This window comes from Calonectris borealis, chromosome 4 (genome assembly GCF_964195595.1).
Source record: "Calonectris borealis chromosome 4, bCalBor7.hap1.2, whole genome shotgun sequence".
In the NCBI taxonomy this organism is placed as follows: domain Eukaryota; kingdom Metazoa; phylum Chordata; class Aves; order Procellariiformes; family Procellariidae; genus Calonectris; species Calonectris borealis.
The window spans coordinates 43,808,548-43,952,726 of NC_134315.1; the positions used below are offsets into that span (position 1 = coordinate 43,808,548).

The 144,179-nt window shown below is 38.4% G+C and overlaps 3 protein-coding genes across 15 annotated transcripts; 1 reads left to right on the forward strand and 2 right to left on the reverse strand.

Moving 5' to 3' along the window:
* Positions 1–467: 467 nt before the first annotated feature.
* DDX60 (DExD/H-box helicase 60) lies at positions 468–50,826 on the forward strand. 12 transcript variants are annotated; one of them, XM_075149372.1, is made up of 40 exons: positions 468–591; positions 1,030–1,086; positions 1,762–2,107; positions 2,366–2,734; positions 2,868–2,937; positions 4,128–4,305; positions 4,448–4,789; positions 5,283–5,390; positions 6,916–7,077; positions 7,977–8,135; positions 8,620–8,761; positions 9,905–10,066; positions 11,492–11,594; positions 12,323–12,438; positions 14,643–14,806; positions 15,839–16,091; positions 16,911–17,074; positions 21,844–21,996; positions 23,110–23,259; positions 24,305–24,424; positions 25,828–25,923; positions 26,636–26,751; positions 27,275–27,420; positions 27,593–27,702; positions 27,810–27,914; positions 28,001–28,129; positions 28,943–29,070; positions 31,674–31,832; positions 33,109–33,253; positions 34,841–34,993; positions 36,090–36,194; positions 37,499–37,699; positions 38,771–38,875; positions 40,262–40,400; positions 41,040–41,161; positions 42,411–42,558; positions 44,935–45,077; positions 46,047–46,198; positions 48,500–48,562; positions 48,671–50,826. In XM_075149372.1, exons 4-40 carry the CDS (start codon positions 2,380–2,382, stop codon positions 48,771–48,773), a joined length of 5,469 nt encoding a protein of 1,822 aa, XP_075005473.1. In that variant the 5' UTR covers positions 468–591; positions 1,030–1,086; positions 1,762–2,107; positions 2,366–2,379; the 3' UTR covers positions 48,774–50,826. The 12 variants fall into 12 exon arrangements, 8 of the variants coding, with proteins under 8 accessions (XP_075005473.1, XP_075005471.1, XP_075005476.1 ...); XM_075149370.1 differs by lacking the exon at positions 1,762–2,107; XM_075149375.1 differs by lacking the exons at positions 1,762–2,107; positions 48,500–48,562.
* Positions 50,778–62,296, reverse strand: LOC142081954 (uncharacterized). Of its 2 annotated transcripts, XM_075149379.1 has the most exons (8): positions 61,354–62,291; positions 59,793–59,879; positions 59,339–59,572; positions 57,517–57,539; positions 56,494–56,639; positions 55,814–55,914; positions 55,617–55,718; positions 50,778–54,521 (listed from the first exon to the last, which is right to left on the reverse strand). In XM_075149379.1, exons 1-8 carry the CDS (start codon positions 61,891–61,893, stop codon positions 52,737–52,739), a joined length of 3,018 nt encoding a protein of 1,005 aa, XP_075005480.1. In that variant the 5' UTR covers positions 61,894–62,291; the 3' UTR covers positions 50,778–52,736. The 2 variants fall into 2 exon arrangements, with proteins under 2 accessions (XP_075005480.1, XP_075005481.1); XM_075149380.1 differs by lacking the exon at positions 55,617–55,718 and having other exon boundaries at positions 61,354–62,296.
* A 1,930-nt stretch (positions 62,297–64,226) lies between these two features.
* On the reverse strand, positions 64,227–90,502 carry ANXA10 (annexin A10). Its single transcript, XM_075150020.1, has 12 exons — positions 90,371–90,502; positions 82,322–82,406; positions 79,814–79,908; positions 75,300–75,413; positions 73,184–73,274; positions 72,443–72,522; positions 70,034–70,087; positions 69,820–69,913; positions 68,277–68,372; positions 67,551–67,609; positions 65,138–65,260; positions 64,227–64,295 (listed from the first exon to the last, which is right to left on the reverse strand). Exons 1-12 carry the CDS (start codon positions 90,500–90,502, stop codon positions 64,227–64,229), a joined length of 1,092 nt encoding a protein of 363 aa, XP_075006121.1.
* Positions 90,503–144,179: the final 53,677 nt, after the last annotated feature.

The window sequence follows — 144,179 nt, forward strand, 5'->3', positions numbered from 1 at the left end:
AAATGTTGTTTCAACAGTACTTGTTCCCTTGCGAATCCCGGCTTCACTATTTTAAACTAAGTGATCGGGGTCCAGTACTGTTCCTGCTAAAGGATTTGCTGGAAATGCTAAAAAGTTGTGTAAAGTATATCTCTTAGTTTATTTTTGTATGGAATTTCTTACTTCAAGAAAGCAGGCTGGTAGAAGACTAGATTCTGGTGAAAAAAGGGACGGAAATAGGAATTAATATTTTCTGCACTGTATATGCAACCTGCATTAACAACATCCTTCAGCAATGCAGGCTTAATGGCTCTTGGACCGTTCGCTGAAGCCACCATGACTGAAGAGCACAATTTAATGGAAGCTGGGAAGTACTGGTGATAACTTCGCAGTGCCGCGTGCAGGGACGCAAATCTCCCGCCACCTCTGAAACGAAACCGGAACTCTGCGGCCGCGCTGCGCCGGGAATGGAAACCGAAAGCTGTGGGGACGGGCTGCGGCGGCGGGGCCCGACCGCGGGACCGCCTGCCGGCGGCGCCTTAAAGGCCGGGGTGGCGACGGAGCCAGGCTGAGCGGCGGAGCCGGCGACGGCGGCGGCGGTGGTAGCGGCAGGTGCTGCCCGGGCCGGGGCTTTGTTAGAAGTTGTGGTTAGGGTTGCCGCTGGGCCTGGGGCTTAGTTCTGGGGGGGCTGTGGTTCGGTTTAGGCATGGTGCTGGAGCTGGGGTTTGCATTGGGGTTGCAGTTGGTTTAGGGCTGGATGATGTGGCTGGACAGCCTGCAGGGGGACGTTCGGGACTTTGAGGGCAGCAAGGGAGCACCCTCCAGGGTGGAGGGGCAGCGAGGCTGCTAGCAGGGTGTCCAAGCCACCTGGTTGCCTCTGCCCACACTGTAGCCCCACGCACCTCAGATGTCAGTGGGTGCACTGCAGAAAAGCACCAATGTAGCAAAGTATTTAAGCCTTTTTTTGGAAAGGAAATAGAGTAGTCCATACATGAGTATGTACAGATACAGTTTTGCTTTCTTTGAGAACGGCTGACTTTACATTTTCAGATACGGAAAGTCACGCTTGCTTAGGAGATTGCTCAAGTACTGATGGCCATTTTCTAGGTAAGCAACAATTTCAGCGTGCAAAAATACATGATTCATCCCAGAATGGTGTTGTCAAGCCTTTGATATACCTTTTTCAATTTAGATAAGAAAAATCTCCGGTTTATTGCTGCCTTGTCAAAAAGTATGTACGCAGGTACACAAAAGGTGACTTTATGTAGCTCTATGTATATAAATAGCTTACATTTCGAGAAAATAGGTATTAAAGTTCAACTCTAAAGTTACGTTAAGCACACCACTGTAATATAGCACACTATGTATACAGTATTTTACACGTAGATAATAGAAATGTATTTTTGTTTCTTTTTTCTGCAACTTCACTTGCTAGGAGTTTAAACTAATGCAAGGTGAAAATCAAAAAGAAAATTTCAACTTAGTTTTGAGTTATTTGTGAAATTTGAAAAATGGAGGTTGCACTTTAGTTTCTTCTGTTAGTTTTTTAAGAAAGGTTATAAGACTAAAAATGAAAGATGAAAGAGTCCTTTTACGGTCTCAGGAAAATGAAGGATAACCATATCTAAGGCATATGAATATTGCAATGGCAAATACTGCAACAATAAATACTGCGTGAGGCTGCTACCTGAATGGAAACTAGAGAAAACTAAGTTCAGAAGAACTGTGATGATGTGGTAGGGAGTGTTCAGGGTTATCCCAAGCTGCTTGTTTGGTCTTTAGCTCAAACGAATTGAACATCGTGACCTCGTAAAGTGGGGAGTTACCCTAACCATTACAGTTATATGCTCACTCAAGATTTGAGAATTCTACCCCTGAAAAAGAAGAAGAAAAAAGCTAAAACTGAATGAAAAAGTGGGATTGATACCAAACCATGATTGCCCCCATCATGCAATGAAGATGTTGTAGTGTGCCTACTTGTGACTGGACTAGCATGAGTGGTGTGGGTACAAGTCACTTGAACCAGGAAACGTGGATCATTCCTTGGAGCGTGCCATGTAGATATAACTAATATAGCAAATTATTACTAACCCCCCCCAGGGGTCCCTTTAAGCAAAGCGCAAAACAGGTAAGTAATGCTCCTCTTTAGTAAACTTTAAGAAAGACAAAAGCTGATGTTTTCCTTATAGTTCATAAAAATATTTATTGATTTTAAAATGAAATATGTCTCACAGGGATGTTCACAAAATGCTTTCTGATTTTTTGTAAAGTTTTATTCCAATGTGATTATGAAGTAGATAATTTAATAGTTGAAGCCTCAGAGCATACCATATTTCCTGAAAATTATCTCTTGATTACTTAGATTTTTTTTTTTTTTGGATGCCAGAATCAAGATCTGTGATGGATTCTGCAGATCATTTCAAGAAAGTCGTTCATAATGATGCAAATGAGAATGCTAGTAATGATGATAAAGATAGTGAGTATAGCGACAGTGAGAAAATAGGCTTCATTCCAACAAAGGAGGATGAAGGGAGTACAAGTGACAGTGATGAGGAGGATGAGATCAGTGATAAAGCGGAAGCAGCTGTTATGCAGATGCTTAAAGAAGAGGAAGATAAAGAAAAAGAAGCGGAAGACCCAGATTACAGTAACGCTTATAGTATCTCGACCACTGAAGAAGTGACACAGCAGGCATCACAAACCGAAAGCAAGGACTTCAGAGTTCTCCAGTGCGAACATGATTCCCAAAGCCCTGGTGAGGAGCTGTTATTAACTTATGCTCGTGTCTGTGGCTTTTATTGCAGTGTCTTACCTTTTGGCTCTTTTGTAATAATTGGTAAGCTATGGTTATATGGTTCTATCAATAACCATGTATGTGGTTATTTTAGAAATAAGAAAACATCTTGAATTTCTGAAGAAGTTGAGGCTATACCTTTGGGAATCTCTGTCAAGAGCTCAGTAAGTACAGTGGGGTTCATGGAAAGAAATTTAATAAATGATAATAAAAATAGTTTCTTTGAACTAAGTAGACATCACAGTGTAGTACCCCTTAGAGAAAGAAGCTATGTGGTTGTCACCTAGGTTTGTGGAAAACCAGAAGATCTAAGGCATGCTTAGGATTTTATACTTCCTCCAGCCACATGAAGGAAGATTCCTAATATAATAGAAAGTCTGTCTACACGTTTTAGGAACTACAATTTTAACTATTGCTCCTTATTCTTTTTCAAATTCTTTGTCGTGCTTTTTTTGAGCATGTTTCCTCACATGTTTTAAGGCTACTACTTTTACAGCATTTAAAACAGTTTTCCTACAAAATTTTCCTTTCCATCTGTATCTTCTGTGTTTTTGCACGTCAGTTCTCATGCATCATCATCTCATCTCCGGATTCTGATTCCTTTCCCTGCTTGATATGGAAAAGGATTAACAATAGTGCTGTTCACATTGACAGTGAAGTGTCTTCTCTGCATTCTGGAGATGACATGCTAAAGAGATTAGTATTAATTAAAGCAGACAATTTAAATGTGTAAGACAGAAGTTTACATAGTTTTTGTTCATGGAACGCTACTCATTGCATCAGGTAACAAACTGGACCTGTAAACCAGAGGCTATTGACCCCAGCCAGAAAGGAAAGCTGGGTCTTCCCAGGTGTGGATCTAAGGTGATGTGTATCAGGCATTTTTGACAGCCTTGGATGAAGGAGGTGGTTGTCATTGTCGTGATAGTTGTTGATAATCCACTTGCTATTTTTAGCTGGAAACTCAGGCAGGAAGGCTTTCAAAATATATTTTGTGGTTATCTCCTGTGGGTTATTTCTTATGGAACACATAACACTTTCTGCATAAGCAGACATGGACAAGAGGTGACATGTAAGTCACAGAAGCCTCAGATGCTACAAAAGTATCCGGAGCTGTAAAGGAGACAATTGCTAATACATTCAATAACTGAAAGGATTGCAAGCTACTTAGGACTAACCTTAGATCCAAGAAAGATGGTTTACTATTGATTTAATTTATACATTTAATGTTTAGTTGATATAATTAACAAAATAATTTATTTTAAAATCTATTAGTAAGCAAATTTCTTCTGTCCCATGTCCCAGCTTTTCTTGGAGTAATGTTATGTACATGCTATTTCTCCTTTTCTTTCAGGTATGTCAGTCTGTTAAAAGACTTTGTTGAGTCTGAATTCTTTGTGATAGATGGGGATTCCTTACTACTTATGTTTTTAGATGAGGAAACACAATATCTAAACTTCTTTTACCAAATTGAATGCTTCCTGCGGGATTTCACTGAAAAAGGAGCAAAATACGTCATTGTCTTCTTCAAGGTACTGAACAAGTAACACTTGTTTGCTGTTTAAACCTCTGCACTCCTTCAAAACCAACTGCTCAGTTCTAATCAGGATTAGGAAACTGTTCATTGTGTTAACAAATGTAACTGAATAATTTCCTTGTTTTTATTTCCCACAGGATGCAGAACAGATGTACTTTCCGTATCCTCATTTTCTTTTCTTACGTACTGCATTAATAGAACACCTGAGGCATAACACAGGCACCATTGTTCATACAGAATTTTCCAATTGTTTATCATCCAAATGGGAGATTTTCCTGAAGAAAAGCTATCCTTACTTCATCATCGTATCTGACGTAGGACTGACCTCTCTCCAAACAGACTATTTATCTACTTTAATTGCTCATTCATTGTCAGAGAAAATCAACATTGTGCTTGCTTCAGGACAGGAGTATGATATTCTTCGAGTTTATGGATATCATGTTCAGAGTGTGTATAAACACAGATTATTTTTTCGAAAGGTAAGTTACACAACTTTGTTGTTGGTTTGCAATAATGGTGTTAGTTCTACTTAGCAGATTTAATTAAAATATCTCAACATGAGTATAATATTTTACATATTAAAATCATAAAGCACTGATACGTGGCTCATTTTATGTATCTTTAATCTACTGGCCTTCAAATCCTTAACGGCAAGCATTGTGATTGGTGGCAAATTCCTGCCCTGTTCTCTATAGTCTCATTTCAAATCCTTTTTCACTTAAGATATGGTAGTCTCAAATACAGCCTTCCCCATATCTTCAGTATCACGTGTTTTAGTTGACTTGTAATATGCCAGACAAGAGTAGCATTTAGGCCAGGGATGTGATTTTTAAAGGAGGTTTATTTAGAATAGATGCTTCTTGGAGGCTGAGGATTGTTATATATCTGAATGGTTTCTGTCTGTGGCTAGTAGTCCCTGATGCATTATATCTATTGACTTTTGCATATAACTTTGACTTCTGGACTTCTTAGTATGAAAAAGAACTGCGATATGCCTGTGAAAACCTGGTCAGGTACAAAGAACCATTCATGTGTCTGTATGAACATCTCAAGCTGAGCCTGAAAAGCATACAAAAAGAGGTAATTGGATCTCTTTGATATTTTTTCTTTTTTCTCCTCAGGTTGACTGTTTTCCTCCATTCCTTTACCTGAAATTCTTTCCTAGCCAGAACTGGGGGCTCTCTTCCTTATCCTGGAGTGATACCCTGAGTCTGAGAAGGCTCACTCTTCACAGCAGCTTGAAGCTGTTTTTTTCTTTAAGTTCACTGAAGTAGGATGGTTCAGCCGGAAGCTGATCAGTGGGATGCCACTTAAGGGATGTTTCCATCTTGGCGACTGCCTTTATCTTGTAGAAGATGGGAACCTGCCCATTCAGCAGAAAACACCATCTGTGGCATAAATCCACGCTTAGCCGCCGGGGGGGCCTGCAGCTACTACCCTCCGCGCGCGCTGTGGCCATTGCCTCACCCCGAGGGCAGCAGCTGGCTCCTGGGGGTGGGTGTGGGAGGGTACGGTCAGCAGCGGCGGGCGAGAGTCGGTGCTGCTGCCAGCAGCAACCTCGTCTGTAGAGACGTCTCAAAATCTAAACCTCTCTGCTGTAGCTGCCAAGGCTTGCACACTCTGTTAACTATTAAAAGTATTCACAATCTGGGAATTTTTTTTTTTAAGAGCTTGATTACAGTTGCAAGGTCTGTGCTTGCATGATTAAAGCGATGGATTCGTTAATCTCATTTTACAATATTTTAACCTTAAAAATTCGGTATTTTTATGTATATTTTATGCCTTTATTGCCTAATATACCCCTGTCATTTTCCTGAGCGTTAAGTTACACTGCAGTGTTGTGACTGTACTTCTGCTCCTGCGGAGAAGAGCAGCAAGGCTTCCGTGGACTTCAGTGGGAATGATACTGGTCCGGCAAGCTGATTTTTTTTTTCAGTCCAGGAAAAAAAACGGTGTTACTTAGAAAACATTTTAAAGTCAGTAGAAACACAGCTGCCTGGCTACTGCTAATATTTTGTTTTATTATGATTGTCTTTCCTGAGGCAAGTTCAGTAATTAGATACCCCAGGAGCAGAAAAACATCAGGGCACAGCGAGGGCAGGCGGCTGCTCCCCTGGGGCCCGGGCCGTGGGGGCTCCCCTGGAAGCAGCAGGGCAGGGCCTGGTAGCCAGGGCCTGTCCCACTGCCCCAGCCAGGGGCAGGGCAGCCGAGGGGCAGCTGCAACCCTGGGCATCAGGCACCTCCCTGGGAACGGGCCGAGGCCCGACTGGGTTGTCAGCCTGCTGGGCTGTGGGGAGCTGGAGACTGGCACTGCTGCAGCATCGCTCGGGCAGGGACTGACGGCCCCGAGGGACTGAAGGGGGGCCCTGGGCAGGTGGGGGCAGGCCCCAGGGTTTGGACAGCGACAGTCAGGGCTGTTGGTGCCCTCAGGGACATGCCAAAGAAGAGCTATTTTGACTAATGATTGTACCCACGTTTTCTTCTGTAGTTTTCATATCCTTTTTTTTCCTTCTCTGATGGAACTCTGTAAAGGATAGGACTTGTCCTTTTTTTGTAATTTTTATTATAGTGGTCATTTGTGCTATTCATAATGTTATGACTACAGGTTCACCAGACTCTCTGTCTGTTGAAACAACTGTGGCCTGAAGGATCTGACATTCGGTGTGTGGTCTGTGTTCTTGCTTGTGCCGTGGGATTAAAAATATACAGCAGCATGTTGGAAAATGCAGATACTTCCAAGGGAGCAAAGACAGAGCAATCAGCAAGAGTAAGAATTTTTAAAATATATTTTCAGCACAGTGACCATAAACATTTTGCTAACAGGAGAGATGGCTGTCCTTCTAGATGCCAAGCTGAAGAGAGGCCCTGCTGCTTACTTTGTTACTGCACTCTGTAGGCGGTCTGGTTCAGATAATTACTGTGGCCACAGCTTTTCCAAAGGAGCATGGTCTCTCTGTGGGTGGCACTGTGCCCCCTGCCACAGTGGCTATTCCTTAGGATTTACCTTAGGACCAATTACTTCCATAGGAAGTTTTACCTTAGGAGGTAGTTGCACTCATTATTTTTCTTTTCCCTAACATTCAGTGGCATACTAGCTTTTACAGAAGAATACACTTTTCCTCAAGTTAGCAAGACATTTCAGAAAAAAGATTTCTTTCTAGATGCGGTCATGACATCATTTTTGTGACCATACTACAAGCCTTATATTTTCATCAAGTTAACACAGATGCAATATATCAGTAATATTTTATGAGACACATATTCAGTGGACTACAGGACAGCTGTATTTCTGTACAGACTTTGCTGTGCAGTTGAGAAAAGAGCATAGGCCTATATCTAGATATTAACTTTTCCTCTTAAAATAATAACATTTCTAGCCAGACACACTGACAATTGTTTTTAAGTTTTGTCTTGATTTTCATAGTCATATTCTTTCTGGAAAAGAGATTTTTTTTTTACATTATAACTGATCCGCATCTACCAGCGCTACAAGAATGTTCGCTTTGCAGTAAGTGTATCCGCAAGTAATTACAATGCACAAATTGTTTAAATAGATCAAAATTATTAGCTGCTTTAACAAAGTGCAAACCACTGAATTAAGCACAGGTGAACACAATTATTTTACTGAAGGACGTGGTCAACTTTTTATCTGTCATCTCTCAACAGGGAAGAAGTAAACCCCTATCTCCAGAAGAAGCAGCTGACCTCTGTAGAATGCAATGTCTTACAGTGGCTTTTCTTCTTCATATGCCTCTTTCACAGAGAGCTCAGATTAGGATCATGAAATCCTGCTGGACTAAGCAAGTTTCACCATTAATAAAAATGGTATGTGTAGCACTGTCTTACTTCCCCTGTCAGCAGGTGCAATTATCATTTCAGTTTTCATTTTCCTTTATATACTACTTTAGTCATCTGATGAGATCAAAGAACGTAATGTACCTGCTGGAAACAAACCTTAGCTGGTTCAGGAATCTTCAGCCACAAATCAGTGGGGCTAAGCGAATGTTTGGGGCAATATGTCTATACTTGACCTCTTCCTAGACATCTCCAGTTAGCCAGCGTTAGTGTTAGGTGACTGGGCTAGATGGACCTTTTGGTCTCATCCAGTATGGGAAGTTTGGTGGCAGGTCTTTTTATTGTTTGAAGTTGGTTATTACAGTGAAGGCAGTTTCCTGATCACAGAGAAGTCAAGTAACTGTGTTGTTTTTCATGTCAATAAAATCTGTGGTAGTTAACCTTGCTTTGAAGGTGCTTTGATCCCTCCACATGAAAAGGTGCTCCATAAGAATTGTTTGCTTTATTTTAACAGCAACAATTGTGTACGCATTTTGCTCTGACACAGCTAAGTGATACAAATGATTGGAAATTGGATTTAACTTACCTGCCTGACTTAAATGATGATTCACTGCTCATAAATCTTGCACATTACTATGAGGTCGAATACACTAAAGGTATTTATCTTGTTGAACAGTTTGCTTTCTTACATTTCTAACTTTATTAAGCTGCAAAATGAGAACGAAACTGCTTGTACAACCAGAAATGAGCACAATTTTCTAATTACCCATATAATAATAGATACATTTCATGGAATAATAGGGAAACTTTTTTGTATAGCCAAGTCTAGAAAATCACATGTGAAAGTGTCTTTCACCAATACTCGTTCAGAATACTTTACCATGTTATATCTTTCATGTGCCACCTGTACTTATGCAAAGGAAGAGTGATATAGCATAGGTAGTAAGAGCTCTCTGTCACTGTTATTTGGTATGCCAAACTGTTTGGTTTTTAGCCAGTTTTCTATCCATTTCATTTTGTCTTAGTGCAACACAGTCAGAATGGAAACTAGATTCGATCCCTAATGTCACTGTGATGTTGGATAATATTTTTAATTTCGGATGAGGTTGATTCAGACAAAATCATGTATTGTCTTGTAAATACATGAATTTAGGAACTGGAGCTTTAAGAACACCATCAGATGTGTTAAGATTCACAAAAAGTTACAAAAGCTGACAGAGCAAGAAAGTATGGAAAAAGATTTGTAGCAAATGTTCTTTCAGGGTAATTCTGTTTACCTGAAATCCTGTGCCATGAGTCTGTTTGTCTGATAGTAAACCAGAACACTTTCTTTATGAATCTAGTCACAAGGTGTCCTGTATGTACCTCAGTAAAGCAAGTGTAGAGGAATTTTTAAAGGAAATATAAATTAGGAATATGAAACATTTATTTTTATAATAATACCTGTTATTGGGCACTAAAAAGAAAATTCTCAATTCAAGATCCTACCTTGCAGGAGGTGAAGGTGAGAGAAACTCTTCTTTAGCTGCGGAGCTTGCAGACTTCCACAGACAGTCTAAATCTGGTGTTCTTTCCAAAATACATCTCAGTACATTTAGTTATTTATACCGTGGGCTATTAAAACTGTGAATGTACAACGTTCTGTCCTAATTTGTTCTAATGACCAAAAACTTTGGCTGGGATTGAAATCTTTGTGCCTGATGCTGCATAGGTGAATAGGTAGGTTCTGTTTGAGGAAACTTTTAATTTTAAAGCTTTGGGTTTTTTTTTCTTTCTTTCTTTCCTCCCTCCCTGCACAGGATTAGAGTTCAAAAAGGAATTGGGGAAAGAAGTGGAGAATGAATACCAATGTTTATGGGACACTGTAACAAAATTGGCTGTGAAATACAGTTTTGGAGATGCTTTCCCAATACGAAAGACGTCCCAACTATTTCTTGAACAGGAACAGACATTATTTAGAGGTACTGACAACTCCACAAATTAGAGAGTTAGAAGCATGATTTTCATTACTATCACTAAAAGTTCCAGGAGTAGTGATCTGATTTTATCCTGATCACAAATCTAATCCATGCTTTATGGATTCTCTCCTCCTTCCTTTCAACTCACTAGCAAAACTCACAGCTGATGCCAAAGTAAGTCTGACGTCTTTCACCTTACGGGTGAAATTCTGACTCCACTGTAGACAGCACAAGCATTGTTATTGACTTCAGTAGGAATTGGGTTTAGTTCCATGATTGCTAGCCCAAATCTATTGTATGTACTGTAAAAACCATGATGATTAGTGTAATACAAATAATAGTAAAAAGCATAATAATTACTCATAATTAAAGTATCGATTACACTGCAGGAAGACTGTCTCTGAAGAACATCTTTGTACACGTTGACATAAGATTATGCAAGTATTGGACATGGGAGCAGCAAATTAAGTGAAATACAGAATAGTTGCCCAAACGGTAGAGGGTCCAGCCATCACTGTAGCTCACATTGCAATCCTTGAAGGTTGTAGAAATGTGACTCGCCCGTAAGTGTCTTAAATTACACCATCATCCTGTTTAGTAGCCCGTAATTGGGGAAGTGCATAGTTGGCTTAGAGATTATTTATTTTCTTCCTTCACTTTCAAGACCTGTTCTGAATATCTGAAAGGAGTAGGTAGAGATTTTTGCCTGGTATCTGACATTTCTTGAGAACCAGTTTTGTTACAACCTTCAAATGTTTGTTTTAAACCTATCAAACTGTATAAATCTTTAGAAGAGACAGTTGGTAAGAAGTTCAGTAAAAGCTGGAATATAATTCTACTTAAGTTTGTGAGTGTTCTTCAGCTGGCTTCAAAGATGTCAAGTGGGCAAAGTGGGCTCTAGTGGGCAAAAAAAGACAGTTCTTTGTTATCTGTGGGATATTAAGGCATCTTCTGGCACAGCATTTGTGTTGTCTACTTCTGTATCTCCTTTGGAGACCTTGAAGACTGAAGTTGTGGTTAGACTTCAAACATAGGAAGGATGCACAATGTTACATGTCATCTTTAGTCATCTAACATAAATGCAGTTGAAAGTGCATATTTAGGAGACTGTGGTCTTTATGGAATGAGTGCAGGAAAGCAGATGCCTGTGAGCTGGGATGGGTTGTAGCATTCAAAAAATTAGTGTAGGTGTCTAAAATGGATTATGAGAATATCTACTCGGAAGCAATAATGATGTCTACTTCATTATTCTTCCCATGCTGGAAAAGAAACAGGAAAAAGACAACTAGTGGACTGCTGCTTACTTTTAGCAAATTTTACTTTATAGAATTTTGTTTATAATGTAACTTGACAGAATTTTCAAGTATGATATGCAATTTTATATATATTCTTAATTAAACAATATAAATTATTTTTTATACTGTAAAGACTATGAAGAAGAAATTCCTAACATTGGACTAATCTCAGTGAAATCTGATCTTGTTGAAGATTATGCTGGAGATGTTTTGAAAGACCTACCTGTTTTAGAAAGGTACATATATGAGTTTTAGTTTAATGAAATAACATTATATGGGCTTATTTTCTACTCCCCTGCACTTTACATCCATATTATGCTCAATTTGTTTAAATGTAGAAGAGCTTTTGCTATGACTGGGTAAAATTTCACATTTACATGTACTGGTGTAAATATTAACAGAAAGTTCAGAACAAGAATGGATAAGAGTCAATATATCCATAATTTCTCATACTGTTCTTTGTTTGCGTTATAGTCTCTGATTCTTATTCTACATTCTGGAACTGTTTTTCTAAGTGTACAATTTGTATTTGAAAGGCCTTATCCTAAATTGCAAAGCTCAGAATGATTTCAGGAGAAGAAAAACATGAAATAAAAACGCTGAAAAAAAAAAAGAAGAGATTATCCTTTACATTTACTCTGCTACCTGTGGAAGTGGGTTCTGTGCTGCACAATGAGTATTTTTTACCCAGTGTGCGAGTTATGTAGTTAGATTGCATTCTGTGATTAATCTGTATGAAAATAAGTGAAAAAGTGGGGGTTTACTTTGTTTATTAGTAATTTTTTTCTGAAAAACTGAGGCTATCTTCACATGCTATATTGGAGAATTAAACCCTATGTTGGTTTTCTGCCACAGTAAAACTGTGTTTTGATAAATATCCATTTTTTTGAATGTTTTGAATGTTTTGTTAGAGATGCCGGAAAACACTTTTAATTTATGCTCTGTTTAATGTTTGTATATTTAGCAATGATCCTGCAGTTACTTCACTTATTAAATACAAGGAATTTGATGAGCTTTGTCACTGGCATTCTGGCAGACCTTTAACTGAGGAATATGAGCGAGTACAGTGCAATGCTGATGGTAAGAAAAACTAACACGAAGCCCATGTGTCTATGTTGACTAGAACAGTATTGTAAAGGTTATCGTGATTTTGGAGAAGGACTTCTCATTTCAGAAAATATTTGCAGCTGTATAAATACTTGCAAACCAGAGCTCTGCAATAGCTAAGCTATACTTAAACTGATGTGCCTGTGTATTATGTGTATGCATTGTGTATTATCTTAAATAGGTCTAACGAGTATAACAGAATGAGCATTTTTGGTCAGATGTTTATGATACATTCCCTTTTGCTTGCAAAAGGCTTCACAGATTTATATAAGCAAACTGTATGTACTTGTGCAGTTTAATGTTTAAATATGTAGTTCAGATAACGCTTGGTAAGCACAAAAATCTGCTCAGATGTTTGCACAGTGCAGGCATAGCCAATCTTATCTTTTGAGAACAGAATTAAAATAAGAAGTAAAAGAAGTTGTTGTGGTTTAACCCCAGCCGGCAACTAAGCACCACACAGCCACTTGCTCACTGCCCCAGGCCCCGGCGGGATCGGGGAGAGAATCGGAAGGGTGAAACTGAGAAAACTTGTTGGTTGAGATAAAGACAGTTTAACAGGTAAAGCAAAAGCTGCACACGCAAACAAAGCAAAATGAGGAATTCTTCACTACTTCCCGTCGGCAGGCAGGTGTTTAGAGCCATCTCTAAGTAAGCAGAGCTCCATCATGTGTAACGATTACTTGGAAGGACAAATGCCATCAGTCCAAACATCCCCCCCTTCCTCCTTCTTCCCCCAGCTTTACATGCTGAGCATGACATCATAGGGTATGGAATATCCCTTTGGTCAGTTGGGGTCAGCTGTCCCAGCTGTGTCCCCTCCCAGCTTCTTGTGCCCGCCCAGCCTCCTCGCTGGTGGAGTGGGGTGAGAAGCAGAAAAGGCCTTGACTCTGCACAAGCACTGCTCAGCAGTAACGAAAACATCCCTTTGTTATCAACACTCTTTTCATTACAGATCCAAAACAGCCTCATGCAAGCTAATATGAAGAAATTTAACTCCATCCCACTAAAAAGCACAGAAGTAAACAAAAGTTGTTTGATCATAATTCTTGATGTTATGCATTATAGTCTCCTGCAAGTTTTTTCCAGTTTGAGATACAAGGAAAACAAACCGTGGACTTAGTTTTGATCTTAGATTTGCATATTTACATGAAATGAAGTATATAATACTGTATGTACCAGCAAGTACACAAAGCTTTCTCTCCAAGATGTTCCCATCATTCATTGCATCATACAGTGAATTAAACTGTGAAAAACCTACCAGGAGTTGAGAAGTCATGGATTACTGTTGGTACTTCTAGTATTGCTTATGGTTTTCATTCAGTGACTTAGAAATGTTTCTTGAGTGCGTATTTGCACCACTTGGCCTATGAAACCAGGGTTCCATCTGCTCATCTTTCTGACTGGATGATTTTTTGCATTTTTTCGTGCACTGTGATTTCAGCGGGAAGTTTGGAGACCATAACCTGCAGAATAGTAGCTAGAACACCTTCCATAATGTCGGAGTTGAAGGTTTACGTCCACTCCAGCTGAAGAGAGTGCCCTTTCTCTCCTGTGCCTTGCGTGAATACTCTGAATGCTGGCATGTGTCATCTCAGTCTTTCTTGTGAAAAAGAAAGATCTTCTGAGATGGGTCTTCACACTCAGAAACTGACTCACCATTTTGATTTTAGGGCAGAGAGAAATAGCTAGGCTTGAGTGTGGAAGTATCCATGTGCTCAGTTCGTTATCTTCCATTGGCTAGCATAAGTGTTCTTCCAGAAGCTTTATTCATGTTCTGAGGACAGTCTTGTTTTCATGGGGAAGAGATCTCTTTCTGATCATCTGAAATGCCTTTGGAAGACACCTTCCTGTTTTCATGGACTGTGTGAGAAGCCTAGGCATTTTGCTCAGTTATAATTTCTTTCCAGGCATCCTGCTTGTTAAGTTTTCCAATATTTTTAATGTGTGCCTAAAGGAGTTCGAATTTAAGTCTATTGCCTATCTGTCAGATAATTCAAAGTACTGTTGGATTTCAGTGAGTCTTAGTTGCCAGCCTCTTTCAAAATGTGATTTTGGCCTTTAGGTCAACGAGGAATTTTTAGGAAATTTATCCATTACCCAGGTATCTCTTCTTGGAAATAGATTAGGCTGGAATTCTATCGGAGTGTTTTTTAATCAATTATATTTGTTGGCAGCAAAATCCAAAGATCCAGAAGAAAGAAGACAAATACAAAAGTTACAGACTTTTCGTCATTTTTATGGAAGCACTTTGGAAGACTGCACTGCAAAACTTATTGTACATCAAGAGGATGTGTCAGGGAATGCTAATGCTGCTGTCAAAAAGACACAAAAAAAGCATGTGAGTATATTCAAGTTGCTCTTTCCAAATCTTTTTTCTATTATCCAGGAAAGGGTTTCTACTATATGAGTCCCGCAGCTGAAGTTCTATATTCTGAATGCACTTGTAGTCCTCAGATGAAGAAATTTAAATTGCCTTTGTACTTAAAATTTAATTAGCTAATTGACAAGAGTATTTTTGTTCCTAGTTAGGAATACTGATGAGTGATTATATTTTAACAGGCACAAGTAAATAAAAAAATTAATATATATGAACTCTGTAAAGGCTGATAGGTTTTGGCTCATGGCCAGTATTATAATGTGGAGTGAAGGAAACTGGAGTTCATGAATTTAATTTTACTTTAAGAAACTGTTGACAAATACTGGAAAAACCATTATTCAGTTATTTATTTCCCTGCCCTATTTGGAAACATTCTCTGTGAAAGATCCTGTAGGTATTGCCATTAATTGTAACTATGTGAACATTGTCAGACATCACAGGGTGTGTAGCATGTACTTGCATACTCATGAAGAATACTGAGCAATAGTAATTTGAGTAATATTTCATAATAGACTGTACTATGGATTACAGATTATGGCCTGTTGAATTACCTGTAAAAGTCTGTATATAAAATAACTTTGTTAACTTCAAGTAAAGTTAAACTCTGATTTTTATTTAACTTACTGAAAAGCATTTCAGTATGATCAGAATTACTATTACCTATGTATAAAATAAAAGCTTGAAATTTAACTTTCAGACATCTGCTATTTTATTTTTCCACATTTGTGCTTTTTTATACTGCTTGTGAAGCTTTATACTGATTTAAAATGAAGCTTAGGGAAGCTCTTTTGAGCAACATATATTGGGATTCAGAAGTTATAGCTCCTTCAAAATGAAGTACTATTTTAAACAATTCCCAAAACACAATGCATCACACAGATTAATTGAAACCTATAATGTACCTGCTGTGATTGAGTTTATGGATTAACTTTTTTTAGATGATGATTGCACACAGTGATGGTTAGTTCTAAACATCTTCATTTTATTTGATAGAAAAGTAAAGCGGAAACAATTGCAGAGGAAAACAGCAGGCGACTAAAAACTAAAGAAGAAAAGAAAGAACAGGAGCAATGGAAAGCCTTGTGTGTACCAACTGAAAAGGAAATAAAAGCAAATCTGACTGTTGGAATAAATAAATTGGAGAAGTTTCTCAAGACCCTTAAAAGTAAATCTGTGAAGTTCAGTGTAGAAATGACAGGATTGTCTGCCTGTTTAGAAGTGTGGAAGGAACACTGCAGAAAGCAAGGTATGATAACCAAATTCATGTTCAGTATTCAGCTTCCACTCCCTTTACCCAAGAGACTGAGTGACGTTGGACATTCTCAGCTGGAATAAAGGTGTGTAAATACAGCCCTGTTTCAGGAGCATGAAAGATGTGGCCCCCTTTTGCAATTTCAAGATCCTTTGAGTCAGACGTAAAGTATCCAATGAAATTAGATTGTAGCTTTTTTCCTGTTTTGCTTTGTAAACATTGCATACATAAGTAATTTATTTTATTGTATATATCTTTAATGATTATGTATCATGCACACTAAAATGTATCTATATTGCAGTGGATTGTTTAATAAGCTGAGGTGGTTAGCCCACAGCCTGAATGATGACGATTTGCACAGAAATCTGTGCTACCATGGTTAGTGGCCTCCTATTTCACCAGAATTAACTTGTTTGATCCATACCCTCAGTCAGGAGGGTCCAAACACACACTGCTCTAAATGTGTTGAGGAGAGTTGTAAACATTGGAGTGAAATATGTTGCTAATAAGATTGAGTAACAAATGTGTGGGTCAGGAAGGTGAAAGGGGGGAGCTCAGTTATTGTGTAGATGTCAGACATATGACTCCCTTTTATAGCTGAGCGTGCAGAAGCAGAATTATTTGGGTGCTTGGTCTTCAGTGGCACTCTTTGTAGAGGTCACAGGAGTGTGGGTTGTCTTCATCTAGTTGTCATTTTTAAATTGTCGTGAATGTGTTTGGATGGATAAGGTCTGTTCTAAAAATACCTAATATCGGAAGACTCCCAATGATACAATAGGATCTCAAATAACTGTAGACTTTTTTTTTTTAAAGGTAACAAATCGAAAGACTTAAGCAAAGCTGTTCAAGTCATGAGGAGAATTCATATCCTCCTTGAAAAATACCAAGATCTCTTGGAGAACCCACATCTACAAAAGCTGACCAGATATCTAAGACTTCTTGGATTCGAGAATTTGGCATGCTCTCTATCTGGCCAGGTAACTTAATAGATTGTAATGATTCTACTGTAACTGGATCTGTAGCTGAATATCAACAGTGTTTTCTTAAGCATTGAATAGTGTGTAGAAGATCTATATTGAGCTTATTTTATTTTGTATTGTACCATAAGATTTGGAACTGTCTATTCTTGCTTCAGCTATTAATCTTCTTTAGTTCCATGGATACATTTCTCTGCTTGATGTGAGGGCTAGCTGGCACAATAGGCCACTTCCCCTTTAGTAAATAGAACTTTATATGGCTGCAAAGATGCCATCTGAAAACATGCATCAAGATTCATTTGCTCTGGTTATGTCTGCCTGAGGCCTTAAACATCTCTGGGAGGTACCTGCTGCTCAATTCATCACATCAGCTGAACTCTGCACTCTTTTAACTCTCTTAAAAGCTGAGTGATGAGTACCTGCTCTCTAACAGGCCCAAATGTGCTACTTTAGAAGAGGAAATCTTTGAGACTGCAGAAGTGGATGAAAACTATTCTGTTTGTTGTTGTGGTATTACTGATCATCTCTGAAGGAAACAGTTTCAGATACTGAATTGCTTGTCCTTGCTAGCACAGAGACCACCAGTAGCTACGCTGAATTTGGCTCTGAAGTAATTTGTCTAAGAATTGACCTTATGCTTTTCTGCATGTTAGCAACCTGCCCACTGGCTGATTTGATGTTAAGAGCACTGTGTAGATGGGATGTTATTAGGGAGAGGCAACGCTAAAGTGGTTCTCAGGCAGAAGAGAGAGGATATAATGCACAGGCTGCAGAATATGGAGTCAATAGCAAAAGGAAGGAAGATTACAGTGAACTGTAAAACTGGTATCAATCACTTCAGTGTCTCATTTTTCAGGCACAGTAGAGCTAGGAATTTTTGGAAGCTTATTTCTGGAAAGTGTTTATCATCCTTGAGGATCAGAACTCAGAGGTGAGGGAGGAAGTGATTGTTTTGTAAGAAATTTTCTCCCCTTGAAGAGTGGGAATTATTTGTCTGTTTTTCTATGGGAATCCCACTGGTGTACAATGATTGTTTGCTTTTGGCTACATAGTTATTCTAAGGGTGCTTGGTGCCCCAAATAAAGTATATTACATTTCAGGAAGTAGAATTGTAGTATCCGAGGATCTCAAAAGGTCTGTTGTAAAGGTTTGCGGTGATAGAAGGGATATGTTGGCAAGTTTAATGTCTTGCTCAAAAGGGCTCTACATCAGTCAGTGCATTTTGGACCTGCTTTTGCTTTTGCAGCTGCTTCTTTCTGATTATTACTTTTGCAAAGTAGTGGGATTTTAGGAATAACTGAAATTTTCAGGAATAACTGAAAATATTTCTTTGAATAAATTAAAGAAGTTATGACATCTCCATCCTTGGAGATAGTAAAAACTCGGCTGAACAAAGCCCTGAGTGATCTGATCTAATTGCACCTGCCTCTAGCAGTGAGTTGGATTAATTGACATCCAGACATCCCTGACAACCTAAATTATTCTGTGATTTTCTGATCTTCTGGTGGATGTTCTAACATGTAATGCTTTTCTGTACAGCTTTCAGGATCAGATGTTGTAACCAGATGTGTCCATGAACATTAAATTTGGTATGTCTTAGAGTATACAGGCATTGTTTAAAAATGCAATGCTTTACAAAATTTGGGATCACACTCAGTCTTTATATTGAACTTCCTTTTGCAACTGTGATTCATTGCACAAGTGGTCAGGGGAAGCTGAAGAAAAGAGACATAAATATAGAATGAGAAGGCTCTGGCAGGCAATAGCTTGAAGAGACTGAGCTTTGTCTGCTAGCCAGTTTTCTTAGCTCTTCTGACAACAAAAACAATGCCAACCCCACCACTGGCTATGGAAGACATATTATTTTTAGAACATAGTCTCTTTTGAAGACATACAAGCATAACCCTGACATAAGGCTATATGAGGTAGATTTCTGCAAGAAATTACTTAAAAATCATAGAATCATAGAATCATTAAGGTTGGAAAAGACCTCTAAGATCATTGAGTCCAACCGTCAATCCAACACCACCATGCCCACTAAACCATGTCCCTAAGCGCCTCATCTACATGTCTTTTAAATACTTCCAGGGATGGTGACTCAACCACTTCCCTGGGCAGCCTGTTCCAAGGCCTGACCACTCTTTCAGTAAAGAAATTTTTCCTATTGTCCAGTCTAAACCTCCCTTGGCGCAACTTGAGGCCATTTCCTCTTGTCCTATCGCTAGTTACTCTTCTGCTAGTTTGGCAAAAGAGACCAACACCCACCTCACTACAACCTCCTGTCAGGTAGTTGTAGAGCGCGATGAGGTCTCCCCTCAGCCTCCTCTTCTCCAGGCTAAACAACCCCAGTTCCCTCAGCCGCTCCTCATAAGACTTGTTCTCCAGACCCTTCACCAGCTTCCTTGCCCTTCTCTGGACACGCTCCAACACCTCAATGTCTTTCTTGAAGTGAGTGGCCCAAAACGGAACACAGGATTCAAGGTGCGGCCTCACCAGTGCCGAGTACAGGGGCACGATCACCTCCCTGCTCCTGCTGGCCACACTATTTCTGATACAGGCCAGGATGCCGTTGGCCTTCTTGGCCACCTGGGCACACTGCCAGCTCATGTTCAGCCGGCTGTCAATCAGCACCCCCAGGTCCTTTTCCTCTGGGCAGCTTTCCAGCCACTCTTGCCCAAGCCTGTAGCATTGCATGGGGTTGTTGTGGCCGAAGTGCAGGACCCGGCACTTGGCCTTGTTGAACCTCATACAGTTGGCCTCGGCCCATTGATCCAGCCTGTCCAGGTCCCTCTGCAGAGCCTTCCTACCCTCCAGCAGATCAACACTCCCGCCCAACTTGGTGTCGTCTGCAAACTCACTGAGGGAGCACTCGATCCCCTCATCTAGATCGTTGATAAAGATATTGAACAAGACCGGCCCCAGTACTGAGCCTTGGGGAACACCGCTCGTGACCTGCCGCCAACTGGATTTAACTCCGTTTACCACAACTGTCTGGGCTTAGCCATCCAGCCACTTTTTTACCCAGCGAAGAGTGCAGCTGTCTAAGTCGTGAGCCGCCAGCTTCTCTAGGAGAATGCCGTGGGAAACAGTGTCAAAGGCTTCACTGAAGTCCAGGAAGACCACATCCACAGCCTTTCCTTCATCCACTAGGCGGGTCACCTGGTCATAGAAGGAGATCAGGTTGGTCAAGCAGGACCTGCCTTCCATGAACCTGTGCTGGCTGGGCCTGATCCCCTGGTTGTCCCGGACATGGCTCGTGAGCACCCTCAAAACGAACCGCTCCATAATCTTCCCTGTCACCGAGGTCAGGCTGACCGGCCTGTAGTTCTCCAGATCCTCCTTCCGGCCCTTCTTGTAGGTAGGCGTCACATTGGCAAGCCTCCAGTCGTCCGGGACCTCCCCAGTTAACCAGGACTGCTGGTAAATGATGGAGAGTGGCTTGGCAAGCTCCTCCGCCAGCTCCCTCAGTACCCTCAGGTGGATCCCATCTGGCCCCATAGACTTGTGAGCATCCAGGTGGCGTAGCAGGTCATTATCTGCTTCCTCTTGGATTATGGGGGGTTTATCCTGCTCGCCGTCCCTGTCTTCCAGCTCAGGGGGCTGAGTACCCTGAGGATAACTGGTCTGACTATTAAAGACTGACGCAAAGAAGGCATTGAGTACCTCAGCCTTATCCTCGTCCTTGCTGGCAACGTTCTCCCTCCCCGCATCCAATAGAGGATGGAGATTCTCCTTGGCTCTCCTTTTGTCATTAATATACTTGTAAAAGCATTTTTTGTTGTCTCTCACAACAGTGGCCAGGTTGAGTTCTAGCTGGGCTTTTGCCTTTCTAATTTCCTGCACGACCTAACGAGAACCCTGTACTCTTCCTGAGTTGCCTGCCCCTTCTTCCACAAGTGATAAACTCTCCTTTTTTTCCTGAGTCCCAGCCAGAGCTCCCCGTTCAGCCAGGCCGGTCGTCTTCCCCGCCCGTTCCTCTTACAGCACATGGGGACAGCCTGCTCCTGCGCCTTTAAGACTTCCTTCTTGAAGAACGTCCAGCCTTCCTGGACCCCTTTGTCCTTCAGGACTGTCTCCCAAGGGACCCTCACCTGTACTTTGTCCTGGTTTCGGCTGGGATAGAGTTAAATTTCTTCCTAGTGCTGTGTTTTGGATTTAGTATGAGAAGAATGTTGATAACACACTGATGGTTTTAGTTGTTGCTAAGTACCCTGCTAGTCAAGGACTTTTCATCTTCCCATGCTCTGCCAAGTGCACAAGAGCCTGGGAAGGAGCACAGCCAGGACAGCTAGCCCAGCTGGCCAGCGGGGTATTCCATACCATGTGACATCATGCTCAGTATATGAATGGTAGGCGTGATCCAGGAAGTAGTGATTGCTGTTTTTTGGGCATTGCTCGGCGGGTGGTGAGCAATTGCATTGTGCATCACTCATTTTGTATAGTCTATTATTATTATTATTATTATTATTATTATTATTATTATTATTATTATTATTATAAATTTTCCTTTCCTTTTCTGTTCTATTAAACTGTCTTTATCTCAACCCATAAGTTTTTTCACTCTTACCCTTCCGATTCTCTCTCCATCCCACGGGGGGCTGGGGAGTGAGCGAGCGGCTGTGTGGTGTTTGGCTGCCTGCTGGGTTAAACCACGACACACTTTCATATGTTTTTCAAAGCTTGCAGAGTTCCACAGAGCAGAAGATGTGCCATTTTCTTAATCTCTTGCTAGCTTTCAAACCAACTTGAATTTTCATTTGACCTTATAGACAGGAGAAAGTAAAGATCGGAATAAAAGCAACTACACTATTGAAGTGGGTCCAGCTCGCTTTCAGCTACAATACATGGATTATTACTTGCTCAGAGAAGAGCGAAATGATCCAGATCCCCGAGTGCAACATTTCATACCAGACACGTGGCAGGTAATGAGACACAAATTAAAAAAAAAAAAAAAATCAAAGATAATTTCCATTAATTTTATGCAAAAAGTTTATGGAAATGATCTTTTTTTTTAAATTTTTTTTTTTCATTTAAAAATACACATTATTATACTACTTGTCAAAAATAGTATTGTTTAACAAATTTTATTTTTTAACAAGTTTAACAAATTCAGTAGATAATTTTGGACTGTATTGCATGTTCTTTCTACACTGAGAGCTTTTCTTCAAAGAGCTTGGCCCAAGGAATTCAACATAAGAAATGCTGAATCCATGGGATTTCACGGCTCATTGCCATAGATGGTGGTAACACCCCATTTGGATAATCTCTGAGTGTTCATCCTCTGCTCATTTGTCCCTAAAGAATTACCCACAGTATGAGTTGAGAAATAACTTTTCTGTCTAAAGCAAAGTAAGTCTAACTCAGATTTTTTTAATTATTGGACTGGGGAGGCCAGCTGAATTTGCTGCTCTGCATGTCCATATCTGCAAAGCAGTCGCTTGCTTGAAAAGCAACTTGAAGCTTGACATATGTGCTGATAGAGAAAGATAGTGTTAGTACTATTTCTGTTTCCTCTTCTGTACCCCTTCCCCCATCCTTTCACAGACCTATGTAAGGTGAGAGAGCATGGAAGAAGACAATAATAGGGAAGAAAACAGATTAATAAACACTGTATGCTAGGAGCAGAAGAGAGATTTGGACAGTATTGATGTAACTATTATAATGCAAGAAAAAAATACTGCCTTGTATAAAACAATGAAGTTTTCGGAACTAAATTATACACTGCTGAGTTAACTGGTTTTATTTTTTAATTTGAAAATGTCCAGGTTTGGACTTAGAATGTTCTGGTATCAGTGTCTCAGACCAAATAATTGAAATAGCAAGTTATAATTTGTAGTTCTATTTTTTCCACTAACAGTTTAAGAGAAAAGAATACAGTCATAAAATGACTAGGTTAACTCTAACTTTCTGTAGTCTGAAATCTGTATATAAAGTTTGCATGCAAAAATAAGAGATGTTTTCACAGAAATAGCTGGTTTACTCAATAAGAACTTCATAATAAGACATTTTGACATAAGTAACTGCTTTTCTCTTAGCGAGAACTTCTTGATGCTGTAGATAATAACGAGTCTGCGGTGATTGTTGCTCCCACTTCATCAGGAAAAACATATGCATCATACTATTGCATGGAAAAAGTTCTGAAAACGAGCAATGATGGAGTAGTTGTGTATGTTGCTCCTACAAAGGTAAGGCTGCACCCTACTACATATTCTGTATGTATGAGTATGGTATTTCTCAGTATGATTCTGAAACCATTTGGGGTAACTTGTTACACAAATTTAGTTGATACATTTTTTTTTATTAGAAATGGAATCTTTATATTCTGTTTTACATTTACATTTATTAGAAACAGCACATTTACAAAAAAACCTTCAAAATATTTAAGTTTATGTACAGTTTTTGTCTATTAATATCTGTATAGCTAATTTAAGGTCAGAAACACTAATATATACAAAAGTGCTATAAGTAGCATGTTAAGTAAATGGTGAGAGTACCAAAAGCCTACCAACATGGTGAAAGTAACATTAGAACAGAACAATGACCAAGCAAGTCAAGTTGTCTTTTTCTAATTGAGTTAATCATCAGATGCTTCAAGAGAAAATTTATGAAACTCTAGGCAGTGGGATATTTTTTAATGAGAGTTCTATCCTAATAGTTAAAAACTGACTTAAGTGCTGAGGCACAATGTTTTGATTTCTTCCAAAATGTGTTTTAATGTTCAGTAATATAATTTTTGGATATTGAATTACGTGTGCTGTTATTCAATAACAATTTCTATGGATTGTTTTCTATAAGTAACATCAATTTTTTTGTGGTATACTCAGGTTGGGCATCAAAATCATCTTTTCATTTGAATATCAGTCTGGGTGCAGAAATGTATTTTATACCTGCAGCCCCAGAGTTTTGAGATCATTAAAGTGCTTGTAGATGCAGTGGAATGTGATCTATTTTTAACTGCTTTGAAAATAATTAAAATACAAAATTAATAATGTATAACTCACTTTATACAACACTAAATTTCTTTGAAAGCATTTGAGTATTATTGAAAATCAAGTACCATATCTTTTTAAAGTTAGCATTGTTGACAGTCTAGACTTGTACATTGCATAGTACATTATAGCCTAGTACATTAATAGTAGTGCCAAAATTGAATGCTTTTCTATGTCTCAGTAGATCATATGCCTCTAGACTTACACTGTCTAGTTTTGTAAATGATCTGCTTTATTTAAGGCCCTTGTAAACCAAGTGGTGGGAACTATATACAGTCGATTCACCAAGAAACTTCCGGATGGATTGGTAGTGTGTGGAGTCTTCACGCGAGATTATCGCCATGATGTCATGAATTCTCAGGTATATTTTTATGGGTGTTTTAAACATAATAATAATGACTTCTGTATTCCATCTGGCTTCTGAAAATGTTAATTCTAACAATTGTGCCATTACTAAATACAAAGTTCAGGAAAAATCTAAGCATACCTGTACTGCTTACCAGAAACTCTCAGTCCATAGCATACAACCTTACCTATTCATCCTTAGGGGACATGTAGTTGATTACTTGCTCTGGTTAAAAGAAAAAACATTAAAATCCTTTGGTTGCCAGCATACAGCAGATGCCTTATAGAAGTCCAGATAGAATACATCAGTAGCTCTTCCCTTGTCCACTGATGTAGTCACTCCATCATAGAAGGCCACTAGGTTGGTCTCTCTTGTAGTGGGGAGCCCAGAACTGGACATAGGACTCCAGGTGTGGCCTCATCAGTACTGAGTAGAGGAGAAGGATCCCCTGCCTTGATTTGCTGGCAACCCTCCTCCTAATGCAGCCCAGGATACCATTAACCTTCTTTGCCACAAAGGCACATCGCTGCCTCCTGTTCAACTTGGTGTCCACCAGGACCCTGAGGTCTTTTTCTGCAGGGCTGCTTCCCAGCTGAATGGCCCTCAGAATACCCTGGTGCATGGGGTTGTTCCTCCCCAGGTGCAGGACTTCGCACATCTCCCTGTTGAACTTCATGAGGTTCCTGTCAGCCCATTTCTCTAGCCCGTCTAGGTCCCTCTGGATGGCAGCCTGACCCTCTGGCATATCAGCCACTCCTCCCAGTTTGGTGTCATCAGCAAACCTGCTGAGGGTACACTTTTCCCCATCATCCAGATCATTAATGAAGATGTTAAACAGGATCAGACTCACTATTGATCCCTGGGGTACACTGCTAGTTACTGGCCTCCAGCTAGACTTTGTACCACTAATCACCAACCTCTGGGCCCAGCCTTCCTACCAGTTTCCACCTCACTATCTGCTCATCTGGCCCATACTTCAACAGCTTGTCTGTGAAGATCTTATGGGCGATGTTGTCGAAAGCCTTACTGAAGACAATATCCATTGCTCTCCCCTCATCTACCAAGCCAGTCATTTCATCACAGAAGTTGGTCAAGGTTGGTCAAGCATGACTTGCCCTCAGTGAATTCATGCTGAATACTCCTGATGACTTTCTTGTTCTCCATGGATTTGGAAATGATTTCCAGGATTAGTTGCTCCATCACCTTCCCGGGGATCTAGGTGAGGCTGACCAGCCTGGCGTTTCCTGGGTCCTCTTTCGTACCCTTCTTGAAGATGGCAGACAAATCATTAATTCATTCTTGCTTACCTTGAAATCAAATATATAATATATTTTTAAATGCTTTTTAAATGTAGAATCTACTTGTAGTTGATTAGTCAGTTTACTTGAAAATAATGCTTTACAAACCTTTCTTCTTAGATACTAGTGACTGTGCCTCAATGTTTAGAAATCTTGATGCTGTCTCCTCGTTGCCAGAAATGGACCAAGCGGATACAATATGTTATATTTGATGAGGTAGGCATCTTTTAATAGTAACCAATTTAACAAATATATGAAAAATCTTGAGGAAAAATGCTGGTGAGTCAATTTTTCATTACATACATTACTGCTGGTAAAAAAACAACTTTCAGAAATATTATTTCAGACTTCCTTGCTTTTTCGTGTTTGCTGATAGTGTTTATGTACTCCAGTGAAAGAACTTAAAACTCTGTTAGTCCTCAAGAGGACATACAGTTCAGTCAAAGCTACCAAGAACTTCCTTTATTTCTCTCAAGCCAGTCAACTGGAAAATCTAAAAGCCACCACTGTAGTCTCAGCGGCACAAATAGAGCATTCCAGACTGGGATCATACACATTTCACATCATACGGTATTTGTCAATCTTTCCAGGGAAAAAGTTGATGATTAATCTTGCTAAATTTAAAATTCCTGCTGTATTCTTTCTTTTATATAGAATTAATTGCTAATGATGCCAGTGAGTATCTAAGGTACAAACAGTGAATGTGGTATTGAAATTTAGACTAATTTGCTATCCAGTGAAGTCTGGAGAGGGATTTACTGGACATTTGATTTGGATCTCATGGTCATTTGCCACAACATAAGAATTATTCAGTACTGATCTTGCCAAACTTTTGATTTTTGCAAAACACAAAACAAGTCCTGTTATGGATGCACTTTGATAAGAACACTTCTTCTTTTCTTTTAATCCTTTTTCCCAAAAAACATAGGTCCATTGTCTTGGCGGTGAAATTGGAGCAGAGGTTTGGGAGCATCTTCTGGTAACAATTCGGTGTCCGTTTTTGGCGCTCTCTGCTACTGTCAGTAACCCGGAACACCTAACTGAGTATGTGTGGAATTTTCTTGCTCACAAGAGCATATTTAAATTGGATAAGAGCTGTTTTACATAGAGAGACCAATTGCTATTGGGAGATAACTGATTTGGAGTTATATTGTTATATGTATTATGCTACCCTTACTCCCCCAATTGACGCAAAACTATACTGTAACTCGTAACTCTGTAATGAGAACAGGCACTACTATTCCTTCAGACCCTATAATTGAGCTGTGCAGAGGAATATAGGAGGCTTTTACATCTATTTGAATTGCCAAATCCTGGTAAGCACACTTTTTCATCATTAATCAGAGAAGACACCTGCACTATATTCATATATATAATGGTGCTATTACACATTTTTTATTTGCAGCCTGGGATAAGCTGGAGAAAATTGCACTGAAGATAGTGAGAGGGGGACTGGAAATTCTGTAGGAGAAATTGAGCAGATTGTAGTAATTCATCTCCTATAGCTGTAGCAGTTTTCTTAAAGTATTTTTACAACTCTCATTTTTATTTTATTCTTGCACTGCAGGTGGTTACAATCTGTGAAAAGGTATTGGCAACGTGCTGAGAATACAATAGAAAGAAGCTCTACAAACTCTGAAAAGAATTTTACAAGAAAATGTAAAGTGAAATCTAAAGTACAAGAACAAAAGAAATCATATCGTGTTAGGCTAGGTGTGTATTGGAATATTTTAGTGTTATTTCTGCAAAAACTTTAATCATGGTGTGTGAACTTAAGCGTATTTTGTTTTGGTTTTTCTATTAAATAAAAACAAATCTTGCAGGATAAGTACTTACTTTTTAAAACAACCAAGTGCATCATGAGAGCATTTTTGTCTCTTCACAGTCTTGTATGAAGAAAGATACAATGATTTGGAAAAGTATGTGTGTTCTCTAAAGGGCAGTGATTTTATCATTGAACATTGTCATCCGTGTGCTGCATTAACAGTCAATCATGTAAGCATAATACTGGTGTCAACATTGTTTAGCAACTGTTACATTTAGGCAACATGGATTCCATCAAAATGATTCTTTTATTTTTCTTTTGTTTAAACTCCTTGCAGATTGAGAACTATGGTATTCCTTCAGATCTTTCTCTGTCTCCACGAGAAAGCATCCAGCTTTATGACACAATGGTAAAAGTCTGGCAAGAGTGGCCAAGGGCACAGGTGTGTATACACAGCTGTGGGCAAAATATATCAAAATAAATAGATAACAAAGTACTGCAATGTTTTATATTAATGTTGTTTTCCAGGAGCTAGATCCTGAGGAGTTTGTCTCTTTCAAGAATAAAGTAGTAATAAAAAAGGCAGATGTGAGGAAATATGAACAGGAACTGAAGAAAGAACTAAGCAAATGGATTGTGCTTGGCCAAAGACAGAAGGTAACAGTTGTTACAGGGTGCTTTCTTAAGATTGTGTTCAGCTTTAAAAATAATAATAATAATAATACTTATATGTAATAATTTAATTATATTATGGGAATTTCTCCTTCCATAATTATTATTTGTTAGGTTTAACTGCTGCTGCTGTACGTGAAAGATAAGCACGAATATTTGTGGCATTTCCATAAGTATTTTCAAGGTGATGTTTTCACAGGCTTCTCTGGGAATCAGGCTTCTGATACTGCTGTGAGATTTCAATTCCTGATTCTTCCTAGAATTAATGAGAATATTGTACTATTGCTCTGCTTTTTTGCTGCTCATTTGAAACCTTCTGTGTAACCACAGACAATATGTATGTTTCCATGTAAAAGATAGAAATTAAAGCAATGAGCAGAAAATTAAGCCCTTGATTGGAGGCCAACTATTCCTATATCGTAAAAAGGAATATGAGGAGGTGGTGAATCGACAACAAGGAAAAAATAAAGAATATCTGGGGAAAAAACAAATTTCTTGAAATGTGACACTTAAATGTGAAAATATATCATAATCCGTAAATTAGTGATACTTTATTATTTGCACAGTGATGGTAGCCATGAATGTTACAACAACTTGCATTTTGAGCTCTTACCAAAGTCAGTTGATAACTTGCAGACCTTTTAGTCTGTGAACTATATGTGGCTATTGCAGTTCTGAATGATTTAAAAAATTGGAGCTGATACAAGTTGACACAGGAAAATGGAGTCTTCATATTTGTTAGCCTCTGGCCAGAAGTTTCTGCCATTAAAGGCTCTGCAATAATTCTGCTTTGGTCAGGTGAATGCGCTATTGAAGCACCTTAAGCCAAAACCCGTGGATTGCTCAGAACAGAAAAAGTGGAAGCATTTTGCAAGCTTTGTCGATAAATTACATGAGATGGATAAGTTGCCTGCCATATTTTTTATGTAAGTATTTACATTCCATGTATTATATGTGTATTGCCTATATTCAGAAAAATGGGTTTTAGACATAAGCATTGATATGGCTTGGCAAATGCCATTTATATGTTATTTGTTACCTTTGCTTTAAAACATACAAAGTAAAGGCCTACAAGCTCTATCAACCCATGTATCTTTATGGCACTGAAGATTTAGCTGAAATAAAACTGGGAGCATTTAATTAGGGTGTGGAAAGGGTGGAATCCATGCATGATGTCTGAGAAAATTACAGGAAACTGAATCACATTAAAATGAGAGTCAGATTCCCAGTTGCTTTGCCCCAGTGTAGTCAATAAAACTTGTGGAAAGTGTATGCTGTTTATTTAGAGTGCAAATGGTGTATGTAGGGGCAGATTTGCTAGGGAAAAGGATGGAATGAGGTTCTATTAATGTGTGCGTTTGTCACATGGTGATGGTTCCACTGCACAGCCTCTAACAGTCTCATCTTACATCCAGTGACATGCATCAATCAACTTGTTTTGCATATATGTAATTACATAACATCAAACATGCACAGCTTCGAGCCTACTGACACTACCATTATTGTCAGTGATATTGCTAACGTTAGTAAAGTAGGCATGTACCTCAATCCTGGACTTAATAATAAAAAGAAGCTGCTTATCAGTAAACAGTTGTCTAGTGCATATTCTCACTGTAATGATAGAAACAATCATGTGAAAATGGAAAGTTTTCTCATCTCAGTATAAAGCCTTGCCCTTGCTTACATTGGACACTTTGATAGTTCGGGGTAGAATGCTCACTGCCATTTCAGTTCTCACATGCTTGATGCTGATAAAAAGGCATTTCTGAAAGACCTCTCGAAAGGAGGAAGCAAAAAGTGAATATACATATTGATGGCACATCTCAAAGTACTCTAGCTGCTGTGTAAATTATTTCTTTTTCTATTCTTTAGTGACAGTCTAGTTGTAAATTAATGTTATGGCTGATTTCAAGCTGAAACCGACAGTTTTCTAAAGGACTCTTAGGTATTTGTTATTCCTTCAAATAAGGAATAATTTGAGGTCTGCTGTATGAACTGCAACATCATTTTGGGGCGCCTAATAGGAAGTTCCAAGGTGCTTCTTAGGGGAGGTGGATGCCTTCCTCTCATCTACCGTGGAATGATGGGTCCTTAGAAATTCTTGGTGACTTATGGCTCTGACAAGGGACTGCGAGTAGAGTGTGAATATCCTATACAATTGATAAATGATCATGGTGAGACAAGAACGCATCCCAGACCAGTGAACATGGAGGCAGAACCTAGTGGTATCAAGTTGGGGGATGAGGTACAGAAATCTGTTATCTAAGGGTCTTTTAAGGCACAGGTGTAGTGTAAGAGCACTTGATAGACCTCCCCAGCATCTTTGTAGTCAGACAAGGGACAAGAGTCAGACAGAATAAAAAAAAATTAAAATCTCTCAAGTTAAATGTCCCAGTCCTGAGAAACTGTGATGAAGATGAAGGCGGATGAGTAGCCCTCGCAAGTAGCAGATAGTGACTTGGAGTAATAGATTGATACTTATGCTTCATTGGTGCTTTCTCCCTAAGCCATTATTGAGGTTGCAAAGCAGTCATCCTGTATGGTGTTATGTTAGCATGGAATTAATGGAGAGTCGTGCGAGAGCAGGTATTGGAGCTGTGGAAGCCAAATTGCTATTGCAGCCATTGGTGGTAGGGAAAAAACAGTACTTAGAGTTTGCTTTTCTTTTCTTAGAGCCACCAAGGAAAAGAACAGGCTGGCACTACTTTAATACTCCTTATGGCTGAATAAACTCAATGATAGAGAGAAATTAGATCATTCAGTCTGAGCTTCAAAGGGGGGAAAAAAAAGAGTAAATGGCAAATGACTGTTACTGAGCTCTGTCATCCGTGATGACGTGCAGAGCTTAAATTAAGGAGAGGTTACCTCCTAGCCTTAAAATCTGTATTTGGTCTTCCTGGATAAAAGGATAAAGTCCTTCAATTTTTGCTGCTGTTCTCTGTGACTGCCAGATTTGAATAACTTGTGAGTATTCTAATGGACTAGGATGCAACCTCACCCCATGTGTTGCCAACACCTTGTATGGTGTTAGTTAATAGGATCTGCCTGCTGCAACAAGAATAGAAAAAATACTTTTTGAGAGTGAAGTTGGAGAAGTCTTCATCCCAGTTAAACTCCAAACAGTCCAATACTGAAAAAGCTATGAGGAAGAACATCTATGGAGAAGACCAAGAAAGACAGGCACTGATTCTCATCTGGGTAGTTGAGAAGAATTAAAATGACTTAAGCTATAATTTGCTTTATCCATATGTCCAAGTGTCCAGCTTAGGGAAAGGTAGGGTTGAGCATACTTTCGATAGATAATTTATTGGCAGAACCATATTACATTTTACCAGGCAGTTTTGGAATAATAGCATTTTGAAAGTGAATGCGGGCTATGATTTGGAGATGGAATAGGGATATGCTTCTAATGGTTAGATACTGTCAGATGATAAGGCTCACTGAATATTATTGTAACAGCATTACATATAAATAAAAACTCTATTAGAGTTCACCTAACTGATGTATATTATATATTATTTACTTTAAGATTTAACGTGGATTCAGTGGAATGTGCAGCCAAGAATGTATTCCTCAATTTGCTGAAAAAACAAAAAAGTGAACAAGACCCTAAAACCGAGAGGGAAAAAGAACGTTTAAGGAATGAACAAAAAAAAGTGGAAAAAATGCTAATAAAATTCAACCCTCAGTAAGTATTATAACTATGTATTATTAAAAAGCTTACATATTATGACAGAGCGTAATTTTGTAGTAACTTATTTCTGGGGAATGTACCTTAGAGCAGCACATTCATCCAGTTTGCAGTATAGTAGTCCCTGCTCCTCTTTGTGCTCTAGCAACCCACACAGTAGGAGCAGCTCTATGGCAGGTATCAATCAGCAGTACCTAGTGCATACTCAGACAGCAGGAAGATACCAGTGTTGCTGACATTGTGTAAGGTGCTGGCACTACAATGTAAGAATCAAAGAGAGAGACCTGAACATATGAGATTGGTTAATTTGGAATAATTCACTACTGAGATACCAAGATAGCAGAATGGCTCTTTCTCTAGACAGTAACTTTAGTCATGCATCTCTTGAAGACAGGGTAACATCTGACCCTGGTGCTTGGTCAGCCACTGTGGGAGAATATTTTCATAGTTTAGCCTCACCATGGCTGGTTACAGTGGTGGATCTCTGAAGTACAGTTTCACCTGACTGGTGAGATGTTCTTTGAATATTTGTCAGCCTTTTGCTTGGATTGGACTGTATTTGCTTTCCCCTTAACCTTGAATTTTCTTGATTTTGTGATCATAGAGTATGGATTTTTACAAGGCATTTGGCAATGAAATATGGCTATAGTTATCAGGATTGTCAGGAACATAAAGCGTCATGGTTTTGCCCTCCTAATCATGACAATTTACAGTGCATTCTTTGGACATAATATCATGAAAGAATGAACTTAGCTGACTTTAATAGTAGTAAGTGAGAACTTGAAAATCCAGTAGGAATTTAGACACACATTTAGACATTGAAGTAGCTTGAAAATCTGTCTTTAAATAGTTTTCCCTCTCCTCTCTTCTTTAAATCCTGCTCTAAATTCCTACAGTCCATGTCATTATTGGTAGTAAATCCATCACATATCTCTCTCATGTTTAATTCTTCTACTGTTCAATCTTGTTAGCTTACTAATTTGCTAAAGGAGGTACTTAGAGTTGCTGTCTTCATCTTCCTTCATTTTTGTATATGGCCACAATTCCTCCTCTCTACTTCACCAAGAATTACTTGCTGTTTTGCATACAAGCCATGAAAAAAGGAAGCTGTTAGCATTATCAGTAAATTTACATTAACAGATCTACCTACATGTTTGAGCCTACAGTTTAATAGGGAATGAGTCTGCATCTTTCAGTACCCAAAGAATATTTTAAAATCGAGAAATGTATGTTAATTACAGAAATAATATTTTTAATTGTATATTGTATACAGGGATACCAAAAAGTTGAGCTCCAGTAAAATGGAAAACATGGTATGTCTTTCGACTACAAAACAACAGTTACAAAAAAGACTTAAAAGGCTAACTGCTATCCCTTCTGGGTGTACTTACGCTGATCCTAAAGCAGTGGATGAAGATGTAAGTAATTCACTGATAATTATAGCGTGGTTCTGGTTTTGTATGTCTAAAATGCATGAATTTGTGCATAAATACATAAAATGCATGTAATGTGTGATGCAGTTGTACTTCATAACAGTATGCATTGGCTTCATGAAACATTCTGAATATTTCCATTTAAATTTGATTCCAGGTATCAATCTTAGATAACTTTATTTTTAAGATTTATGGACAACTTTCATTCTGCCAAATAAAAAGGTGTTGACTTGTCCTTGTGATAGGAGTCCTAGGATGTATACTACAATGAATTCACTTCCATGAGCTATCAGCAATGCAGTTCTGTTACATGTTGATTCAGATATCAGACTCTCTTTTTCTGACTGAGTCATCAGCATAGGCTATATGACACCTTTGTGTGCTTATCAAAACATTTTTAAGCCCTTCATATCTTGTAAAAATGCTAAATAATAAATTATTTTAGGCTCTAAAAGTTCTAGTCCTCACAAAGCAAAATTTTCCGTGCTTTTCAATGTGTTTACGCCCCCTGAAGAAAGAAAAGGCAAGAAGAGCACTGAAAGTCTGTAATGTCCATCAGAAATATTAATGTATATATTTGTATACAAATAATTGAGGAATAATTTCTGAAAGAGATTTATATGACATGGTTTCCAGCAGTAGTGGGTGACTGGGCCTTGATCCAGGAGATCCCCTCTGGTCTAAACTTCCTGAAGCATGACTGTGGTTCATATAGCTGTCTCTTCATGGCTGGGTTTTTTAAATTAAAAAAAGTAATTGTGATATATAGCTCTTAATTCAGAGAAAAGGTGCTCAAAATTTTGAAGGGTCTTGATAATGCTTTCAGATTATTGTGATAGGTCTTGAAAGAGAGGAAAATTCTGTGTATTGGGACCAAATTTGAAAATTCTCATGATTTCTTATCCTGGGAACTTGGTATCCCAATGGCATTTTTGGACTGCTGTCAGCCAGCATGGAAGGAACATTGCTTCCCACAGTTCCACATGGGTAAAGGCAGTGAAGAAGTAGCTTGGATTTTGGAACAGATGGCACTTAGTTGTAGAGTGAAGTTCAGAAAATACTGAAAAAGCTTAATTCGGTGCTATTTCTGAGTTTAGGAAAGGGAAGCTTCTAACTGTGTAGTGACACGAGATGGTGGTACCGAGCAGGGATGACAAACAACAGCAAAAGAGTATCAGCTTCATGTAGCTACTTAGGAATTTGTTCTGTGAGAGTGGCACGCAGTACATGGTCATGAGGCCATGCTTCGAGTAGGAAAGTCATGAACATGCAAGCTTGCCGTGTCTGGTTGCATCTAGCTGCATGGTATGACAACTGGGACTGTTGTAATGGCATTTGTTGCAAAGGTGAAAAAACCTGATAGTATATAGAAGTGTATTGAAGAGCTGGATTTGTCATCATAATAAAGCTACTGATGGTATACATCCAATTATATACTTTGGGCTTCACGTTCACTGAAGGTCATAAACAGCTATATTTCTCTGTAATGCTTGGAACTTTATCAGGTAAGACTTTTTTTTCATTAACAACACCTGGTTGTGGTTAATACTTAACATTTCTTTTTATTTGTAGACTTTGAGGAAGATTTTTCATCGACTTAAGTTTGAGAGAAAAGGTTATCTGCAGAAAACGATGGCACTGAGGGGCATTGGGTATCATCATGGATCTATGGCCGCCAAGGAAAGACAAGTCGTGGAGATGCTTTTCAGGCTGGGATATATCAAGGTTGGTAAATTGGTATCAGTTCTTTTTTTTAAATTTTAGTTTCTCCATATATTTAATTAAAAAATATAGTGTACCTTTCACCAGTGGTAAAATATATTGCATCGACTTTGTCGTGCTCATTTAAAAAATGTTGACATGAAGGTTTCCAAACAAATAAAATGAACTAAGTGAACTGATAGCTGTAGAACTTTATTTCTAACTAAGAGTTTCTGTCCTTCAGATTAGCATATCGTAGAAACATAGAATCATTTAGGTTGGAAAAGACCCTTAAGATCATGGAGTCCAACCATTAACCTAACACTACCAAGTCCACCACTAAACCATGTCCCTAAGTGCCACATCTGTATGTCTTTCAAATACCTCCAGGGATGGTGATTCAACCACTTCCTTGGGCAGCCTGTTCCAATGCTTGACAATCCTTTCGGTGAAGAAATTTTTCCTAATATCCAGCCTAAACCTTCCCTGGCGCAACTTGAAGCCAGCTTCATTGGTTTTCTTTGGATGCGCTCCAGGACCTCAAGGTCTTTCTTGTAATGAGGGGCCCAAAACTGAACACAGGATTCGAGGTGCGGCCTCACCAGTGCCGAGTTCAGGGGGACCATCACTTCCCCACTCCTGCTGGCCACCCTATTTCTGATACAGGCCAGGACGCCATTGGCCTTCTTGGTCACCTGGGCACACTGCTGGCTCATATTCAGCTGGCTGTCAACCAGCACCCCCAGCTAAGAGAATGTGTTTTACTTAAATGAACTTTATGGGATTACGATATTTTGTACTGTCTTCTTGGAATATTTCAATTTGTGTTCAATTTCAATATTACTTCAATTTGTGTTCCATAAAATATGTGGTATAAACTTTCAGGATACGCAAGTTTAATATGCATATGTAATAGCTATATGAACTACACTAAAGAGTGAAATTCATGTCTGTTCATAGCTCTGTTAAATTAATCAGATTAAAGTTTAGCTATATAGCTATATAGCTTTAGAAAGATTATATTAAAATTCCTGTTGATTTAAGTTGGATATCACAGGTGGTTTTTTTAAATTGGATATTGCCATTTCTAATATATATATTAATGTTTGATATTTTATAGGTAGTTACAGCTACTTCAACACTTGCTCTAGGAATCAACATGCCATGTAAATCTGTTGTCTTTGCTGAAGATTCTGTCTTTTTAGATGCCTTAAATTACAGACAGGTATGAAAATAGAACACCTACTTTTTATTACAAGAACAGTACACATGTAGCTGTCATCACGCACAATTCAGAAAAATGTCTTTTCTTTTACATATACTTCTGGGTATGTTCTGAGTTTTAGCTTTTCATTTTGGTGACAATAATAGTTTTAGCTAAGGTGATTTTACTAATGTTTCAGAACTGCCAGCCCACAAAAAATGTATGTAATCAAAGATCTATTTCAGCAATGAAAGTACTACAATTGCTCAGTGAATTAAAGGCATAGATTTGGCTTTCAGTTATGGGAACTGGAAAGACAAAATCTGTTTTGATCTAGCCAGGGTTTTACAAATGTGTGAAAAATATGCTATAAGAACATACAGTGGGGATGTAATGAGGAAAAGAAAGATTGCTGACTGGATTAATAGGGACATTTGAGTTCCTTCCATCTTGGAAGTGGCACGCCACACAATGCAACACAGCAGTGTGTAGATGAGGTTGCAAGTGCAATAAAGCAGAATGTCTCCAGTCATGGTACAACTTACTGGGTGGGCTGAGAGACTCTAACCTCTTCATTAGCCCCTGTTTCCTGCTCTTGTGCTACTTTTCAAACCTGTATTTTCATGAAGTACTGCCAGTTTGCCTCTGGTTCAGGAGGCCATATAGGCCAGATACAGCTGATGGCATCACCTGGCAGGTAGCTCTCAGAGTCAGTGTGTGAGTGGATCTGTGCAGTAGCCAGACCTACGTGCATCTCCTTTCTGCCTCACATAAATGATATGACTCCAGCTTTGTCACATCATCTGGCCCAAGGGGTAAGTCCCCACGATGGATCTGACCAAGAACAGGTGATCCAAGCAAGGGAATACACCCTTAGGCAGCTTCTCTCTACTCCTTATTCATATTCTCTGCTCTTTATTCATACTGAGACTACCTCTGCCCCAAATCTACCCAGAAATAATTCAGAGCTAAATGTAACTTGAAAACAAAGCTGGTGTATAGGTATAAATTAAGTTAAAACTTACCTTGAAGAAATATAAATGTTAAAAAGACATTTAACATGAGAGTGAGAGTGACTGGCCAGTGTTTAGGTCTTCTATCAAATTTGGAAGTTCATATTTAAAAAAGTAAATAAACCCACCACATTTGTAAACCGGCTATATTTGAGATACAACATATTTTGCACACATTATTTTAATAATTCTGCATAAATGCTTTATTAAGACTGTATAGATGGTACCAGTATATACAACTTAGGTATATTTTATTTAAAATTAATAATTTTATTATTTTAATAATATAATTATTATATATTTTATTCTTAGATGTCAGGACGTGCTGGAAGACGGGGACAAGATATGATTGGAAATGTGTTCTTCTACGATATCCCACTGCCCAAAGTTGAAAGACTTATCAAATCCAATGTACCTCAGTTGAAAGGCCAGTTTCCTCTGACTGTTTCCTTAATATTGAGACTCATGCTGTTGGCTGCGAAGGCTGATGACAAAGCAGATGCCAGAGCAAAGGTTTAATATTTTTTTCTTAATAGTAATTTAATTAAATTGTAATGTCTCCTTAACATGAGCAGAAAGTTATGCACTTCAGAAGTAAGCAATCTGCCTCCAAATGAAATTGCATACTCTGCTATACTGCTTCTAGTACCTGTGCCATCTTCTCCACAGTATTGTACTGTCCATTTTCATGCATTTATTCTTTGCAATAAATATTATCCTCAGAAAGAATGCTACTATCAGGAAGGTATTTTTACTGACTCTTGTTCTATGCAATATTTGCATTAACTTGGAGAATCAGAAAGTCTTCCAATATTTAAAATTTCAGCTTTATTTGAGGAAAAGATATGAACATATATTTCCATAGGGAAGAGGAGGGCTATGAAATGCTATCTCAATTCAAATAATGAGAAAATTCTATGTATTACTCACTTGTTTAAATCTGCATACTAACTCTCTGGAATCAAAGAATTCTTATTCTTGCCATTCAATGCAGTGATTTAAGTAAACAACCCATGACCATGATTACAAATTAGTCAGAGATCTTCTCTTGTAATTATTAAGGAACTCTTAGCTCCAGATGATCTGTGTTTTACATCCACTTCAGCATATAGTCATTTATTTTCAAGGACTCACTGAATGAATTCAGACATAAGTCTTCTTAAGATAACAAAGTAAATTGGTAAACTTCTGTATTAAATATTAAAATGGTATTAAAGTGTAAGGAGTAATTTCAAAACTTCCTGGTTTTAGTTTAATGATATTTAAATCCTTGTCTTTTAAATCTGTATATGAATTTCATGTAATTAACTTTACAAACCTCAGCATAAATTTAGAAAATGCATACACATCTGACAGACAGAGGATGGACTTTTTCGCAAGCATTTCCAGGAGTTAGGCATTCAATTTAAACTAAAATACAACATAACCCTGACCCAGCATTTTTACCCTGAAAACCAATTGATGAAAGAAAGCATAAAAGCTGGATATTGAATTTCTTTGCTTGTTACAATATCATCATTCCCTTGGATTTCTAATTTTCTTCTTCTTTTTTTTTTTTTTCCTCCTTCCTGTTTGTTTGACCAGGCATTGTCAGTGTTGAAGCATTCACTGATGTCGTTCAGAAAGGAAAGATATGCTGAAATATTAAAAATTTATTTTATGTTTTCCTTGCAATTTCTTATCAAAGAGGTAGGTTTTAACGCATTCTCATAAAGGGTAATTCTTCTTAAATCTACAGATTCTCATTTGTTTGTGTTAGTATGCTTTCATTTAAAGAACCATATATTTTATATTCCATAGCAACAGGCTATTCCTTTCTTTTAGAAAGAAATTTAAGGAAACATAAAATTAGAGTGCTTTAAGTTTGAGGTTAATTGTGAGCTACTTATGTTATGGAATAAATTCAACAGGGAAAATCTGATGGTATGTCTATATGATTACAAATTGATTAGGAAAGTAAAAGTTGTGCATTTATATTGTATATGAAGATGCATGCATGTGAAATGATAGGGGTTTAAAACATATTAAGGATGACATGATTTCCAAAATGCTGGGAGAAATTATATCTCTAACAAAAATTCAGGAAGTAGGCCTTAGAGAAGACTGAAAAGTAGTGATGTATCTTTCCATAGTAATAGTTTCAATTTGATGGATACCATTTTGGAAAATTTTTATGCATTACTCCATTTTGGGTTACAGCCCAGGACTACAGGCAGTGAGAGGCATTAATAATGTGATTACATTAACAAATCATCTGTGCCCAGGTTTCCCAGTCCTGCTTCTAGTAGGAGCCCTGACCAATGTTTCTGCCTCCTCTACTGGGTGTCCCTTGTATGTGAGACCAGGAGTCTGATACTCCCATTGAAGAGAAGAATCTAGTCAGTGTACAAGAGGGATTAGTAACGTTTCCAAAAAGCATAAGAACTGGACAAAACCTGGCCCGCATACCTAATATCCTGTCTCCAATCATTTTCCCAGGGAATTGTATTTAAAAAAAAAAAAAGGGCAACCATATAATGATGATTCTCTGGATACTCCCTACTTTCTTACAGGGCGTGATGCAGAGTGATCTCTGACAGGAGAGGTGTCCTGGAATTTATTGCCTTTGATGGAGTTTTATTCCATGAGCTTGTCCTGTTGTTTTTGGAAACTATATAAGCTTCTAGCACCCAAACATCTTGCAACAACATATTTGACAGATCACTGCTTGCTATGCTTTTATCCCATCAGACATTTGAGTTAATAGGTTTTTTTAATGAAAGTTGCATCAAGCCTTACTTTGGTGACTGTATGCACTTTTCATTTGCAACATGATCTAAATGGGCGCTAAAACAATGAAGTCAAGATCTATGCTTTGCATAGGGAGATGAGGATCTCCCATGGAAATAAATACTTGGTGACTTGTTTTTCAGTAAGGACAAATTTTTGCCTTTCAGTGGAAACTGAATGGTCTCAATAGGTACCTATGCATTAGGTTGAAGGATTATTCTTCTGAATGCCACCATTTTATATTTTTGTCATATCCAAGTTCATCTTTTACAAAGATGATTTTTTTTTTGCTTTTAAATTAAATAGGGCTACTTGGATCAAGAAGGTAACCCCATGGGATTTGCTGGACTTGTGACACACTTGTACTATTACGAACCTTCGAATTTTGTTTTAGTGAGCTTTCTCGTGAAAGGTTTATTCCACAAATTGTGCCAGCCAATTAAAGGTAAATAAGACTCCATGCATCTTAATTGCGGTCTATGGCAGGCTGTGTAACCCCAATGGTTCTGAAATTTTCTGGGTGCCTTCTTGCTGCTGCCACCTTTTGCTTGCTTAGCCTTCATCCTCATATCCTTGGCCTCTGTCTCTACACACTCTGCATATGCTTGTATTTCTGTCTGAGAAAGCCAAGGCACACATATGGCAATGCTAGTATCGTGAACCTAAATTTACTGTTTGTGAAACATTCTGATGAGGTGGAAGAGAATGCTATACATATAGAAAAATTAATAATTCTGACTCCAGAGCAAGATTTGAACGCCATGTAGCAAATAAGATGGAAGACCACTCTGAATGTCAACAAATTAAAAAATGAAGTACTACTAATGTCTCATTACATGAGTAAAACCCATTCTGTGCAATGAGGTGTGCTGCAGTATGTGAGCATATAAGAATACAGTATGAATTTGTACATATTAGTTACTCAATTATTTACCAGAGTTTTTTGTATGTAATGAGTTGATCTTTATCCAACATAGTTTTACATAACCTCTGTCACAGAGGCAGCTGGGAAGGAAACTCCTGAATAGTTGTTGTTTATTTTACACTTTCATATTTAACCCAAGTACTTTCTGTTTTGACATAGGCTCAACTGTTTTTTCAGAAGATGTCCTGGAAAAGCTAGTGCTCATTCTAGCCAACCTATTTGGGAGAAAATATCTTCCAGCCTGCTCAATGAAATATAAACACACATTTTGCCAGTCAAAGGTAGAGAAAGCATCTGTAACTTATTTTGTGTACCACTTCAATTAACTTGTTTCCTTTTGTCCGTTAGACTAGTGTTATTATGGATGTACAGTAGTCTGGTGGGCTAGCAGGTAGCTGCCCACCCAGCCGCTCTCTTACTCCTCCATCTCAACAGGATGGGGGAGAAAATAGGATGGAAATGCTCGTGGGTCGAGACAAAAACAGGGAGATTGCTTACAACTTATGATCATGGGCAAAACAGCCTCAACCTGTGGAAAATTAAATTAATTTGTTGCCAATAGATTATTCAAGTATGTTTTAGTGATGACAGATGATTATATAGTTACTGTCATGATACTGCAAAATGTAAAAGTATAAATGACACAGCATTTCTTTATACAATACAACTCAAGTATCTTTTCCCCAAATGGCAATTTACTTTCTTCTCATCACTCTGCTAGAATTTTGTCTCCGTCTAAGGAATTGTAGCTTTTTGTGACACATACCAATGACCCAGAAGGACACCAGCATGCTCTATGGTACATGACACTGTAGGCTTAGGGCTTTTTCCAAAAATGGGACAATATTAGTAGGATGAGCATTAACATTAGTTATGCACAAAGTTAACTCACCATGGGTACAGGCAGAAAGTGAAACAGTTGTAATGTGCTCCTTTTGGCTTTTTTATGCAAAGCCTTAAAATTTTGGAGGACACAGCTATGGCTGGAACAACAAAGGAAACTTCCTCCAGATGAAGATGCTTATGTGGCCAGTTACCAGCAAGCATTCCAAGAGGAAAAACGTGATTTATTTCTGAAAAGTGGCTAGTCAAGTAAGAGGGCTTACAGGACTGCTGTGGCTAATGGCAGCAAAGCATCAGTCTGTCATGTTGGTAGGGAACCTGTTGAACACCAAAATATGCAAAACAAGATCTGGGAAAGGCAGCCCTTCAAAAGTTCCATTTTAGCTAGCTGAAACATCTTTAATAGAGCTGTTTGCCAAGTACTCTGTGAGTAAAAATCTAGGAATTTTATACTTGCTGTTTATCTTCCATGCCTTTTTCTGCATGAAATTCATGTTCATTTTTAAGATCCATTAATTCTAGATGGTCAGGCAGTCTGACAAATTGGGTAAAGTTTGGAGCTGTACTCTTCCTTCTTTCTACTAATACGCTATGTGTGTACTAATACTTTATGTTTACACCAATGTAGAACTGACACTTTTGGAGAAATTACCTGAATTAAGCAATAAAAACTGCATGTTATTTCAGGTCTTTCTAGAAGATCTGCCAGAAGACTTTGCAGATGCTGTAAATGAGTACAACACCAAAGTAGAGGAAAATTTTGCTCATTTTCTTCTGACAACTGCCAAGCTGGCAGATATTGAACAAGAATACAGACTTCCACTGTCAAAGACAGGTAGGAAGTGAAAAAATAATGCATATTCATAATTTGTGAAATTGATTTTATTAGGAAAGTTAGGTTAATTCTTATTTTCTAAAGAAAAAAATGGTGACCAGACATGCTAATAAAGAGATAAAATTTCTATTTCACTTTTGTTTTACAAGCATTATAGATTATATTGTATATGGTAGAAGTTTTGTACAGGAAAAGGATCATTTTGGTTGCTATTCTTTTATTATTTTGTAAAGGAAATAAAAATCAAAGGGAGTTTTTTATAAAAGGAAAAAATATATTAAGTGTAATTACTGAATAAAAGCCTTTTTATCTAATCATCAATGCATTTGCAGATCCTCACATGCCTGTGATACTTGAATTGGTTTCAGAGTCTTACAAAGGTTAGATTTTCAACATGTGAACAGCCTTAAGATTGAAGTAGCAGTTAAAGAAAAACATTGCACCATTTGTTAAATCAACTAAGTTACTTATGCCAATAAATGATGTCCAATAACCAAAGCAATATGAAAAGGCATGACTATAAAATTACCAAGCAATATGGATTGCCATTGGGTGAAAAATATTTAACTACTCCATAATCTCATGTTACTTCCTGGGAGAGAGATATAAAAGCAATGTAATATACCACTATCCCATTGCCTAGCTCCTCTAAAAATAACATGCCTTCAAAAATACTATTTTTGCAGTAAGAACCACTTTAATTATAGCAGATAACTGTACTTATTAATCCTTTTTTCCTACGCTAGTACAGTGATATTTTTAGTCTCTGCTGTGTACAAATGAAAAAAAAAAAAAAAAAGCCCTAATCACCTTACAAGCTACCATGTCCTATCATCTACTTTGAGTTTCAAGAATGGGGATACCTGGATCATAGAAAGTTTTGTATAAAGTGGATGTCAACTTAATACAAAAGTGAGGCACTGGGGGAGACAAACAGATAAGATGAACACGAAACAAGATTGAATACTACGTATGGCTTGAGATGGTAAATAGCAGTTTTCCATTTCCAGTACAGAGCACTGGAAAGTGTAGCATAATGGTGTAACATTAGCAACACTATAGTGAAATCCTTTTTTTTTCATATTCAATTTAAGATTGCTTATTTTAACAATGGAGGGACCCCCACACCTTGATATATTACCTCAAAAACATAGGACATGAAGAGTTTTAAATCACAGAATGATGGAATTCCAAATTAGAAGAGCAAAGCATGGGATGCCTTGCATTTTCAGGATATATATTCCTTTATATATATTAGTGTTACTAATGCTACTTTTACCCAGGATGTGAGCTGTGAAAATTGAGTTTCCTATTCTACTTTAATGGTGAAGTTTCGTGTTTAAATGGAAGATGTAATATGGTTGCATTCTCCCCATTTTGCTGAAGATGTTTCATTTTGAAAGAAACACTTTCCACTAGATTTACAAAAAAAGAAATGCAAGATCAAATCATGTCCTATAGTTCATGAGGTGGTGGAGACTTTTGTACTTACTTACCGTAACTTGGGGTGAGGCTGCAAAAAAAATACTTTGTGAAACTGCTGAGATTTTTTTATGAATGCCATAAACAGTGTAACTACAGCATACTTACCTTAACACAAAGCAGAAAAGGTTACGGTGTGAGGATTGAAAAGCTCATTGATAATTTGGAAAGAAAGAATAAGTTTCTATTTAGAAAAGGAAAATCAAAAGTACAAATATATTTAGAAATAACTAGACAGGTCTTCTATGGATAGTGATTGAAGTTACAGACAGACCATAAGCCAACTGAAATGCCATGCTGTTGTAAAAACAGAAATTCATACTGGGTTGCATAAAGCAGAGCGCTTGTATGTGACAACCTTCACGTACTTAAGCCCTAACAGGGCCTTAGTTAGAATATTCATTCTTTAGAGCTCCACGCTTCAAGAAAAACGTTGGCTGGGAATCCAGAGGATAGCAATAAAAATTATTAGATGTCTAGCTATTAAGACCTGTGAAAAAAACCTGTTTTTCTTCAACGTAGGACAGAATAAAAGATGGAGGTAAAATAAGTCTTCTAGCAGTAACATTACCTTTGTTTTTGGCACAAGTTCATGCTATTAGCAATTTTGGCTACAGATGAGTCAAGGAGAAAGGCTTAAGTTGCGAGGGGGCGGGATTGAGACATAATTATTCTCACCACTATAAAGCCCTTTCTTAAATACTATAATCAATTGTGTAGAGGTTCTTACGAACAAAAGAAACAAACATCTATCAAGAAGGATTTAAGTTTAGAAGATTAACTCTATTTCCTATAATTATCTACTGAATGGAAAATTTCTTGCTTTTAAAATAGATTGCTGAAAGGGAGCTTGTGTCTGCATAGCTTACATTGTATTTGAAACTTCTTGTCTAGATTTTACATCTAAGAATTGGCATGGCTCTGAACTAGCATCTTATTTGATGGACAACACCAAAAGCATATCTGCCGTCTCACCTTTTGCATGTTTATCTGGAGTAGTTGATAACGATCTATTTCGTGGGGAGATCATTAATAAAGTAAGTTATTTTTTCATGGGGGACAGAATTTTATTACAGTTCAGTAAAAATAATTTTTTATTACAATCTTCTTGCCTCTGTGTAATATGATGGCACTATGCTCAAATGTCACTCTTCAGGAGAAACAATTTCAAATGTCTCAAAAAAAAAAAATCAGCACTGAGTAGCACCACATCCTCACAGTGCAAGAAACACAGAATAGATGGATGTAGGAAAAAAAATGTGTAAATAGTTCGCTTTCTTGCAAGGCCTCTGTTGCTTTTGACTCTGAGACAAGTAAATCACTCTAAAATTTCAGATTAAAGCCATATTTCCAGTTTTGTTTTCCCCATGTCAGGAGCTTTTTTTAAATCAATCATACAGTGTTCTCAAGGATCCTAGCAAAAAGATGCATTATTGCATCAATCATTTGCTTCTCAACTAGGATTTCTGTCATTACGTTAGATAGCATATGAATTAGCTTAATTGTAATATACATCAACATGTTTACTGTCAGCTTGCATTTTCCTGCAGTCTTCTACATGGGCCTTGTAGCATGAGGGAATTATCACGAATCATAATTCTGTAATAGAAAAGATTAAATTCCTACAACTGGGGATTTGAAATTCACTTTCATCCTTAAAATATTCCATGCTTAAGGTTGATTAATACATTCAAAGCATCAGTAAGAGAGTCTGAATACATGATCTATGCATATGGAAGAATCCTCATCTAAAACTCAAGAGAAATCCAATGACCTAGTCAAACTTTACTCAGAACGTCCCACAGCTGCACTGGCAGTGTAAGCCACTTTACTAACAAACTCTGTCCTATGTCTACAGCCTACATGTACTGGTGCAGATTTTTGGAGTGGGCCAGAATTAGAAGTGTGGAACTTTCCAGTTGTGGGTCTAAAGGGGTAGGTTTGACAAAATAGGCATATAAACAGAAGCACAGTAGCTATTCAACAGATACTACTTTTTTTTTTAGGCTGTCTTACGTTCCCTTGGAGTTAATGTCACAAACTGCCCCCTGCTTTATTTGAGCAAGTATGATAATCAAGGAAGGAGGAGGCCACTCAATGCATATGCACTGGACTTTTATAAGCACGGTTCCTTGACTGCATTGACAACTGATAACTGGTATGTACTACCATTTTTAATACAGTTAAACAGCAGCATTGTTTACAGTATGGTACATAAGTACATCTTTTTGTTTTTAAAGCCTTCTCTCACCAGAACTTAGGGATGGAATAGCTGTTAAATATGATTAGATTATTTGAATGTTTTAATGAGAATAAAACATATACTACATTAAAGTCCAGTGGCAGTGGCTGTAAAGTATTAGCCAGGTATTCAAAACAGTACCGTAAATCGGAAGTCTTGACTTCACTGATACAGGTTATTTTGACAGGCCCTTCAGAAGTTTTTTTTATTTAATCAAGGTTTTTTCACAATAAAAAAGATCAGGAAAGTCCCTGAAATGAGGAAGCCCAATGCAGTGGTCTAGAAGATGGTAACATAGTAGCAGAGAGATGTCAAAAGCTTAGTCAAATAATAAAGACCGAAACAGATTAAAGGAGGAATTCATGATCAGTGTTGAAAGATACAGGCATCCAAAACACAAACTCGTTTCTGGTACAGGAAGATTGTCATCACAGAAACTGACTTTCACAGTAGCAAAGCAAAATTTGCCAGTAATTCAGTATTTGTATCAGTATTGCTTCAATACTTCCCCTTTTCCTAATCTTTTCTAAGCATTTAGCAACTTGTCCTGATAATTCAAATCATACTATCATCTCTCTTTAAAGGAAAAAAAAAAACACTACCCACCAAAAACTCTGTGCCCAAGCTGGTCAACCACTGCCATATCTCATCGTATTTTCATGTTTAAGCCTGTGGTACATGCAGTCTTCCTCTCTTCTTTCTTCCTGGATGACTTATGCTCTAGATTTTCCAAAACTGGAGTTTTAATCTTTTCTTTTACACTCTCTTGCCTATATCTTTTAACACTGACCCTGAATTCCTCCTTTAATCTGTTTCTGTCTTTATTATTTAAGCAAGCTCTTGACATCTCTCTGCTACTATGATGTTACCATCTTCTAGACTACAGCATTGGGCTTCCTTATTTCAGGGACTTTCCTGTTCTTTTTCATTGTGAAAAAAACGTGATTAAATAAAAAAAAAAAATCTGAAGAGCCTGTCAAGGTCTTACACTTGATAGAGCTCCAAACAAATAATCTTTGACACTCTTTCACCTTCCTAATTAAGCAACTTACAAACTGCATCACTCTTCTGTTTCCTTCTTCTCAGAAGCTAAATCTGAGATTTTCTTTCTTTTGCTCTTACCATTTACAGCCCTGTTGTCCTCTTCAATCTTTTAGAGATGCACCTGCTAAATGTGATGTCATTTTCATCGTTGTCACTTTCGCCTTTGAATCTCACTGGCTTTCTATAACCTTGTTAATTGAATCCATCTCTTTATAAAACTTCTAGCTTGCAGTTCTTAATGAAGCCATTCACAGATCTGTTTTATTCCCAACCTCAGGTCAAAAACGCTCAACCACAAGCTCTCTCTCCCAACTATCCTATCAAGTATCTTTTTTTTGCCTTCATGCTCATAACCAGTAATTTTTGAGTAAGAAAATACCACCTCACTCTGCTCCCTGAGGGTACTGTTGGGAGCATATAATATTTTCTGCTTTTTTGTAAGCTCTTACAAAGAAGATTCTAACAAGAACAATTAGAATACACGTTCCATGCACTGCTGTAGGTACAATAGCAGAGTTTGGTACTAATGCCACATTATCAAGAGATGAGGATCAACCCCATCTAATGAAAGATGTCCCTGCCCATGGCAGGAGGGTTGGACTAGATGATCTTTAAAAGTCCGTTCTATTCTATAGGCCCAAACCATTCTATAATGTTATTATTCTCAACACAATACTGATTGTATTGTTATTTTTAAATGTGGTACTCTTAATTACCAGGAACTGAGTTTACTAAGTTGCTTTTCAGTAATCAGTGGTCCTTTTTACAAAATGTAAGGTCTTCATCATCTGTCCTTAACGTAGAAAGCTTACACTATCTCCTGCTCAATTTAGCCAGCAGATTCATCTGAAGTATAGCGTTCCAGTTTAGCTTGTGACAGGTTATTCAAACAGTTGAAACCATGTTCCCAAGATAATATTAATAAATTATCTTTCCAAATATTACTCATGAGTCTTTTATATGTTTAGTATAATTATGGAAATGTGTCTCTACAGCATTATTAATTATTTTAAGCCTATAGTTATTCTACAGTAATCCTCATGAACTAGTACGTCAGTGTTGGAGGCCATGGCATATGCTCTCTGCATCCTTACCCAACTTACATGGCAGGGTTTATTAAAGGTGAAAAGTATGTTATAGAGCATATCCATTTGAATTTTTTTCTTTGTTTAGGTTAAATGAAGGAGATGCTTACTACGCACTCAAAGATTTTTCACTCCTCATTAATTCTATTAGGTATGATAAACTTGTGCTTTGTAATATACAATATATATTTCATCTTTAAAGCAACTTAAAATGAAACAATGCTTTTTTTTTTCTTTTTTTTTTTTTTAAATAAAACAGAACATCACTGAGTGAACTGTGTGATGATCCAAATGATAATGTTCTACTGGCATTTCAACAACTGAGCGAAATCTATGGAGAGAAACTGAAGTGTGTTACCTGAAGAAAAAAGGGAAAAAGAAAAAAAAAAGAAAAAAGCAGCAGCAGTACATAATACTCTTACCACACAGATCAGCTGCCTTTTAAGTTAGGAAGTGACTAGGTCTGAGTTGTCAAATGTTTCGTAATAAAGCTTTAGTAATATCCAGTATTAGTAATAAAAGTTTACTTTAGAAAATTAACCTTCACACATTGAAATTTTAGCAGCTCCAATGTCAACGAAATAATTGTTTCTAGTAGATTACAAAACTAGGTAATTGCATATATCTTTCAATTGCATATTTTTTTTTTCAGGCAGTGATATATATGTTAAGGCAGCTCTCAGAAATATACTGAACAAATGTCACAGTTCTGACAGCTGGTGAGATTAGCCTCTCAGTAGGACAGCATTGCAAACTTTCAGCCCATTTGTGAAGGATGTTCAGCAATTACTTTGGCAATTATAATCAAATAAATTGTTCTAATTATTTTCCAAGGTTTCTATTAAGTTATGAAGTAGTACCTTCACAAACCATTGTAAAAGCTTTTAAACCGGTCTGCAGTTTTTAGTCTACAAAATTTTAAGTATAAAGAGGGTTTTATATTAGTACAATGAAGTTTGATTAATAAAATGTTCCAACCATATGTAGAATTGCCTCATTTTTCACCTCTTGTATCTTTAATAATCAGAAAGATCCAGGACACCTCTAGCATACTTGTCAAAAAGTCCCTTGCAATATAAATTACTGAGTTTAGTAAAATAAGTTTCCTAACTATTTTCTTAGTTTTTTTTGTTGGGAAGAGCAAAGTTTTCAGCAGTATTTTCATATTTTCATTCCTGAAAATTCTTCAGCTTAACACTACATTTTAGTCTACTTGTAGTCTGAAAAAATATATACACACATACTAATGTTTAGTTAACATAGGAAAATTAGGCTTTGACAACAGTCCTCATTGCCACACACAATTTTATAATGATGACCAAGATATTAATGTAAGTTATTCTCTATTGATAACAAGCAAAATGTGCATTAAGGACAATTCAGAATCCCGTTTCTTCAAATTAGCTCTAGTGTTCATCAAATGATCACTGATGAAGTCTTTGACTTGAAATCTCTTTCGGCAACATTAAACTACATGCGACATTGCTAGGAGATACTGGTGGGAAAACTTCTATGTAGTCAGGTAGTGCTGCTGAGCTACCATCAAGTGACTTACTCTTTTTTCCTTACAGTTTTTTAATGTGTGAAACAAAATTATGACAGAAATGGAACATAGTGGTAGAAAAGACTACTTTAACTCTGTTTGGAAAATAAAATTTACTCAAATTATTCTTTACTGTTTGGGAAGTCATGCCATATGTAGATAAATGTTGCACAACTGTTCTTCAACTAGGGTAGAAGTGGCCTTATTTAGACTTTTCCATGTTCATGTTTCCCAATATAAATGGAGTAATCTTTTTAGCTAAGACACAATTAATTGAGCAAGGAATAAAGTCAGAAATTGGTCACATTGTGTTCTCAGTTATTTGACCAGTACGCATGAAATCCTGCGTGAAAAACAAACTTTTTAGGTACTAATTTTATATGCTGAAGACTGTAATGTCTCTTAACGAGGTAGTAACATCAGTCAACATTTCACTTTTAATAATGTATATAAAAAGCACCTCACTCCTGTTATGGCTTTTAGTAAGGAGTCAATAGTGAAAGATGACCCAGTGATTAAGTCAAAATGACCAAAGAATCAACTTGGGAAAAGATCAGAAAATCAGTAATTCTACTGATTTAATATCTGGGTGGACTGTAATTTTATTTACTATTGTAAATAAAACATCCTGCTTACCATTTATCTCCCCTGTAAAACCTTCATGCTGAGCTATAATGCACTTAGACAACAACTTGCCATGCTTGAAACGCAGTCCTAGGACTGTATTGAACCCACACACCAACAATTTCTGCTTTCAAAAACAGTGTATCGTAGTCTGTTTATTTGCTTTATGATTCTATAATGGTGTCTTTTCACTAAAAGACGAAGTATTTGCTTTAAAGTTTAACTTTATCAAACTCTCATGAAACACTGTAATAGAAATGAACAGAAGTTACCTTGAAAATAAGTAATTTTAAGAAATTCAGTAGGGTTTCTGAATAACCCTAACTCATTAGGATTTTTTTTTTCACTGTAGCAGAAAACAAACATTTTCTACAACCTTCTGGCAACAAGTTTTATAGGTGCCTTATCTGTCTCTAAAATTGTTCCATTTCTCTCGCTTTCATTGTAGTGGGATCAACCTCAATCCGTGACACTCTCTGCCATTATCATCACACTCAGCCTGTGCCTTCCAGTAATTTAACTTAATACCTTTTTAACACTTCTCTCCTACACGTGCAGAAGAACATGACAAGAATGTCTAGAGATAAAAGCAGATCAATTCTTAGAAAACTGAAATACAGTAAGACTTAAAAGATGAACATAAAGAACTACAAAACTAACAATAAAGAGAATTTTCACCACCTTCCTTACGATAATGCAGACACGAAGGGAAGATTAAGTTTTATAAATTCTAGAAACTATTTTTCAGCACATTTAATAGAGGAATGCACTGCCACAGAAAAACTGGGGCCAACAATTTAACACAAATCAACTTAAAATTAGGTCAACATTTCCTAAACAAAGAATAGTATTTCTAAGTATTCTGTCACAGTAAGTATATCGGTAAGCCTTGCAGAGATTTAAATTTAAGTAATATTTCTCTTACAAAGTTACAAGGATAATTTGGATTTTTTTTTTTTTTTAAAAAGATGACTAGTTGCCAGTGAAAAATTCTGAAGGGATATTAAACATTAAACATTCCGCATTCTGATCTTGCCAGTTGACATATCTACCTAATGCAGGATTAATTTATTTAAAATCTGGCACCAGCTCTTGCTGGAGAGTGAACTCTAAATGGAATAGAGCTTTAATCTGAAATAGTACTACTGTCTGCGTATTCTAATAGCTAAAGCACAATTATCTCTTGGATGTAACAAAATAGTTAATAAATTAGAAAAGATGGTATTTTTATCCTCACTTTGTATCGTATTTCACAGACTAAAAATTCAATGAGTTCTGGATCATTAATACTTACAGTGAGAAGTGCCATTTTCCTTTTTTAAAAGGAGATTTTTGTGTTTTAAAAGCTAGATTCTCCTAATGCTTTCACCAAAAGAGCAAGTTAATATCTGTTCACCGATTCCCAAACTGTTGCCAAAAGGAACTGAAAATTAGTTGCGACAGTTACTTTTCATAAAGGCAGCATTTCAGAAGTGTAGCTCGCACCCTTCTGCAATGTATAGCAAGGACATTGAAGTGGTGTTTCAATTTCAAAAGCGTAAGAGAAACTATTGAAATTACACTACAAGTTGCACCTTCAATATACATTAAATACATCATAGAAAAAGAAAACAGCCAAAGGGAGCTACGCAAAACAATTTTCAGTAACACCCTTCAGCATCCTTTATTTTCCCCATGGCTCTCCTCCCTCTCAGCCTATGAGGTGAATGCTATTGTCTGTACTCTTACTGATTTAAGCTTAGTGCAAGTGCTGCTGCACCGAAACAGCAAGATACTGCTTCCTGTTGCAGAGGCTTTACTGAACCCGCTTTTCTGGGATATCTCAGTTCCCCCCGCCACACACACACCGCCCCCAGCAGCGCTTCTCAGAAGGTCTGCATTCTTAAAGATACAGCATCTATGGTCATACTTGAGTCTTTAACAAGACATGACATTTTTGCTTGTTTCTTCAGTTTGGGTTTGTACTATAAAAATCACTTTAGTACATTGTACTTGCTGATAAGCAGTTATGTTTCTGACACAGAGATACCTCAACTGGCAAGAATCAGGGAGAATAACAGCTGTAAAATCACAGGTATCCCCACTTTTTAATGTGTTAAGTAGCATTTATTTAATTCCAGCTTATTTAAGTATAGTTATCTTCCACTTCACTCTCTCTTCATGTCTCCGATTTTCTTCTAGTAGATATTTTGTCTTCGGCAACAGAAAAATATTCTGATGCACTGCTGGTATCAGTAGAGACTGATGTTTGACTTAGCTCTTCAGTGTCAGAATCGCTGTCACTTGGCATTCCTCCTGCCTCATTTACCATAAGCACAGATCCTCCTAAAGATGGACCGTTGCATGTGCCAGGAACAGGACAAGCTGCATTCTGAAACTGTACAGAGTCGGGTTCATCTTCCCTCCTGAGACAGGAACAGCTGTTTTCAGCAACAGTTTCACTTTCTTCATCTTTTACCTTTGCTTCTTGGTTTGTTGCTGTAATAAGTTGAGTGGAAGATGCATTCTCGTACTTAACAGGAAGGACAACTGAACGTAAAGGCTGACTACAAGAAGAATTACTATCAGCAAGCATTTCTGTGCTTTCAGTTTTCTTAGACACGTTCATATGAAAGGACGAACCTTCACATTTTGGATGACTATGTCTAGAAGCAGGCTCTGCACACTCTGAGGATACAGGCTTCCCTAGATTTACAGGTGTTGTGTCAGGAGATTTCACCTTCTCTTTCTCCGTTTTTTCAGTACCATTTCCAGACAAAAACGAGGAAGTCAGCGAATCAGAGGTATTTCTGACAATACTTCCAAATGAAAATACTGGTGAAGGCAACTGAAAACAGTTATTTTTGAAGGAAAATACACAATTACTGGGGAGAAAGGGGGACTCGGAGACGATATTCACCCCAGCTGCAGTGTTGGTTTCTGAAGTACTGCAAACTACAGTTGTGATGGATTCTGAGGCATTAGCTTTTTGTTCCCATGAGACAGATGATTTCTGTGAATCGTATTCTGCAGTTTCCTTTGCAGAAGGTGTTTCTCTAACATGAGATAATGTATTTTTGTCAGATGGCTTCTCAAATTGGCTAAAAAATGAGGATAATGGTGAAACCTTAGATGAATTGCTGACTCCCGATCCTGCAAAACAATCTCTTTCTGAATTGCCCAAGGGGAATGAAAAATCTGGCTTCCCACTTTCTGCTAAGTCTAAATTAGGACTGGTTGAAGCATCAGAAACCGTGGTTTTGGTTACAGGATCATGTTTTCTAAATTTGCTTTCATCCTGGTTATCAGTTTTATCCGCACGATCACATTTTCCTAGATAAAATTGAGGGAAAACATATTTCCTGTCTTTCTTTTTAAAGGAAAATGTACCTGCATCTTTAGTAAACCTGGGTAATGAGTTGTTACATGCACTGAAAGCAAAAGGTGAAGCAGGAAGTCTCTCTGCAGAAACATCTAGAAATTCTGAATTTGAAACAGTAACAGCTACTGATGCTGCTGGTTTTAAGCTGGATGAAGTGCTAGAATTTGTGTCCATTTCATTGGAAACAATAACTGCTGATGCCTGCATTGGCAATTTTTCTTTAATTACTAAGTCTTTAGAGCTTTCTGATAAGGCTGAAGTGGTTACTTCCTGGGAACTTCTCTCATGAAATAATTTTAAGTCACCGTTTGTTTCAGAAAAGTTCATATTTGTGGATGGGATGCTGTGATTACTGGTTCCAAAAAAGCTTCTCTCAAAGCCATCTGCTCTTTGCAGGGTTCCCATTTTTACTTTATCTGTGTTATTTGCTTTGGTAGGTGAAGATACAAAAGGAGTTCCTGAGGACCTATCCTTCAAAGCCTCAGCAGTTACAAATTTATACTTTTTATTTGCAGGTAAAGTTCGTGTCTTGAACTCATTGGTGAGCTTCTGACGTTCCATGTAGTATTTGTAACGTAACTCCTACAATTACAGCAAAGAATCCCAGTAAGTAAAATGGCCTTTGTGGATTCAGCGGTTATAAAACTCACATACAATCCTAAGACTGAAGAAAAGTTTTTGTATATTCTATAGCATTCATGATGTATTTTGCCATTGCTGCTAAAAGGCAACAGAACACAAGTCATTATGGAAAAAAGTTCTTTAAAAACAATTGAACAAGATACACATGGAACCCTGATGACAAAAGTAGGTTTTGAAATAGGAGACTATAGAAAACTCTATTTAAAGTCACTGCCAAAACCAGCAATAGCTAAAAATACTAGCTTAGACATTAAGTGACAAATTCTCAAATTGTCATGAAAAATAACCATCTGAAAACAATTTAGGTGGTGGTGTGTTTTTTTTTTTTTTTACTAGATACAATAACTATATAAATTGTATTTTCAATGGGAATAGAAAACAGATGTTCTCCAAAATAATACAGCAAAAGAAAAAGAATTCTATATTTAAAGGACCTAAGCAACTTTTTCATTTAATCATTTGCTATTGGTATTTTCAGAACATACGTTATGTGATTCACTGCCAGCCATGCTTCACTATCTCTAACTAGAATCATTCTGTACAGAACAATACTCACTCAGCCACTCACATGGAACTGCTAGTAAGTGAAAAAATCTAGTTGTATAACTAGATAATTCGAAACAAAACAAAAGAGATTGGATTCAGTTTCATGTCAAATTACCAGGAATTTTGGTAGTGTTAGAAGAGTGAATTCTATTATCTTCAGAAAACAGAACACAGGCAGATGACTTCCCCTTCAAATAGGCAATAGAGATGCTTATTTGGATTAGAAAGCTACAGATATACCTCAAAAAGCCACACTAAAATATAAAAATAAGTATTTCAAGTCAGTAGTAAGATTAAGTTCCAGCTTTCTGAAGAAAAAAGAAAGAGTAAAATCCTGATAGCTTTAATAACCTAGTCAGATTTACATTCTAGAATTAGAAGGGTACCTTTCTACTAAGAAAACTGAAAAAGATTATAAAAGCTTATTTAGAAAGTTGTGTCATAACGAACAGTAACTTAGCCATACTTACAACAGATGTTCAATCATACCTCATGACTCATGTTTTGAAATGCTGACATTTCCGATATTGACATTAAGCGAGTACAGATCCTGCTACCGTCTGCTAGTGCTTCCTCCTGCCCTGCTACAGGCTGAAAAATGTTTTGCAGCAGACATTATAGTTCATTTTGGTAAGACAAAATAAACAAAATAGTACAGCGTTGTAGCCCCATAGTCAATAACTTACAAGAAATGTCTTGGGTGTATTCTTCTGGTGCTGCCATTGCTTTATGTTATTTTTAAATAGAGTATTTTTTGTGGAGTTCTCATTTCCTCCAGAAGGTAGATCTATTAGAAAGAATACAAGAATACTGATGGAGAGCATATTAAGTATGGAAAGGTTCCTGTGCATCTAAACATAGATTCCAATTGAGAACAAAAGTATATCGCCCTAAGTGAGACCCTAGTACTTGTCGAAACTTCTGTGATATAAAGCAAGAGGCCTGCGTAAGAAGTCTTCTAAATGCCTGGAGATGCCTGCCCTGATACAAAACCTAACATTTTCTCCTATGAGGTAAAAGCATTTAATCAGAGCGTTGATGTTCATATTATACTACAACAAATGCCCATCTAGTTCAGCAACACACTTCTGACAGTGGCGATACTGGTTGTATAGAGAAATTATAATGACACTTCCCCCAGCTTCCAAAAATACAGCCTAGGGACCTTCTAGAGAAAGCACAATACATTCACAAAATGCATTTAAAAGCCCTTGATGAATGTATCGTCCATTAATTTGCTCAAATGCTTTCTGAACACTTGCATACTTTTGCCATGCAGATCGTTTATTAGCAATTAGTTCCACAAGTTGCGGGTTCCTAGAGTGACTTCCCAAATCTTGTCCTGTATTAAGTCCTTCTTCCCTACCTTTAACAATGCCTACATTAACGGGCATTAACTTCAAAGCCAAGATTTCATTAACCACAGGTTTGATATCCATCTTCTTTTGAGTATACTCTGGTGGTTTTTCATAGCTGGATGCTATATTCATCAGGTCAAGCTGAGTTTTCATTCTGGAAAAGGAAAATAAAAAACCCCAAACTTAAACACTTAAGGCTTACGTGCCAACAACTAAATTACACCTGCCTAATACAAAAAAATTATTTTAAAAAGAAATCACTAAGAGGGAGATGAAATCAGAAAAAGTCAGTCTTCAATAAAACGTCAGTTCCTAGATTTTTTTTTTCTTAAAACTTACTACTTGACAATTCACTTGAATTAGGTTTCATACACAATGAAAACTGCAAGAAGTAATGCCTGTAGTTCAGCAAGAAGATTAAACCCCCCCACTTTTCTTGGTGTACTATACCTGCATCTAAATTATACTCTTTCTTCAGAGGGTATTGCTACTGCTAGTCTGAACCACAACATATTTTAAAGAACTCCATTTCCAATATTCTTTCTTAAACCCTGCTTAAAAAGTGATAAGAAATGTAATTAAGAATCATTATAAAAAGAAATATACAGGGTATGTGCACTGCAAACACAAAAGTGGAGACACTGCAGAATCTCCATACACGCTCTTAGACTTAAAGATTTCTGTAAAAGCCCCAGGCATGCTTCAGTGTTCCTGAGTTTAAATAAGATATCTAAAAATATCCAATCACCATGTATTAATGAATTCCTATACTCAGTTTTTGTCAGGGAGCCAATTCAAAAGATTGATTATCTCTAGTCCCAGATAGCATATCACTAAAATTCTTGACACATTTCCTAAAACTTAGAATATGAAGCAGCAAAAAATCTGAAAGCATTATAATGTCTTAATTACTAAATACTATTTTCATTTTAAGTTGCTATATCCGATCATATCCAAAGTAACTATTTTCTTAGTTTTTAATCTTAAAATTACACTAGAGAACTAACAAAGCATGAAAAAAAAATATATACCTTGTATTCAAGCCACAGGCCACCTATAAATAAAACAAGAATTTGTAAGATACGAATGAGTTTTCCTCCAACTCTCAAAAGAAGGAGATTATTGCTTTATCAAAATACTTCAGAGACTGAACTCCCTGTCTTCATTTCACAGAACTATAGGAAATAAACCTGTTAACATTCAAAAAAAAAAAAAGAGAGCATCCAAATGTAAAAAAAAAAAAGTTATGTCTGGGACAATGATTTCTCTTAGAATATTTTGTGTTAAAGACAAAAAGAACTCCTTCAGAGACAAAGGAAGGCATTCAAATCATGAATCATGACCCATATGGTTATCTAATCCATTTCAGACGTTCAGATATTTGTAAACATTCAAATGAAAGACTATTTTTTATTTCTTGGTGAGGGAAGCCTCTGCTACCTGCTCTCAAGATGCTATTGCACTAAAATTAAAAAAAGCTGTCTTTTAGTTTTGAATCAGCCACATAATGGCAGTATGAAGCGCACTGGGCTGTAGTCAAGTGACACTTCCCAAAGAATGGGTAATGAGAAGCAAAAAACTGACTGGATTATAGACTAGCTGCTATCATATAAAAACTTGGTGATCTCACTGTACTGAATCTTAAAACAACCACAACAACAAGAAAAACCTACCTCACTGAAATGAGTTGTGTACTGTTATGGGGGGCAGGCGGGAAGGTGCTAAATTTAAAGCATACTAATCACTGGAGTCAGAATGTTTCTTCCAAAAATGGGAGTCACTTTTACTTTGGGTAAAAGTGAAATTTTCCTTAACGAGTTGTTACCAGAAACTTAGTCAAACTCTAAGTACTTTATTGCTGCCTTCAGATAAATAGAAGCTAAAAGACTCATTGCAGAAAACAGCAATATGCTGTGGTTTCTTAGGAAAGCATAAACCTTGAAGTTAAAGAAAATACAAAATTCAGTAGTTATTTAAGTACTTTGCTCCATATCCACCATCTGCCTAAATTCCATACAACCGCAGCCACGGTGTTTGACATAAACGAGATGAAAAGGTCTACACTAGCTTAGGTAACACTGAAGATTAAGCTTGTGTCTTGAGTTCCTCTAGCATTTATCTCTAAATCAGTGTTTTTCTCTGCAGTTCCCTTAAACACTATGAGGAAGACTTTCAGGGTCTTGTATAGAGAAGTGTATCTACTACGTAGTACAGTGTATATCAGAAGTGCCTAAGCCAGCTTTGAATAGGCTGATTTATCTCTATTGCACACCTCGGTGCAAAGTTTACAGCAGGTTTTAAAATCAGTATAATCACCTTAGCTAAGGTATCCCAACACAGTACTCCACTGTGCAGCACAGACAAGTTATCAGTTCTGTAATGTCTTACAAGTTTAAAAATGCAATGGAAGTACTTAATATGCAAAGCATTTGAAAGTATGTATGAAAAAGCAAATGAATGAGAGAAAATTTTGAAGGTAGTACTAGTAAATAACTCCCTACCCAGCACCAAGGCAGCTTACTTTCACAGCTGGTAGCATGATATAGCAAGTGTTACAGCAGCAGCTATACAGTCAATATTAATTTCATTAGTTTTCAGTGAAGAAAATAAGTGTCTACTGTCACTAAATATCACTGATAAGCTCCAAAGAAAGCTTTTCAAACTCTTCTAAAATGAAAAGCACTGTTGTAAAAAAACGTATGAAGTGTTAAATAATTTTAGTCTGTATTTTTCATTTGTTGAATTTGTTTTTCCTGATCCAGTCATTATCATAATCTACAATATAGCAGGCTCTATATGACATTTGAGGTTCATTATACAACTGATATCAAATAATAACAAAAAGGCCATCACCTCCAGGAAACGCTGAGGATCGCACTCATGGACAAGCTTTTCACAATCCTTCAAAAAATTCTCAACAGTCTTCTTGTGAGTTTCCTTCATTTTCTTCCAAATCTGAAATTCTTTCTCTTTTTTACTTCTTTGATTTTCAACATCTTCTAGCAATTGCCGTTTCTTCATTTCCAGAGTTTTGAAAATTTCTCCAAATTCCAGTGCAATTATCTCTGCATCATTGTTCAGCACCATCTAGAAGCACAAGAATATAAAAACAGATGAAAATGCAGTAGCAACACCTACACAGAGTCACTTCCCTGAGTAAGCTCAGAGCACATCTATGCCACACGAAGCACCGGTATGCTCCGTGTTGTGATTAACCTATCATGAGAAAAAAACAAAGACACATATAAATATATACAAATATAAATAAATAAATAAATATGTAAACGATCCAGTATCTGTAACTCACGTCCGTATCATTTGGTTGACTTGAGATTTCATTCATCAGCTTCTCATTTACTATTCTCATTTTTTTCAGATTGCTGAAGAAGGTTAACTGCAAGACAATTGAAATTGAAACACTTACTACGACTTCATCCACTCCATAAAATAAATACATCTCAGTGGTTATCTAGAATCACATCATGCGATGTTCTGTACAACATATTAAACAAAGCTTGTGATTCAAAACATCACTTAATAACATTTAATGCTTTCCTGGATCAGTACACAAACTTTCTTTTGCTATTTCTCTCTCTCAAAGTAATGTTTTTAGGCTCACCTACAATGCATATTGCTAGAATGGCTACAAGGATTACTTTATAGTTAAAACATTGTTTCCCTCAGCCTTTTTTTTAACCTCTCCCCTCACACACACATCTATCACAATGTAACCTGTTATTGCAGTTTGACAAGCAACTGTGTGATATTAACTTTTTTTTTTAATGCCTCACACTGATAAAATAGAAAGCTGTCCATAACTGAGTTATTTCAGTTTGGTTTTAAACTAAGATTATCACTCTTATTTCCTCCTTTACCTCACTACATTATCACCAAGCTTTACCTAGAAAGTCTAGTGCAAAGACTGTTTTCCCCTGGTTTCCTGAGTGACACGCAACTGGTGATGGGAAAGGCAGGAGGGAAATCAGTGCAAATGCAACTTTTAGCTTAAAGAATAGTCAGTGCTGTACTTAAGCTTTTATACCGATACTCTTCATCTCTGCACTGCAGCTGTTTCAATTACTGCACAGAAGAACTGCTGTATGACATGCCATCCTGCACTCAATTTGCATAGGGCATGAAAAGCTCATTCTACCCAAATGGTAACTATTTTAGCAAAAATCACAACAACTACCACCACAACCAGCCAACCAACCATTAGGCCAGGCAGTTGCTTTCTGCATGCAAACAGGAATGCATTTTGGTTTTACATTTATTAAATCATTACTAACCTAAATAATCTATTTCTAAATATGTAATTATCTATGACCCAAACTACTTATGCCAGCTCAGAAAGCCTATAAAAGTATCTGTGGGTGGTATGTGTGGGGGTTTTTTTGTTAGTAGGACTAGCATCTTCCTGAACTTGGAAAAACTGGATCCAGACATGCAATAAACTCTTAGCATCAGTGTGTTTTTTCAGCAAAGGCTGCAAGTCTCTATATTAAAAAAAAAACCCCAAACCAAAAAAAACCCAACTCTTCCGTTGCTTTGGTAAGTTGGGTTCAAGTCTATTGATACTGTAATACCGCCTGGTCCCCTGTACGTGGTGGATAAAGTCTCACGGCAGCAGGGGAAGGGACACCCCGGTAGTCGGCAAACAAATCCTGACTCCTGGTTCACAGCAGCGTACTCCCTCGCTGCCTCTCGCCTGCTCACCACACTGCGTTTTCACTGCGTTTTCCCTGCGTTTCTGAGTAAAAAAGTAACGCGGGCCCGATGGCATCCCCTGTGGGACCTCCCAACCGGACCCCTAGTGTGCCCGACCTCCCAGCCGGACCCCTGGCACGGAGGGGAAGCGCCGCGCTTACTTTTTCCTCCTGGTACACAGTGTCTATGAGGTTGACGGAGTGGAAGATGCCTTGGTGCTCCTCAGAGACGCACTGCCCGCACCCCGCCTGGCGGCACATCCGGCAATAGAGCTGCACCAGCCGGCTCGGATGCTTCTGGCAGGTTCCCCCGAGCGCCAGCGGGGAAAGCAGGCCAGGCCCCTGCCCTTGCTCTGCCTCCCCCGCCTTTGCGGCCCCTGCCGTGCCAGACCGGTAGAGCTTGACCACCTCCGCCAGGGTGGTGTTGACGGGCAGCGCGGCGGCGCCGCCGCGGGGCAGCGGGCACAGCTTCCTGCACAGTGGGCACGATACCCGGGCGCCGGCCGCGCCAGCGCCCGGCCCCGGCCCGCCCCGGGAGAGGCGGGCCTGCCCCTGGCCCCGCTGCTGCTGCAGGCGGGCGGCCTCGGCCGAGGCCAGGCACTCCAGCACGCAGTCCCGGCAGAAGTTGTGCGAGCAGAGGGGCAGCGTCACCGGCTCCTCGAAGAGGGACAGGCACACGGCGCACGTCAGGCTGGCCTCCATCTGCGACAAGCAGGCGGGCGGCCGCGGCCGCCGCTCCTGCTGCCGCGGGCCCGGCTCGCAGGCGGGTCGGCTGGGCGCCTCCGGCTCGTCCCGCTGCCCCGGGCCCGGCTCGCAGGCGCGCCGGCTGGGCGCCCCGGGCTCGTCTCGCTGCCCCGCTGCCTCCAGCTCAGCGTCAGTGAGCCCCGCCGCCGAGGGGCTGCAGGCCACGTCGGGGGAGCCAAAGACCCCGCAAGCTCCGAACTCCAACCGCCGCTTCCAACCGCCAACTTCCCAGGAAGTGGAACCCGGCAGCGGGGGGAGGGGCAAGGAGAGACGCGGTGGCGATTGGGGAAGGTGCGAGATTGACACCGCCGCTTTCCAGTCAGGGCAGACGGGGGGCGTGAGGCGGCGCCATGGGGGTGGGGCGCGGAGCTGTCCCTGTGTGACCGGTGGCCCGGCAGCGCTGTGCCGGCGGCGTGGGGCGGGGCGGAGGGTGCTGGGACCCGCCCCTGCCCGGCGTGTGAGCGGCTGCGCCCCGGGACGCCTGCCGGGCCCTAGCGCCGCCGCCGCCATTTTGTGACAGCCTCTCCACGGAATTCCCGCTCTGCGTGTTGCGAGGGGAGCCCGGCGCAGGGCCGGGCGGGCCTCGGGAGCTCGGCCTGCGGGAAGCACCGCGTGAACAAGGCAGAGAGAGGTGTCCTTATGCCTGCCTGCAGGTATACAGAGTTAAAGCGTAGTAAGTCCACGGTGCTGGCGTACGGCTGTTACTAGCTACCTCTAACTGCAGTTTCAAAATCATAATATAACGTAAACTTAGGATTTTGTTGCCAAATTGGGATAGTGCTCATCTCGTTCTCATTTTTCTTCTTACTTTATTTTTCCTCCCAGAGCTGTTCCTTCCAAAGTTCTGGCTTAATAATTATATTATCCACCTGAAATATTTCAAAATGTGTCAAACTCGAGGGAGTCAGCTGAAATTTTAAGCTTATTGTAAATCAATAGATTAGTAACATAAAGTCAGTATTTACAAAAAAGCAAGATACACTGAAAATAACATTATTTTCACAGACTGAGGGAGGGGACAGGTGCAAACAGCATAAAAGCAAACACATATTTGTATGTTTTTATAGTAGTTCTTTATTCAGCCATACTGAGCTATACTTGCAGAAAGTACCTATTTAAAAAAAAAATCAAATGTTGGTGTGGAGTTGGAAACCTTGTAGCTGCAGGAGAAAAACAAAGGGTGGTTATTTTAGTGAATATTACCACATTTTCCCTTACTGATGTCTGTTTCTGTAAGAGACTGACAGAAGGTACAAACACACAGGCTGGAAAGTCTCATGGATAGGCTGCACTGAATAGACTCAGGATATTCAAAAGTCACGTTTTCCTGTGGGACGAGGACTTGAGGCCGGGCTTTGCTGCCTTTCCGCCTTGCGGCACGAGTTGTTGTCACCAGACGTTGTCAGACTGCGTTTGCTGGTATTCTGAGGAGCGTTGCATCCTTCAGCCTCATTTGGAGGTGCAGCGCTACCTACTGCTAGCCAACTCTTGAATTATACCATCTGGGGCATCCTGGAAATATCTCAGTGCTCTGCAGGTCAATATTGAATTAATGATTAAAATGAGAGAGGCGCAAATGGAATTTCAGAGTTTAATCCTCTGGAACTTCTCCATCAAAGCTACATAATGCTTCGTCTTCTAGGGATTTCCAGTGCACTAAATCACGAATGGTTTGGGATACTTGATTCTAATTTTTTCTTTCATTTCAGACGGAAAAAGGGAAATGCCATTAAGTTTGTGGGCTAAATGAAAGAGAATACAAAAGCACTCTTTGGTGAGTGACTGATAATAGACTGGGGCAGATGCTTAGTTTGATAGTAACTAAAACAATAATGTTCAAGAGCACAAAATATGAGGTATGAGAAGTGGGAAAGAAAAGAAGAAAAATTACTTAAAGGAAGAAATCATTTTGCTAGAAGTAAGTAAAGCAAAACATTTTTTCTCTCCAGTATGGAAATGAATAGGTTCTTCTGGAGCCTATTGTCTAATGTTTGGGATGTTGTGAGACTAAATAATAAACATATGCTTACATGGAGTTATTTTACTACTTGCTTCATTGATTTACATTAATCATAGAAACAGAAATATTAATTAGAAGTAGGGATAAAACCATGTTTCTCCCCACATTTTTTCTTGTCTTAAGAAATATTTAATATTAGCAACTGTATAGCACTGATTTTTTCTGTTCTTTTATGTAGAATAGGGATCTCCTACAGTTAGTGTATTGTGTATAGCTTCAATTTCTATTTAAAATAGATTTATACAGCCTTCAAAGTTCATCATCTTCTTCCTTAATAATCTTCAGCATCGCCAGCACAGATAGCAAGTAAAGCACTCTCATAATGCCCTGAAGCAAAATGCTGCAAGAAAAAAAATCAACATTTCTGTGACTATATGTTTTCTTAATTTTTCTTCTCTTGGTGTGTGACAAGGACTAGACTGATGTTGTAAGGTTTTGTAAAATATTACAGTGTTTTCATAAGGATTCTAAGCCAAGATTTTTTTAATTTCACATACCTTGGGCTTTGGTTGCTTGGGCACCTAGAAACAATCTACCTTTGAAAGGTTGGATCAAACCTGTTTAATACTTCTCAAGTTCAATACCAAAAAATCATGAGCGATTTCTTACAGTTACTGCAGTTGGATTGTAGCAACATAAAAAAGGTAAAGTGTCTTAGCAGGAGTCATTTTTTTTGTACAATTAAACAGTGTCAGAGTTTTGTTTTAAGATACAGAGCAAGAGTACAAGAGGAATAGTTTTTTCTGAAGGTTGATACTACCTAAGCACAAGGATAAAACCAGATTTTTATCTCAGTTTTGCACGAAAGTGGTATCAGCCTAACCTTGCAGGACAGTGTGAAAGAAGATGGTATCAATTAGTGCAGAAACTATTCATGCAAGCTATTCCTCAGCATACAGGACACAGCATACAGTGTCCTGCCCTGTTTCTGTCCTCCTCTTGCTATTGGGGAGGGACAAAATCACATGGAATGAGAGTGAGTTGAGAATTTACTGCTCACTTACTGAAGTCAGCCTGAGGCACTGAAAAGATATGCTATTGTTTTTATGCATTGCTTTTTTTTTAAAAAAAACCAAACTAAGTGATTGAATGGAGATTAACCCTCTGAATTTTTCTGGTAGGGCTTGGCACAGTCTGTGTGGTGCCAGTGCTGAATATATGCAAAAGTGTGTAAAAACTTACTTTAATGTCGTGAAAGAGTGATTTCCCATATCTTTCTTTGTATCGCTGTCGTATATTCATCAAGTCAATCTCACTCCTGGCAATGAGAATCCTTATAACTGTTTTATTGTGAAACCCAAGGTCCTAAAAAGAAAAGATGAGAGGAAACTTGACAGTTGGACAATATGTTTTTGTATATGCTCATATTAATGTTTAATAGATAAGCCAATAAAGATACCCCTGGCTACCCATAAAGATACCCTGGATTTTAAAGGAGTCTAAGCATTCAAAGGTTTTATCCTACAGAGTTTCCACATGCTTAAATAATAATATTCATGTTACTGAATAACAGAGATTCCCCACATATCAGTGTTTTAACCAAGCACTGAAACTTTTAAAAAGAAAAACCTGATGAACTTTTGTCAGTAGTCTTAGCTATTCAGTTTGTAGGTAGCTGTTGTGACTGTCGTCGTGGATCCATTCAAACCATACTGAAGCCAATAATCTATTTCACAACAACTGCTGCCGAATGTGAATTCAGTGAGACTTTTAACCATTGATTTAGAATTTACATAGCTTGTATTCAACTGTGTTTTATTTTAACTGTTTCTAAATAAATTTTCATATTGTAATCGTGTGGAGAATGGGGACATCTAGTGGCAGTAAAAGTAACCAAAACAGATTTAGGGTTGGGACGACTGATGACCAATTTAGATTGTTTAAACCTAAATCGTAATTTTATCGACTAGCTATTGATACTGAAATCTTGTTCTCAAAAAAACAAGTAATGAGATACGTTAAAAAGCTGCATGTCGATAATTTGATAGATGTTTGATGGCTAAAGATTAAAAAGATTAAAATCTTTTTTATAAACCATTATGGACTATGTTTTCAAGCAGTAGAATCCTGGGTGGGTTTTACTATGTTTTATTATAAATGGACGTATAAAAAGCTTTTGGTATAACCTGGACATAACCTGGCTGCAAAAACAGACACTATTTTAAATTCTTGCATTTCTTTTGAGAATTATCTATGTTCACTAAAACACTGTGAAAACAGAGTAAAATATTAATTAAAACAAAACACAAATTTTTATTCTTAATCATTAAACTCTTTTCTGCATCACATACATCATCTGAATAGAATATAGAAGAAAACTATCTATGTGATATTTCTTAAAATTAAAAATGAGGTTTTAACTTGAAAAGTGGTCTTGATACAGGACCTTTGAGAAACATCGCTTTTCCTCATAGCTGGTATTTCCTGGTACTTTTGGCAAACTTTTTTCATGTCGTGTGCCAGAATCCTCTTTTGACCACTCAAACAAAATATTGCCTCTTCCTCTCAGCCCCCAGGATTTTCCTTGGTTCTTTTCTGCCACTGTTGCTGGTTTAGCTGAAACAGGGGACAGCAATAGTGGCAGCATCTGGAAGAGGGCACTGGGGCCCTGTTGAAGTGTTGCTGAATAGTTTTGTTCGATGGTTCTGGCTTGAATCCTATCTTTGCCATTCCTGCTCTAAGATGATACTTCATGTTTTACCCATGCTGGCTTTTATGACCATCTTCTAAGGATTACACTTAAAAGATTAAGCTTAAAAGATTATACTTTATTTTTTATATAACATAATGCCTCATTATTTTCACTAATGAATGAAAAACAAAAGAAAATGTCTTCAGTGACCTCTAGTAGGAAGAATTTGTAGGTGTTTCTTTGCATTTACCCACATTTCTTCTTGGCACTTATTTGTTTTAGTATGTTAGCACTTACACACAAAGATGAAGAACCTGCTTATATACAGTGAGCCCCACAAGAAAATAGGAGCATTTGTTTTTATGTAACACTAATGTATGATTAGTGGAAGATCAGGATCTCATACAATTTTCTTGCAATCTGTAATTATGTCTAATTATCTATTTTCAATAAAAACGTCCCATTATGTTTCTGTGTGTATGTTCATTACAAGAGAGTGGATGTGGACCCTCAAGTGCTCCCATCAAAAACTTTTTTGAAACTTCCATGGTAAAGCTTCAACACAGCAATGTGTTTTCACATACATTTAATGGTACTTATTAAATCTCTAGATACAAAAATTGCATAGTAAGAAAAGTTCTTACTGAGTTCTGCACAGCAGGGGGAGATACAATCCATAGAAAAGAAAGGTTTTCAATTGAAAAAAAAAATTGACACAGTTACTGGACAGATACTTTGTTAAGGAATCTAAATATTTAACCTTTTACTGTTACTATTAAATCCTAACTGCTGCTTAGGCACTACTGCTTTGAAATTTATGTAGTTACCAACAGTTTTAAAACACGCAATCACACCTTAAAGATTGAAGGGACTGATTTGTAAGTACTAGTTTAAGAATAATCAAGCAAACGAAAAAATAGGGAAGCTACTTTTTATGGTATGTGAAGAAGAAAGACAACTTACATGAATTGCATTATAAAGCCTGTAAGCAAAGTAGGAAGGCTTGTCACGAACACAGAGAACTAGGAGAGAAACATTGCAAAAGGTAAACATAAGATTATTATAAAATCAATTCTATTGGCTTCGGACTCCTTGAAATATAAAGCTGGGTAGTGCTGTCCATGACTCAGCTTAAAACTAAGCTATCAGTTTTCACAACACATGACTATATTTATAGTTTAAAAAGTCTGGTACTTATTTTGGGTGGGTACTCATTAGTGTTGCATTGAAGGGCTTATTAAATATCAGTGAATATGCTCACATGACATCTTTGTAGAAATACTATTATCCTTATTCTATAAATGGAAAACAAAGGCACATAAAGCTTGGAACTTGTTTATATACCACTCAAGTCCTGAAAACTTTGCCAGTTATTTAATATGTGTACAATCAGTTGGTAATGCAGTTATCATCGATCACACAAAATTTGTTATCAAATAAGGAGCAGATATTAGTTCTGCTCTGTCAGAATCTAATGTTGCATATATACATTTTTAGATTTGCACAAACATGGAAAAGGAGTTCAAATATTCTTTTCTAATTATCTCTGAAAATTTAATTACACAATATAAGAGAGTAAAGTGGATAAAAATATCAGAAAAATAATATTCTTGATGCATCAGAGATACCATACTAGATATTTATTTATTAAGAGATTATTACTAGTATAAAATAATATTTTTACGTTACCTATTGCAACCAGTAATTCTTGAAAGTATCCATCATAACATTCATTAATGGCATCTACTATGTCTTGCCCAGAGATATTTTGGAACTCCTGGAAAACTTGAGGGAAAAAAAATCTCGCTTTATTCTAGTTCATTAATAATGATCAACTTGCCTTTTTTTTCCTGCTTCCCCCCAGTACTCTAACTATTGAGTTTATTTTTTTCCCTATTTATTCTCAGTGTTGCATTATGTTTATATCCCCCCAGGTAAGGCAATCTAAATGAGTAGCCTGAAACCTGGCTTCCAGGACATTCTCTCTCTGGGTTCTCCAGTATACAGTATAAAATGAATGCACTCCAAAACCTTTGTTTCACTGGAAGCTTTAATAAATTCTTTATCTAGCAACCTCTGTTTACGAAACTTGTAAGAATGTCATGTCATTAAGACAAATTCCTTGCTCAGCTTGGCTAAAACTGGCTGGAGATTCACAGATTGTGACAGAAGCCGTGGCATGACATGCATACCATGTTAGTATCCAGATGTGGACACTCTGGATCATGCAGGTATCCAGACTTACACATGCAAATATACAGAGCGTGCTTACTCCTTTAGGGAAGGAGGAAAATTTTCAACTCACTGCCCACTACAAACCTTACGGAGGACTATGTTACATGCTGAGCCCTCAAATCTCTGTTACAGAAAGAGAGTAGAGCATAAGCAGGTGTGTTACATTATGTTAATCCTATCATCACCAGCCTTACAGAAGTTATGATAGAAGAATTAATTTGTTGATCCATGGCAGCAAAGTAGTTCTGAGCTACTGTTAGAAGTTGGCATAAGAAATACAGCTGGCTGCACAGTGATAAACTTGTCACCAAACACACTGTTTTTCCACTGCAGAGCAAAAGACATTTCAAACTTGTCACTAAACAGATACAACAGGTTTCTTTTCTACAGTGGAAGATCAGGATCTCATACAATTTTCTTGCAATCTGTAATTATGTCTAATTATCTATTTTCAATAAAAACGTCCCATTATGTTTCTGTGTGTATGTTCATTACAAGAGAGTGGATGTGGACCCTCAAGTGCTCCCATCAAAAACTTTTTTGAAACTTCCATGGTAAAGCTTCAACACAGCAATGTGTTTTCACATACAAACATTTGTTGAAAATACTCCAACAGCCTCTCCCAAGGTGTTTCCACTCATAGCAAAGAGTTACTTAGGAAAAATGAAGAAAATCGTTAAGAAAAATCTGCCTCATCTGTGGTGTTGTGTGTATAGTCATAGCCTATGCCTTTCTTTGGTCGTGCATTCTTCTCTCTGTTATTAGGCATCCTGATGTCTATTCTGTCTACAGCTGTCTGTAGTCATCAGGCAAAGTTCAGTTTTGCATTACTTTCAAAATCCCATTAACATCAGAGGGAGTCTGAGAGCTCCAACACTGAGGTTTCAGGCTAATACCCTGCTGCACACTGAGCTGCTTGGTATGTAAACTGTGTTTTATTAGCAAGTCAGATTTTATCTTTCCACTCTATGTTCAAACAGCTGAACCGCTGGATTACCCATCCACAACTGCTGGTAACTCTTGTTGCAGAGAATCATTTGCAGCATGTTTTTGTGTTCGCCTGTTTTCTGCTGACATGCTTCCCACAGAATCTGATATACCAGAAAAAGGAAAGAAATGCAAAAGATTTTAAGTAAGTCCTAAATCACTTTTCAAAATTTGTATTTGTTCTTTTTTTTATGTTTGAGAAGCTCACATCTGACCATATTTACCATTGCATCCTGAGCAGCTGTAGAAGGATCTGCATATCCTTCCATCCTTGTTCCCTGAGGGAAAAAAAGATACATTTTCTTCAAAAGTTAAATCCTAAAAAACTGTAGGAATATAAAGTTGTCTCCATATGAAGCTATGCTTCATTTCTTGAGATAACACATATGGGCTTTTAGATTGGATCAATGGCTGAATTTGCAACTGTAGAAAGTATCTTCAAGTTGTCATGTTACGTCTTCATTTCCTCTAAGTAGAGGAACTCTGGAATGACAAATGGTTTTGTGAGAGGAAAAAATAGGGGAAGTGGATAAACCTATCCTATTTTTAGTCCCATTTTAAATAAGCTTTTACCTTACCACTACCATCCCACCGCAATTTCCAGTATATTGCTTACTATAATGTGTAACTATGAGGGGAAAACAAGGATAAGGTAACATGTGCCATTCACTGATTATTTCTTATAATATGCATATTACTAGAAGAATCTTTTCTCAATTTTTTTCTCCCTGCACAAACCATAGGAGCAAGCACATAAAATAACTGAGATTTTGCTTGCTTATAATAATTGTCTAAAATTAAGATCCAAAACTAGGAAATTGTTTGTCAACTTTGATACTTAAACCACAGAAGAATACTTCTAACTTTCTCATACATTTAGTAGCTTTTCAGTTACAAAACCAAGCTGATAATGCTTTAGTAAACACGCTATGATCTGAATTATATAGTTGTTAGAAAAAGAGAAAGGCACACAACTTTTAGAATTGCTTTTTTAACCATAATCATCTTGTAAGGATACAAATGCGTTAAGAGTTGCAGAACTCTTAACAATCTCAAGCTGCATGTAATCACTGCCTTAATGATACGTGTTTGAAGCAATTTACTTCAGTTTAAAATTTACAGTCATTTTACCCTATATGTGAAAGGGAGGGAGGATTAAAATTATGTATTGGCTGTCAACTTGTAGAATGACTGATTTGTAGCTCTTTCCTGTTAAAAATGTTAATTTATATTTTAATTAAATTGTAAGAATTTCACACAGTGGAATTCCTAGTAACAAGATAAATTACTTGAAGGAAATTATGCTGGAATAACTGCAAAAACTTACATACACAAGAAAACACAGGAAAAAAAGACAGACAAGTGAACAACAAAATAAGTTAAATAATACTCTACATGAGTCAAATGCTCACTTTCCCCAGTAACATTTAACCGTGACTACTCTTGGCATAGATCATATCAAAACATAGATGATTCAACTAACAATCTTCAGAAGTATACAGTGTAACTGCCTAAAGTTGGAATTTCCTGCAGCTCTCCTTTATCTTGAGAAAAATAGCAGTTAGATCTTGTTAGCTAAGAAGTTGCTGATTTCAGGCCTCTTTATCAATATCTGTGGTTTAAGAAAATAAGGGCTAATAATGTAGTCTCAGATAATTTATTTTAAATTTGTTCTTTTGATGAGTAGAATGTGTTCCATGGTTTTAATAAAGATGAGAAGTGAGGTTGCTTAACCTGTTGCTCTTAATTTTTAAGGAAGAAAGAATTTTCATTATTAGGAGGAAAAAACATCCAACATTAGAAGAAAATATTTCCTGTTTATAGCTTCTACATTTGAAACATCTGCTCTTTATGTCTGTACCTCAGTAAAGCCTGCTGCTATTTGAAATCTTAGTAAGAAATACTTTTTCCCCAGACACACATACATAAAAATACAGATATACCTTATGTATGCTGTTATCTTCTGGCAGTCCTTTTGTTGCTCTGGTTTGCAAAAGATTTTAAGGTAATGAACACAGTGACTACAATGAGAATGGGAACTCATGATCTGACAAGGATGACCAACTTTGTTGCATAAAACTACAAATTGGTAAAACTGCAAAAGTTGGTGTGTGATATTGACAATTTGTTTGCCTGTGTGCAAACATACTGTGATTTAACATATGCAGTAGCACAAAGAATGTAATGTTTAAAACAGAGAACTGTTTAATACTTTCTTTCATAGTCAAATGTGGATATATCTCTATTTTTACATAATGCCTAGACTGGATTATGAACCATATATTCTAACAACAGAGAAAACAGAGCTTTAAAAATGAAAATCTCATTTGTACATGCAAGTAGACTCCTTTTGAGATGAGACAGATTGAGCAGAGGGTCAGCAGTTGAATATCCAGGGACTTACTCAATAAAATAGTGTGTTGACCTTTGCTTCCATCGGAAAGCCAAAGTCAAAGTCAAAGTAGATGAAAGAATTCAAGTTCTCTTCCTCTTCTGCTTTCCCCCCTCTCTTGTTCAAAAGTGTAGCCTTATTGAACTAGCTTTAATCACAGTCACCTTAAAGTTTAAACCTTCTCTTTAAGTTGTTACAAATTTTTTATAAATGTAAGTCATACTACTTGTTTTTACAGTACCTGAGCAAGGTTCATGAGCGTATCTCTGAAGTGACCTGAAGTCTCAGAATCGATATCTTGTTGAAGATCATTATTATATTCTAGGTTAAAACAAAAACGTATAATCTAAATCAGAAATGAACATGCTCTGAATAGTACTAATGAAGATTAGCAAACAAAGGATAAATAAATAGGGTGCAAATACTTGTCCATTTTCTATGGTGATTACTCCACAGTAACCCGTGCAGGTTCTGCGCAGACCTAGCCATGGGGCTGGCAGGTCTGCCTGGGCCCTGCCAGGGGGCTCTGCCCTGCAAGGGGGCCTCAGCCACTGCCCCTGGCTCGCCTGTCCACCCACCCATGGGCACAGCCGCACCACTGCTGCTGCTGTGGCGGTGGGATACTCGGAAATGCCCCATCAAGGCAAGGTGAATGGAGTGTCCAGCCTGAGTAAGCACTTTTTGAAGGAAAACAGCTTACGTACTTTTCTGAATAAAGTGAGCAGAAGTTTCTTAAAATCCGAAAATGTGGCTGCCAGATATTTCAAATGTCATAGGCAGCAACACATCTCAAAAATACTATGATGTATTTTCAACTTTAAACATTTTGCTTCAGCCTTTTGTGTATAGTTATGGGAGAGGAAGGGGAAGGGAACCAGTTAGTATTGAGAAGTCATTTTTGTAGTTCAGTTCTTTCATGTGTGCTAATACATCCAGAGCACACGTAGTACAACTGCTACTCTGCACTTGTAAAAAACGTTACGCATTAAGTAGGCTTCTTTCATCTGGAAGATCTCCATATTTGACCTCGAGGCTAGTATGTCAATTAGACATTTTTCTTCTGTGTCTACTCCCTGTGTGGAAAGAAGTAAATATGAAACAATGTTGTTACTAGAAACCACAGCTTTTAGAAGAAAGCAATGCTGTGCTTATCAGAAGTAACAAAAGAATAGCAGCCTCTGCTGGGGCAATGCAGAATGTAATTTTGTATAGTTTACCTGTTTAAATAGAAAATGACTTTAAATTAATAGTAGAACCCTGTATTTCAAATATATTCGTACTTAATCTGAATTTCAGCATGTACATTAACAAGTGGGGAATGAAGCAGGACTAGTGTTGACAGAAACATAATGGCAAGAATTTTAGAACTTCAGTAAGAATTTAGGATTTGCTGAAAGAAATCAGATGCAAAGATTAAGCATACATCCCCAGCAAGTGTTCAGGCAATCTGAAGTAGATATAAGCCCAACTGTTACGTTGTGTTTCTATCATCTTCTTTTCTTTTTTTTTTTTTTAATTTATTTAGGAATGTTACGGTCTGTAATGTCTACCGTAGAACTTGGTATTTAAGGGAAGCATCATGGCCGTGCATGCAGTGCTGCAAATTACTGTATTTTCCCACAGGATTTGAATTAATTTTATAAACTTTTCTTTTTTGTTGTTGTTTTTTTTTTGTTTGGTTGGTTGGGTTTTTTTTTGGTTTTTGTTTTTTGGGGTTTTTTTTGTGTGTTTTTGTTTGTTTTTGTTTTGTTTTGTTTTATTTGGTTGGAAAAGCCCTCTAAGATCATCAAGTCCAACCGTTAACCCAACACACCACCCACTAAACCATGTCCCCAAGTGCCATATCCACATATCTACAACTTGAATTGATATAAGATATGCTACATATGCTGCTTTTGATATGCACGTGTATAGCATTGGTGAGTATTCTGCATTTGGGATAATGGGAGAACATTACATCAAGCCTGAACCTGGAGACACATATGGCCTGTTTTTTACTTTGGCCATATGAATCCAGATCAAGATAGAATACTATAAGAAAGTTTAACTTTGAGCCACATTTAGAAAAAAATATAGCTTTAGTAATCTTGTCAATAATTTTAATAAAAGTCATGCTTCCAGTGCTACCAATGATATTTCACAATCCTTTTAATGTCAACTGTAATTAAAAATATATCAGTAGTTCTAAAGAGTGCATTGGTTTAAGTGTTAGAAGGACAAGGAAAAACAGTGTTAATCATCTTTTTTTTTGGGGGGGATTCTCAAAATATGTAAGATAGATCACCTTGCTCAGAGTCGTATAACGTATCTTATTTGTGATAGTGTATAGTAGCAAATATTCATGGAAAGAAAAGGAAAACAGTGTTGAGCTCTGATATGCCTTCCCATCTTCCAGGACTTGGCAATTTAGGAATTTCCTGAGAAGGAATTTGCCAAGGATTATTATTTTTAATAGCCAACAGTCGACCTGTTTTCTAAGAATTTGTTAAAGTCCTTTATGAACTGATTTGTGCTTTTGGCCTCCACAATACCCTGCGTGAATGAATTTCACCATTTAATTACATGATCTTTGAAAAAATATTTTTGTTTGTTTCAAAACTTAAGTTGTTTAAGGAGCACAGGCTCAGATCCTGGGAAGAAAAGGAAATATTTTCTTAAAAATGTGCAATTAGTTCAATTTGAGTGGAGTGATCATTGCTTTGTCACAGAGTAATTTCTAAGTGATTATGTAAAGACATGTTCTGTTAAAGAAGAATGAGTCTTTTCAGAGGTGGAGGCTTAGTACATGGCACTGGCTGTTCAAATTAATTTTGTTCATAACATACATAAATGCTTGCAGGATCAGGACCTTACATTTCTTCATTTACCGAGTTTACCATAGGTGTTAAATGGGTTGTATTTGTTACATGACAAGGATATTACTTATGCTGGTTTTAGCATACCAATGAATAAACTTATAGCACTGTATTTCTGATGACCAGTGTACTGACTTCCAGCAGTTTACCAACCATTTAAATGTCAAAAACAATCAATTTAACATATGTTCAGTACTGTAATTAGTGACTGCAACTCTAAACAATTCTGAATTTGACAAGTACCTTCAAGGCATGCCAGAGCTCGTGGGCATCATAGGAGGCAGGTGGATACATCAAGCCAACCATGACTTCTTTGAAGTGATGAGAGAGATTCTCTTTTAGGTCCGTTACCAGATCCTTGAAAAGAAAAATAAAACGCATAGACAGGATTATTTCAATAGTCACACTTCATGAAAACAGGTTTAAAAAGATATTAGTAGTTTTCTCTGTAAATGAATAAAGATGAACTGTCAAAGATGAATTCTGACTAAAATTAAGTAAGAAAATATTCTTTTAAATAGTACCTTCTTCTTCTAATAGTGTGGGTGAGATGACAGTAGTCACACAAGCAAGTAGACCACATAGGATTGTTGATTTTTGGTTCATTAGAATACAGAAGAAAATTCAGTTTAAGTGCAATTACTACTTAAAGGCTTGGAAACCTGAATACCATGGCAGAGCATCTGCAGTTTCCCTTGGCATATTCCCTCTGTGAATCTGTGGGAGCTAAGTACCTCTGGAAGTCAAATCCCATAGAACACAGGCAATTTCTTGTGCTTTTTTCAATGTTACTCACTATGTGAATAATTTAAAAAATCAACCACGTTGCTCCTAGTACATAAATCCTTTGTATTACTGGAAGGTTATGTGCTTCAATTTATCTATATATTGCATTCAAACTGAATTCACTTCTTCTGATAGATGCTGGATTAATAAAAAGGAACCCCGTCTTCTTCTGACAGATGCTGGATTAATAAAAAAGAACCCCCTCTTTCCCCGCATGTGTCTCAGTACTCGCATGCCAGGTAGCTGAGTAATGGATGAGAGTTTCCTCCTCATGCTTCCTTTTCCCAGTAGCATCCTTCAAAACACTGAGAATGCTAAAAGCTTGTTAGTTATACTATTGCTCTTTTTAAGAAGATACTTGTGGACTCATTTTTTTAATTTTTTGTGTGCATCACTAGGCAGCTGTCAGATATATTCTGACCTAGGTGAATTTAAAGGAGTACCAGAAACGGTTCCCATGATATAAACTATTCTTTTTTCAGAGCTGCATCTTTTTCAAGCCTGTACTTTGGTTTTGATACGTATATGAATATAATTAAATTAGTAGCTAGAGTAGCAATGAAGGAGGGCGTATACACATTAAAAATTAAATTTATGATGAAGAAACATACGCAGTCTTTAGTGAATGCACATTAGATGCATTTGACAACCACTAAATCACACATGGAATAGAAATTAATTCATTAAGACATTTCACTTCTGACAACATGCTTGTGGGAAAAGGAATTAATAATACAAATGGATACTAATTAAAAATTACTTCTGCAATCAGAGCTAAGGGAAGTAAAGTATTGAAAAATAAGAAAAGACAACTCTAAGTTGTCATTATTAACATTTCCTAATCGTCTCTGCTATAAGAAATCCTTGAAGGCTAATTGTAAGAAGGAATCTTAAAGTTTACCTGTATGTCTGAATCATGCAGCCAGTTCAGGGTTTTATTTTATTTTTTTATATATTTCTCCTTCTAATGTGTCACACTTTACATTTGTCAAATGAATGGGCATAGTGGCTACCATATTGAACAGATTGAATTGAAATTAAGAAGGTGGAGGATTGGAATGACAGGTTTACCGTAGATTAAACTGATAAGGCTAAAATTGTTATTGCCTAGCTGTCTGTCTTCTCTGTCCTGCAGCGTTTACCACTCATAAGCTGGGACTGCTGAATGGACATTTGCCCAATGCAATATATCCATTAATACATACAGCCAATGAAATGCTATATCACTGATGTGTGCTAAAGTATCTTCTGAAGCGTAAACTGCAGCAATTCAGGACAAGACGCATCCCATCCTGTTCGGCAGTTCCTGCCCAAGATAGTAAACTTTTGAGGGATCAATCAAATAAACTGCATGGAGCACTAACCAGATTAGCCATTTCAGTAGATCTGCTATCACAGGTGAGACAAAAAAAGTCAGCCTTCCTGTTTCAGCTCTGAAATAGATTAGAGCTAATTTGTACTGACCCCTGTTTCCACATGGCAAAAGGTCGAACTAGTTGGGATTTTTTTGGAAAGCTGTCAAGAGTATCTTGATATATCTCGCACTATAAAGTATACCCAGTGCTTAATGGATTCATTTAAATTAAAATTGTGGGTGTATATGCAAGATGTTCCATGAGTTTCAGAATTTTCTGTAGCCCATTGCTGGGATATAAAAACAGTTTGCTTGCCTTTCCCTTCTATTATTATTTGTAGTTTCAGAGATTGAAATTCTTAAAAATTACATCTGAGGTTTTCTTTGGCTTTTTCAGTTCTTCTTCTTTCAGACCTTTAGGTCTGTGGCCACTGGCTTTATAGCTCTTCAGGTTGACTGAATATGGCTGACAGAGGTATAAATTTAAAGCTGGTGTGGTTTCATAGGGATTTATTTATTTGTTTATATTTTTATTTTAGATTTGAAACGAAAATCCAAATAGATCAGTGGTGAACAAGTCAATAATTGTTCTCTTTGAATACTAAATATGGCAAATCATAACTCCATTCCTGAAGGACATTTGGCAATTCTTTATTGAGATATCATTAGTGTTATTTCTAGGTCATCTTCATGTATCAGAGGGCAGAAATTAAAGATAAAAAATGTTATGGAGCTTTTAAATGTTTTCCCTTGTTAAAATGATAGGTCCAGTTGAAACACTCTACAGAAAAGGTTAAAAAAACCCAGCCAGCTGCTATGGACAGAGTAGAGAAGGAGCACTGTCCAGTGATTAAGGAGACAAATGAAGACTTGAAAAGAATGGGCTTAGGTGCTTTACTATCACAGGCACCTTTGTGTAGCTTGACATGCTTTAGTTTTCTATAAGTAAAACTAAAACTCAGTGAGGAATGTTGCATGGATAAACACTGAACTTGTGTGGTTTGCATGTGTAAAGGTAATGGTAACCTAATAAATACCTCATAATAGAAAAACACTTTTAATCATTCAGATCCACTGATTTCAATCATTGTCATAGTCTTTGGAAGGTAAGGATACCTGTGATTCAGTTATTGTTCCTTTATGGTCTATTTAAAACATACTCATCCATTCAAGGCTGCATCTAAAATATCACCAATATTGTGTGTTTGAATTTTTGTAACAGTCCAAATAAAGCCATTGATCTCCTATAGGTGAGTAACAACACCAAATCAACCCATACTGATTAAATCCAGCTCCTCTCTTTCCCCCAATTCTAGGAGAGTAAGGGGATGTTCCAGCATATTGAGAGGTCAACAGTTGTGAGGTATTTTGGTGTACAGGTGGCCCAAAGGCTGTTTCTGGAAAACTCCTCAGCTACCCAAAGAAGAAAATACCAGTTAACAGACAGGTAGGTAACAGACTACCACATCAGCAGCTAATGTGGAGTTTTTGAATGCACCCTTCCTAGTTAGCTCTAATCAAGGCTGATGGCTGTGTGGTGGGATTTCTGCAAACTCACTGTCCTCATTCATGCTGATCGAATCAATGGCAAGCATGCACTGACCTTCAAGGCATTTTCCAGTGAGCCATTAGTTTTTCAGGCTTCAGGAAGAGAAGAAAACTGGATTTTATTTAAAATGTTTGGCTGGCCTCTCTTAGGGGAAGGGCATCTCTAGTCAATTTAATCACAGCGTTTTTCTTTAGCTTTCCAATAGTATCTAGTTTCATACAGCACTTTTAATCACTAGATTTCACAGGGATTTTAAAAAGGGCGTTGCTATTATTTTCGCACTTATATAGCTGGGGTAACCGAGGAAACTGCAGGCATTGCAACTTTCCCAAAGTCATTTGGTTAGCAATAGTAGATCTGGAAATAGAATGAGGATATCTATCTCTGTGTATGTTTAAGAACTTGTATAACAAAAATTACCTTGTTATATACAGTAAATATTGATAAAATGCATTTGAAGAAAAAAAAGCTAACTTTTTATGTCTTAAAATTTTTGAAACACCTTTCAAAGAATCATAAATTTAACATTAAGCAACTCAGATTAGTATCGTGCTTAGTGTATAGACAGGATTTCATGGTATGAGGTCTGAGAATGTCAGTGCTTGAGATGAGAACATTAATCAGTGCGTGAATAAGATACAATTGTTGGTATGGTGTTTTTCTTTGGTATTTCAATCCAAATACAATACTATTTTATTATGTATTCCAAAAATTTGAAAAAGCAATGCAGAAACCCCCAAAAGCACATAGAGGAAGAAATAAATCTGTCCAGAAATTCTGGTTTGGTCAATAGAGGAGGAGAATGAACTATAGGAGAAGCAACTTTCCATGTCCTTTCTTTTTAATTTTGTGTGTGGCAGATGTACTTCTACTGCTACATAAATGACAATTTGAAACCGTTAGAGGTATCAAGAGTTACATGAGTGAAGTTGTATGCCAATCTGTTGGTGCCAGCCAGCTGTCTGCCAGGCTTTTGGTTCCAGTGACTGACCTGAGAGAAGGGCTGACCAACCTCACTGGAGACAGGAGAGACAGAAGTAATGAAAGTACAAAACGGCTCTGTCATACCCTGCCGTACATGTCTCTGTACGCCTCGGCAATCATAAGCCGCTGTGAATTGCAACGCTGCGTTAGGATATCAATCAACACATCTTTTTCACAACCTGTAAAGGAAACACAACACAGACTCTAAATTAAGAAAGTGTAGTTATTTACTTACATTTGTGATTGTTCATGTTTTGTTCAAGAACATTAACCTAAATTCTTGAAAAAAATAGATCAACAGATTAATATCCCACTGGTATTTACCAACATAAATTATATTTACCATGCTTATGTACCTTTCACTTGCTGGTAATACCAGCAAAAAGTGAAGTCGTCTGTTATTGTGAGATGCATCACCATCTCAAGCTCAATGGATTTGAAAGCATTTGAAAGCATTGAAAGCCTCTATAAAACAGATAGAGGCTTTCATCTATTCAGAACTAGGCACACTAGCAGAATTTGTGGTTGAGCCTGGGAAGTCATACTTGTATGCTCTGTTGATATTGATTAAATTGTCATTTCAGGATTAGGGATCTCTTTTATGAGGATGACAGATTATGGTCAGATCATTTGTTGAAAAACTAAAGATTTTCAAAGGAACTATGTAAAATAAGTTATGAAGTTTTAAAAAATATAATATTGTAACTAATTTCCAAGGGCATTTTATTGCAGGTTACCTATCATCTTTTGCTTGATAGCTAGAGCATACTGCTAAACTGCTATAATGAATCACTATTAACCGCTTATGAAGAAGATAATGATTAACATATTCTGAAAAATATTTTATCATTTTTGTATTTTTTTCCATCCCAAAAGATGGCTCTTGGTAATTTTAGATAGGTCAACATTTTAATGACCTTCCAGCATAAATGTATCTCCAAGTGTAAATCAAATGACTTTATCACACTTGCAGCAGAGATGAATTAGGCTAGAAAGCATGAGGATCAGCTAGCATCTGAATGGAGTGGGGTAGTCTCTCATGTTTCTACTAGTCATTGTATATATGGGCATATATATATGTATATATGTTACAGATACACATTCTATACCTATTACAGCTTTGTTAGCCAGGTTTTATCATACTATCTCTAACTGACAGGTTCCATTTTGACACAAATGTAACTGTATATTGGATACTTTTTTTTAAGTTGTCACAGGAAGTCTGTATTTGCTCATTATATAGGTTTAGTTCCCTTTCTTTTGGATTATCTCGCCACAATTACACCAGCTTTTTAGCATGACGCTAACGTCAACATCAGTCTGATTCTTTTCCACCAAACTCACAAAATAGATGTATTACTGAAATTCTGTGCATAAGGATTTCTTTTTACTTTTCAGAAAATAATTATCACTAGGAATCTGTACAGCTTATACAGTCTCTACAGTAAAAACTAAGAAGGATTCAGGAAATATTTAAAAACCTAAATAACTTTATTCATTTGTGTAATACCACTGGTATTACATACCACCTATGTGACTGAACCTCCTCACAAGAGGTGTGCAAGATTCAGCGTCAGGCATGTCAGTGCCTGTGAAGGCTACGGAGACTTAAATGCCTCTGAAGCTGAACTTGGTATTTTGCCAATTGTCCTTGAAATTAGAACTCTGTTCCATGTACTTTGATAGGTAAATTAAAAGTAAGGTTAATGCACTTGTATTTACAGTATTAAATGAAGAGAATCATCTCTGCATCATTGTGTTAAAAGTACTGTTTGAAATTTAGCAAAATTTTAAAAACTTTTCATCTGTAGCCAACTTATCAAAAAGATACATCAGATTCCTCTTGATCAATAATACCCATTTTGGTTCATTTGACATTGAGTCCTCACATTTCCATTAAAGAAACCGAAAACAGAATGCAAGATTCGGTGCTGTACAGCCTTGTGAAAAGCCCAAGGGGTATAAAAATGTTGATACAGACAACAACTTTAATGTGAGGAAAATGTTTCAGATAGCAAAAAAAAAAAAAAGTAAAATCAATATTCTGACCCTCAGCAATTCCAACAATGTTCAACAGGAAAACACAAAAGTCTGAACAGAGAAAAATGTTTTGGTGAACAAAAATTTTTTTGTACATGGACTGAAAGCCAAAATTGCTCCTTAGTGAAAGATAATAAATTCTTTAAACTTTCTACTCCATTTATTTTTATTTCTTGATCACTGATTAAAAGACTTAACAGTCCCTGGTAACAGTTAATTGTTGAAGTTACAATTAAAAACCTTTTGTTGGCTTTCACGGTAGTGCATAACACAGAATTCTGTTTTCTTTTTCTTATTTTCTCAAGGAAAGCATTCATTACTCTAAGGGTTAGTATAGATTTTAGATTAATCTTAATTACCTCTTAGTTCCTGTAAATGCAAATACATGATTTATTTGGACATCACTGGATTGTTTTATTGTGATACCTTGAAGAATCAACAGATGTGTGGTGACACTTAATTTTATGAGTTTTTATTTTGCCTAATGCTTGTTATTTTATGAGAGTTTTCTGAAAAAAAAGGTATGTTAGAATCAGTCAAGATGATACTCACTAATTCCCTGTAGGGCTCCTCTTAGCAACTGTGCATCCATAATAGGGTTAAAATTCGGAGCGGGAAAAATCGTTCCTTGTGTCTGCTAAAGGAGAAAGCAGCCTTTAATTGAGGTGTTTTACATCTGTAACACTGCATATATAATTCTGTTGAAAACCAAAAATCATAACATTAAATTGTCTTTGCTTCATGGGGAACAGGATGCAAAGTTTTTAATTTATGAAACAGAACCTAAACTTGCAGTAAGCCCTGTGAAGACAGACCATATTTGAGGAAGTTGCCCCTCGCATAAGTTAGGCCTGAAAAAAAGAAAACTAATACTAATTAATTTTTTTTTGCATTAAAATGTAACCACATTTTTGTGTCTCTCTCTCCCCCAACCTTTTTCTGAAACTATTATTTTATCTTTCAAAGTTAATCCATGATATCCCTGACAGTCTTCAATATCTATTTCTCATGGTATTTCTAATTTGAAAGGACTAGTGAGGAAATGATGAATGAGATACATAGGCTGCTTACAAACCTAGTGATTTTTTAACAGAATGATGTTACTGCTAAGTGTGAGATAGCTTTCTGATATGCCATGTAGAAGGCAACACCATTTTCCTAGTTGCTTTGTAACTGATTAAATTACTGTCAGTTCATTCTCAGTGATACTTTATTTCATGTACTTTTTCTTATTCTTTTTAAGAAATCTGTGAATAATAAACAGAACTGATGCACTCATTTTAATAAAATCACAGACCGATATGTATACAGAAGAAAATAACTGAGGTTGAAAGCTATTTCGCTCTGTCCCCTGGTTAACCTCTTTAGTTCCTCTGAGGATTCTACCAGCTTTTCCAGACGTACCAAGTGTAAAGGTTATCTTCTATGATGATTCCTGGTCTCAGTCAATACATCTGATTAAAATGACACTGTTAACTTGAAATTTACATATCAAGCAAAAATGGGATATATTTTATAAACACAAATGGGGTATTTTTACAAATACCTTCTAGAATCAGGAGTTATACTCATTACACTAATTTGTTTGTTTGTTTGTTTGTTTGCTCTCTTTACATACACTTGAAAGCCTTTTATATGTTGTGCCTTCAGTAGTAATGACATACACATACAGATTTTGTGTATGGTCGCTAATCATGCTTCCCTGGCTTGCAGTTTTAGCAAAGGAATTAAAAAGTACCAAGCAAGAAGTGGATATTTTAGATGAAAAGGAAGACACCATTTCTTGATATGCTTGATCATTACTTTAGACCCACCAAGCAAAGGTAGGGGCAACAAATTGTCAGTGGCTAAGTGAGGAACAGAATGTATAGTCAGAAATCTAAGATTTTTAAAGGAGTTAGTTACTTTAAAAAGTACTAATAGGGAACATGCCTTTACACAAAGAAGAAAGTAGACAAACATCCTTCTGCAGTTTGTTCATCATTTAAATACAAGGTCTTACTTTTACAACTGAACATAAAATACATACCGCCTTTTTACTCATGAAAACAATCAGGAAAATAATGAGAAAAAAACCTTTTGGAGATACGGAGATAAATACTGGCCATAGAGAAGGCAATTAGACCATGCCCATTTTTGTAGGTTGATATATGTTGTATCTCAAATGAATTGCAGACTCATTCTTAAGATATGCTCCATCCCATCTTCCTTTGTCAGTGTGGGAATTGTCTGTGTACGCTGGGCATCACTTGTCACTTAACATATCTCTAGGGTAGGGCTTTGCAGATATTAGCCTCAGAAATTGAGAGTTTATATCCTCATGACATCCTAGTTACTGACAGTACACATACTACTTCAAATGTTGTTCACCAGAAGTTTCCTAGGCACGTGCTGTTTGCAGCAGTGGGAGTTTGAGTGCTGTTTGGCCAGATGGTACGTGAGGCTCCATTTTGCCCCCCGCCTTGCTAGCATGTCAAATAATGCTGACCTTAGTTCAGTCATCATTCTCCGCAGCTCAGGAGACAGAAATGCTTGAGCTCTGGGGCTGGTCAGCTGGACAAACAACCCCAAAGCTTACTAATAAACAAAATCACTATGGAAAGAAGTGCTAGAAGACACTGTTAGAATGCAGAATCAAAAATATATATTGATATATACTATGAGTTAGGAAAAGAAATCTAGCTTTCTGGCTCTGAGTTAGGAAAAGAAATTTAGCTTTCTGGCTCTGTAATTCATGCTTCCCAAAATGTCTGAGACATAAAAAAGCTCATCAATCTTGAGAGGAAAACAAAAAAAAATCCAAAACCAACACATCATCAAATATTATGTTAGGGTTGCCAAAACAGAAAACATTTTGATGGGGATAATAATAAAGAATGGTAGGATGCAAATAGAATGCAAGTAACAGATACGAGATTCAAAGACTTTGAGCCGGCACTTTAAACCAAAGGTAGAAAGCATGAGCATATCTGGCATTCAGTTTAAATGCTCTCTGAACCTGTCACCGCCCTTGCTGGTCAGAAGGGTGGTGGTGGGGAGGAGAGAAGACGTAGGACGTGCATTTATTCAAATCTAATTTAAAATACCGGTGCTTTGAACAGGTTCAATTCTCGTAAAGATTAGTTATCTCAAAGTATTTCCTCTCACACATTCAGATTTGTGGTGTCACAAAATGAAGCACTAACTCACTGATCTTTTCAGCATTTGTGATACTTGCACTCAAATAAAAAAATAAGTGACTAACTTAATCAATGCTTTAAGGGTGGATTCCCGCATAGTCCTTGGAACGAAAAATGAGTAAAAGTTTCGAAGTAGATATCACCTCTCAGTCAGAATGGAGGCAAGCATTAATAATTTCTGAATATATATCTTTATTCATGAAACAGTCAAAAAAAAGGGCCTTGCATGAATGCATATTTGCAAAAATATAATGGAGGGATTGATCATGGAAAAAACATTTTTGAATATACAGATTTGCAGGCTTCTAAATTTTTGACCGAAAAACTCAACACAGCCCTTGTAATGTATCTTGCAGGCAAAATAATGGACTTTTGAATGTGCTCAATTCTCCCTTGGTTCAGCAGAGTTCCTGAACACTTGTTTTATAAAGTATTCACCATCTCATTATTTGAGGCTCACTGTCAGTAGATTAAACCGGATCTAGTAGATGCCTATCTCCTAGCCAGAATCTAATTAAAAACACAATGCTTTTAAGTAGAACCAAATTAAATATGAAGGTTCAGGTAAAAACTTCTAGAAGATACAGTAAAATACAACTTTTTTTTTAATACAAGTCCTTTGTGGGAAAGAACTCTCATCCTTTTGTTTGTTTTTAAACAAATTAAAATTTAATTAAAACTTTCTTACAGTGTACACATTGTACTTGGCTTCATCTTCCGTCCCACAGAAGGCATTTGTCCCAGGTGTTATTTTTGATGAGGATTTCCAGTGTACCTCGTATTTGGATTTTCAGAGTGGTTTCTTAGAAAATTCAGCATTCTGCCAATATATAACAGTTCTCTGAACTGAGATCTAGGATTTACAGCATACATGCTATCAGGATCCTCGGAAGGAATTTCTACATAACTAATGATGTCTTATTGCTGGCATAACTCACAGAGTTATTGTTGCAATGTTGTGTTCCTTGAAGAAAGTACTTTGCTACTTTGCGGTGTTTACACAATCTAACTGGAATATTTATCCCATCACAACCTATGTCAGTTTTATCCTGTAACCACTTTCATAGTTTCAGTCTTTGACAAGCCTGCAGAAGCATTCCTGGTTCATTTTATGCACTTAATTTCAAAATCTTCAGGAGTTCATTAGTTATTAAAGTTATTCCACCTGTTTTCACTGAATTTTTGAAATATGGGCACAAGCAGGTCTGGGCCAAACCTTTAGAGCTGAACTTTGGTAATTTTGAGTCTGAATTCAGTGTGATTACCCAGCGATAGCCTACCACTAGTGTGTTGTAGCCATTCGTTTTCTGTCCAATAGCAAATAATTCGAGAGCGCTGAGTGATATTTACCGTGGAAGGCAAAGCCAGGTAAATTTACTGGTAGACAGTTCAGTGGAGACAGGGATTGATTCTTGGATGCTGCAGTGCTGTCTGTGCCTCTCTGAAGTAAATCCCGTGCAGACAATCCATACACTTGTCACAGAGGATGGGGCCTTAGTGCCATGATGGCAGGTGGCACTACTATCCTGTGGTGACAAGATGCTACACGGCAGGTGAGAAGGAAAAAACTTGATTCAGAAGCAATGCAGAAATCCAAGAGGTTCCTTTTCTGGGCAAGCGACTGCTCTAATGTCCTTTGGTGTAGTTTTACGGGACTGAAAGCATGAAAAAGCTGGTGTAATTTTAAGTTGTTGAGCAAGACTGAATGCTCATAATAATCTCCTGTACTGAGAGATAAGCCAGGAGGTTGTGGCAGGCATTTTGTTTTGCAAAGATTTGTTACAATCCTGTAGTAAATCTGTGTTACAACATTCTTTTAATCCACATTCTTCAAGAAAATGAGGAAACACGTTGAAACAATGTTCACCTTGGGAAAGCTGTGGGGCTCTGCTTCCATAACCTGGGGCCCGTGTTTCCCAAAAAAGTTATACAGGGTTTGCATGCCTAAATGTGCCTAGGAAATGCATACCTAGCAGCAGTATACTGCACAAACTGAGGGAGCAGAGCAGTAGAGGCATTTGGAAACTGAATGCAATTACAACAGATGATTGAATTTTGATCAGGGAGCAGGCAACTACATGGGAACAAGTTGTTCCTTTCCATTATCTTTGGTTAGAGAATTTCTACTGCCCTGTTTTGCAGGAGGGCATTTTTAGGGTTGATTGAACACCTGAGTGTAGTTACAGGTACTGCTATTTCACTTTATTCGTTTTCACTGAAGTCAGCTGTGACTGACCAATAAACCCCTATAGTGGAAGAAGGCTCAGAGGAGCTGGGCAAGGGCAGTGTACCCATGAAGCTCAGGGAATAACGAAGGATGTGACTGACCACAGCTCTTCCAAAGAACGCAAGCTGGTTTTATCTCAACACAAAGGGGACAGAGGGTGGCCTTTGTTTTCAATAAACAGCTATCAACAGTTGAGTGGATGAACTGGTGGAGTAAATGTTTATACCTGAGTTCATTAAAAGGCTGTGAATGTCCCTCTGAGTTAGCCAGAGCAGCATGAGGGGAGTGAGAATGTGGCTCAGCCCAACATAGAGTATAAAAACTAACCCACTAGTAAAATAATTTGGAAGAGAGCAATGGGCTTGAGCTGGCTTCAACCCATGTACTCCTTCCCGGTGACTGGGGATGCCCAGCATTGTAACAATGAGTGTGTCGTAGAGACTAGTAATGGGGATCACATCAGTATTACACTTGTGTTGTGTTTTCAGTACATTTTGTATTACTCTGCTAGATTGAAAATCCTGTGTAAAATCACTTATCTTCAAATACGTAAATTTGATACTAAACATTACACTCTCCGTATCTAAAAGAATGTGGTCAGAGAGTATTGGACTCTGACATCAGCACAGCCAGTTTTGAGTCTATGGCCATTTCTGTTTTGCTTGCACACCTTTTTCTCCCTAAGGTCTGAAAAGCATAAGGAAGTTAATAATACAATCTCATGACTTTTCTTCCGTATGCCTTAAGATGGTCACGACAGGGATGTTAAGTCATTCCTCTGTTGAGATTTTCTTACTTAATGTTTATTTTTAAAAATACATTTAATTCTTCCAAATATCCACCAGAAGATTCTGAACATCAAGTGAAATTTATGTGAAAGAAAAAAAGCTACCTGTATAGAGAAGAAATAAACCTTTAAACACCCTCCAGTGAATGAAATGTCCAACAGAGTTCTGAGTAATTCAAGCAACAGCTCCCCATCGATCAGGATGAATTATTAGGAAGGCCATAGCACTGGTACCATCATCAGATTCCAACAGCTTTGAAGCAGCAATCACATTACAATAATTCCTTCTGAAGATTAGCTGAAAATATTTTACAGGACCAGAAAGCACATCATAAATCAAAGTGAATAAAAACCTGCAGAATCACTACAGCTTCCTCTGCAAAATAGAAAACATGAGGTGGCAGCTGCTGTGAGACAGAGCACCAAGAATTACTGTGACGAACATCTTAAAAAAAAAAGGGGAGGGGGAACCCCAATCTATGCTTTTATCAGAAGCCACCCTAGATAGAAACAAGGTAGAAAAAATTACTGATGTGCCCAACAAGCGCAGTAGTAAACTGCAACAAAAAATCATTACAGAGCATGTTGTGCACTTTAAGCACTAGACTGCGACAGAATAAAGACAAAAGAATTCAGGAGAATAGGATCAGCAGAACAGTGGCTTAAGGGGCAAGGGGGGGAAAGGCTAGGATCTTTCTTAAGAAATAGTTTGACAATTAAAGTCGTTATTGTTTAATTGTAGTTCAGCACTTCTAAGTTATAATTTATAATGTTAAAAATTAAATTTCAGCCTTTCATCTACAGACTGAATATGTTTCTTTGATTTGTAAAAAAACAGGCTTTTTTAAAGTTAAACTTTTCTGGTCAGTACTCTAAATGTTAATTCAGCTTTAGTCTGCTGAAATTGGCTTTATCAGCAAAACTTTTTAAAAGAGGAAAATCTACTAAAATACCCAAATTCTCCTATATGTCCTTCATCATTAAGCTATTTTAAGACTCACACCAGCTTGTGTTAAAAAGTCAGGGAGTATTTCCATTGTCTGGAAGGAAGGCAGACCAGGCCCTTATTGCTTTCTCTGACCCTGGGTTTAATATATCTGAGTTTCCCTTTGTAGGAAAGTACCATTTTAATTATTTATCTGTAACCAGCTACTGTATACTTGATACTAAAATTCAAGGCAGTATTCTCTCTCTAGAGTAAAACGAGGTATGCTCTGTGTCTGCCTTCTTCAGAGGTTCACCGGAGTACAAAATAACCATTTTGCTGGAGCACTCTTTGCAAGCATAGTATTCAGCATGGCAGGGCTTTCTGCATTAGAAAGAAAATGCCTTCAAAGAGCAGCTGAGGAAAGTTATTTCTGAGAGCAGTTTGGCCTTTCTATGGGTTAGTTTAGACCAGATGCTGTATGTGAGCATGGAGAAATGGTTTTCATGCTGTCTGTCTTCTGCAGCATCCTAACGAAAAGGATATCTGTTATTCAGAAGGAAGAAAATCAGTATTTTGCTTTTTTCCCACGAAGTATCCAAGCACCTAAAGGTAAGGCAAACAAATCTCCAGAGGTGATTCACTGATTTTTGACTTTAAGGATTTTAATCCTCTTTCTGACATCAAGATACCCTCATCTACAAATACACAGATCTGTTTCCACCAGAGGTGGTCCAGGTGGGCACTTTATACATATCTGTGTGTGTGTTTGCACATGTGCATTTAACTCTTTTGAAAGGAACTGATTCCAAAACAGCTGTGCAGACAGAACAGGTTTCTGTGGTGTTAGTGGAATGAATCAAAACAGCAAAAGAGGTTGGAAAGTGACTGTAAAATTTGTAATAAGTCTGAAAAATGATACTTGCACTCTACCTTCCTTCTGTGTGGGAGCAAGGAAGTTACAGCTTTTCCTGACCAAAGCCATAAGCAGTTCAACAAAAGTATCAGTAAAAGCTGAGGCTGCTTTTATCAAATTATGATGTGTAAAGTTCAGGCAATTCAGTCTTGTGATGGAAAAACCAATCTAAAGTATGAACAACCTTCTAATAATATTTGTTCAGTAAGTCATTCTGCTGATAACGAAACAATCAGTGTCAGACTCTTTAGTCTGAATGTTTCCCATAGGGAATATCTACTAAAATAAAATGCTTGCTTTATTAGCTAACTACATGCTATGAGCTAGCTATACTTTTGCAACAATATCCTTTGTGTGCAACTTTATTAAATAAAAATTTCATGAGTATTTTGATGTACTCTGAGTTTATTGTATGTGTTATACTTCATTTGAATAATATGTGATACAGTAATGGAAGGGCTACTTTTAAACATAGAAAATTCTTTCTCCATAGCCTCCCATCTTTCCCTGTATATGTATTTTAGAGAGGTCACAGATGTCATCTTATCTAATTTCTGGTACTTTTACCTCTGTGGTACTGTGGGGAGCCATTTTCTGTATGTAATCTCCGATAACGATGTCGCCCTGCACTGCTGAATCTGGCAGAACTGCTACTGTTAACATTTTGTACATCTCATTCTTGATGTTGGGGGACTCCATCCTATCCAGTTGTTCATATATAACATATGTAATTACTGATATGTGTAACGTAAAATATAAAGGACATAATCTTAAAGAACTGAGTAAATTTTGCAAGTAATACTTCCAATTCTTTTTTCATGTTTCGTATGCTTCTGAATTAATGCTATATTAATGTTTTGGGATTCCTTGAAAAATATCTTTAAAGTGTGCTTTTAAGACTTGTTCTCAATCTAAGGTGTTAAGAAGAGTAGACAAGAAATTGATGTGACAGCCTCACCTCAGTCCTGTGTAAGCCCTGCTTTCTTGCTCGTGATTTGCTAGAAAGAGTGATTTTCCTGCTGTTTTGTTGCTGAGTCCCATCTGAGAAAACTGCCACTGCTCCATGACTGACTTTATCTTGAGGAACCAGCAGATATCCAGGGGAGAACATTTGCGTGGGCTCCGCACTACGTGTCCCCATTCTGTCTGGATGCCTCAGCAGGGAAGTCTGCTCCACTGGTTAGGATCCAGTGAGCTAGTTCATACAAACCCCAATTTCTCTCCCTTCCCGTCCCACAACACATGGAAATGGGAATAAAGAATAAGATTTACTCAACCTGAGAATCCATCACAATACTTTTCGGAGAAAAGGTTTTGAATGTCTTTCCTGAGACCAATATGCACCCCATTGTCTACAGTTGCTTCTCTGCTCTCCTACTTCTGTGATTACGAAAAACAAGGGGCTAATCAGTGTGTCTTTATATGTTTAGAAGCAGAGGGAACAGAGAGATGGTATTCACACCATTTATTTTTGAGTATTTTGATGCAATTCAGAGGATCAAAATTAGGAACCTAAGTTCCCTCTCTGCTCAAGCGGTCCTAAAGGCTGACTAATGCAGAATGATTACGTTAAATTAAGCCTAAAATAGCAGGTGTAAACATCTCCCACAGTTAAGAATTGATGTGGAATCTATTAGATTTTTTTGATAATACTATCAAACTATTGCAATATTATTACAAATATCATATTACCAATTTTAATGACTTAAAAGCAAAATAATTTCTTCTATAAGTTATTTTACAATGTACTACCATTAATATCAGGCAACATACTATATGCAGATGCAGTGTCAATTATTTAAATACAGTTGGTCTCAATAAATCAGCAGAAGAAAAGAAACTGAACTTCCTGACTTCTCCAACTGAAATGGATCTACTAGCTTTGTCAGATGGAGTTATTCTTCCTGTCTTCCTTTAATTATCAGGAATAGAATAATAACATAGTAATTAAAAGAGAAAATAAGAAACAAAGAAGAAAATCCCTTTTCAGTCCTTAACTGGTCTAGTAAAGAATGCAAGATCCCAAACTGCAGAAAACCAAATACATTAGTAAAACCCATTCAATACCTTTTTTTTTAGAAAAACAAATATATGCAATATAATTTTATAGGAGGAAATACCTTACTGATGATTGGAATAATTACTGCAATTATACTTGCAAATAAAATAAGTAAGAAAAAATGTTCATCCTTTCGAAAATTCTATATCGATCTGTAAATTTGTTGGGAATGCACATGCAAAAAGCATTTGAGAGGAATGAATCATTATTCCTATTAATAATAATTAAAATAATATGAAGATCCTTAGTGAACATAATTATCAGTATGCCAGGTGCAGAAAGCAATTTCATATTTTGCTGTCATGAAACAATAACTATAGTAGCTTTCAGAATGGAGATTTAAAATTGCAGTATGAACTTTTATTTTCTTGAAGAGTGCTAGTGAAACCATTTAATATATTGCTATAATTTATTGAAGGGGAACAATAATTGATAGCTTTTCCTGTGTTATGGCCCTTGTAGAGGTAGTATTTCTTTGCTTTAAAATATTTTTCACATTGTGAACAAAAACATATGTTTATAAATGATAAAGCTATTCAGTTACTTTATGCAGTTACAGACTGTCTTGTAAAAATATAAACCCACCAAAAAGGTGCCATGAATCAGTATCTTCTGAACAAGTCACATTTTTATTTTTAATACAATTAGGTGATAGTATGCAATTTTGTGTCTTGTGTAACAGCTAAGTGCAAGTATAGAAAACCCACAAACAGAGTCTCACAAAGAGATACAAGACAAATTATTCTGTCCTGAAAGGTCTAAAATTATGAGGCAGGAACTGATAACTCTTTATATTTTAATCTTCATTTCAGATACTTCATATATACTGTAAGTAACCCCAGAATTAGACCCAAATCACAAATGAATTAACTTCACCTGAGATTAATTTCTACCAGTGGAGGGAAATGGGTCCCAACATGTATGACGACAACTCAAGAGCAATGAAAAGTTTTGAAAGATTTAAGAGAACAGATCATTATACTCACATAATCTCCACAATACATTTTGATACAAGTGTTCAAGTTCTGTTGAGATGAAAATAGTAGCTTTCCCTGAACACAACTAACAGTTCAGTAAACTAAATTGTTATAGTTAACTCTTATTCTGATTTGGAGAATTGAGAGAAACCATCCAATCAAACTGATACCAAGTACATTAGGTTCCAAGGTAACAATGAAGCAGGAACACCGCTTGGTACTGTACACCCTCGGGTTTTATACATTCACTGTATACTTAGTCATTAATCATATGTGAATAAGTATGATTATAACGTAAGTAAACAGAGTCATTAGCACAGCACCCTCTGTTCTGCTGTGTTGATTTTAAGAATCAGAATTCAGCTAGTCACAGAATGAAGTGCTCACCTACAGAAAGTGCTTGTGTTAATGATTTACTTTTCAGATTGGGTCTGGTCTAGTTCCTTTTTTTCTTGTGCTGAAATCGCTGAGCTCATCACTTGTTCTAATAACTATTTGTACCTGGCATGCATAGGAAGAGGCTTTATAGCCCTTATGGGTTACCTGGAGTAATGAGGGCAGATCCTTGGGCCTCAGTGGAACCATGTGGATGAGGGTTTCCCTTGATGTTTTCATGCAAGTTACAATTTGCAAAATCCTGCGAAGAGCTGATCAAAAATCCTGTAACATTGCTCTATTAGAAGACTTACAGAATCTGAACAATCCAACTGACAGCAAAACCACGTTTTTCTTAGCTAATACCATGTATTTCTTCTGTTAATGAAAACTATTATTGTGATAAACCATTGAGAAAATACAAAGTTTTCTCAAAAAAAAATAGGATTATAAAATAGAGGTGCAGAATCAGTCTGTATATCCTCTAGAACAACTTGAATGGAAGGCATAGGCTACCATTATCCTGATTGGGTACCAGTATAGAGAGATAATTTTTCTGCAATAGTTGGACAGGAATAGTAGCTCAAAATCTGAATTAAATTATTTCAAATTTTCTTGGTTTTCTTAATGTATCCATCACATGCTTTGTAGCACTTATGAAAAGCTGGATTTTCTTACAATTTAGGAAGACTGGAAAGAATGAAAAAAATACTTTATTTTGTAGTCTTAATATCTTAGCAACTCTTCTAATCATTAAAAACTATCTCTGGGCTTGTATGAGCTCAGCAGTATTGATTTGAGTACAAGCTTTTGCATGTCAGCCTGTGTTATGCATTAAGACTACATGTGTGTCCTTAGAAATAGTTGGAAGTGTTTCACAGAGAAGAATATGCGTGCGAAACATTGGTTTCAGACTGGCATGTCTTTGCTTTCTCTTTTTTCATTAGGGCTGTACTAGAGATTTTTCTTTATTAAAATCATACCAAGTACTTTAATCTCTGTATCTCAAGTGCTCTTCCAGGATGGCTGGGAAATATAGTCCCATTGTACAGCTAAGCAAAATGGTCCGTAAAGAATCTGGTCTGGCCGGCTGGAAGATGGCACACACAAGGTGCTGAAGCTGGTACCTAGAGTAAGATCCAGTCTCCTGACGACACATGTTGTAAAGCAGTGATAAGAATATGAGAACATTTTAAGCCTCTCTTTTTCAGACTCTAATTTTACATGCATTTCCTTGCTGTGATTAAAATGTAATACAGTTAATCTTCAGTACAACACAAAATGGATTAAGTTTACAGGATTACAACAATGTTTTAGTCTGCCTGTGTCAAAACCTTCAGTGGTCAGGAACCATAGGGTGTAAATAAGTAGACAAAAATTGTTGTTCTATGAAATACTAATAGCTGGCATATAATGTCAGGAAAGCACTTAACTGATTACTGAACTAGATTCTGGTTTTAATGAATCTTTCTCAGAAAAGCTGTGAGAGAGTCTAGAGAAAATAGGAAAGAAAGTGTTCAACAGAAGAGGAGGTTTCAGCCTCCTTTTCCCTGTGAATGGCCTTTGGCTGTCCTTTTCTGCCAGCTCCCCCCCGGGGGCAAGAGGCAGGGCTTACGACAAGGAAATGCAAAATGTACTTGTCCATGTAATGCTCAGCAAAGTGGATCCAATGTTTGTGTACCAGAGTGAACATGTTGAACCTAATCTCACCTTTACATTTTCTTCAAGACTCAGTTAGTCAGAGGTGTGAATCATTTCTAGGGGAGGAGCTTATCCTGTCTTTTGGCGGAAAACTAAAGAAGTTGTGTTGCAGGTGGTTTTGGCAATCTCACATTTAAAAAGACACATAGATTACTTGGAGAGACTGCAGAAGAGAGCAGAAATAACTTACACAGAAGGACAGGAAACACTCAGTTTGTTTAGACTAAAGAAAAGTGAAGGAGACCTTAACAGTTCAAGAAAATAAAAGCTGTTGCAAGGGGAAGTGAAAAAAATAATTTTTCCTCCTGTTCACAGTGGACTGCACAGATGAAAGGCTCTTTTTCTGTTTCTCTCTCTATTTAATCTTTGCAATTTTCACACAGTTATGGGGTGAGATTTTTGTTACTGTTCTGGGCACCTAGTTGATTTCCTTCCTCTTTTTCTTGCAAAAAAGTTTCCTTTTTCTGTTCCTTCTTAATTTTCTCCTCTCTTACTTTGTTGCCTGTTCTTCCTTTTTGGAGAGTCTTAATTCTTTTCTGTAGGAGCGAGGAGGGGTCAGTTCCTCTTCTTCAGGTCCTCCCAGACAATGGAATTTCTCACTTGTGCTAAAGGTTCTTCCTCAAACTTCCCCTCTCCTGCTCTTTGATGTGCTTGGACTTAGACATTGCAACTGATCATTTCCATGTTGTTCTAATGGAAATCTTGAGTAAAAACAATGAGACATAATTAATTTCTAATTAGAGATCCATATACTTCTAAAAAAGAATGGTTTAATTAAAGTGAGAATGATTTAATGATTTAATATGAAATTCTTCTATTTATTTTCCCTGAAAATTAGGTTCTAGCACATCAGTTACATATAAATTAAAAACAAAATTCACGTTATTGGTATAATAAGCTTCAGGTGTTGCTCTGGAGTCTCTTCAGATAATCGAAATGTGGACGCTAACAAACACATTTATACTGCTGTTTTTGTCCAATATTACTGCAGTGGCAAGCAGTAATGTGTTAAAAACATAGGACTTTTTACTCTGTGCTGCTGAGCATGCGGTTTATGTGGTGGAAAGAAAATCTGAAAATAACCGGAGGGGGTGGAATTGCTAGCCTTCACCAGAGCAGAGGATGCGTGAGCACACGACAGAGGTCAAGAAGTAGTGGTGGAAAGGTAATCTCTAGCTCTACTGTAATAGTAACAGTCTTGGGCATTTGAAAAATGTAGCAATGGGAATTACACTCACTGTAGGAGCTTACAATCATGTGTAGAGTCTTACTCACCATGATTAAATGAAGTATATGGCGGTAAACACCTCAACGCAATGAATCACCATAGGATCTATGAGTCAAATTTAACTTTTGCAACTCCCAAGTCCATGTTTATATTACAAAAGAAATTTGAGCACTTATCTATTTATCAGTTCCCCTTAGGGTTGCCAGGGCCAAGTTCTGCCCTCTTTCTGAGAAGAGCTGTGAGCACGATATGTGTACACAGGAGGCAATACCAAATACTGTGAGGACTGTGGAGCTGGTAATCTGTGCCTTGGAAGGGCGACCGCCAGCTGCTGTTTGGATATAGCCAGCAACAGAAGGCTGACCACATGGAGCAATGGAGGCTTTCGAAGAAGAGAATAGGTTTGAATGAGACAGTGGGTAATGAAAGGTGTAGTGGGCATAGCTTTCTAGAAACAGCAGAAGCGTTATTACTTAGTGAGTGTAAAATTCTGTTTTCACCATTGTGTCAATATAATTTAGAATTGCAGTTTCTGGTGGTTCATCAACAGAAGAAGGTGAAAAAAGTCTTGAGCCTACAGAGTGCTTCTCAGTCCTGAGTGTCACTGATTTGGATACCAGGGAATTATGCCAGGCTTGCACTGATATTTTTGCATTTCTGGAAGTGCCCTAGCTCAGAGTCCTATACTGTAAAGTACTCCTAAGTAGTATAATAATTGTAGTGAACTAGTAGTTGCCGAGGGTTTTATTTTGGCAACAGCTCATAGATTATTTGTTAAAATATTTGCATACTGGCCACCCAAAACAAAACACCAATTTGTGGCAAAGCTCTAATCCTCTAAATTACCAGCTTCACCACTGTTGGAGGTGCCTTCACTTTTAGGTATCAGTTTATAGATTATTTAAAGTTAGAGAAGAAGCAGAACCCCTTCCTTTAATTTCTCCAAGTGCTTACTGTTTCCCACAAAAAATTGCAGGCTTTTTCCACAGTACAAACCATAAAGCTCCACAGCGCACATTTCATGACCTCCTTTTGTGCCACCACAAGCCGTGAGGTGGCTGTGAATCTCCCAAGCTGGAGGGTAGAGCCAACCCTGTTGCAGTCACCATTCACAGTTTTGGCATCCCAGAGGGAGCTGCTGAAAGCAGAGGTCCAGTTCTCTCTTTCCACTTCCCTTTTCCTTCTTCCCAACCTGCCGTGCCAATACAGGGATAAGGCCAACAAGCGTGTTCAGCTCTTCTTTGAATCTCAGGTGACGTGCTACCGAGAAGATTTATTTGGAAGGAGTTAGGGATTGCACCAGCAGCTTCTTAGGTAATATTTATTCTCTGGGACAGATGTGCTCTCTAACTCCCCTGGTCATCCTGGTCCCCTGATTACCCATACTGGGTGGGTACCCATTTAAACTAGCTGTAAGGGCTGAAGGAGCAAAAAATGCTTGATTTTTATTCCATTATGAAGCTGGGGTGTGATAAGGATGCTTGCCTCTACCTGGGAGCTGGGCACGGCCATGAGAATTTGAGAGACGTCAATGTCGCATGGACTTAGCTGCCTAAAGTGGTAACCAAATAGCTAAGCCTTTTTGTAGATTGGGGCTTTGAAGTTTATTGTAATTCACAAGCTAGACTTTGGAAAGTTCAATGTTTTTTATTTTAAACAGACATTTTCATCTACAAAAGATCTTGTGTGGATTACAGGACTAGCCATGCGAAGCTGGGAAGGGAAAGGAACTGAAGGAAAGTTAAGGAACTGAAAAGAGACTCCAGATTTTTATGACCTGTAAACCCAGAGAGGATCTAGGTGACTTCTCTTGGGACAAGCATAGTTTGTCTAAAAAAGAACAATCTTTCAGCATATCAAAAGCACAGATCCCTGATTTAAGAGGAAGTACTAAAATTAATGAAGAAGAATAATTTAAAGAAATTTCACACGCACACACACACACTACTTTGTTTCTGTGAGAAGCAGTTAAAGACTTTCTGAGTGTGATGGAAGGATCGGCAGGTTCTGGCAGTCTGTGTGCAGTAGATTGCCATTCTGGTGAATAAGATCCACCTCTAGCTCTCTTGCCTCAGGAAAAACCTCCACATTTGGTCCCTCAAATGTTTTCTTTCTATCTGCTCCTTTCAAATGTGCAAGCTTCATTTAATCTACTGTTAGGCAAGGGAGAGTGAACATGAATATATACAATTGTTACTGTATTTGCGATTTTAGACTTTTCTGGATAGAGACTTTTCTGGATAGCGGCGAAGGGCTCCGGAGCGGGGGATCGCGCTGGGGGACCCTTCCTAAAGCGGCAAAACCTCGGCAAACACCGCGAAGGCAAAAGCGCCCCCGCCCCCCCCTCCCCCGAGCCGGAGGAGCGAGCTCCTGACGGGCGGCAGCTCTGGCCCAGCGTGGGCGGGGACAGGAGGGACGGCGGCCGAACCCCCTCAGGTACAAAAGCAGCTCCCAGGGAGCGCGAGCGACCTGGAGCGCGGCGAACAGGGCGTGGCGCGGCAGTTGGCGCTGGCAGGCTCCAGAGGCTCGCTCAACTCGTGGTCATCGCCCTCCCAGAAGAGGACCTGGCCATGGTATCCACTCCGCCGAAAGCCATCGCCAGGAGAAACGTGGCGACCCAGACCGAGCCCCTAAGCAAACACACATCTGTCCAGGCCTCCGGCTGCAGGGAGTGCCTGAGGCTGTCCCTTGTACAGGAGGGCAGCAGAGACGATGCCTGTGTGCGCTGTGACCAGGTGGATGATCTGCTCAGCCTGGTGGCAGAGCTGAAGGAGGAAGTGGAGAGGTTAAGGAGCATCAGGGAGTGCGAGAGGGAGATAGATTGGTGGAGCCGCACCCTGCCATCCCTGAGGCAAGGGCAGCACAACTCCACAAGAAGCGGAGGATCCCCTGCCCTCTTGCCACCAGGCAGAAGGAGGGGACCCAGGTGACAGGGGGGAATGGACACAGGTCCCTGCACGGGGCGCCAGGCGAACCCCTGCCCGGCCTCCCTCACCTCAGCCTTCCCAGTTGCCCTTACAGAACAGATACGGGGCTCTGGGTCTTGAGGGCCAGACGAACGAGGATGCAGATGCAGGCCCATCCAGGGGGTTGCCCGAGGCGAGGCAGTCAGCCCCACGCATTACGACTGCCTCTGCTAAGACAAAAAGGAGGGCAATTGTCACAGGTGATTCCCTTCTGAGGGGGACGGAGGGCCCAATTTGCCAGCCAGACCCATCCCACAGGGAAGTCTGCTGCCTCCCTGGGGCCCGGGTTAAGGACAGTGCTAGGAAGCTCCCTGGTCTGGTACAGGCCTCCGATCACTACCCGCTACTGGTTGTACAGGCTGGCAGTGAGGAGGTTGCAGAGAGAAGTCCCGAAGGAATCAAAAGGGACTTCAGGGCGCTGGGGCAACTGGCGGAAGGATCGGGAGCACAGGTAGTGTTTTCCTCGATCCCTTCGGTGGCAGGGAGGAACACTGAAGGGAACAGGAAAACTCATCGGATCAACACGTGGCTCAGGGGCTGGTGCCATCGGCAGAATTTTGGCTTCTTTGACCACGGGGAGGTTTACACGGCACCGGGCCTGCTGGCGACGGACAGAGTTCAGCTGTCTCACAGGGGGAAAAGGATTCTCGCATAAGAGTTGGCCGGGCTCATCGAGAGGGCTTTAAACTAGGTTTGAAGGGGGAAGGGGATAAAACCAGGCTCACTAGAGAAGAGCCTAGGGACCGCACGCCAATGTCGGGGGAGAAATCGGCAGCCCAGCTCAAGTGCATCTACACCAATGCACGCAGCACGGGTGGCAAACAGGAGGAGCTGGAAGCCATTGTGCAGCGGGGTAGCTATGACTTAGTCGCCATCACGGAAACATGGTGGGATGAGTCGCACGACTGGAGTGCTGCAATGGATGGCTATAAGCTCTTCAGAAGGGACAGGCGAGGAAGGAGAGGCGGTGGGGTAGCCCTGTATGTTAGGGAGTACTTTGACTGTCTAGAGCTCAATGGTAGTGATGACGAGGTCGAGTGCTTGTGGGTAAGGATGAGGGGGAAGGCCAGCAAGGCAGATATCCTGCTGGGATTCTGTTATAGACCACCTAGCCAGGATGAGGAGGCAGACGAAATATTGTACAAGAGGCTGGCAGAAATATCCCAGTCGCTAGCCCTTGTTCTCGTGGGGGACTTCAACTTTCCGGACGTTTGCTGGAAATACCACATGGCAGAGAGGAAACAGTCGAGGAGGTTCCTGGAGTGTGTGGAGGATAACTTCCTGACGCAGCTGGTAAGCGAGCTCACTAGGGAAGGTGCCTCGCTTGACCTGCTGTTCACAAACAGAGAAGGACTGGTGGGAGATGTGGTGGTTGGAGACCAGCTTGGGCTTAGTGACCATGAAATGATAGAATACTCAATACTTAGTGAAGTAAGGAGGGGGGCCAGCAAAACCGCTACCATGGACTTCCGGAGAGCGGACTTTGGCCTGCTCAGGACACTGGTTGAGAGGGTCCCTTGGGAGATAGTCCTGAAGGGCAAAGGGGTCCGGGAAGGCTGGACGTTCTTCAAGAAAGAAGTCTTAAAGGCGCAGGAGTGAGCTGTCCCCATGTGTAAGAAGAACGGGCAGGGAAGACGACTGGCCTGGCTGAACGGGGAGCTCTGGCTGGGACTCAGGAAAAAAAGGAGAGTTTATCACTTGTGGAAGAAGGGGCAGGCAACTCAGGAAGAGTACAGGGATCTCGTTAGGTTGTGCAGAGTGGAAATTAGAAAGGCAAAAGCCCAGCTAGAACTCAACCTGGCCACTGTCGTGAGAGACAACAAAAAATGCTTTTATAAGTATGTTAATGACAAAAGGAGAGCCAAGGAGAATCTCCATCCTCTATTGGATGCAGGGGGGAAGGTTGTCACCAAGGACAAGGATAAGGCTGAGGTACTCAACGCCTTCTTTGCCTCAGTCTTTAATAGTCAGACCAGTTATCCTCAGGGTACTCAGCCCCCTGAGCTGGAAGACAGGGACGTCGAGCAGGATAAACCCCCCATAATCCAAGAGGAAGCAGTTAACGACCTGCTACGCCACCTGGACGCTCACAAGTCTATGGGGCCAGATGGGATCCACCCGAGGGTACTGAGGGAGCTGGCGGAGGAGCTTGCCAAGCCACGCTCCACCATTTACCAGCAGTCCTGGTTAACTGGGGAGGTCCCGGACGACTGGAGGCTTGCCAATGTGACGCCCATCTATAAGAAGGGCCGGAAGGAGGATCCGGGGAACTACAGGCCGGTCAGCCTGACCTCGCTGCGGGGGAAGATTATGGAGCAGTTCGTTTTGAGGGTGCTCACGAGCCATGTGCAGGACAACCAGGGGATCAGGCCCAGCCAGCACGGGTTCATGGAAGGCAGGTCCTGCTTGACCAACCTGATCTCCTTCTATGACCAGGTGACCCGCCTAGTGGATGAGGGAAAGGCTGTGCATGTGGTCTACCTGGACTTCAGTGAAGCCTTTGACACTGTCTTCCACAGAATTCTCCTAGAGAAGCTGGCAGCTCACGGCCTAGACAGATGCACTCTTTGCTGGGTAAAAAACTGGCTGGACGGCCGAGCCCAGAGAGTTGTGGTCAACGGAGTTAAATCCAGTTGGCGGCCGGTCACGAGCGGTGTTCCCCAGGGCTCAGTTTTGGGGCCGGTCCTGTTCAATATCTTTATCAATGATCTGGACGAGGGATCAAGTGCTCCCTCAGTGAGTTTGCAGACGACACCAAGTTGGCCGGGAGTGTTGATCTGCTTGAGGGGGCTCTGCAAAGGGACCTGGACAGGCTGGATCGATGGGCTGAGGCCAGTTGTATGAGGTTCAACAAGGCCAAGTGCCACAACAACCCCAGGCAACGCTACAGGTTTGGGGAAGAGTGGCTGGAAAGCTACTCAGCAGAATAGGCCCTGGGGGTGCTGGTTGACAGCCGGCTGAACATGAGCTGGCAGTGTGCCCAGGTGGCCAAGAAGGCCAACGGCACCCTGGCCTGTATCAGAAATAGTGTGGCCAGTAGGAGCAGGGAGGTGATCGTGCCCCTGTACTCGGCAGTGGTGAGGCCGCACCTCGAATCCTGTGTTCAGTTTTGGGCCCCTCACTACAAGGAGGACATTGAGGTGCTGGAGCGTGTCCAGAGGAGGACAACGAAGCTGGTGAAGGACCTGGAGCACAAGTCTTATGAGGATCGGCTGAGGGAACTGGGCTTGTTTAGTCTGGAGAAGAGGAGGCTGAGGGGAGACCTCATTGTGCTCTACAACTACCTGGAAGGAGGTTGTAGCGAGGTGGGTTGGTCTCTTCTCCCAAGTAACAACTGATAGGACGAGAGCAAATGCCTCAAGTTGCACCAAGGGAGGTTTAGACTGGACATGAGGAGAAATTTCTTTACTGTGAGAGTGGTCAGGCCTTGGAACAGGCTGCCCAGGGAAGTGGTTGAGTCACCATCCCTGGAAGTATTTAAAAGACGTGTAGATGAGGCGCTTAGGGACATGGTGTAGTGGGTATGGTGGTGTTGGGTTGACGGTTGGACTCGATGATCTTAGAGATCTTTTCCAACCTTAATGATTCTATGATTCTAAATATAGAAATTAGAATATAGAATATAGACATTTCTTTTGTGATTTTTATGTTACACTATAGACATTCTGCCACTGTAATTGCATTCATTTACAGCCTTTTTATAGCTCTTTCATGTTTAACCTGTTTAGGTTATGTTTAAAACTATGGCAGATATAGTTTTAAACTATATCTGGGTTCCTAGGGTTCTGATCACTTGGTTTGGGGAACTGCTTGGAGCATGCTCTTCTCAGCAAGAAGTCTTGGCTTCTTCCCATGGAAGAACATATCATTTTTGTGTCTTATTTAGATGTATTACTTAGATATGTTTTCCTAATTTGATGCTGTGTTCTCTTATAAAGTTACTCTTGTTTTATGGCACAGTGCTAGTGTTTGTGGGTAACTTGTGTGTTTTAAGGGTATGAAAACTGTTTTTACAAATTTGTATTTAGGAATGCAAGCAGTTGATGTGAATTCATTTTAAGGAAGATTTCTCACTCTTTGAACCTCAATTCTGCTGACAAGTTTACATGTGTTTCTAAAATTCCCATAACTGTTTTCCTGAACCTTGAGAAAGTATTAAGGTAAACGTCTGTACACATGTGGTATTTTTAACACCTGTGCTAATGAAGGACTCAACATCTACATTCTCAAAGCTTGGTAGCTAAATGAAAAATAACTGTACATTTCCAGCCAAGAAAACCTTTTCATTAAAAACCTATTGAAGCTGCATAAAAGTATTTCAGCAGAACCTCTGACACTTTTGGAATGGTTGTATTTGAATCACCATGGATGCATTTTTTAAAGTTTCACAGTTTAAATATAAAATTGGAATGAATGCAATAAAAAAACATAACAATGACAGTGGTAACTTAATACTGCAAGGAAAATCACATTATTTCAAAATATTTTTCTCTAGCTACCGTGGAAGAAATTTTTCACTATAATAAAACTTCCCAATTATTTGCTTAAAAAAAAAGGAAAAGGAGGCAGCCAAACATAATTGTAGTGTTAACATGTAACTTTAATGGCGATGTGTAAATGCCAGTAGGATGAGTATCTGACCTTGGTATTGCCTTCCTACAGACATTTAACTTTCTCTATGTGCGCCTGTCTGGGAAGCAGATTGTCTATGCCAAATGAGAAAAACACATATTTCTTGAGTCTCAGTTATTACCATGGCAACTGGTAATTGGTATTAAGAATTATTTCACTTATAAACTGAACTGATTTTTATCCTTGTTCACAGAAGATGTTTTGTTTACAGAAGTTAGTATAAAATGTTTAGTCATGGATAGCACGGTAAACTGTGCAATACAGATGGAGGGAAATGTCATTGTAATTGTTTTTATGACTTTAAATACAATACATATCTGTCAAACAAATGGCATAGCACTTATATTGTCTCAAAGGTTGAGTATACAATAAAACCATTCTGCTTTGTGTAATTTATTATTCCTTTATTTGGAAGTTGGGTGTTTTTTTTTTTTTTTTTTTGCATTTGTTAGTTTATGTCTAATCCTGTTTCCTTTCTTTATCTCTCAACTATTACACTTCCCAAGATTACAGTAAAACTTAGCAAAAGATTAATGAGTGAAAAGGATAGACATTCAAATGAGCAAATTAAAGGCAAGGTCTTTTCCCAGCCGTAGTTATTTACAGGTTGTATCTCATGCTGAGCTGTATTCTGCATATTTTACCACTGTTTAGTAAATTATCCCGAAATTTGGGAAAGTTTTTATCAACTTCAGGCTTTGTTGAATATGAAGCTTAAAGGATCATTTGCTTGAGTAGAATCTGTGCGATTAACTTCATAATCCCCTTTTCATATCAATGTCTTGCTTCAGAGAAGTATCTACTAACCATTCATGTCTGTAGCACCTTATACTCAATGATTATGTTTAACATTTTGATTTATTGTATGCTGTCCCCAGAAAACTAATATTATTTTCTTATTTTCCAAATGCAGGAAATCGTGATTAAGTGGTTTGTGTAATGTCACCTAGGAAGCTGGTAGCAGAGCTGGTAGCAGGTGTCAAGGCTTTCAGACCTTTTAGTAAAACCACTCTCCTATGGTTAATGCAGATTGCCATTTACAGGAAGACTCTCAGAAATGCTGGTCTAGTGAAAACGATCTTGTACTGTGGTGGGTTGACTGAAGTATATCCCGTTAAGGCTGTATCAGGGGAGTGAGACTAATGATCAGGCATAAATACCACATAGTCTAGTTGGCATAAACTAGACTAGCTTTGATCTTCTTCTGAGTGGGAGGGCTTAACTCGGGCTGATCAAAGCGCAACAACTCTGTACTGCTTTTTGGACATGCGGTTTTACATATCCACTTTGGGTATGTGCTATGTTGGGGATCTCTGTGCCATGCTATGTTGTGTGATGTGCCCAGCTTTCTTGTTTTTTTCTTGTCTAGCCATGGTTCAAATGATTGTCTACTGTCCATTTGAGTAGGTGTGCACGTCTACACTTAAGTCCTGTGGTGGCATCTCTCTGAATTACACTTCATGTCTACTAATGTAAACAGCAGAATACATGTAAAGTTATCAAAAATAAGATTGCCATGGAAATTGAAATGAGCTATATTGTGAAAAAGCAGATGAAAGAACTTGCATAGGGATTTAAAGAGAAGTTTACTAAACAGAGCTATACTTTGAGCCCTTGGAAGGGTCCATATAAAAAAAAGCATCGCGTATGCTTCTTTCACCCTTAAAATGTATGAAAATGCTTTCTTTTAACTTTGCCCTAGGAGTTCTTTTAGCAATTTCCCTCTAGTAATTTCTCTTTGATAGCTCAGAAGGCTAAAGTAATTAGCATTTATAAGAAAAAAACCTAAGCTTTAACTATGTTCACCATAGGAAGGAAATACTTGTATCAACTAAGACAGATCCCTGCTGACCTAGAAAAACTGGCTGTAGTCCAGCACTATATGAACTATTTATTTATTTTGACTTTTTTAATGAATGCTGGGCTGTTCAAAGGGTGGTTGGGCAGGAGAATTAGAATGTTTTGTTGAGAGAATTAATTTATGCCTGAGGCAAATGTAACTTACAGAATATAGTGGATCTATGATATATTCAGGAAGTTACGTGATGAGGTAGTGGAAATATGGGTGAGTGGAAATGAGTCGTCCTAGGAGCTGTTTTCTTACACTTAGGCAGAATTGTTCTGAATACTACTAAAAACATTCTTCTGAATGTTTTGCATAGTGTTCAAAAATGCCTTGTTTTATTAATTTCAACAAAATCCACTTTTGCTAGAGAGCCATAACAGAGGAAAATATACACAGAAAGGAAAAAAATATATTCTTTGAGAAAATATACACAGAAAGGAAAAAAAAATAGGAAGGTGCTATAAACCACATAATTATCCCAGCAGTAAGATTCCTAAAGCTGCTGCCTAAAATGTTATTGCAAAAAGAAAAGGAAACTGTTCAACTTTCTTCACTACTAATTTATGTAGATGCCATCAATGTTTCATAGCATTCTTGGTCAAATGGTGTTCCAGTTTAAAATTAATACGGTTCTCTGGAAATACAGCTATATAAGAATGAACTCTCGGTTCTGATTAACACAGTATTTTATTATTGACTTTATGAGTTTCATGGTAGATAAATCATATAGGCATGTAATTTATCTGATAAAAGTTTCAAAATAAATCAGATAATTATACATACAGAATTTATTGCAAACACTTCAAGGATTTGATATGTTTTATGAAGAACATTCAAGGATTAACTTTATTTCTACAAATATGTCTCTACAAAAATGTCTATTTCTATGCTCCCATAGACATCACATTACTTTTTTAATGAAATGTATATACATAAAGTGAATTATGAAATATTGTGAATTTAGACAATTTGTTAAGCCCAACTCTGTTTGGAAGATGTAGCTGTAACTTTCTACATTGATGCCTGGTTTAAATATTGTAAGTCTTGTCATGTGTTGTAAGTTATACCAAAACCATTCATATAGAATGAATCAGTGGTTATAGACCACTGATATACACTGACGCTTGTAGAAAACATAATGAATGTATGATTTCTTGTACGCTAAGCTGTCAAATTACAGCACTGTTTCCATTATGCAAGCACTTGATCTTGCAGAGGATGGAACATTTCTCTGCTGCATGCTTGTACTGATAATGGATGTTGCTCATCTCCCATGCAAGCGCTCAGAAAGAAGCAAAGTGGCTGTGGGTGTGTATGTGGGGCAAGTAAAATTTATCTGGAGAGCATAGCTTATTTGTGAGCTTTTGTTTCCCATGAGGAACTTTTCTATTGTAATGACATACTTAAATCAGTTAGCACATCTCCCACCATAAAGACTGAGAAATACAATTAGCAAGTTGTTTACAGCAGAGCTGCAACTGCTGTGACTAAAGTGTTATTGATAGAGTGAATCAACTTCTGTGAGAATTGTTTTCCAAAGATGAGTTTAATAAAGGTTTGATATGATGCTATAACTTAGCCTTGATTAGGTACAATGTGAGGCTCAATATTGCTTCACTGTCAAATTACTTCACATAAAAGTGACATGATATTTTCCCTACATTATTCCAGACAGTTAAGCCTGTTCTTACCACTTTTAATCCTGAGCGGTTCCACTAGCCTTAGAGACTAGAAGCTGCTTGATACTAAGCACTGTTGAAATTTCATTTATTTGGGTGCCTGAATCTGAAGAAAGGAATGATAATAACTTCCATACTTAAGGTAGAACAATTTTCTGCTTGGGAGTGAAGTCAAAAGGACGTAAGTGAAATGTGATGAAAATTGGTGTGTGCAGCAGAAGAAAGAGTAAAATTAATGCTGCCTCTTTAATAACCTAGTGCCAGTCATCTGTTTTTTAAAATCTTTGCCAATGCTGATAGTCACAACTCATGCATAAACAGGAGTTGATTTTATCTGGCTTGTGCATTTTGTGTGTGTGTGTGTTCTCCTTGTTGCCTTAGTAACTGGAGTAAGGTTGGCACTAGCATATGCACTTTCATCTGAAAAAATAATATTATTTATGTCTACTATGCCTAAGGAGGAAAGCTTAGAGACATAGCCAATAACATAAGCCTAACCTTCCAAAGTTGGCCATAAAAAGTAAGAATCATCTTAAACCCCTCTGCAGTGTTGAGAACGTGGCTCTTTTCTGTGGGAATTTGAGGTCATGATTTCTGTATTTTGATCATCATTTTCAGCGTTGTGAGTAATAATTGATAAAACCCCAAAAAGGACTTTGGGATGCCTCGTTTGTGTTCTTGCATATGCAGTCAATGGGCTGAGGCCCCATGGGAAAGTTAACTTACCTGTCTGTGCCTCCATCTTCCCTCTATAAGTGAGTATAACGGTACATTTTATGAAGTTACTTAGGTGCTGTTCGTGAATAGCATGACGTAAGAACTGATACGGACATATGACTTTATCTTGTATGCAATATATTACCCTGCGAATATAAATAACTTACAAAGCAGGAGGCAGGAAAGACTACATTAGACTGAAAATAAACAGTATGAGCTTGATTTCCAGTATCTCCATGGCAAGGAAGATATGAGTTCTGTTTCTTTTGTTGTTGAGAGACAAATGAAAACTCCATTTATGGTTGATCTGATCTCCATATTGAAAGATCACCATTAATTTTTGCGCACATTCAAAGGCAATGTAGCCTCCAGTCTACAGATTCTATGTGCATCCAAACAAAATTTTTATTGTCCTCTGTATGTAGAATCTTATTTTTAAGCCTGAGGATGTATACAACCATACAGATTTTTCATCGTGTAGAAACTTGCGCAACTTGGATTACATTTCCTTCTCATTCTTTCCAAGCTCATTACATTTACCAAAATGGCTTATATGTTCCTGCACTATTTAGGTATTCAGATGAACATCTCTCCAGATAGAGGAGCCATTACTGCATGATGCTGGGAAACCCATTTGTCAGATCTATTTAATCAATATTTTATAGTTATTTCATTACACTTACTCTCTTTTAAGGATTTTTTTTTTTTAAATACACAAATCCTTTTGTTTATCTATCAGTAAGAGACCTACCCAGTAACACTGTCTTTGCCTTTTGTTGATGTTGTGCAAAATCTCTAATTAGTCTTCCCATCAGTAACCTCAGTACCACTCAGTCCAAGTTCTACAAAATCTGTCATCAAAACTTAGCCAGTGAATCTTTTTTCTCTGTTCTGCTTTTTTCTCTTTTCTATTGCTTACTGCTTCAAAATGTTGTGCAGATGACTCATGTAAACATTGCAGCCATTTGCGTTGAATACTATAGTCTACGTTTTTGATTCAACATCCATGCTCTGACATTTTCCTCATCACTGACTGATTGACTGAAGATTTCACAAAAATTTGATGACCCAAAACTTTGATTACAGATGTTTCCATGTTTCTCTGGCCCTAACATATGTAAGAGCCATGCATTAACTTCCCTTGGCAAAGTACAAAAGCTAGGCAGGACACAAAGGAGTGTCTTCGTATCCTTCAGGAATACTCCTGCTTTTCACCATACAGTGGGACTAGTCATTCCAGTTGATGATGAAACAAGTGGTGAGAAGACTGTGAGCCTCTACACCCTTGTCCCAGTGGCTAAATATATGGTTGGATGTGATACTTACGAGTGTGGACACAGAAGTATTACTGGTTGAATGAATCTACTGGAGTACTACCAAGCAGAAGCATTCAGAAACATTCAGCTGGTATAAGTACTGTTAGATTTTAAAAAACAAAACCAAGCTAATACTCATTTTGGTTTTGGCTGTTCCTCTAACATATGAGGACTAAGAATGAAATTTTGAGCTATGTGAGGGCTTTAAATGAGTAACATTGGTATTGGGGTGCCTGCCTTAGCCTATGATGGTGACAGAAATGTAGCAGAACAGGTAAAATGGCTTTGAAAGTCATTTGGGAAGAAGGCACTGAGCAGAAAAATATGGTGGGGGCAATTAAAATTCACTTCATACTTACATGGTAACTGAAAAAGACCTACATGGTAGATTTAGGGCAGCACATGGGAAAAAAAGCATTAATTTTTGTCTTGCTGAACCAGCACTTCAGTCCTTGTTTTATATAACAGTTTTTCTGAATATTTTTAGATACTGCCTGGTGAATCCTGTAAATTGTTAATTCTGGCAAAGAAGGATTTGAAGACATCACAAATGTTAATAATCCCATGAGTAAACCATTAGAAAAATGGTGTTTATCTTAATTAATGATTTACAGTTGATCTTTACCTACCAGCATAATGGATTTGATCTTCCTAGGGCTTGTATTAGGCACCATGGCTCCTTATGACTCCTTCTGATGTGTATAATAAGAAAAAATAACGGAAGATGTTAAGAATTCTATGAAACAAGCTGCTGATTGAAAATCAGGTTTGCTGAAGTCCTCCTGTCATAGAGGATCCATAAACTTTCCTCTAACTCAGATTTAAAAATTGCTGACTCTTCTGCTGATTTTTTCAGGCTAACATCTGTTCGCTTGATTCTGGCTTCTGAGTAGGTATTTAATCTCAGCACATTCACATTTCTAAACTGCTCAGCAGAGAGCCACTTCTGTTTCCTTGTGAGGAAGGCTACAGACAGGAGGGAGAGATGGCAATCCTGTTTCATGGTACAGCTGAAGCCAGGTCATTAAAAAAAGGCGGTACCTGAGCAATCTTTCCTGTTTCAATAATGATTCACAGAGTTTTCAAGAAATGATGTTGATGGGCATCTTTATTGTATCAGAACTTCAGAAGAAAAAAATAAGTTTAAACAAACACCACTGAAGGTAATCTATAGCCAGGAGTGTAATTTGCAACCAGCTTGCCTGGCGCCGTTGAAGCAACCCGTGTCTGCCTGGCACAGCTCTTAACTTGCCTTGATGGGAGGAATACCTGTGTTTGATAATGCTTCTGCTTGTAAGTGCAGTAAGTGCTCTGAACGCTAATGTGGCATTGACTGGTGTTGGTGTGAGCTTGTCTCGCTCTCCTCCTCTCTCTTGTTAGGAGAGCATTTTTTCAAAAATTTGAAGCAAGTGTTACTTGCCTTCAGCCAGGCATTCGCGCTGCTATGGCTCCCCTTTTGGGTTGGTGCATTTGGGCATCTTTAGCTGGTGCAGAAAAGCTCTGTGAGTGGCATATATACAGCTCAAAAGTGTAAAGCAGTCTGAGTCAAGGTGATGCAGCTGTGTTTTGTCAGAGGTGAGCCTTGAATTTGTTAGGCAGCTAACCACCAGGTTGGGAGGTGGTGGGGAGCTGACAGCCAGGATTGCAGGGGAAGGGTTACAGAACAGACCCTTGTACGCCCTCAGCCTAGTCTGGATGCGGGATGCTCCAACAGCAATCCAGCATGTCTAACACTGTTTGAGAAGTAGCATAAAATCTATTAATCAGATCACTGAGAGTAAATTATGTTATTAGACAAGGTTTAACCATGAAAGGCGGCTTTATTTTATCCTGTTCATGTAAGGATGAAAACATTTCTGTGATGAAAATAGGCATGGAAGGAGAGCACACACAATCACATTTCAGAATATATTTTTCAAACATATTTGTTTGCTTTACTTTGTTTTCAGTTGTTCTTTATTTGCTTCAGTGTTTTCCTCTTCAGGAGGATGACAGCCTAAATGCACTGTTGTACCCCAGGGCTGACATTGCCTGTGAAATTCTCTTCACCCTCCCTGCTTCTATTGCCAAAGCACTTTCTGCTGATCCTCCACTCCCTTTACCTGTCAGGAAGTGAGAAATGCAGAGAAAAAACAGCTTTGTGAATCCTGCTATTTCTTGGTCAGTCTGGAAAATATGAGCTTCCTTTCCAGGCCTGTAAAGGATTCCCCCCCGCCCCCCCAGCAATGATTAGGCAATGGGAAATCACAGGATAATAGAATTTTACTGCTCAGTTGTTAGTTCCTCCCCTCATCATGCAATCTTAATTACCTCTTCTGTTGTGTCTCAATTAGCACACATCTTTCAGCTTGCCTGGCTTCTTCTGTCACAACTCTCTGAAGATACAATGGTAAAACTTCATAATCACCTTACTCGACTCACTTATTCTTCTATAAGCTTCTTAAAAAGACAAGTATGCTACCACAGATAATTAAACAGGGAAAGACAATATTGACACCCGTTAACTTCACTGGGGTCCTTTCTGAGGACCCTGTTGTGGTAACAAATGCCCATTACTGGAAATCTAGCAATGGTCTGCATGCCTTGTGCGGATCACCTGGAGCCAGGATCTTCTTACTCTCAGGGTTCGGGTCAAGATTTAAGAGCCCTGAAACTATTTTAAAGGAGATGAGACCAGTTCCAGTTAAAGCAAGTTGCTCGGTGCCTTTTCCAGCCGAGGGCAGCCACCATCCGCAGCACACTAGTTACTTGCTGACTGCTAACAGTCGGCTGTGTTTATAGCTCCTGCTTTCTGACACAGGGTGGCTCAGCTGCTGCACTGTGAGCTTCATGCAGATCTCCCCTATCATCCCCAAATTTTTCAGCTGCTAACGATTGTCCCAGGAGTGCAGTGGAAACCCCAGCCCCCCATCAGCATTGTTTCATGAGTGTAGAAAGAGCATGGCACATAGTGAAATTAAATTTCTTTCACGAAGGACTGTCCTCTTCATCTTCCTTACCTACTGATGCTGTAGCTAGCGTCAGGGTCTGCGCTGCTGACAAACTCACTATGAGAGCTCCTTACGGGGCCTAGTATACAGCAACTGACTTAGAAACACAGTTACATATTTGTGATGATTAATATTACCACTGAGCATTATGTCATTATGTCAATTATTCTGTCTAGAAACATCTTGAAACAGCTGAGTAGGATTTAGAATAGCAGAAGAAAAATTGCGGGAATCTGTGAATGTTCCTTTAAATTTCAGAATTACTTATTGATACGTGGTTTCTTCTACGATGGAAGGATTCTTACAGTTTGGGGGGAAAAGACTTGGGGAAATTATGATTTTATTTTCAGTAGGAGACTTGGTTGTGCAGGTACTGACACCTTGATCATTTAAAAGCAACACTTAACGTGCTGCAATTTAGGGGAATTTGATATGTCATCAGACCTTAGAAAAATATAATACTTTAATATGCCTAAATATTTTTCATTAAATGGAGCTTTCCTGGTAACAGAATTTCCTTTTAGGTTTTGCCAGGTACAATAGTTAGGAAAGTAACATGTTTAACATAGCCGTCCTACAGTTTTACTACTTTTTTTTTTTTTAAAGAATTATTTTCAACTCGTGCCAACCTAGTTCTGATGAATATGGATTAGCTTAAATTTGTTTAGCTGCAGGAAGGATACAACTTTACTGGCTTTGGATCAGAACTGTTTGGAGAAATAAACACCTGAATAGCATGTACTTGCAGAGTAGCAGCTTCCAAACCAGTGTAGCTATGCAGCTGTGTAGAAACGCATGCTGTATTGTGTGCAGTTCAGCAGATCGCTAAAAATGCAGGGTTTGGACTTGCTGATAATGCTGTTAATCTCTGTTAATAATGCTGTGAAAATCTGCCTAAATTTTTAAAGTAATATATACTGTATATGAAGTTAAACTGTTTTTATAATCATTTGCACTTTGTGATGATCTGGGCAGTGCTTTAGAAGAAAATTATCCAAAATGATCCATCAGCCTGTTTATTAGATAATTACACACATTTTGCTAGTTAATGTGCAGTAGTGCATTGGGGTTTTTCTGGCAATGCTTGTACATTCAAAAAGGGTAGGTGGAAGCTGCTGAGTCATTAAAGGACAAAGTACAACGTGTGACAAGTATTGTCTCAGTCCTCCCACAGCTATGTAATTATGAACACTGTGTATTGGAAAGGAGGATAAAGCTACTTCACTATTCTGTTAACATCCCACTTCTTTTTAGTATAGGAAAAGAGAAAAGTGTAGGCAACTGAACCAAATGTTTTATTATTTATCTTTAGGGGAAATGACACTAGAAGCTTGTAGTTAAACTCCCGTGACTGAGTCCTTGGCTACAGCTATAGGCTCTACTTCCAGTATTTCCAGTACTGAAAAGAAGGGAAGGGAAAGAAAGGAAGAAAATTGCTCTTAGGGGGCTGGCAGATAGTATTTTTCTTCTTTCCAAATTTGGAGTATTTCCAACTATTATTTATTTAGTTGTATAGGTATAGTTGGAAGGGAAGGAAGTGAAAAATCCCACAGAGCAAATGATATTTTCCTTGGGGGTAAGACAGAGCTTCCATGAGATTTTGGGGGAGAAATTCCAGAATCAGATCATCAACCAGCATGCAAGTGGAGCCAAACCCACTGGGCTGACTGGCCTCCTGTCTTTGCTGTGTTTTTCTTATGCTTCTGCACTGACTGGTTAGGCTGGGGAGAAAAATCCAAGGGGCCAAAATGCTGTCTTATATTCCATAAGCATTTCAAATAGTGCGTGTAGATGAAGAAATAGCAATACATTTCAGCATCCACTGCATATATGCTCACTTTCCATATGGAGGTATGTCACTTGCCTGATAAGCTAAGCCAGAGTTCTAGGTATTAATGTCCTAAAATTTTGAGGTGAGAGCAGTTCAACATATGGATCTAATTGAAAATTTAAAATCCTGTGCTCTTTTTTTCACTGTTCTCATTTATGGTTCCAAAGCAAATAATTCTGGAAATCTTATAAGAACCATGTTATCATGACAGCGGAACCTTGATGTGAAGTTAATTTGATGATATACTAGTGAATTTTGTTTCCAAGATTTCAGAACTGAAATGCATGAAATGTAGTTCCCAAATCTCATTTTCGCGCCTAATTAGGTTTCAAAGTTGCTCCGCTCCTAGTGTCTGCCTTCAAATCTTGGCAGTGGCATCTATTAAAAAAAATGGAGATGAACCACTCTTCTTTTTGAAACTTGGCTACCAGCGATTAATTACTTGTTTTAAACAAAACAAAACACAACCAACCAAAAAACTTAAAGCTGCAAATAACTGCAGTTTTGAGTCTGTAGATAGCAGGTTTTGAAGCTTAAAATACAGAAGCAAATAGCAAATAGTAATTTTTAAAGCAAAAGCTTTTGTTTTCTATCACAAGTATGAAGTTTGAGCTGAACTTTTAAAAGATAGAAATATCTTACAAGTACGATGAGATGCCATTGAGCTGAGAATCTAATAATAAATAGTCTTAGGTAGCTAAAATGTTAAGTGGAGCTGCTATAGATATAGTAGGTAGAATTCTGATTAGCCTCTCTTCTGAGCAGCAATGAAGAGGTGACACAATCTTCTGATGCTTCTAGTTAATCAAGAGTTTAAAGAAAGAGAAGTCAATAAATACAGAACCAAGTGGGTATAGGGGGATACTTTAGCTATGCACAAGCTGCATGTGAAACTGTATTGAGTAATGAGGTATAAATCCCAACGGGCAAATAGATACAGTGGCTGCCCTTGCAGTGTTTTAATTTGGAGGTTGTCAGTTTGAGGAATTTCTTGCATGTGGAGTGGAAGAACTATAAAATAATGGGAGCTTTCAAACTGTTAGAAAGTTTTGCAAGAGAACATAATCAAGGGAACTGAGATCCTCTGTCACAAGTTTATTAAATCAACAGCTACTCTTTTTATCTGGGCCTAAACAAAAGACAAAGCTTGAAGCCATTTGCTTCAAGTAAGCACTTACAGAACTGTACGTATCACTTCTTCTTCGGGGATTAATTTAGGTACTCAGTTTCATAGAATTCTTTCAGTTTTGGTTTACATATATAGCATATACATCTACAATACCTGAATAAATAGCTTATATGAATTTCTCATTTTTATATTACACACTATCTGCCCCATACCTTAGATTGGACACTTCTTTCTTTGGTGTTGGGCACCCAAGGCTCCTGCTAAAAATTGTTAATATTTAAAATCTTCAATATGTAGTTCTGATCATGGTTTAAATGTATACATAAGCCTTTATGGGTTTTGGTTCCTTGTCTTGTTCCTCTGAAATGTTGGTTAGCATCAAATTTATCCAGGGTTCAATATGGAAATACTGTAAATCCCCAGCACAGATCAGCCGTGCAGCTGCACTTGTTCTGTGTCCTTGTTGTTTGGTGTTACTAGGAATATGGAGAAGGGAACCTACCTCTGAAGAGGTGATGCTGAGAGGCCCTGACTGTTTCTTGGCAAGGGGAACATGAGTTAAGGACACATTTTTCTCTTTGAAACTTCCAGAGAACAAGCAGGAGAGTAGTTGTTTTTTAAAAAAATGTTAGTATTTTAAGTGCTGTGATTGAGACTAGACAGCAAAGTAGTCATGTTATAACTTCATAAAATCCAGCTCTGTGGAAACATTGAAGAAGGGGGTGCCACATAAGAAGAAGTGAGTGAAAACTGCTCTAAGTACTTCAGTCTATTTTACTCAAGTACATTACTGAGGGCAACATTGTTTTAAAAGGTTTGTGCCAGAAGCTGTCTACATTGGAATTATAAATAATTCTTAAAATTTGTTTTGTCTCTTGCCTACTTCTACCTTGATTAATACTGAAATTCCTAATTTCTCACTGCAGTTTTGGAATATGTGGCAGGTGAGTTTAGGTCCATTTTTATTTACTGCAACACTTTTGAAATAAGCAGAAATTAATGTCTTTGAATAATTACCGATACAACTCCAAACTGATTTTAAGATTACTATAAAATATTCAGGGAGGGAGGAAGGGGGGATGTAGTCAGTCAGGTAAATTTAGATAAATTCTACAGTAGAGATATGATGGTTTCTGCTGGCTTGTGACTCTTACTGTCTGCCATTGAGTGAAATGTGACTGTCTAACTCAAAACAGAATTTGTTGTTTCACTTTCAGACAAGATCTCTTGTTTCTCTCCCTATACGCTCTTAGAGGGAAATCATGTTTACAGTTTGCAAGATCACCTTAACTTCCATGACAACTACTTTGGAAGTCAAATGTACAGGATTAGTAATTCTTACAATGTCGAGCAAAAGAAGAACAGAGAAAAAAAAATGTTTATGAAAGATGAGTGGCTTTAAAGATTTTCATAAACAACTGCTTGTTTTTGACCATGACTGTAAGCATGTCAGACCAATTGTGTATCTAAGACAGTTTGCTGGTTCTGAGAACGGCCAATAGTAGGTGCTTGGAAAAGACTGTAAAAGTAGGCCAAGAATATAGCAGGTTTTATGTTGGCAAATTCTTTATGGATTTGTTCCATATATTTTTTCTGCTGTTTTTTTCAAATTCAACCTTTATGGCTCATGTAAAGAAAAAAAGAATGAAAAAAAACCCAAATATGTGTATTTAGGTAGTTTGTGCATCCAGTTCTTTGTAGAAACATGCAATGTTTCTTTAGATGTATTGGGAGGTTTTAGTGACGTTAGGTCTGGCCAGGGGTCAGAGAAAGGTAAATGTGGGGTTGGGGATCAGAGGAAGCTTTGGGAGGCTGGCATGGAGGACTATGAAAAGAGTTGTAGGAGTTCTGAGGGTCTGCAGGAAGAACACGAGGGAATCAGTGAAACTCAGAAGTGATGCGAGAACTGGCCAGTGGGTCATGGTGGACTGCTGGAGATTGCTGGTGAAGGGGGATTCTCGGTAAGGAAGGTGAGCTGGGAGTGCTCAGAGGATCTTCAAAGACTAAGGAGACATCTCCTTCTCTTGCTCTCAGGACGGTCTGTTCCTCTCTCAGTTCCCTGTGATAAAAGACCTATATACCTGCACTTGCAGCGACCTTCTCCATTGCCAGAGGAGGATGCTCGCATCTCCCTGCAACAGCCCTTATGTCTCTCAGGTGGCTGCTCAGGAAGGGAGCAGCCTTCCATAAGGAAGGGGGCCCTGGGCAGATGTTCTCCTGATGCTGCCAGGATTGGGTTGGGGCTGGGGTAGCGTCTCTTGTTGCTGTGGGAGGCTGTTTCCCAAAACAGTAGCTCGGGATGGAACTTCCTGACACTCGTCCAGAGACTGCAGAAGGAGGGAGGCCAGTTTGGCTGTACAGATGTGTGTAGCACTCTAACAGCTGATCCCTATTTCCTTTGATACAGATGAGCAGCTAGTCAGCTGTGTTTGGCTTGCCTTAGCTCAGGGTGGCATAAGTTTCCTCTGGAAACATAAATCTCTATTGCTTGATCTGATCTGTATTAGCGAGCAGTAATAGCAGAGTAAATACAACTACCTTAACAAGTCTTTATTTACTGCAGGCCAAAAAAAAAAAGGAATTGTAAACTTCTGCAGATTTTGGTTGTAAGCATATTGTCCAGAATAAGGCAGTAGTAAATGCAGGTTAAAGTAAGTTGCTATATATAGTTTTATACTTAGTTTTTTATATAGTTTTCTGTTGCTGTGTGTTGGTGCATAATATTAGCTTAATAAGAGACTCAATAGCCATTGATAGATTTTAAACAAAGTGTATGATGTCCCCAAGATCTAAATATCAGAGAAAGAAGTAAAAATGTAAGGTTTTATTAGCAGAATGGGTTTACTGTTAAGGATAAAAGGGTCCTTATCTGTTTGCTGTATTATTTAGCTGAGACAAAAGTGAGAATGAGGATAAAAACACCCTATCTGCCATGTTGCATGGCAGGCACAGTCTGTGATGCTCATTAAAGGTAGTAATAGCCATTTTTTGCAACATAGATCAAGTGTGACCGATACCCACACAGTTTCTGTGCTGTTATACTGCACTGGAAAGCTGTGAAAGCCAGGTATTGCTCACAAAAACATGTATTCATTAGGAGAAAATGACAAAACCTTTTGGCATAATCTTTGCTTACATTGTAGTGGAAGCCAGTGGATCTACTTGTGTAAATGTAGTGACTTATTGGTAGGAGCTCCATGCAAAAACAAGAAGGAGGTTTACTTGTACAACATCTCCAAAATACATGGAAAATACCGAATGTGTGTGAAAATCAGTCCTCTTTGTCCTGTTAGTTACCCTGTATGTACTGAAGTTACCAACTTAAGGCATCATTAAGTCATGCTTACCTAATTATTTGGCATTAACTAACTTGCACGTTTCACTGGTTACTTAATGGTCTATAAAATGATGACTGACACTTTCTACAGATGTTACATGATGTGTTTCGTACTTCTACAACATCAGTTTGGTATCAATGTTTACAGCTTCTGAATTGCTGCAGTTCTACTTTGTTACTGTCTGTAAGAGCTACATAGGTATATAATGAAGTCCGTAACTAGAAAAGTGTTATTGGGCTTAGGCTTATGAATGTTGTGCACAGCTTTTGTTTTCTTGTTGTTAGATACTTGCACTGCAGTTGAGCTGATTCAGATCCATTAAGCCTCGTTAGCCCATACGCTGCTGCTGTGTACACTCATGTATAAATTCCCCAGGAGGTGAGGGAGAAGATGGTGTTAATGGTGCAACCTCAACTGGTTTTGTAGAAGATTCTCTACGGGCCAGGTATAGCCAGCTGACTATGCCGCACAAGAAAACAAACTAAAGGAAGGTGGCAAGTAAAGCTCTCATTTCTTGATTAGGAGAGTTGATTATAACTGCTTACTAGCAATAGTAATGACTAACGTAAAGAGGCTAGGGGAGAGGAAACAACAGATTTTACAAGGAAGCATGCATATAATTTCTAATGTTGAAGAGCAGTATGCTTTTTTTTGGTGTGTGTGGGAGGAGGGGGCCAAACAAAATACATCCTAAGGGTAGCTCCCAAATACTTTTTCTCTTTGGAAAGTCTGGAAAGAAGTTTTTCCAGTATCTGTAGAGTCCTGTGACAGAGTGTATTTGAACTGCATCGTTTACCCCAGGATAACTAAAAATATCATGCAACTATAATTTCTTTTCAGTGTTTTGATGTTACACGCATCTTTTATGACCTCATCCTGTGCCAGAAGTAAGAGTTTAGAGCATTAAGCATCTGACCTAAAGCCCACTAGTTAGAGGTAGACTCCCTGCTCTTCTGGCCTTGTCCTCACTAACCACAGAAGACCTTGTGATCAAGTCCTTGTATCCCTTGAACTGATTCAGACCTATTATATACTTCTCAGAATTTTCTTTAATTTTCACTGAATTATGTTTCCTGATATTGACCTTCATTTGCTCTGTTTGTTCAAAACCTAATCTAGTGTGTTTGAGCAATAACAATTGAGGCCCTGGCTAATTTCTGGGGATTAATGACTGATTGAGAGGGTTGATGGCTTGAGGCAAGACTCAGGGCCATTAACTTCATCCAAAGAAAATTTCTCAGGAAATGTTTTAGACTGAAGTTGTTGCTTGGCACTCTGCAGCTGTGCCTGAATTGAGGGAGGGTCACTCTATGGGAAAAGCAATTACCTATAAAGTCTGAATTGGTTTATTAAAAGGTACTATTACAATTTTGTTCTATACCAGCTCTAAAAAGCCTGAACTAAAATGGGGATAAGGCAGGAAGATGGAAAGGTTTGTTCTGCAGTGTGCTGTGCAAAAACAAGGTAGTGGACATTTCCTCTCAAAAAGCTTTTTTTTTTTTTTTAAAAAAAATAATAATGTGTTGTAGAGCTTCATAAAGCAGCTGATTCCAGTTTCTCTTATGGTTTTGAATATTGCACTATTGAAAAGTATTGCAAAATGGATCTTTAAATCAGAATTGCCTTCTGGAAGTATTTGATACCCATAACCTTTTAAAATTACATTCCCAAGTCCTTAAATATTAGCAGAGAGATATTCAAATGCGTGGAAATTAGAGATATTGCTTATGTGTGTATGTAGATCTTTTAATCAAGGTAAGCATGTGTCACAGGCACTGAATTTATTCCCATAAAACTGCTTGAAGTAGGGTTGTGTCCATACCCTGGTTTACAGGTGGGAATCAGATTGTTTGAATGACCTGCAAAAGGTGAAACAAGTTCCCTAAAGAGCTTATCCTTGGAGCTTTCCAAAACTTGGCTGGATGAGGCCCTAAGCAACCTGCTCTAACTTCAGAAGTGGCCCTGCTTTGAGCAGGGACTTGGACTAGATGGTCTCCAAAGGTATCTTCCAACCTGCATTATTCCGTGATTCTTTGCTTCTACGTATATGTGGCAAAGGCAGGAGTTGAAATTTAATCCTGCTGCTCCAACATGACCTTGAACAAAATAAACACTATATAAATAGCATAATAATCTCCTTTAAATCTGTGACTTCCAGTGGGATATGGGCTTCTAAAGTCTTTAGCAGATTTTGAAATCCTTCCGTTACTTGCTTTGCTGCTTATTTAAGCTAAAGAGATGCATGCAAAACTCAAATTAGTGGTTATGCTTATGTTTTTGGTTTTGCTGGTTTTCATAGTGTTGGCATTTTACTTTATTTTCGAAATTTGTCTTCACTGGGGGTTCTCTTTTGGGCCAAATACCTGTATTTCATAGTTGGTCATGGGAACAAATGTTAAATGGCTTTTGTCAAGTGAAGTGCTCAAAAGTGCATTTGAAGATATTTCTGTGTGCAAGCAGTGAGTTTGTAGCGTAGCATACGTCCTCCCAAGACAGCTATTTTTTGGTGTGCTGCCACCAGCCGGTCTCTTCCTGTAGAGCATGTACTCTTCGCACTCTCGCCCCACAGAGCTGCTCTTCTATTCTTATGCTTCCTATTATCATTTCTCTCGTGTGATATATTTAATACGCTAGGTTTTCTGTCTGTGATGCCCGCTGCTTTTGACCTGGGATAGGTGTTACAGGTAAGAAACATTTTCAAAAGATGGACACAAGGATTTAATTAAAACTTGAATTAGGCATGCATACATTTTGGTTTGATTTTCATTTTTGGCCTTCACTCTGCTGCTCTTTCTGACTTGACTTGAAAAAGGACATAATGAAACATTAAAAATAGATATCTGGTATGAAAGAGCCATGAATATCTATACCAGCCCAGGAATTTCATGCCCAGGTTTTTAACTAGTGTTGCATCCACAAAACTTGGGTGAATACAGATCTCTAACCTGTTTGCTGCTTATCCAAATCAAAGCTGCAGCTGACAGCTTTTGCCAGGTGTTCAAGAACCATCAAAGTGCATCTTTTCCCCCTTGTTAAGTTAACACACACTTAGGGAAATGGAGAAATGTATTACACCAATATTTTGAGTTTTCTACTTTTTGAATTTGCAGCATTTCTGAAATCTCATCGGTTCAGACTTCGAAATGCAGCATCAGTATTTTTAGTGACAATTTATTGAACATCAAGCTTATGGAAGGGGTTTCCCCCTGACAGCACAGAATTCATTCAAAGAATTATGCATACTTTTTCCTGTATTATTTTGAGAGTCTTAAAACTCCTTAATGATATACGTGAACAGCAGACAATATAGAGCTGCTCCACATACCATCTAAGTGTTTTTTAGAGCTAAATCACTGCAGTGAATTAAAAAGGTGGATACAAAAATCTCCGAGAAGTGATTCAAATCTAACTGGATTAATCTTTACTTTTGACCCAAATAATGCTTTGAGGTGCCTGTTTAAGTAAGGAAGCTTTTACTAGTTTCTCAGTGTAAGACTCCTTCAACATTTAGCAGATCAGTCTACTTCTGAATGATTATACGGCGGAGAATGAGGGGCATTCAGTGATCATTGTCTCTTGTGTTCCTTTGTTGGTTTCAGCTGTAGCTGTTGTCTGTCACATCAAGCTGCAAGATATTTTTCCATATGGGATCTGCTGAAAAGCAGACAAATTACATATGTATGTGGATTAGAACATTGTTTTGTGTCTTTTTTCTCCACACATTACCTGCATGTATTTTGATGTCAGCATGGAACACAGAGGAAGTTGATAATACTTAGCTAAATTTTACCATAATCAACAAATGGAAACTTGAGAGCCTCACTGCCTTTGTCTGATACACCTGATGATTCTGCTTTACACTCTTACATTTTCTCTTAAATCTTCTGGAGCATTATTTGGTTTTCTTACCACCTTGGTAACTGCAGGTTTAATTCTGCAGGTCCTTCTGTGAGCACACCAGGTGTGGAAGCCCTGGCCCTGCTGGGATGTGGAATGGTATCTGTGTTTTGTAGAAATCATGCTTGGTTTAATTATGCAGATGTTGAATGAAGATATATCTGTTTCTCTTGAGAGATACCATTTTCTAATTTCACTGCTTCTCTGACTACTCTCATGAGGAACTAAACCTATGTTGTCATTGTACCTGCATAACAGCACACAACTTAATGAGTTTTGACTATTGCTTGAAGAGGAAGTTTCTTTTTCTGACTTCATTTATTCCAGGTGATGGCAGTAAAGGACCTTTGCTCTTTCAGCGATATGCTATGAAGTACAGAAAGCTTTCAGACCTCTACCCCACCTCCAGGGTAAAGGACTCCCTTCTTCTGTTCCTTCCTTGCAGCTCATTATGACATCCATCACGAGATGGAAAAACAGTATGGCTTGGATTGTAGGCTGGGTTTTTTTTTTTGTCGTTCTTAATAAATAATAAATACAGTATGTATTTTTCACTTGCCTTTCTCTGTATGGGTTTCTCATACTGTGTATACTAGTATAACCTTTCAATATATTCCATACAGTGCAAGTTGTAGTGTTTGTTTTTGGTCTTAAGATGTTTAAAATTGCCCCTGGAAGTTTAGCATAGATTGTGTGTTAAGGGACAGAGAGCGCCCCAATAAAGCTGTTTATCTGGGATTTGTCACTCAGGCAGATGGTAAGATAGCAATGTTATGTCAAAAACGTTTTCAAAATGAAAAGCCTTGCAGTGAGCCTGGAGTGTACCTGCTGGAACTGGAACAAATCAGCCATTCACAACTAATGTTTTATTGATAGTCTAAAGGAAAGGAGAGGGAAAAAAAAAAGCCTAGACCACAAAACACTTACAAATGAATTCAGCGTGGCCCTGAAACTTCCTTTCTTAAGCTTATATTTAACTAGCATAGGGCAGGATAGAAAAGTGAGTAGCTTCCTACTTCTCAAATAAGACACCGCAATGCCTGTTAATAGAGGATGTGTTTCACCTGTGGTTTTGATTATACTGAATAGTGCTCTCATGCCATCAGTGAGGAGGGGGAATGAGCCAAATGTTTTCCTCATGACAAAACCAGGGTTGAGAACATCTGCTGAAATCGTTGCTGCTATAGATTAACTTCAGGAAGGGTACCTGGGTCTATGGAAAGGTAAGGTTTTGTCCATCCCAAACTGTGTGTAGCTTAAGTGCTGTAATGACAACAGTCTCATGTTTTAATTCGGATGGAGAATGAACTTTGGAAGCAAGTCTCCTGGTTGTGTCCTCTTGCTGAGCTTTGATTTGCATTGCAGAGCAGTTTCCCAGAGTGTGAACTGGATTGATTTCAGACAAAGCTTAACTGGAAAATGCTTTCCAGGAATGCATCTAATGCACTCTGGTCACAATAGAGTCAGACTACAGTTAGCACAAAGGGAAAAACTCCTGAGATACTTTCAGTGTGGATGTCAGGTCCTCAACACCAACTATTTTGCCTGATAGATCTCCTCCTGTTGGGCTGCTCTGCTTGCTAACGCAGACCCAGCTTGCGGTTCCCTCTGGCAATGGGGATGTTCACACAACACATGGTGTCAGTGGCTGCCTGGTGTGCATCTCCAGCTGAGTTCAGAGGGAAAGTTAACTCCACTTTATCAGTATTAACCAAGGAATTTTGACTAGGAGCTGATAAATGCACTAACCTGGGCAGGTATATCCCTGAAAAGTTACACAGTTCTAACTGTGGCATATCTCTATGCTTTTTGCATCCTGACAGAAGGTACACAAGTGTTGTCCTTTTCCATGAATTGGGTTTGGTCTTGCTGGAACAGGTTGGTTTTCCTCCCGTGATTCTAATGCAGTGCGTTTCCAGAAAATTACTCTTTGGAAATCTTTCTGTTTATACACAGCCTGTGTTGGATCAAACTTGTATTCAAAAAACTCCTCCTTTTCTGGTCTTTATATGTGCCTTCCGTGTTTCAGCCTCAGCCATCGTTTTACACATTTACTTATTTACATAATTTACTTACTACATAAGCTAAGTTAATGTAATATCCCTTAATACAATTGGTTTTGCATTCCTCTGGTCCCTTCTCTGTCTCCTATTATGTTCTTCAGAGTGGAGAAATGAGAAGAGCTCAGTGTATTGGATAAGGACACACAAACTCCTTCCACAACAGAACTTGAGTTAGTTCTCGTCTTTACTGATAGTATTTCATCTGCTCTACCTCACTTCTCATTTTTCTTCTGTAGAGTCACTTCACAGAGTTGGTGTGCAGTCACCAGACACTGAACTAAAGTCTCTCTTTTGTCATGTCATGTTTAACTGATGATATTTATGCTTATAGTGGAAGGCCATGTAGGAAGCTACTAGCTTCCTGGGCTTGCATTTGGCAGTGTTAGATCTCATTCAGTTTGTACTTTCAGTTCTCCAGTTGTCTTTTTTCTTTTTCCCCAGCGTATTCCTGCTTTCATTTGTATTCCTGTCAACTTTGTGCCACTAGCCAACTTCTTTAGTACCTTTCTACTCTTTGAGCCAAGACCATGAGTGGAAATATTAAATAAAACTGTTCCCTAAACCAACCTACTAGGAACTCCAGTAGCAACATTTTTCTAGGCTGACAATTTGCATTTCAGCTCAGCTGATTGATGTGGCTGATGTAGCCACCTCGACCTTGTGCAGTGAATAGGGCTAGTACATGCGTCACAGAACTTCAGAAGAAATACTGCAAAAAAAGTGAAATCTGTTCTTTATCAAGAGATTCATTACCAATGCACGCTGTCAGGGAGAAGCAGGGGCTGGATGCTCCTTAAGGGGTGGGAAGCCGAGCGTGATAGTGTGGCCAGCCGGGGCCCTGGCCCTTGCCACTGGAATGAGGCAAGTGGAGCAGACCCAGAGCTCATGGCCAGGTTCAAGCAACAGTCAAGTTGTGAAAAGTTTCCTGAATCACATGCCTATAGATGAGAAGAGCATCTGGGGCCGTGTTCTCTAGCTATAACTTTATATGGCACAAAATAATTTTTCCTAGTGCAGACTTCTCAATCCCTATACACTTTCTGAATGGGGAAAGGAGGACATAAGGAATTACAAATGGATTTCTTGTTCTGTGTATATTAAGGGTTAAAGGGATCTGTTTACATTTGTTTTTTAACTTGCAGTGTAAGATTTCCTCAGTAGCTTTATGCCTAGGCTGTACATATGTATACTTATACAAGTAAGTTAGACATGCCCAGGAATGTTTCCCAGCACTGAAACCAACTAATTGACATGCAATAGCCTGCACTGCCACTTTTAAACTTTCTCAGCCTTTGAAACAGGAGGTTACTACAGAAAACTGCAGATTTCATAATGGTCCTTGTCCTGTGCTAACATCTGAACTGTGTCCAGGCCAGGAATTGTTTTGAAGCTTGCTAGTTAATGCCAGGACTGCATTTAACAGTTTAGAAGATAAATGGTTTGGGCTGCTTTTATTTTACAGGTATATACAGGCATTTAGTACCTCTCAACTTTTCCAGGTCATGGACAAGACAGTTGCATATAAACTGAGAAGCTAAATCAGTTAGGCAAGAAACTCTTGAGTGCTTGGAATGCCATCTAAGTGCTTGGGAAAATACTCAGTTTCTTGACTTGAAATTTTCGAAGTATACAATACTGATGTAGGTTACACTGATAAAAGATGAGGTGAGAAGGATGCCATACTGCTGAAATGGCAACTAGATCTACAGACAGACCTTCCTCCAGTGCTTATATCTTCTTGTTTTTTAAATGTTGGTTAAAGCCCCCTGATGTTGAAGAGCTATATATAGAATAAAACAGGTTAGAGATTTGGTAGAAAACTGTGTAGATCTTCAGTTACAGATCTCAACATACAAACTGTGATCATTTTCTGTTCAGCATGTAATAATATAGGCAGACAAATACTGTCTTTTGAAATTGTTTGCTTTGAGGCCAGTGGGATGCAAGATCTTCAGCTGCAGGAAGTTAATTCTTTTGAATTAATAGCAGAAGCTGGAAAACAGGCTACCATAAAAGTCCAAGCTTGAATTTTTTATAGTGCCAGCAGACCTGATATTTTTCTTTGACTGGAGGGATGATTGGCCAGTCAAAAGAAAATGAAAATGTCTAATCTGTATAGATTTCAATAAAGCATTTGACGTGGTGCCACATGGGAAAGCAGTAAGTAGATTAAGATGGGGACTGACGTAAAATGTGGGAGTTATGTATAGAACAGATTAAGCAGAAAGTGAGTTATGCTGACAGGGGAATTACTAAAATAAAAGGAGATTTCAAGTGGTGTTCCTCTGAGAGGGGGTGGGGACTGATCATATTTAATAATTTCAGAAGTGACTGAGGCACAAAAAGTGCACTTTTAAAATGTAATGCTCAATGTATATTTGCAATGTGCTGACAGATCCTCAAGAAAACATGGAGAGCAAGAACAGAAGAAGCTGGACAGCACTGAGAACAAAAGGAACGAAAGTGTGATGTAATTTAACAATAAATCTAATAGTACAAAGGGCAAGGCAAGCACTTGAGGATTAATAGTAAGGATTAGTAGTAACACTATCAGTTCTGCTTATTCATGTTCAGGAAAGATGGAGTTTAACTGGAATGAGTAAAAAGAAGGGTTAAAGGTATTAAGGGAAAATAAGAGTTTGTCTCAATGTGACAATTAAAAGAAGCTTCGTAGCTTGGCAAAATAAAGACTGAGAAGTATGATGACAGTCACTAAATATTTTAGAATGATAAACATCATGGGCAGTGAAGATCATTTTTGGGTAATGAATAGTGTTGGCACAGGAACAAATAAGTACAAATCATGCATAAATATCTTTAGGCAAAATGTAGCTAATTGGAATAGTAACAGTAGTAGATTTTCTGACATACTAGCGACAAACATTTTGGCCTCTGAGGGTCTTTCTAATCTTATGGTCTTATTAACTTGTTTGACAATAAAACGGTATCCATGAAGGAGAATAGAATACAATGTTCTCAAAATTAGAGATACAGTCCTATTTGTACACAACAACATTACAGAAGTATTTAGGAGAGCAAGCAAAACATTTGAATAGTCCCTTTCCCTTTTTTAATTAATTATTACTGAATAATTAAGTTATATAGAAATACAACTACTCTGCAGAAGATGACCTTTCCTTAGCAAACCCAAAGTTGTTTTTTTTTTTTTAACTTCTGTGCAGTTAGAACTGCCAACCGTTGTTACACTTAAAATCTTATTTAAGGGCAAAAACGAAACACACCTTACATAAAGCCAAGAATTTATTGCTTACATAATTGAAGTCAAGCCTCTGCTGTTGCACCAGGCCTGTATTTCTCTGTATTATTATGTTATCCATAAATCTCTCATTCTACATGGAATAATTCCTTGTTATTGCTATCTGTATAAAACTATGATTGTACAGTAGAAGATAAACACAGGTAAAACAAATTAGCCCTAGAACCTGGTCAATTAGGAAAATTTGCTGTTAGAGCTAACCAAAGTAAAAGGAGGTTGCAGGCAGGTCAAGAAAAGGTTGGACAGACCAAGCCGGACAAGGCTCAGTCCTGAGGCCTTGCAAATTCAGTACACAGCATACAGCCCATTATTACAGGGCTAACACAGTTACACCAGCTTGACCCTGCACATATGAATTCATGTTACAACAAGGTCTTTACACAAGCTGTTATTAGAAACTGGGGGGTGGGGAGGTGGGGAGAGGCACGATGAGCAAAATCAAATTAATGGAACTTTGTTTGCTATAAGGAAGTTAATTTTCCATCACTCCTGCCACTTGAATAATATAATCCCCCCAAACATTGTGGACGCCTTTATGGAGCCTGATTTGTTTCAGTCTGTCCTTGCTATCCTACTGAGACTGTTTGAACCTGTCAAACTCGGTAGCACATTTATACAACATTCTTGTATTGCATGTATTCTGAATTTGACTCTTGTTCCCTGGGGAACTGAGTGCAACTGCCAAAAATCATTTTACTTGTCACCTTTAACAACTATCAGAAAAATGGAACTATGTCTATATATGATGAGGTAGAAGGTACTTAGTCACCGATAAGCTATTTATTGCAAAGTCCACCTAGACTGAAACTGTACTGTTCCTCTAAATAATAGCGACATCTAATGCAATAACTCGGAATATATTAACTGACTCTAAATACATGCCATTATTTTTCCGTGTTAATTTGGCTTTAGATAAGGAGTAATAAAAAAGAAGGTGAAACCTCATATTAGAAATGCAGTAGAACATCTTTGGAAACCTTTTGGTGCTTCATGATCCATTTTCATCTTCTAGTACCTTGCTAGTTCTTCTGAATATACTTTGTAAACATTAGCCAAAAACGTGTAACAGAGATTTAGTAGCCTGACCAGTGGATGCAGACATACAGTGGTATACTGAAACAGTTGTGGCTGGCAAGTGCATCTCTGCAGTATGGCAAACTCCTTCAGAATCTTAGGATAATCCTCACCAGAATGCTAGTGGTCAGATTAATAAAACCTGAACAATCACAGACCATCATACTAACTTTATCTTCCTACTCATCAAGATTTTTTAATTGGCTGTGTCAGCTATTAAACTCAAAGTATGACCTTTCTGCATTCTGTGAACAATTTACAGAGGCCTTTTATGAAATACGTGGTTACAAATTTCCTCTCCTGTGTGCCAAACCCCAAAGAAGGGAAGTGCTAACCATAGGGAACTTCTTTGGATTGTAATGTTTTCTTTAAAACAGCTACTTTTTCTGTGTGAGGGGTCACTGTATTCTCATCCAAGACATTGCTATGCAGCTCTTGTCCCAGTTGTGTATATATTAAATAAAAAAAAAAAAAGAAAAGGTAAAACTAAAAAAGGCTTGAGCCACCTACCATGAATGATAAGACTCTCCTGGAGACATGACTTCTAATCATCCTTATAAATTTTCTACTAAAAGTCATAGGATCTGATTTAGTTGCTAATTGCTGTACCCCCAGTCACTTGGGTAGCAGTAAATCTTGGGTAGCAATAGATCTTACTGTTTTCTGTGGCTTCAATGATGTTATTGCATGGTAATAACAACAGATCCGGATGAGTACTTACAATCAAACTAGACAAAGCAGAGCCAACAACGAGCAAAAAATGCATCATACCAGAAATATCAATAGCCGAGGAGTGGCAGATACCTCTCTAAAGTTAGCAGTTTAGAGGGGAGGTTGGAAATAAGAGAAATGAAATACTTGGAAGGGGTAACAGAAACAGTGAAGCTTTGGAAAAAGAAAACTGGAATGAGCAATGCAAGGCTGCAGATGTGACCATGTCCATGGAGAAGTTTCTCTGACTAGCTGAATGTCCAGGGTTTGGATGGCGATGACTCTCTTCCTCTGGTTGGTTTCTCTGTGCACCCTTCTTCCAAAATCACCTGTTTGGGTGGGAGAAACCCACTTAAGCCTGGATTCACAACAGCGATAGGAAGTAACAGAAAATTAAGCACCTACAGTTTTGCAGAAACAGATTGAGTGAAAACCCTTTCAAAGGTTTTGCCCCACCATGCCTCAACATAAGGCCTGGTTTTTCCATTTTGTTACAGAGTTGCAAAGCTTGTACAGTTTCTCTGCTTCTTAGAATTTAAGCTGTGATCTAAACTCTGGATTTAATTACATAAATACAGCAGCTGCAACTTTCCATTCTTATTTACCCAGGAACAGCTCTGCTAAATTGCTTCTACATCCTTTGTGATGGTCTTTTACTTCTTTTGTTTCTTGATCCGTTTCTTAATAAATACTTGCTTTTTTGTCCTCTATCAACCTTTGGAAAGAAGAAATTCACTGTTTGTTAAACTATCCCAAAGCACTAGTAGAGGGAGACATATGCTTAGTGGACCACAGCATCTGTGAAAGCGCTGTTTTCTCTTAGCAAGGTACAGAATGACAATGCCTCCCTTTCTGGTTTTCAAACAGTTTTTAGAAGTGCAACTCCATATTTCCCCCAGCATGGCAAAGAATGGGTAGCATGTGGTGTCTCAGAGGAATTCAGATAAATATATGACATCACAGGTTTTCTTCAGAGCAGAATGCTTTCTTCTGGAGAAGGGACTGACGTCGCTGAGCAACAAGTCGTTGATGAGAAAACCTGGTGCGAGTCGGTGCTTCCAGGTCAGCTGAACTCTTGCGCAGGACAGGTTGTCTAACCTACGCTCCCAAGTCCTTGTTACTAAGCAAGGTGAGACCTGAGAGTAGAAAGAGGCCAGCCTGGGAAATGAGAAACAGGAGAGAAATGCAGCTTGTGCTGTGACAAAATGTGTGCAGCAGAAATGGCAATTGTAGAGAAGGATTTGTACTCAAGTGGAAGCAAATCTTTTGTCACTAGAGTCTCTGGCTGGGAGAGATAGGGGAGCTTGACATCTGAGGTGGTGATGGAGAGCAAGAGTACACTTTGGTTTTTTGAGAGCAGGTCTAAATATAACTGCAAACAGTGTGAATTGCTTGGGGGCTGAAATGCTTAGGCCTGCTGTAAACATGAAGTCAGTGCTGTGTTGTTTTTAGACAGTATGAAAAACACCCGTGTCAAAAATGAGTGATTGTTCACACTGGTCATTTCATATGATTACTCTTATGATAATAGTAATGTGTGGCTTATAAGTATTTCATTTTCCTGAGTGGAATCTTTTATTCAAATGTAGATATTGGCTGAATTAATGACCTCTGGGACCTATCTATGCATAGGCACGTTCGTCACATTAATCTTATTTTGGGATATGATTAATAAAACCTGAGCTGAGTGCATCAGTGTCTGTCTGTCACCCGGTATTTACTCACAAACTCTGTTTAGCTGCTGCTTCTTAGCTCTCTTTGCAGCTGATGCTGTGCAGGAATGATGAAGTTTCAGCTGTTCTAGTGATGCCAACCTAATCTGCAAAAACAGCTCAAACCACTAAATATGCACAACCGCCAGTGCTACTGAAGAGCAGGGCAGTGGTTGGAGGGGGCCAGAACTAAAACTGAGGGATGCGGCTGTGAGGAGTATGAGATTGGGAAAGCGGGTGCTGGAAATAGCGCTTCCCCAAGGGTGCGCAGTTAAAGACGTGGCGAGATCTGCCAAGTGTGAAGCAGCCGTGCTGCTGGGAAGGATGTGAAGTGCTGACAGCTCTTGCTCAAACCAGCAAAAGCGGTAGGTGCCAAGCACCGGCCAGGCCAAATTACAGGATATTCATTCATGTGGTTCCAGGACGGCACATTTTGTAAAACTATGGAGCAAATGTGTCTTGTCTTTATGACTTGTTTTCTTCCAGATCAGCTGAAGGGGGTGGGGGAAGATCTAGTCACCTACAGGTGGAACGTAAAGTGAGGGATGAGTCGCTTTTGTTTCACCTGCTACTAGGATTTAATCTTGGCAGGAAAACAAGAAATCTGCACCTTAACCTGAAGCTGCTTTTTACTTCTTGACTGTTGTTTGTTTCCCCCATAATGAGACCTGCTGACACATCATCAAAAGATGGCAGGCAGACTTAAATAAGCAAGCAAAGCAAAAATCAGCAGGAAGAAAATTTGAAACTGCAAAATAAAATAATGTAAAAGACTGTTCCATATCAAGGAAGAGCAATTGAATTTGTGAATAGTAGGCAAACATCCTCCAGTTAAAAAAAATTGCTGACGTTAGGTATTTCTTCTTAAAAAAAGGGATACGGAATAAATCATCTGTCTTGAATTTCTGGCAGTGGAAATATTGTAAGATGTCTTTGGGAGGAGGCTGTTGCTATACAAAAAAGGCAACTTTGGATAAAATATTGATGAAATTACACAGCAGACAAAGAATAGGGTATAAAATGAGTTGTCACTGTTCTCTTGAAGTTTCTTCCTTGGAAGGATCTTGGCATTAAACAAGAAGAAAAAGTGTCCAAGGAGGAGCATACGTTATTCTTTTCTTTCCAAATGGGCTGTTGACAAGTAAAACTTGACCAGAAAGGTTACCTAACCAAAAGTTCTTAAAAATAAGAAAATGACCTCATATTATTGCACTATCTACTATTTTCTCACATACAGTTATGTAAAAGAAATTTGTGTAATTTATCATAGAAAACATTTTATGTAGTATGAGGAATTTTAATAGTGTTACTATATGTGATATTATAATCAGCTTAGAATACAAATTCTTGACCTAAATAAGTAGTAAGACTGCAACATATAGTTTTATATGCAATATATATGTACTAGAAAATTATTACCATTATTCTGGATGGCAATGGTACTTTTTAATTAGGATTCTTCTCCATGCTGTACAAATTTGTATGGTATTTTCAGCACTTACTTGAAATGAAATATTCTTGGAAGTAAAAAAATTTCGTAAACAAATATCATGTGATAAGTATTTACTCAAAAATAGGTTCACAAATTATTTTTCTATTATATTTACCTTTTTGCATTTATGTTGCATGTGGTCATTATTAAAAGAAATCATTAAAAGAGCTCAGTATTTGAAAAGAATTGCCAGGAAGTAGGATCTGTGATTATGTATGTTTCCATTATGCTGCTTGCTCTTCCCTAAGTGGCAGTCAGACAGGATTAGCTGAATTCTACAACTCTGTAGAAGCACCATTAAGATCTTCCTTGTGGAGGTCGAGTATTGCTTTCAGGAACACTGAAACACTGAGGGAGGGAGGGCTAATAAAACTGAGGGGAATAAGGGTTACAAAAAATGGTCAGATCCTGCATGACCATCTTGGTTGTAATTACATGTGACGGAATAGCTGGTAAACAATATATTATTTTATGATTCTTCCCCCTTCTTCTCTTCATATTTTAAGTACTTAGAGTTTTTAGCAAAATATTTCTGTAAATGTTTCCAGATTTTTTAACTGTCTGTGGAGAATTTGTATGAATATTTCAAACTGAACTAGCTCAGATGAGCTACGTAAATCACATCATATATTTTAGCTCCTGTGAGAGAGATGAATGTGATCCTTCCGTCTTTGAATATTTTGCCAGTGTGCATACCTGTTGTGTGTATGCAGCCACATTTAAACTTTGAAAAAAGTCGGCAATACATCATGTTTTCAGTTCACTTCAAATGCGTGTATATGTAAGAGGAAGGGAAAGAGAGTGGAGTGCTGGAACAGTCTTGCAAGTAAATTAACTGTATTATTTACCCCCATGTTTTACTGCTTCCTGCCATCTTGATTTCTAAACTTACAAAGTTGAATCACTTCTAAGTTGACTACAAGTATGGTTTGGGTCTAAACTCCTTGGAACAGCTGTCCTTCCCTCCAGGCTAAAGGAGGGAGTAGTTCAATGCTCTTTTCTTTAGTAATTGTTAAATCAATGGAAGCTTCGGTCAATAACATAAACCCATGGAGCTCAGATGAACAGAGGAGACGCTATGGCATGTGATTAAATGGTTTTCGAGGTGGTGGAGAAGTGGAAAAGAGGCTCCGATTAGTGAGCGGTGGGTAGAGCTGTGTAAGTGTGCCCTGGAGAAGCAGGAGCTGAAAGCCGGGTCCTGGCCAGAGGCACCACACAAGAATGTGGTTCCCAGGAGCTCTAAGAGTAACTTTGGGTTAGGTGTGGCCCAGGCAACCTGTGTTTGACAAACCACGTGGCTCAAGTAGGGTCAATGTTATACTTGTTGGGAAACCACCAATATTTAAAGGAGGATTTTTTTTTTTCTCTGCCTTTTTAGAAAGAGGAAGTTCACCGAGGTGAGGCAAAGGCAATGATTAAATTTATGTAATGAGTTTGTTTTGTTGTCTTTCAGCTACTCCAGTTCCTTGGAAAAACATATTGATGATTTTATCTCATATGGCCTTTCTGATAGCTATCAGAGGCTTAATAGCTGGTGACTTACTAAGCTACAAGACAAAAAGAATGTTTTTTCCTTTGCTCTACTTAATATTGACTCCTGATCTTGAGCTGCAAGGTATATGAAAACTAAATAAACTAGAGCCAGTAGGTAAATGAATGTGGTTAAGGTAGTAATTAAACATACAACTCATTGCTGGGGTAGTACGCACTGTAAGTTCAACAAATAGCTGTAAAAAGTTTTCTTAAAGAATTGTGAATAGATTTCTTTTAGCAAATACAACTTACTTTCAAAATAACTAGCCTGGCAGCCACAGATTCCTAGTGACTTTGGCTAAAAATAACTAGATGGGTGTACAAGTTATTATATGAGGAAAAGATAAATCAGGTTTCCTGCCCGTAATTTTTCTTCTTGGGAAGTGGACTCTCTGTTGCTCTGTAATATTTTTATGCCTGGTCCTTGAAGAAAGCAATCTGAAGAGAATGCATGGATAGGAATACCAGCTGTGAAAGGGACTAAGTGCTGGAACCAACTTCCCTCTACAAACCCACACATTTTTTGGAATAAATAGAAGAAAAATTGGAGTGCCTTTAGCAGCCTAATTGGTTATTTCCTGTTCTTCTATTATCATGCTCCTGAGAAAAACCCAGACTTCCTGGTTAATATCAGTGTTCATTGTCTTACAGCTTCCAATATTTAATTTCTTAAATTAATTTTTGGTGCTGATAATTTTTGCCTTTTGCAGCTTTATAGTCCACTGCTTTCAGGGCCACATAAGGAATGATACTAAAAAGGAATTCCACTGGTAATTATCAGATTAAAGTAACTGTGGAAATGTCAATCTGAGGTCTGAAAACAGCATTTGGGATGGTTAAGACAGTAGTATAGATTACCCCTCACAAACACGCTGTCTTGCTAAACAGAAATGTCTTGTGCTGAGAAGCAACATATTATGTATGAAAGTATGTAGAAACAAACAAACCAACCCACCAACAACCAAAAAACCCAGGAAAAAAACCCATACCAAAGGAAAAAAACCTCTTGAGGGATGCTCAACCTCCTAAAAGTAGGGGAGAAGAAAACAAATAAGGATGGTTGTCCTTCAAACAACAATTCCTGAGACTGTTCATTTTATTGGCAAGTTAAAAATACTTGGCTGAATGCAGATTATTAATCCACAGTTTCTTTTTATCTTGTTCTGTTTGGTCTGTGAAGATGCTGTCTGTGTTCCTTTCATACCTCTTACAGCTCTGAGAACTTATCAAAAATATGCTGCTGTTTAGAATCATATTGACAGGTGTAAAAATCTTTAAACCTTTTTTTTAATTTACAAATACAGTTTTTCAAGAACTTGTTAAGTGACTTCTGAGAATCTGAGAGGAAATTTGTTCAATAGTTACCATTTCACTACTTTGCTTGATACAAAATGTGAGCTACAAGCGCTTTGATCATTGACTTGAAAAGTCATCTAGTTTCACTAGTAGTTCATTCAAATGCATCTATATCCTCGAAGTCTTGTAAAGCAATGCAAGTCAACCACAACAATTCTACTTGTGCTTTTTATTCCAGCTCTTTACAGGGCAGAATGGCTGTTAGAAGCAAAAATTCCTTCTAGGCTAGGCTCATAAGGACCTGTTTTAACCAGCTAATATCACTGGAGTGTTACCACAGAAGCAGAGAGTTTGGTATAGACTTCAAAATTCACAGAAACTGAATGAATATTTGAGTTATGAGGCTGTGATGAGCTCTCAGCCAATGCAGATACTTTGCAGGCTGTACCTGAACTTGTTTAATACTCTGGATATGTCTATTTGAAATCTGGTCTTAAGTTACTGTATGTTTCTGTATTGCAAAACTCTAAGCAAATTTATTTTTATTTGGTTAGGACAAAGTAATCATATATGCTGGAAATGTTGGAAATTATTTTTTTGTATCACTTCTAAAACTTATTAAAGGTTGTTGTTAATGACTACTCTTTGAAATAGAACATCATCTTTTGTCCTGGATCAAATTCCTCCTTGTTTGTCGCAGTGAAATGGCACGGTACTCAGGGACGATTAAAATAGTTGAAACAAAGCTTTGAGGTGGATATATGTTTTAAAATTGATATGTGAATGAAAAAAAAACCCAAACAAAAAGAGGGTTGCTGTGTGTTTGTGTGTGTGAATTCCCTCATCAGGGATAGTTTTGAAAACACTTTTGCACTCCAAATCAGAACAAAAACGAATCGGAGGACATCAGGTTACTTGCTGCCACTGGCAGTGATCTCTAGTTTCAGTCAGCTCAGCTGCAGGACTTAGCAAGTCCATGCGGAAGAGCCATGCCTCCTCAGCAGTCTGCAGTAGACATAGCTGTACGATCTAGACTTCTTAAAAAACACACTTTTTTCTGAAGTGTGCCCTTTCCTTCTGTGAACCACCTGTGCTCATCTGTACAGCCGGGTGGGAACAACCGGCCCTAAATCTCCTATGACTGAAATCTCTTTGTTTCTCTCTCACGGTTTTAATAGCAGTCGTAGTTTCTTTTTCTGCTTCTGATCAAAGATTTCTACTAGGGGCTGACATGGAGGGAAAAAAGTTTTTGATCTGCAGGTCGTATAGTATATTGATCTGCCATGAGCGTTGCTCAGTTTAGTTACTTAACAGTGGTGTGATGCTTCCCGGGCAATTCAGCCCACAGCTCAGTTTACATTTTATAACTTCCATATTTGCAGTTCCTAGAATTGCTGCTTGACAAGGTGGTCTTTAAGCGAGGTTGAGCTCTGGAAACATCCTGTCTACATCAGTATGGAGCTATGAAAGCTGCATATTATTCATATTATTTATATTAGCATAAATGCAATTTCCTGCCAGTTAGCTCCATGAAAGTGTGCACAAATTTAAGTCTGTGTGAATCAGGAAATACTCAGCACTATTAAAGTAAAGGTTTTGTTATAAAAAATAAAGTTTCAGGTGAGGAAAGAAATATTCCACTATTCAGTCAGCTAGGGAAGGAAGAAAATCGGAGTTTGATTCACTTGAGTGCTGTTGTATTTATGCAGATGTCTGCTGTTCACCAATGAAGATTTTTTAGAAAACAATCATGTTTTCTAAATTATAAAATAATCATGTTTTCTAAATTATATTTAAATGACATTCTCCCTTTGCACCTAGCAGAAACATTGCTAATGTTTAGAGACCAGTGCAAAAACTTAATTTGCCTCTGTAGCCAAACACCATTTTTCTTAGTAGGCGGAAGATGCAAATGCTAGTTTTAAAGAAGCAGCGGTTGGTGATATGCGTGCAGAGTCAACACAAAAATCCCTTCTAAACTCCCTGAGACAGACACCACTATTTATATGATGCAAAAAGGTTTTACTTCTTTTTTAAATAAATGTTGTTGCTATAGAGATATCTGAAACTCATCACTGTCTCTAGCTACATCCTGTGACCTATTATTTCTGAGGAATAGTCCCCAAAACATCATAGGAATTGGTTACAATTTTCCTCTTCCTAAAAATTGCCCGTTCCCTCTGCGTGAATTGCTCAAATGAAAGGGGTTGTCTGCGAATGATCTAGGCATTGTTGTAGGAAGTTATTTTGCCACTAGCAGAACTGTTGCTGTATGAAGAAAAACCATGTCTCTGAGAAAGGCTATTTTGCTCTGACTCTTGGGCAGCCAGGAGACTATCCACTGATTCGACTTTTGATCTCTAAATGCTCAACTAGCCAGCACCCTCCTCTGCGGTGGCATGGGAAAGGCAGGGTGTTTATTTCATAGCTTTCAGAGAGGTCCAGTTCCCAGGTACGGTATTCTCTAGGCTCATTTTTTACTCTAGAAGTATATCAGGGTAAGCAATGGTCTTAATTAAGACAATGCTGACAAATGTGTTGCTGGTCATTTCATAAAATGAAAAAAGCAGTGTGTCAGCTGGTCGCTGGTAAAAGAGCTTACAGGGAGATGAACTCACGCTCTATCTAAGCACGCTTTTATAAGTGTGATTAGTGACATGAGAAAGCTACTATACAACATAAATTCTGAGTATTGAGGAGAAGAGTGGGAGATATCTGGGAAGAAAATTGTCTGATACACAGTTGCTGGAATTCATATGCTTTCTGAGTGCCTGTGGCTCAGGAAAATCTTATGATGCTGACTCTCAAACAGGCTTGTATAGTGCCTCTGTGATTCTTACAAGAAAATTTACAGCATGCCACAGGTCAGCTGGGCACGGATCCATTTCCACTTCATGCAGGGAAATGGAGCCCCGTGGCTCTGGCTCCCCCTCAGCTCTGGGTCCCTTGTCTACCCGTTCATGACGGAGAATCTTTTCTGTAAAGGCACGCAATACGTGCTTTCATTTCGCTAACCCGCATGAACGGACATTGAGTGATGTCTGCTTAATTTGTGGTTTGTTTGCACAAATGAATCCCATTTTTAAGAACAGAGCAACCAGCACAAGTAAAATTTGTTAATCGGTTACAGAAGAGAGGTAACAGGTAAAGAAATTAGAAGGCAAATGTAAGGAAGAAAACAACAAACACCAATGACAAACTTCTGACAGGCTGCTGTAGTTTGTGATATATAAACACTGGCAATTTATTTCTGTTTCATTTGCCTATCCATTCTGTTGGCTGCCATTTCATATTTTGTTTGTATTATGGTTCCTCTAAGATGTATGGAGTCTTCTTTAAAGACCCGGTAATATGTATTGTACTATTTTCAGTGTTTTATAACAGAAGAAATCTATTTTAGTTAGAAACTCTACATCTTTCAGTTTTGAGTCTTTAGTCTTCCATAGCTAATTGTGTTTGCTGCCAACTGATTACACTGATGTTCTCCACTATCTTTATTTTAAAAATAGGCACTTGTTTTTAAAAAAAGTTGAGAAGATTACTTTGAACGTGTGTTGGCACATATGTATGGGTATTTCTGTGAGTTCAAGCTTAATTTGGGGGGGCATGTGTGTGAGGGGGTCTTCACCTGACTTAATGAAGCTGCTGTTTCTAGCTCAGCCACCTAACAGATGCGCTCTAGACTGAGAACGTGGCCAGAACATGCTGTGGTTCAGTGATCAGCATTATTCCTTGACTTCAAAATACTGTTTTGTGACATTATCCTGCATACTTTCTACATTTCATGGTGGATTGTGAGTGCAATGAAACCAACAACAAAAAACACCAAACCAAAGGCCTCTGAATATTATTCCTGTGCTTTATTACATGGTTAGACTGTATTTTGTCCAACATCCTTATACAAGACAAGCTGTCTGAACTTGGAATCGTCACTTGCAAATAGCTATGTTTTCTTTTACATACTCAGAATGTAATTGTGTTAATTCAAGATCATGTGTAACACAACTCAAAAGCTTGGAAAGGAACGGGTTGATCTCCAGGACAGGTTCAGGCCATATCAGGTGTTCCAGGGAAGGTTAAAGGGAACAGGTGAAGCTATTGCAATGCATAAGGAGGTGGCAGCAGGAATAATTATCTCAGCTGACTACCAGGTGGTTATGTTTTCTGAAATCTGTAAAGGGGGTGGGGATGAGAATGGGTGTGGTATGGGGATGGGTTATTTTTGAGTTACGTTTAACTGAGTGAAGAAGAGAAAGTCCCTCACAGTTTTATGCCTACTTTAAGAGACAATAAGAATAGGGGTTTCTTTTTTCTTATGGCTGTTTTAGCTGGCATGGTGGTACCTGTGATTCTAAAGGACCTATATAGGTAAGGATTTTAATTTTATTTCACAGTCAGCATTTTGTTGCAAAGCCTTCCCCCCATTATGCATTGCTTTCTTGCTATAAGCTTCACTTTGAGCTTTGTAACACCCTTCTGCTTCTGTAAACTAATAACTCAGACAAAGTCGCTGAGAGCTGCTCCTATGAGTCCTATAAGTTTTGTAAGTTGTTCCAATTCAGCAACCAAATATTGATTTAGGAAACCTTCTCCTGTGTCTGCTCTTTGGTTTTAGTTGCCTGTCTGTTCATTTGTAAATGATGTCCATCAAAAAATAACATAAAACACGAGAAGGCAAGTTGGTGCGTTTTGTTGTGCCATTCTAAGAAAATTAGCTCTGAATAAGATGAAACACAAGACATTGTTTTTCTTTATAGAGTGCAGGGATTCATGCAGGAAAAAGCCTCTAAACCGAGGGGGGAGCAATGTTAGTGAGAACTGGTGCCTGCCTCAGCACTCTGCTGAGGGTAAGTCGTAGTATATTGATGTGGTGCGGCAGGAGCAGATTGGAGAATCTGACTGCAATCTCCTTTCATTTACTATCGTGCTGGGTGGCTAGGGTAAACCAGCAATTGCTGCTATGACTAAGGAATACTGGGAAAGTACTGAATGAATTTTAGCTGTCTTCCCCTGCAATTTAGCTGCTGGAAATCTTTACGAGCTAGTATCATAAGATCAGTCAGTATGAAGAACTGTCATTGGAGAACATCTGTGTTTAAATGATCAAGCAGCGCTATCATAAAGATTGCTTAATTCTTATGATATGTCCCATATATTTATGTGTGACTACCCATAAGTAGTAACAGCATAGCAGATGTCATTTATTTTTGAAAAATTAAAGAAGTGGTCTAGATGTGGGGCTTTTCAGTGTAGGAGGTGATATAATCATAAAAAACAGAGGGTGATATGATGCTGGCATATCTGAAAGGCTAGACAAGTCATCCATACCATTTTAATGTCTGGAAGAGTTCCAGGTTTAACGAGCATTTAAGCTCTTTTCTGCTATGGGAACAGCATAATGAATACCAACAAGCCTGGGTTGCAGGTTGGCTGACACAGCTGTCCTCGGGATTCAAGGGCTTTAACAGTTGCCTATCCCTGAGCTCTTCACTGTTTCTGAGTAACCCCCCCGGCCTCAGACTCGGTATCCTTCCTGACAATGAAAGCAAGTCAAAGACTTGGAAAATTGCTTTCTCACCATTTCTGGAAGTGATAAAGAGTACTGTCATCTTAACAACAAAAAACCCTTCTGTGTTTCAGTGTGCTATGCATAAATGTTGATCTTCGTTACATGCTATTTTGTACATACATATTTGGGGAGGAGAGTGGATGTAAGTTCAGAATGCTACCATCTCTGAATAATTGTAGAATAAACTTATTTTACTGAGCATAACTTCTAACACTAGCAAAAGGAAGCAGGTGGGTCACACAACCCTCTGGCACAACACTGCTGTTTGTCACAACAGTCCTTATATAGAGGGTAAGTAGGACTGTTTTAAATGTGTACAAAATAGAAATAGCCAGGATAGCTGTCAGGTGAACGATGATGCTCTTTTGCTATACCTGTATGTTCATAGTGATGTAGTAAATACTTGCTCTTCTCAGATGTGTATGAGACATCAGGGAAGAATGTTATTCCACAAAGATGAAGGTATGGAGAAAAGTAGCAACTACAGCAAAATATAGAGGGAAAAATGCCAATTTTTATTTTAGTTGAGGAAGGTACAGCATGTAAGCCTGTGGATGTCTAGGTGTGAGACATGGAACTGTTTTTTTTTGTGTATTTAAAACAAGTCACTCAAAATCCCCTGTTCAACAGGAGATACCACGTTGTGTACCAACCCTGACAGTCACTCTGAAGAAAGAGCTTGCGGAGGCATCTGGGGTAATGATTTCCTTATGGGGGCCGGTCCTAATGACTAGCAGCATGATTCTTCCCTCATTCAAGCCTTCCATGATGTCCTGTGCACCTACTATTTCCAGAGCACAGACTGAAAGCCTCTGGAAGACCAACATCAGTTGGTTCAGACTGCAAGTTTTAGGAAGAATTTCAAGCAAAATCTATGATTTAACTTTATGCTCTTTGTTTGACTAACTCTGCCACAGCAAGTGAATAGTAGAACGTGGCTCCTAACAGGTGGATCTGATTCTGAAACAGCAGCGTTGGCAGGTGAGACATCTAAGGGCCTCACAAGGGTAGCACCTCCTTGCATTCAAAATACCCTTCTGGAACACTGGGTCACCTTAAAAAGCAGTAGAGGGTAATAACATTTTGGAGTTAAAGCTATTGATTGTGAGAGACTCGGAATGAATGCACAAACTTCCCGTGTAACTTGGGACAGCAGTTGCTTTGGACAGCAATGATTCTTGAGTCTTGTAGTGTTTTGGTGGGGTTTTTTTGTTTGTTTGTTTGTTTTTGTTTGTTTTGTTATTTTTTTTAAACCGTTGTTGCAAAAGGCTGCAGCTGAAATCAGGGCTCTAAATGCTGTTGAATCCACCTTTTGTGAGTAAGCTGCTAATAGATTTTTATTTAATCACTGATGATAAGTCATGCTTGGTTTTCACTGGGAGGGGCCTCTGGGCTTGTCTAGTGTAACCCCTGATCAACTTGCTTATTTTTACTGTATAAGGAGAAACAGTATGTAGCATTTTGATTCTGGCTGAAAATATTTTGGATAAAATGTACTTTGTAGATAGGTGTCGTGGTTTTACCCTAGTCAGCAACTAAACACCACACAGCCGCTCACCCACTCCCCCCACCTCCGGTCGGATGGCGGAGAGAATTGGGAGAGTAAAAGTAAGAAAACTCGTGGGTTGAGATAAGAACAGTTTAATAACTGAAATAAAATAGTAATAATAAAAAAATAATATACAAAGCAAGTGATGCACGATGCAATTGCTCACCACCCGCTGACCGATGCCCAGCCAGTCCCTGAGCAGCAATCACTGCCCCCTGGCCAACTCCTCCCAGCTTATATACTGAGCATGACGTCATATGGTACGTATGACCCCTTTGGTCAGTTTGGGTCAGCTGTCCTGGCCATGCTCCCTCCCAGCTTCTTGTGCACCTGGCAGAGCATGGGAAGCTGAAAAGGCCTTGACTAGTGTAAGCACTACTTAGCAACAACTAAAACATCAGTGTGTTATCAACATTATTCTCAAACTAAATCCAAAACACAGCACTGTACTAGCTACCTGGAACAAAATTGACTCTATCCCAGCAAACCCAGGACAATAGGTCTAGTAAGTAGTGTGACTAATACATTAACAATACCTACATTTCATGTTTGCTTTCAACTTCCAGTGCTACCAGATGACAAATAAGAAGATAGAGGTGTGAGAGATTAACTTCTGGGCTTTGTGCTGGCAAGCCCCTTATCCCCAGTATTCCAGAGTAGGTGTATCTGCAGTTTGGTCTGGATCAGCTTTCATATTCACTTCACTCCTGCTAGTGATGTCCTTTCAAGTCCTTTTTTGCATGAGAGTAATAACCCTTACAGGAGAAATCCAGTTCATGTAATGTTCTCAAATATGAAATGTACAGAGTTAAACTCATGTTGATTACCCCCATGTTTCTCCTGTTCAAACACTTTGAGGCTGGCTGATCAAAAATGCTTATTAAATTGAGCTAAATTAGTGTACTACAAATTTGGGATTCTCGATTTAGCATTACTGTGAAAAATCCATTTGGGATATTGGACTTTGCCATAGGGATTTTGTTGTGGTTTAACCTGGCTGGCAGCCAGGTTTAGAAGAGCCACCAGGGAAAAAAAAAAAAAAGACTTGAGTCTTGGATTGCTAATTAAAAATTAGTACCATTGGGAAATGTCTAATTTTTGACAAATATGATAGATCCTCTGGATAAACTAATATGGAGAGATGCTCAAGAAGTCTAGGGAGGTTTAAAATGGTTTCTGTTCTGCCACGCTATTCTTTAGTTGTTTTGTGTCTCGCCTGTCTTTATAGATGACCTGGGTTGAAAAATGGGATAGGTTGAAGGGCATTTACTGCTGACACAAAGCTGTGGGTCTCCAGAACAGTTGTTGGTTTTACAGAGCGCTGGTGTCTAGAAAAAGGACTACGTTAGTAGAGCCAGGTGAAATTTAACAGCATAGAGCGCAAGGTTGTTCCCTTAAGAATAAAGGAAACTTTTTGCT

Coding starts and splice junctions, on each gene's coding strand:
- DDX60 (XM_075149372.1), top strand. CDS start 2,380: ATGGATTCTGCAGATCATTTCAAGAAAGTCGTTCATAATGATGCAAAT. Junction 2,938..4,127: donor GAATCTCTGTCAAGAGCTCA/GTAAGTACAGTG, acceptor CTTTTCTTTCAG/GTATGTCAGTCTGTTAAAAG. Junction 31,833..33,108: donor CTAATAAAATTCAACCCTCA/GTAAGTATTATA, acceptor TATTGTATACAG/GGATACCAAAAAGTTGAGCT.
- LOC142081954 (XM_075149379.1), bottom strand. CDS start 61,893: ATGGAGGCCAGCCTGACGTGCGCCGTGTGCCTGTCCCTCTTCGAGGAG. Junction 55,719..55,813: donor ATACACCCAAGACATTTCTT/GTAAGTTATTGA, acceptor AACATTTTTCAG/CCTGTAGCAGGGCAGGAGGA. Junction 54,522..55,616: donor TTCAAAACATGAGTCATGAG/GTATGATTGAAC, acceptor CTGTAATTGTAG/GAGTTACGTTACAAATACTA.
- ANXA10 (XM_075150020.1), bottom strand. CDS start 90,502: ATGGAGTCCCCCAACATCAAGAATGAGATGTACAAAATGTTAACAGTA. Junction 70,088..72,442: donor CGCTCATGAACCTTGCTCAG/GTACTGTAAAAA, acceptor TTTTTCCCTCAG/GGAACAAGGATGGAAGGATA. Junction 65,261..67,550: donor GGCTTTATAATGCAATTCAT/GTAAGTTGTCTT, acceptor TTTTCTTTTTAG/GACCTTGGGTTTCACAATAA.